This window comes from Myotis yumanensis, unplaced genomic scaffold (genome assembly GCF_028538775.1).
Source record: "Myotis yumanensis isolate MYYU_CA2020_CCGP unplaced genomic scaffold, mMyoYum1.0.hap1 SCAF_3, whole genome shotgun sequence".
NCBI lineage: Eukaryota > Metazoa > Chordata > Mammalia > Chiroptera > Vespertilionidae > Myotis > Myotis yumanensis.
Window position 1 is genome coordinate 149,591,408 of NW_027223754.1, and position 144,179 is coordinate 149,735,586.

The 144,179-nt window shown below is 43.3% G+C and overlaps 1 protein-coding gene and 1 pseudogene across 1 annotated transcript; one reads left to right on the top strand and one right to left on the bottom strand.

Annotated features, from left to right (window-relative positions):
- Nucleotides 1-8,579: 8,579 nt before the first annotated feature.
- Nucleotides 8,580-111,009, bottom strand: LOC139006370 (large ribosomal subunit protein eL24-like). Its single transcript, XM_070408774.1, has 3 exons — nucleotides 110,875-111,009; nucleotides 11,763-11,790; nucleotides 8,580-9,093 (listed from the first exon to the last, which is right to left on the bottom strand). Exons 1-3 carry the CDS (start codon nucleotides 111,007-111,009, stop codon nucleotides 8,606-8,608), a joined length of 651 nt encoding a protein of 216 aa, XP_070264875.1. The 3' UTR covers nucleotides 8,580-8,605.
- A 100-nt stretch (nucleotides 111,010-111,109) lies between these two features.
- LOC139006371 (phosphatidylinositol 3-kinase regulatory subunit beta pseudogene) lies at nucleotides 111,110-112,967 on the top strand (annotated as a pseudogene).
- Nucleotides 112,968-144,179: the final 31,212 nt, after the last annotated feature.

The window sequence follows — 144,179 nt, forward strand, 5'->3', positions numbered from 1 at the left end:
AGAACTGTGGAGACACCCAGACTGGTCTGAAATCTCAGCTCTGTTATTTTTCCTATCTGTGTGCCTGGACAAGTAATTCCACCTTCCAAGCCTCCGTGTGCATGTCTATAAAACAGGACTAAACCACCTGATGGGCTTGTTCCAAGACTTAATTTGGCGAATACATGTAATTTACTCTGTAAAGGCAGAATAAACGCTCAACAAATCATCAAGTAGAACAGAAGAAAACTGTAGGCTAAGAAATAGAGAAGGAAACACTGGTTGAGAGAAAAAAAAGTAGAGGGAAAGAGTGCCTTGAAGGCAACTAAGTTTGTCATCCTTGCAGGGCCCATATTCAGGCAGTGTGTCCAGGCAGGTTGACCAGCTGCCTCAGTGTAGATCAATAAATACCAATGCCCCAACTAGTTGAAATATGTTGCATATCATCCCTTCCTTAGCTTGTGCTTTGTTCAAACACAAAAAGATTCATCAAATGTAAACCTTTACAATTCTTTAAGGAATCAATATGGCAACACATATCAAAGACCATGAAACTGTTAATACTTTATCCCACTTCTGGGAATTTATTCAAATACAAAGAAAGAATAAGCTATAGAACCACTGATGTTTATGAATGTATTATCCATGAAGATAAAACACTGCAAGTAACGTCAAGTCTAACACAAAGGAATAAATTTGTTGTCATTCTTTTCTTCAGTGGAAATTACGTACTATTAAAAATATAATTACATAATTTTTATATAAACAGAAACCCATGGAAATATGGTATAATGTTCAGCCAAAAAATAAAAATTAGCATAGAGAATTGTGAATCCATTCTGATATAATCTATAAATTACGTATGGATAAGAACAACAGAATATGCAAGAATAACTGTGGCATTATTAGTTTTCTTGTTGTTGTTGTTTTCAGTCATTTTGTATGTCTGTTATAGGACTTTAATAGCTAAAAGGTGCTGGGTGTTGAGAACTGACATGGCCCTCTCTTTCCAAAATCCTATACTTGGAGACAAGGAATCATATATATAAAGCATGAGCCAGAGTTCTCTTTCTTCCAGGAACACCATTAGCTCACGGGGGACTTTTGTGCAATTTAGGAAATTGAAGTACACCCTTCCTAGAATGCAGCCATTTTCTTTTGTATTGAGCTCTGTTCAGAACCTGAACATCCTCCCCTAGAGCCTGGTGAAATAAGATTCTTCCAGGAATATGTTGGCAGGATTGCAAAGGGAGAAGCTACTGTAAGACCCAAAGATTAATTATGGTAGGCAGTATTCAGATGAGAATTAGAACAATGGCCGCTGAATAAACAAATATGAGTGGGATAAAAACTGAATTATAGGGTATAATAGAAATTAGGTTTTTTCCCCCTCGCCATCAGCAATTTGTGAACTTTCTAAGCATTTCTCCCTGCCTACTGAAGATTATTTTTAGACCAAACCAAGAGAGATACTGCACCCAAGATCACACAAAAAGCTTGAGATGTGAGTCCCAGATGTAGAGAAAGCGAATTTGCCAAACCACGCTGTCGGCACCTTCTCCGGGGCCAGCGCTACTCCAGGTCTCTGATGCAGGGTGCAGACAAGCCTTCCGGGTGCTGGGGGAGGCACCAGAAGCTGGAGTCCTGGGTCCATCGCGGATAACGTCCCTGCGAGCTCCCTTCACTTCCACACGAACCAAAGGAACGCAGCATGGACCCAGGCACCTCGCAGATGGGTTATGTCATCCCAAGGAGACTGAAAATACATAAAAATGTTTAGGAGCGCATAAAACATTTTCTCTAAAAGGACTTTTTATATATAGCTCCCTGTGATCAAGGACTGAGTTTTTGGATCCATGCTCCAAAAACATTTGAATAGTGTGACCCTGCCAATGTACAAAGAGAAACGAGAAAAGGTAGTTTATGCTCTGCGTGAAGGAAAACTGAAAGTTCTCCCTCCCTGCGATGGTTTCTCCACATCCTGGGCCCATGGAACTTTGCTGGGAAGTGTAGCTTGACACATACAGGGACCCACTTTCACTAGAGTTTGAATGAAGTTGGTTTGTGACTGAAGCAAACAGCTGTGCAATGTCCCTGGGCTCAGCAGATTCCTATGTCTCACATGTTCTTTTCACATCTTCTGCTGGAGTTACAGAGGCAATGACCCCTTCTGAACCTGAACCTGTGATTTTTCTTGGGTGACCTGGAGTTCATGCCTGCCAAAGCCCCAAGAGCCTTAGGATAGGATGGGACAGCCCTGGGGAGTGGCTGCCTTCGCTGGGGAGCAGGTTTCTGGAACCAGCAATTCAGGATCTCACAGACCTCCCTTTGGCCTGCTCGCCTTCAGGTGGTGGCTCCTGATGACACAATACTTGCTCACAGAAAGAGCCTCCCTTGCCAAACCTGCCCAGTGCCTCAGCCATCAGGCAAATAGGTGATGGCACCGAGGGCTCTGTGATGGGCCCTTTTCATATCTCCCTGTGAACCTGCTGAGCTCTTCACCCTTGGCACACATATACTTTACATTTTCTGGAATAACTCCACCTTCCTGTTATGGTTTGGTAAGCAGAAGGCAGTCGTTGGAAAGGCATTAATACAAACGTCACCGTACACGGCACTCTCCCCCAAAGCAACAGCAGCCTGTCCAAATGCCAGAGGGCTTTGGTGAGGAGGAAATTGGTGAGGAGGTGCTGGAGACAGAAGCCTAGCTTTTCTTTTTCCTGGTCGTGCTGCAGACAGCTTACCGCCTTGGCAGCCCTCCAGCTCTGCTTCCTCTTCTGAAAAGTCTAGGTGCCCGACTCTGAGCTGTGCTGCTGCTCATTCAGAGCACGCTTGCATGCAGCTTTGAAGGGGACAGCCATAGACAGCGCACAGGGTGGAGAATCCTGGGCGGGCTGCAGTGCAATCATGGGCCTTTCAATGAAGAAACCTTGTGTGTGAGAGGTGCTTATGGCTGGAGGTTTAACTTTAAATCTGTCCCAGCTCACTGGCCAAAAGGTTTTATTCTCCCTAACCTCCATCTACGGTAGATCTACAAAAGTCTGTTTCAAAATGAAAATGTCTGCCCTAGCTGGTTTGGCTCAGTGGATAGAGAGTCAGCCTGCGGATCAAAGGGTCCCAGGTTCGATTCTGGTCAAGGGCACATGCCTGGGATTGCAGGCTGGATCCCCAGTAGGGGGCGTGCAGGAGGCAGCCAATCAATGATTCTCTCTCATCGTTGATGTTTCTATCTCTCTCTCCCTCTCCCTTCCTCTCTGAAATCAATAAAAATATATATTTTTTTAAAAAGGAACTGTCTCCCTAATCCACCTATACACCATTTGGGGAAGGTACGCCAAACGGTGTACTGTTCTATTATGCTGTACTGTTCTATTCCTCTTGCCTTCTACTTTCTCTGCCCAGGGGAAACCACCATTGTCCTGGCCAAGTCCAACTCTCCTTCTAAGATTCAGAACATATCCCTTTATTCAGCAAATACGGCTTTAGCACCCACATTGTGTGCCGTCATTGAATTATCAGTCCACCAGGGAAGATGACAATTTAAAAAGTAATATGTGCACAGTCCGGGCATGTATCTACTATGGGAGTCACTTCATTTGGGGGATTGGGGATCACAGAGAATGTCACCTCCTCCCCAAATCCTTCCTGACTTTCCCCAGGCACCATTAATGCTCCATTCCCATGTCTTCTCAGAGGTACATATCCTGCCAGCTCACTGCATGGTCTTTCTAAATCAGCCGTGGGCAAACTACGGCCCGAGGGCCGGATCCGGCCCATTTGAAATGAATAAAACTAAAAAAAAAAAAAAGACCGTACCCTTTTATGTAATGATGTTTACTTTGAATTTATGTTAGTTCACACAAACACTCCATCCATGCTTTTGTTTCGGCCCTCCGGTCCAGTTTAAGAACCCATTGTGGCCCTTGAGTCAGAAAGTTTGCCCACCCCTGTCTAAATGATGCTCCCCCTCCCCTACCATCCCCGCCATTCATCAAGAGGGCTTCAAGGTCATGGACTGTCCTATTAATAAAATACCTGGTAAATGTTCAATGATTGAAATAAATCAATCTCTACCAAAGCAACTGTTGTCTATCTGACCCCATAAATCTCTGTTTGGGCAATCTCAGAGTGACAGAATATTTTACTATTTGGAACATGAACATACAGATAAGCATGACTCAGTAGGTGAGCAAAAGCTGACTTAGGTAGCTCAGGCAGGGATGAGTGAATGGAGTCAATGAGGTGAGTGGAAGAGGGCAGTGAGGGCCTTGAGCAGCTGCTGAATCCGAGGGTAAACCAGCCAGCAGCAACCCTGGGACAGAGGCCAGTCCAAAGGCAAATTTCACCCAGGTATTTCTGAATCATTGACATCTAAGCCACTAAAAATATGCAGAAGTTATTTTTATACCAGAAAGATATTTGACGTGTTATTATTCTTTGTGCAGAATGCCAAATGCTACATCTTGACAGTAATTAGCCAACCCAGAGCAGTAATGCAATGATCAGCTGAGAGTGCCCTAACACAGTGCTTCTCAGGTGTTAATGTGTATACCAGGTATGTAAGTATCATGATAAAATTCAGCTTCTGATATAGTAGTGGGGTGAAGCAGAGATTCTGTGTCTGAAAGAAGTTTCCAGGATAGTTCTATAAGTCCACAGACCTCAGTTTGAGTAGCCAGTTCTAAAAGAAACTATGAAGAACAGATGTGAATTTGACAAAATACACTATTACACATTTTACAATTTATTAAAAATTTTCTAATTCTGAAATTAATACATGGTCATTATGGTGAGTTTGGAAACTGTAAAGTATACAAGGAAAAATATTAAACCACCTTTAATCTCATCATCCAGAGATACCTCTATAAACATTTGATGTGTTTTCTTCTAATCTTTTTGTTTCTTTGTTTTCACATCATACTCTCCATACATTTTTTTATCTTGATTATTTTATTTTTAAATTGTGAGTGTTTCATATGCTGTTCTATTATTTGAAAACATATTTTAGCTCTGGCCAAACATCTCAGTTGATTAGAGCATTATCCCAATACTCCAAGGTTGTGGGTTCAATTCCCAGACAACAAGACACATTCAAGGAGCAACCAATGAATGCATAAATAAATGGAAAAACAAATCTCTCTAATCTCACTCTCTCTCTTTCCAAGATCAATATAAAAAACTAGAAGCATGCCATGCACTCTTCTAGTCACTAAGTGCACAGCAGTTAAAGAGTCCCTGCCCTTGTTTTTTTAGTGAGAGAAAACAATAAACATACTCTGATAATAAATAAGATTGAATGGATAAAATTCTCATTTTAAATGACTGAATTACGTTCTATTTTATGGAAGATTATAATCTGGTAAACCAATCTTTTCTTCAGATATTCAGATTGTTTCCTTTCATATTTAGAATACACACACACACACACACACACACACACACATTCAGTGCAGGAATTCATGCACCTTCAAAGGAACTGTGGGCCGTGAGGCTGCAGTGGGCACAGGGGCAGGTCTTGGTCCATCCCCCATGCCTCTGCCCAGCCCCTCCCACCACAGCCCCTAGTCCCCTGTCTACCGGTAGCCCTGCTCCCACTGCCGCTACTCCCACACACTGACTGCGCTGCCCCGCTCACACCCACTGACGCCACAGAGCAATTGGGGCCAGCACCGTCAGCAGGTGCGAGCGGTGGCTGCTGCCCTGATTGCCCCTCAGGAGTAGGAGGAGGTGGAGAAGCCCTCAGGGGCAATCAGGGCTGGCAGCCGCTGCTCGCACCAGCTGACAGCCCTGAGCAATCGGGGCCGGCGCCAGGAGCCGGCAGCGGGTGCGAGTGCTGGGTGGGACTGCAGCACGTGGGAGCAAAGTATTTTCAGTAACCACCAGAGGCTCACCCTGATGACAGTGACCAGAGCCCCACCTTGATCTGGCACCCCCACTCACCTGCTCCACCATCCTGCTGTGGCCAATCCCTGCCATGTTCCATGCTCTGCCACCTGCTGCCGACACCCGCCATATTCTGCATGCGCCCACTGGTGGTCAGTGCACACCATAGCGACAGGTTGTTCTGCCATTCGGTCTATTTGCATATTAGGATTTTATATATATATAGATACATATAAAATGAACTATGTGGAAAATTTTTGCAGCCCAATTTTTGTAATCCTGATTTCCTTCAGATAAATTCCTATAAATGGAATTTCTGGGTTATTGAGTGTATACAATTTTTAAGCTTTAATACATATTACCAGTGAAATGGAAATGTTGTACCATACACACACTTACCAGCAAACAAGAGGGTGCACACATATTTTCTAGAATTAGTTATTTATTTTTATATTGGTCAAGTTATTCTAGTCTAACTTCCCTTTATACCAATGAGCTTAAGCATTTTCACATGTAGATATCTTATTTTGTAAAGTGTCTATTTCCTTTGCCCATTTTGCCTCTTGAGTATTTGTCTTTTCCTCCTGTTAATTTGTAACTGTATTTTATATATTGAATATATTAACCCCTTGCTATACATTTTGCAAATGTATTTTTCTAGTTTATTGTTTGTCTTTTAATTTTGTTTTATTTTTTCAGCCTGTGTTATTTAGAAGTATGTGTTGAATACCCACATACTTGGGGATTTTATAGTTATCTTTCTGTTATTGATTTCTAGTTTAATTCCATTGTGATTTGAGACCAGGCATTGCATATTTACACTTTTTGAAATTTGTTAAGGTGCATTTAAAGGACCAGAATGTCATCTATCTTGGTGAATGTTCTGTGTGAGCTTGAGAAAAATGTGTATTGTGCTGTTGTTCAATGAAGTAGTCAATAGATGTCTATTAAATCCAGTTGATTGATGGTACTGTTGAGTCCAACTAAGTCTTACTGGTTTTCTGCCTGCTGGATCTGTCCACTTCTGGTAGTGGGGTGCTGGAGTCTCCAACTATGGATATGGATTCGTCTATCTCTCCTTGCAGGTTTGGCTTCACATAGTTTAACACATTTTGTTAGGCACATACACATTAAGGATTGTTGTCTTCTTAGAGAATTGACCCTTCATCATTATGTAATACCCTTCTTTATCACTGATAAATTTCCTTGCTTTGAAATATACTCTCTGAAATTAATATAGCTAGCTTGGCCAGCATGACTCATTAGTTGAGCATCAACCTATGAACCAGGAGGTCACAACTTGATTCCTGGTCAGGACACATGCCTGGGTTGTGGACTTGGTCCCCAGTAGCGGGTGTGCAGGAGGCAACCAATCAATGATTCTCTCTCATCATGGGTGTTTCTCTCTCTCCCTCTCCCTTTCTTTCTCTGAAATCAATAAAAATATATTTTAAAAAGTTAATTTAAAAAAGAAGTTAATATAGCTATTCTTGCTTTCTTTTGATTAGTGTTATCCTGGTATATATTTTTCTTCACCCACTTACTTTTAATATATATGTGTCTATATTTAGAGTGGGAAACATATAGTGGACTTGATTTCTGATCTACTCTGACAATCTCTGTCTTTTAATTGTTGCATTTAGACCATTGATATTCAAAGTGATTATCAATATAGTGGGCTCTACCATATTTGTTACTATTTTCTACTTGTTCCTTTGTTCTTTGTTTCTATTTTTGTCTTCTCTTTTTCTGCCTTCTGTGGTTTTAATTTAACTTTATATATGATTCCATTTTCTCTCCTTAGGATATCAGTTATATTCATATTTTTACCTTTTTTAGTGGTTGCTTTAGAATTTGCAATATGACTTACAACTAATCCAAGTCCATTTTCAAATAATGCTATACCATTTCACAGGTAATATAGAGTACTTGTAAGAAAATAATCCAAATTCCTCCCTCCCATCCCTTATATCTTTGCTGTCGTTCATTTCACTTATATATAAGCATGCATAAGTGTAGATATATAAAATATCTATACTAAAAAAAAGGGTAATATGCTAATTAGACCGGACATCTTCCAGACATCCTTCTGGACAAAGCCATGGGGGGGTGGGGGGGCCGAGGAAGAGGCGATTAGGGGTGATCAGGCTGGCAGAAGAGAGCAGTTAGAGGCAACCAGGCAGGCAGTCAGGTGAGCAGTTAGGGTCAATCAGGCTGGCAGGCAGAGTGGTTAGGGGCGATCAGGCAGGCAGGCAGGTGAGCAGTTAGGAGTCAGCAGTCCTGGATTGCGAGAGGAATGTCTCTGCAGGATCAGGCCTAAACAGACAGTCGGATATCCCCCAAGGTGTCCCAGATTGGAGAGGGTACAGGCTGAGCTGAAGGACCCCTGCCCATGCACAAATTTCAAGCACTAGGCCTCTAGTATATACATAATTGAATACATTATTGTTATTGTTTTGAACAGACTTTTATCTGTTAGAGCAATTAAAAATAAGAAAAATGAATTTTTTTTATTTTACCTTTACTTATTCCTTCTTTGACGTTCTTCCTTTCCTTATGCAGTTCCAAGTTTCTGACCTATAGTATTTTCCTTCTCTCTAAAGAATTTCTTTTCACATTTATTTCTACTAGTAATAAATTCCCTCAAGTTTTATCTGTCTGAGAAAGTATTTAATTCTCTGTCACTGTTTTTTTAATTTTTCAGTTATATTCAGGTCTTTATTTAAGAATCTCATCTGCCAACTTAGCGTTTTCCAGCAACACAGGGAGCAGAAACCTCCACAGGCTCCACCATCTTCTGCTTAGGTGCTGCCTTTGTGGGAGCCTTAGCAGCAGCCATTGCTGCCTTTTCAGATGTTTGCTTCACCTTTTTTTTTTTTTTTTTTGCTTCCTTGACAGCCCTGAAAGCTTGTTCTTGTTGAGCTTTCCTAACTTCAGGTTTCTGGTTCCTCTTGGCTGTTATATCAGTAGGAGATGCACCAGTGATGGCCCTCTGGAATTTGACTGCACGGCGGGTTCTTTTCTTTTGAAGTTCTTCCGACTGTCCCTTTTTGTGCTTCCTTCTGTAAAGGACAGTCCAGTCTAACTGCCCAGGATTCCTCTTGGAAAGGAATGCTGACTTGCATTTTGCATTAAGAAACTGGAAACCCTTCCCGTCGTTCCTGATGTAGCACCTCCCGTGTCCGGGGTAGATCTTGTACCCACTGAAACTGCACAGCTCGGCCTTCACAGCTGTGGCCGCCAGAGAGCAGAAAAGATGGTGAAGAGGAGACTCTGTCACTTTTGACGGATAATGTCACAGGGTACAGAATTCTAGGTTGGTGTGAAGGTTTTTCTCAACATTTTATTTCACTCCACACTCTTCCTGTTTGCACAGTTTCTGAGGAGAAGTTGGATATAATTCTTATCTTTGCTATAGGTAAAGCGTTGTTTTCCTCTGGCTATTTTTAAGATTGTTTTTCTTTATCTTTCATCTTTTGTAATTTGAAAATGATATGCATAGGTGCCAGCTTTTGGGTATTTTGCTTTGTTTTTTTTGCATCTGTATTATTTGGTGTTCTTTGAGCTTCTTGAATCTGTGTTTTGTGTCTGACTTTATTTGGGGGCAATTGTTAGTGACTTGTTTCAAATACTTCTTCTGCTCCTTTCCCTCTTTTCTTTCTGATATTCCCATTATGCATTTGTAACATCTTTTGTAGTTGTCCCATAGTCCTGGAATATTATGGGTGTGTGTTTTTTCCAGTCTTTGTTCTCTTGGCTTTTAAGTTTGGGAGGTTTCTATTCACCTCAAATTGTCTCAAGTTTAAAGATTCTTTCCTCAGCTGAGTCCAGTCTACTAATAAGCCCATCGAAGTCATTCTTCATTTCTGTTACCCTGTGTTTTGGTTCTTTTTGGTTCTTTCTTAGCATTTCCCTCTCTGCTTACATTGCCCATTTCTTCTTGCATGCTGTCTACTCTATCCATTAGAGCTCCTCACATATTAATCACAGTTGTTTTAAATCCCCTCTCTGGTAATTTGAACATCCCTGCCTTGTCTGGTTCTGATGTTTGCTCTGTCTCTTCAAGTTGTACTTTTTGCCTTGTGGTATATCTTGTGAATTTTTCTTGCTAGTGAGCATGATGGACCAGGTCGATTGAACTGCTGTAAGCAGGCCTGTAGCAAGACAGCTGTACGGGGGAGGGAGTGCTCTGCAGCCTGGGGTGAGATCTCAGCCTCAGTGAGCCTGTGCCTCTGGACTGTGAGCTTCACAATTGCTTCTTAGTTTCTCTCCCCCTCAGGTAGAACAGGATGGTTAGATGGAGCTAATGTTCAGTGTTTCCTTTCCCCCAGGCCAGTTAGGCTCTGGAAATACCCAGCAGGTGAGGCCCTGGGCAGGTCTTACTAAGAACTGAGTGCGTGGGACTTTCAAAATGGCTGTCTCCTCACCCTGCTGGAAGCAGGAGCTTCTTCTCCCATATTTACTGTGACGGCCTGGTGGAGCTCCTGGAGGTAAATCTCACAAAACTGTGGGGGCTCCCGTGACAGAGTCCCAGGATTTTACCTCTCAGAGGTGTCCACACTGAGGAGCCTCCAGCGTGTCTTTGGTTCCAGTTTAGATGTTCCCGCCCTGGCACTGGCTCCCACGCGTTCCTGTAAGCTCTGCCTCCCTGTGTTAGCCTGGCTGTTTGCAGTCTTGGCGGCCGCGGTTTTCCCAGTGTCTGTGTCCTCCCCTCTCCTAGGGATACAAGACAAGTTGTTGATTTTTCAGTTTGTTCAAGTTTTTACTTGTTTGGACAGAGTGGCGACCTCTTAGATGTGGAACCAGAAACTGAAAGTCTCTGTTTCTGTTTTTTTAAAAAAACCTATATAGGTTTTGAACTTTAAGGAAGTCATCGCTATTAATCTTGTTCCCTATGAATTTGGTGTTTGTTTTTATATTTGGAATAGCCTTGCCAAACAACAAGATGAGAAAAATATGAATCCAAGTTTTTCTCTGGTTTCATAAGAGCCTCTTATGTTACGTGTCTATGGGATGGTTAGAAGGCAGTGTTGATGTTGCAAAGAAATTCCCCCTATCCTTTGGGACAGCTGTCCTAAAACTGAGTTGTGCAATGGGCTTCTCTCCAGAGAACTAGGAACAGGAAAACACGGAAGGTTGGCATCTTTCATGATAATAAGGAGTTGAGACGCCAGTTTCTCTTTGTTCTATTAGGAGGGACACTTCTGCAGACCAAGGATATGATGGGATCTCTCACCTACCTTTGTAAGTAAGATAGACAGCATAACACCCCCCTCCCCAAAGATACTCACATTCTAATCCACAGAATTTGGGAATATGTTACTCTCAGGGCAAAAGGGAATTTGCAAATGTGATTAAATTAAAGATCTTGAGATAGGAAGATTATTACAGTGGGCCCAAAGTAATCCCAAAGGTCCTTATAAAAAAGGTACAAAAGGCTCAAAATAAGAGAGAGAAGGCAATGAACCATGTAAGCAGAGGTCAGAAAGAGAGAAATGTGGAGATGCTGTGCTGCTAACTGTGAAGATGGAGCAAAGGGCCAGGAACTAAAAAATGCAGGTGGCCTCTGGGAGCTGGGAAGTCAAGGAGATGGATTCTCCCCTAGAGTTTCTGAAGGGAATGCTGCCCTGCTGACACCTTGATTTTAGACTTCTGGCCTCCAGAACTTGGAGATAACGCATTTATGTTGTCTGAGCCACTGAGTCTATGATGATGTGTTACAGCAGCCACAGCAAACTAATACGGGATTGTTGAGAGTACAAGTCAAGTGCAAGCCAAATCCCTGCAATGGCTCCTGACTACTGTTGCTTCCCAGCCTGTGTTCAATTTCATTGGCTACTGCCAGGACAGTAAGATTGATTCTACCATCAATGCATGGTCTCAGCGCACTGATATCTTACCCAGAAAGAGTTGGTTGGAGTCATTTGCCTAAAAGTAAAAGAGCAGGAAACGTAGGCTTTTACATTTCCTTTAATTAGCACAGGACCTCACTATGAGTTCTTAGAGAATTTCATTCTGATTAGTTTCTAATAGGAAGAAAAATCACACTGCCTTTTAAAACTATTGTGAGGATGAAATGACAAAATACATACATGTGTAGCCCTTAAAACATTGCCTGGCACATAGGAACCCTTCAGTAGGTGTTTGCCATTGTTATTTGCATTAGGGTTCTTCAGAGAAACAGAACCAATAGAATGTGTGTATATATTATATACAGAGACTTATTTTAAGGAATTGGCTCACACAATTGTGGGGTCTGGCAAATCTGAAATCTGCAGGGCCAGCTACCAGGCTGAAACCCAGGGAAGAATTGTTGTAGTTTCAAGTTCAAAGACAGTCTAGAGACAGAATTCTTTCTCCCTCTAGGACCATAGTCTTCTCTTAAAGCCTTCTACTGATTAGGTGAGTATGAGGAGTAATCTGCTTACTTTTAACATATATTACTGGTGTAAATGTTAATCACATCTAAAATATCTTTCACAGCAATATCAAAACTGGTGCTTGACCAAATATCTCAGCACCAGCCTAGCCAGGTTGACACACAAAATTAACTATCACACTGTTGTTTCCTATCTTATTTCAATGGCTAAAACTTTCAGGAAAATATAAAGTAATACCAGACATCCTTATCCTTTTTCTAATTCTAATGGAAAAGCTCTTCTGTGTCTTCATTAAATATCTCTACTAAGTACTACTAAGGAACTATTCTCTATTCCCATGTTAGTATATTTTAAATCATTAATGGGTACCATCTGCTATGATGATTATGTAATTTTTCTCTCCTGACTTTTTGAAATGTTTTATTTATAGATTTCCTATTAATACACCATTCCTTGCATTCCTATGGTAAACCTTACTTGGTCATATTGTAGTTTTCTCTTCAGAGGCTGCTGGGTTTAATTTCTTAGTATTACACTTCATTTTAAATGTGTATCCCTAAGTCAATGTTGGCTGTGTCTGAAGCGTTTTGGTTTTCATTGTTTTTGGGGAAGGGTCTGTCTTTGTGATCTGTGTTAAAACTTGGTATTGTACTTTTAGCCTTGCTCAGTTCATAAGTGAATTGTGAGAATTCCGTGTTTCTCTGTGCCATATGATGATGCATAAAGCATGAGACTAATTGTGTTCCTAGTGGCAAAATATACAGACTATCTTATCACAAACGTAATTTGGTGTCTCCTTCCTTTGTAAATTCCTTTTCACTGACTCAATATTAACATTATATCAACTCAATATTATGCTAAACATCAATTCAATAGTATGTTTATATATATATATATATATATATATATATATATATATATATATATACACACACATACATACTTTGTTTTCCTTATTTAAAAAAGGATATTTCCTTTTATTCTGTCTTTCGGATCTCCTACCTACTTTCTGTAACTCTCTGTAAACTTCCAACTGGAAAATAAAAAGTCCCTAGCATGAATAGCCAGCTGTTGTTCACAAGAGGTGGCCATTAGAGCCCTGGTGTCTTGCTTTAGGAATCAATCGTATATTCTTTGATGAGTTACAATTTTTCATTTCAAAAGCATCACTCTGTGGGGCTTCTCCTAAACTGAGACCAGCATAGGCCAACATGGTTTATACTTCATGTGGTTTCCTACAAAACAAACTCAAATAAACAAAAGTATGAAACATGTGCGGCCATTCCTGGCTGAAAAGGAAAGCCAGGGTTTGGCCTGGGTGCTCTTAGCAAGGACAGCACAGAGCTCCGGGCTTTCCTTCTGGGGCTGAGCTGCCACTGAGGGCTCTGGGTAGCTGCCGTTTCAAAGTGAGGCCAGCAGTTGGAACAGTAAATTCTGAGTCAGAATTTAAAAGCCTGCCCTGCCGCACTGCGTGCTGCCCTTCACAGCAGATGGCCCAGACGCTGATCCACACTGCTCCAGACTACAGCGGCCGAGAGCCAACTGCAACCCTGGGCCAGTATTCACCGAGGCCAGGTTTTACACTTAATCTTCTTTATATTTAACTCTTGTCTTGCTTTCTGGTGAAAGATTTTTAACTAGTCACCCAACTGAAAGTTATTTCATGATCCAGCATGGTCCAAATAGTGTTCTGGGAACACTAGTGACCCACAAATGTAATAGGTATTCCAAGAGTTTTAAAAAAAGATTGTCTTCAAATAAATTTGAGAAAAGCTAGGTTAAACAAAATCCAACTGATTTTTTTGCTGCACGACCCCACAGAGCCTTCAGTATATTGATGTTCTCTGTCACTCCAAAACTTATTTTTCATAGTATACCTATTAATATTTTCAAGTACACTATTATTGGGTAGACTATATTTTGGGGAACATCTTACGTCATCACTATTATCATCGCCTACACTTACTGAGTGTTTAGTAGGCATTGAGTACTGTGCTGGGGAATTTTCATGCTATATCTCACTTAATCCTTGCAATATTTCTAGGAGGTGGATGTTGTCTTCATTGCATACTGGTGTAGAGGGGTTAAGGAACTGGCCCACAAGGACAGCACCAATGAATTGCAAACACCAATTTGCATGCCGGTCTGCCTGATTCCAAAGTCTATGTACTCAACCAGTGAGCTACATTTGTTATAGCAGTGCTGCACTTTGAAATAATTACCTCATAAAATACAGTCATGTGTAGCATAATGACATTTGGGTCAACAATGAACTGCATATACAATGGTTATCCCATAAAATTATAATGAAGCTGGAAAATTCTTATCATCTGGTGTCTTTATGGCAGTGCCCTACCATTGTAGAGCAACGCATTGCTCACATGTTTGTGGTGATGCTGGTGTAAACACACCTACTGCGCTGCCTGTCATATAAAAGTAGCCCTTACAGTCATGTACAGCACATAACACTCGATAATGATAATAAATGACTGTTGGGAGAAAGCCCCAAAAGTCTAAATTCAGGATTGATTTAGAATAACTGACACTAAGCCTTATTCAAATCCATAAGAGCTCTAATGGGAGAAACGTACATACATGGGCAAAACAGCTGCTTGTTCCCAGTGCTGGCTGGGAAGAAATCCACACCCTCCCAGGGGGTTAATAGTAAAACCACATGGTGGGTAGACACAGAGACCACAAAAAGAACAATGCATTTCTAAGTTAACAGATAATACTGGGCAGTTTTCCACACTCTATACTTTCATTAACCTCCTTTCTGGGGGCATGGCATTTATCTTTGGGGGGCATTTGGTTTTCTGGGTAGTCTGCCAAGCCTGAGGCCAAAGAGAATTACAGTCACAGAGGGTTAAACAGAGATTCCAACATTTCCCAGATGCCTATGCTGCTGGAAACATACTGCATCTCTGAGCTAGTTCCCTACAAAGACTATGTTACTGGTTTACGTATTTACTATACTACTAGAAGCCCAATGCACGAAATTCGTACAAGAATAGGCCGTCCTTTCCCTGGCTGCCAGCACCAGCTTCCCTCTGGCACCCAGGACCTGGGCTTCCCTCCAGCCACTGGCAAGTACCCGGGACCCAGGCTTCCCTTGCAGCCCTGGCTTCGTCCAGAAGGTCGTTCAGAAAGACACCCAGAAGGACATCCAGTCTAATTAGAATATTACACTTTTCTTATTATAGACTAGAGGCCCACCACGCAAAATCGTGTGAGACCCAGACCCGGCACGCCGCGGGACCCAGCGTCAAGTCCCTGCCCACCCGCATGCGCCTCGCTGCCACGCAGCCCCGCCCACCTTGAAGACAGTTGTGGACGGAGATAAGAATAGTTTCCTTCCCTAACCTTTCCTTCTCAGGAGCACTTATATTGACCTTCGTTGGAAGATGAGAATTGAACAAAGCAACACTTACTTGTTCCCATGAAGAAATCATATGACGTTCAGCAGGTGCCTTTTGGCGTTTGGTCGTTAGGGTGTGATGGTGTCACAGCCACGGGGTTTTTATAATAGAGATACTTTTCATCATCATGTAGCGTGTACTCTTTCCACTTATAAAAAGAAAGTTTGGCCCTCGCTGATTTGGCTCAGTGGATAGAGCATCGGCCTGTGGACCAATGGGTCCCAGGTTCAATTCTGGTCAAGGGCACATGCCCAGGGTTGCGGGCTCGATCCCCAGTATGGGGTTGCAGGAGGCAGCCAATCAATGATTCTCTCTCTCCCTCTCTCTTCTTATCTGAAATCAATAAAAGTATATTTTTAAAAATAAAATAAAATAAAAGTTTGCTGTAAAACAGCATGCCTTGTTACACCAGCAGTGGCCTCATGCCTCTCCTGTTTTGCGCATCTCTTGATTGCATCCTTTCTCCTGTGGTTGATTGAATCTTGTGTTGTTATACAGCAATAACATGTTGTGTAACCTTGTAGCTTCAGAGCAATAGGCTATACCATATAGTCTAGGCGTGTAGTAGGCTATACCACCCAGGTTTGTGTAAGTGCATTCTGTGATCGCATAACAATGAAATCACCTAATGACACGTTTCTCAGAACAATGTGTCTCCATCATTAAGCAGTGCATTACATTTTTCCACGCTCTGAGAACTACCATATCCTTTCATGCCCTGAGAGCCAGCCTGGTAGATCCTTCTGTCAGTGAGGACACCATGCTGCAGCCACTCTGGACCAATGAGAGCTGAATCGAGCGTGTGGTAATGTGTGTTGTTTTCTTCCTGGGTCCCCTCTGTCTGACATCTACGTGTGTCAAGAGACATCCAAGTGATGGCACCAGACCTTCTACAAAGAAACAATGAAGGATACTAAGCTAGGTGTTAAAATGCATTTTTTATAACATATTCAATGGCATAGGGGAAGAAACAGAGGGTAAAGATTAGCAGGCAATTAGGGGTTGATGGAAATCTTTTGGCAAATGAATGACATCACTGTAGCCTGGAAAGAGTGAGCAGCCATTATGTGACTCTCTGGCCAGAGGCTGGCCATGACCTCTCAGAAGAGAAGGGAAGAGTTATTGCCAAAGAAAATTGCTGGAAATTCATCTTAACAGGGACCAGTCCATGTACTGTTGTGATTGCTCCCATTTAAAGATCCTTTGTTAATGGAACAGCCTTGTGCTGCCACCTTTAATAGCTTCCACATTTCTCAGTCCAGTAACCAGCCCTCTTCCAGCATTGTCCTACCATAGCCTTCCATACATAGAGATGGAAAGTTTACAATCATACATTTTTTTATATCAAAGGATGATGATCTATTAGCAGAGCTAACTCAGAAGAACCATCTTACTCAGAGAGAGCCATAGCAGCATGTTTTATGGGAAGCATGCCCAATTTAGAAATTATCCATCTCAAGAAATCCAGCAATGAAAATTGACAGACCTGGAAGATATAGTTTGGGAATCCCCTACTCCCACAAGTTCCTCTCTTCAGGTGTCCCCTCATCTATCTATAATAATAAAACTATAATATGCTAATTAGACTGGACAGCCAAATGACCTTTGGGACGTCATTCTGGACGTCCTTCCAGACGACCTTCTGGATGAAGCCGCGGAGGCGGGGGCTGAGGCAGAGGCGGTTAGGGCGATCAGGCAGGCATGCAGAGTGGTTAGGAGTGATCAGGCAGGCAGGCAGCAGGCGAGCAGTTAGGAGCCAGCAGTTCCAGATTGCAAGAGGGTACAGGCCTGGCTGAGGGACCCGCCCCCCCCACACCTGTGCATGAATTTTGTGCACCAGGCCTCTAGTATATATAAAAGCCTAAGCAACCATTACGAACAGTCGACCAAACGACTGGTTGACTGGTCGCTATGACGTGCACTGACCACCAGGGGACAAACGCTCAATGCAGGAGCTGCCCCCTGGTGATCAGTGTGCTCCCACAGCCAACCTCCCACAGCCGGCCAACCTACCACAGTCCCTCCCCCCAGCCAGCCGTCCCTGATCGGACCCGATCAGGACTGGGCCAGACAGCCCCAATAAAGATGGCCCCAAATGAGACCACTCCAATCAGCCCCGATCACTGGCCAGGCCAAGGGACCCCGCCCATACATGAATTATTGCACCGGACCTCTAGTCTTCTATATTAAAAAAGGTTAGGAATTTTCCACACATATGAGTGAGCTATCCTAATATATAAAACCCAGGGTCCGTAACATCCAAAACAACTAAAGGCTAGACCAAGCAGAAGTCAGTCCTGCAGTCAGTGCTGGGTTGCTGCTGCTACAGGCACCACAACCCAGCACTGACTGCTGAGGGGGCTGCAGATCAGGCCCGAAGAGAGGCCTGCTAAGAGAAGCAGGGTCTGATCTGTAGCCTCCATGGCAGCTGTTGATAAGCCCTTGCCTCTCTCTCTCAGGGCCTGGCCAGCAGCCGCGCCTCTGTTTCTCTCTGGGCCTCTGCTGAGGCTGCTGATCAGCCCTGCCTCTCTGATCAGGCCCGTTGATAGTCCCGGAGATGCTGACTGGCATAGAAACCAACCAATCAGAACCAAATCTGGGTGAACTGCCAAGGCAGAACCTAAGGTGGGGGCTGAGGAGGGGTTTTAAGGGCAACAGCTGTTTGGTGTAAGGTGTAAGAAAGTGGTTCAAGTTTTTAATGACCACTTTGGCAGTATAGTGCATATGGCTGGCTATCAGTCCAGATATAGGGATTATGTATTTTTGTCTGCCAAGAGCATCTCCTCCTGCTGAAAAAGGCTTTTCTCCCCCATTTAAGCAATCCTATCCTATATAATCTACCTATACTAATAAAAGGTTAATATGCCAATTAGACCGGGTTGATCAGCTATCTTCCGGATGTCCGACTTCCTTCCGTACAAAGCCATGGTGATGGGGTCCGAGGCAGAGGCAGTTAGGGGCGATCAGGCCAGCAGGGGAGGGCCATTTGGGGCAAGATCAGGCTGGCAGGGGAGGGCAGTTGGGGGCGAGATCAGGCTAGCAGAAGAGGGCTGTTGGGGGCGAGATCAAGCCAGCAGGGGAGGGCAGTTAGGGGCGGTCAGGCAGGCAGGCAGAGGCAGTTAGGGGCGATCAGGCAGGCAGGCAGGCAGGCACAGACAGTTAGGGGTGACCAGGCAGGCAGGCAGGTGAGAGGTTAGAAGCCAGTGGTCCCAGATTGCAAGAGGAATGTCCACAGGGATCGGGCCTAAACCGGCGGTCGGACATCCTCCAAGGGGTCCCCGATCGGGGACCCTTGGCAGTATAGTGCATATATTGGATGCAATCCAATCATCCATCAAAGCATGTATTGGATGATAACTTCTCTATTCCCATTTGACTGTAAGTTCTATGAGAACAAGCCTAGGCAATGTGTATATTTTGTTTTCTGTCATCTTCAGCATGTAACACAGTGCCTAAGGTGCTAAAAATTTTTTAAATAAAAATGAAAAACATTTACACTTACAAATAAATGAGAACTTCAATGCAGGGTCCATGTCTGCTCTGCCATCTGACTAACCCACATAGTTAGCCAAGTATGTACCCCATTCGGAAATCCTCCCAGGAGAATCCCATTTTCAGTGGTCAGTAAAATCTCACCCATTTGAAATAAATAAAAGGAAGCCTATTGTAAGTTAGTGAGAAATGACAGAATTTTGAAAACGTTTTGATGCTTTCAAGTAACCCATAAAAATTATCTGTCACAGCTGAGCTACTGCTTTGTAATCTGTCCACTAATTGTTTGCCTTCAAACAAAAATGTTAAAATAGTTTAAAATGTGATGAAAGTCCTTTTTTTGTAAGTGTTGCAATCATCCTGAGAATGAGTTTATAGTATCTTGTTGTTAAGCAAATTCTACTTACTGCACACAGACAGGGCAATGGTAAACTTGAATTCAGCCTCCAGAAAACACTAGTCCACTGGGATTCTGAAGGCCCTACACTTTAGAAAGAATGAAAAGGGGGTTGAGAAGGGGCTCAGAATTGCATTATTTTAAAACTCAGCATCGTTGCTACATAATTTCAAAATAGCAAGTTTGACTTGTTGGTATTAAAATACTATATTTAAAAATAGGAAGTCAGCAACAGCATATATATTCTTTGCCTTCCTCCTTGAAGATTACACACACAGATTTTTTTAAAGATACAAAATGATTTATAAATACAGAGAGAGAGGAACTAGCTTTTTTTAGGCATTTCATTTCTAGGTTTTCCTAAACTCTAAAATGTGTTAGGAAGAAAAAAACTCTCTTAACAAGTTTCCAACTGTTCCAAGTTGTTAACCCTTCAAGGGCGCCTTTCTTCTTCTTTTTAAACAGAGTGTATTTAGGTAAAAGCTGACTTGGGATGTAATTGCCTAGTTCCAGGTAGAGCCTCTCCATAAAGAAGAGCAGCGCTCGGCTCCCCGAGGGTTCCAGCTTTTCTGTAGCTGGATTAAGTGGCCATTATTCCAGTGGTTGCCCAGTGAGGCATGATGACATGTGACAAACAAGCTGACTCGCAGCCGTGCTGACACAGACAGTACTAACAATTACACAAGAACAGAAACACCCTGGCCTGTTCCTCTTCCAACCCTGGGTGGGCAGTGTCCAATAGAAAAATAATTTGAAGAGGCAGCACAGACAATAGCTCTGGCTTCAAGAATCATTGCAAGAGGCCAATTTCCTAAACAATGGTATAGTACAGTGGTCGGCAAACTGCGGCTCGCATGGGCCATGAAGTTTCAATCGCACTGTACATGCGCGCCTGCATGTGGTATTTTGTGGAAGAGCCACACTCAAGGGGCCAAAGAGCCGCATGTGGCTCGAGAGCCGCAGTTTGCCAACCACTGGTATAGTATAACAGGGAAGGGACAGATGCTGGGAAAGAAGTAGCAAACGTAAATAATTATTTCATTTGAGCACAGTCAGAAGCAATATTACTTACCCCTTTCAGCTCTGGACATAAATGCAGATTTGTGGATATTTCCTATTACATCAGTGAGTTCTTGTGATATTATAGAGAGGAACTGAACTATATGGTCCAGAGATTTGAAGAAATCTCCTAGAATCAGTAATACCCAAAAGGAATCAATAATACCCCAAGGTAATAATACTCAATACACATTCATGCCATGGGCTAGGGTGGGTGTGGCCTCTTTCTTCAGCTTTATTGATAACTAGAGGCCCAGTGCACAAAAATTTGTGCACTCGGAGGGGGAAGGGGGGGTCCCCCAGCCCGGCCTGTGCCCTCTCGCAGTCTGGGACCCCTCGGGAGATAACGACCTGCTGGCTTAGGCCTGCTCCCGGGTGGCAGAGGGCAGGCCCAATCCCTAGGTGCAGCCCCTGGTCGGGCTCAGAGCAGGGCTGATTGGGGAGTTGGGGCACCGCCCCCTGTCATGCACAGAGCAGGGCGGATTGGGAGGTTGTGATGCCACCCTCAGTCACGCTCAGGGTAGGGCTGATTCGGGGGTTGGGGCACCGCCCCCTATCACACTCAAGGCAGGGTCAATGGGGATGTTGCGGCACCACCCCCTGTGATGCACAGAGCAGGGCCAACCAGGGGGTTGGGGCACTGCCTCCCCCCCCCCCCCCCCCCGTCACGCACAGAGCAGGGCCCATCAAGGGGTTGGGGAGCTCCCCCCTCTCATGCACAGAGCAGGGCCCATCAGGGGATTGGGGAGCTCCCCCGTCACGCACAGAGTAGGGCCGATAGGGAAGTTAGGGCACCGCCCCCTGTCACACACAGAGCAGGGCGGATCAGGGGGTTGGAGCGCCACCACTGTCACACTCAGGGCAGGGCCGATGGGGAGGTTATGGCTCTACCCTGTCACACACAGAGCAGGGCCCGTGGAGGGGGGGGGGGGTTGGGGCACCACCCCCTGTCACACACAGAGCCGCCGGGCGATCAGGGGGTTTGGGCGCTGCCCCCTGTCACGCTGATCTGGTGCCAGGAGACCTCGCGGCTCCGCTGATCCCGGTGCTGGGAGGCATATTACCCGTTTACTATATAGGATAGAGGCCTGGGGGCCGGCTGGTTTGCCCTGAAGGGTGTCCTGGATCAGGGTGGGGGTCCCCACTGGGGTGCCTGGCCAGCCTGGATGAGGGGATGATGGCTGTTTGCAGCTGGTCACACACCCTTCAGGGTGGGGGTCCCCACTGGGGTGCCTGGACAGTCTGGGTGAGGGGCTGAGGGCTGCTTTCAGACTGGCAGTTTTGACTGAAGCTCCCAACCACTCCTTTTTTTTCTTTTTTTTTTTTTCTTCTGGGCCAGCTTTAGCTCTGGCTCTAGCTCTGAGGCTTCCACTGCTGGTTTGTTTGCCGTTCTATAATCGAAACAATGTATAACTTCAGCTCTGAGATCCCAGCCGGCTATATTTGTTAGAATGTTTCAAACTGCCAGCTCAGAGTCCGGCAAGTCAGGCGGGGAACGTTGGAATCTGCAGTCACGGGAGCAAGCAAACCTCATGTTCGCTTCCAGCTGCCTGGCTGCCAGCCGCCATCTTGGCTGACAGTTAATTTGCATAAGGATATGCTGATTAGCCAATGGGAAGGGTAGCGGTTGTACGCTAATTACCATTTTTCTCTTTTATTAGTGTAGACTAGAGGCCTGGTGCACAAAATTCGTGCATAGGTAGGGTCCCTAGGCCTGGCCAGTGATTGGGACCAATCTGCGGGGTGACCAGCAGGGCGATCAGGGGGCCCCCGCTGGCACCCGCCTTGTCTGGCCTGGTGCCACCCACTCACCAGCCCTGCCCCCATTGCCGCCACCAGTCACCTCCCTCTGGGGGGCGACCAGCAGGGCAATCAAGGGGCCCCCGCAGGCACCTGCCTTGGCTGGCCTGGGGCCTGCAGGCTGGGGGCAGCTCCTGCATTGAGTGTCTGCCTTCTGGTGGTCAGTGCATGTCATAGCAACCGGTCATTCCTCATTTTGGTTGATTTGCATATTAGGCTTTTATTGTATAGGATGGTCCCCAGAGAAAAACCCCTGGCAAAAGCCGTTTTAAAACAGATATTTCTCTCTTTGGCCACCAGGCAGTTCTCTAAGGTAGCTGTAGCCCTCAGGTCCTGAATTATAAAAAGAGACATCAATTTTGTCACAATGCAGTTTGAATGTGGGCAGGCAACATGTTTGAGTTGAAAGAGTGTGAAGGCTTTGGGGATACAATTGGAAGGATTTGGTGGGCAGTGTGTGTAAGGTAGGTAATGTGAAGGCTGTATCTTAAATGCCTGGCAGTTCTTGGGAAGGTCCAAGCTGGCCCCTTAAAAGGAGGATCCCTTTGGGCCTCTCTGTAGGGTACAGTCTAAGACAACACACTCCAGGGCAGGCTATAACCCACTGAGATAATTGCCTTTCCATGCCCTGGTGGGATAAGGAAAACCTCAGCACTCCTCAGGCACCCTCAGCTGCCAGGGAAGTAATATCAGGTGCACAGGTGAACACACACACACACACACACACACACACACACACACACACACACCAGCCTCCATTGTGCACTGATCCAGGTTGTAAAAACAGCAATCCTTGCCCTTGCTGTCCTCCTTCAGTCCAAATGTTAAGGAAATTATTTATTTTTATATTGTTCATATCTGATCAATCAGAATTCTCTGGAGAGGAGCCTGCTCATTTAACTTACTCTTCTGAAATCATATATTGGTCTTTAGCTAGAGTACATTCACAAATGTCCCTAGGATTGACTTGGTGTCCTATTTTCACTAATTTGGCCCTCAATTTATTCATCTGTGGAGTGGCATTATAATGACCTACTCACAGAACTGTTCTGAGGTGTGAATGAGAGGAAACAATGTATGTGATGGTGCTTTATAAACTGGGAGGGGGCAAGTGAGTCATTAATAAGATCTATTGATCAAGAGACAAATTGATTCATGTCCATCCAACAAGGGGATTCTGGGAGCATGCATAATTAGCCATTTTCTAGCTTCATGGACTTTAGCAAGTTAAATAACATTTTAGAGGCTTAATTTTCTTACCTATAAAGTTAGGAAAAATATTTCTACGAAGCTGTTGCAGGAAATAAAAATACACACTCTTACACTGACCATGATGCCTGACATATACCATTTGCTTTTAAATGGTAGTTATAGCTGTTGTGTTAACCTGAGAGACCTTTGCACAAATGGAAAACTTGTTTCTTCCCTATGTTGCTAGAGTGCTCTTTCCTGCTCAACAATGGAGTCCTGACCTCAGTTATTGTTAGGAGTGTGCAAGGGGGTGGCTAATGAGACTGATACTGAGGCATGTAAATAAGTCATGGACTGCACTTTGAACACATTGCTTGAATTTATATAAGGATCAGTATTTCAATTTGCTAGACTGAAAAAGCAAAGATACAAGAAACTTAAAAAAACAAACAAACCCAACCAAAAACAACTAATTAATTCTTCCTAGTACAGTGGGGCCTTGACTTACGAGTGTCCCGACTAACGAGTTTTTTGAGATATGAGCCATCTCTCGGCCGATTTTTTGCTTTGAGTTGCGAGCTAAAATTCGGGTTACGAGCCAGCTTCAGATACCCCACCGCTAGTTGGCGCAGCGAACGTCACAGTGAACGCCACAACATCAGCCCAGCATCATGTGTCTCACTCGTTCACTTTTTGATTTGACATATGAGTAATCTGAGTTACGAGCTCCGTCACAGAACGAATTAAACTCGTAAGTCAAGGCCCCACTGTATGTAGTTTAGTAAATTTGCTCTCAATTTAGCTAGAGGTTGGGGGGTTTTATTGACTCACTAGAAGCCTTGTGCACGAAAATTTGTGCACTCGGGGGGGGGGGGGGGTGTCTCTCAGCCCAGCCTAAATGCTCTCACAATCCGGGACCCCTCGGGTAGGGTCCAGTCCCACTGCAGCATGGCTCTGGTTCTCCAGGCCTGCAGGCCGGAGAGAGGGGGGGACCAAGAGGCCAGTCCAATTGCAGCATGGCTCCGGTTCCCCAGAGCCTGCGGGTGGAAGGAGGGACCAAGATTCCCAGATCACAGCATGGCTCTGGTTCCCCAGAGCCTGCGTGCGGGGGGAGGGACCCAGAGGCCAGTCCAATAGCAACGTGGCTCCATTCCCACAGCTCACTCCCACCACCACGCCACGGGCAGCTGGGACCCAGGACTGACTTCCGCTGCACCGGCCGGGACCCTAGCCTGGTGTTCAGTCGTCCAACTGGACATTTAGGTCGTGACGGACCCTGGCTCTTTATATATTAGGATAGGAGAATGGAAAATATGATATATTAGGCCTACCAAATAATAAGCTGTAATTTTCAACTTTTACATTTATAAAGGAAAAAAATATCTCAGTGCATTTTGATAAATAACAGCTTTCTGAGCCATATTATGGTCTGTTGAGAGAACAAAAAGAAAAAGGGAAATATCAGGGAGAAGTGGACGAAATAAAAGGGGATAGTGTTCCATAGATAAAAATCCCATCTTGAGACATGGTGGGACACAGCCCTGCTGTGTGTCTGCAGCCACAAGCTTACTGGAGGGTATCTTCTATTGCCACTCTGCTCACAGAAGTAACTTAAGACAGAATTTTCAAAAGAGCACAGGTACATAGACAAAAGAGTTCTGTACATTTCCACTGTCACTGAGCACCCAAAAGAAGCTTGCCCACAAGCTTCCAAAGTCAGCCATGGCTGGGCTGGCACTGCATTCAATTACATCCTCCAAAGAAGAGGAGCTAGTTTTGAGGAGAAATAGCAGGAACCAAGGAGGCAGAAATTAGAGTCGTAATGGACTGAAAAATCTTCTTTGTATGTCATCCATTCCCTATAGTCAGAGCCTCTCCCTTCCCTCTCCCCTTCTCCCCCTTTCTATATTCTCCCTCCCTCTCTCTTTACCCTCTCTCCCCTCTGCCCCTCTCCCTAACTCTTTCCTCTCCCCACCTCTACCCCTTTCCCTATCTCTTTCTCTCACACACTGAGTTTATACTAAAAGGTGATACCCACTCACTCCAGCCAGGATAGTCCTAATTGGATGACATTTCTGTAGACCTAGGTAACAGACAACCCAGGGACGAAACTTATTGGTCAGTTGGTCATCAGCTGTAACTTTATCCAGGGGTGGGGTACTGCCAGGCTTTGTCCAGGAGCCTAGGGACCTGACACCCAGTTCAGGAGTTTCTATTTTAACAACCCTGAACAGAGCTTTCTTATTTGTCACTCTAAAAAAAACCACACACATCAAGAAGACCAGAATTGCGGCAGAGACTGCAAACAGATCTCCCCTCCCACGCCCGCCTGATCACTCTGAAAGGCTCCGAGACCATTTGCAGCGAGGACGCAGTGTGATCTTTTAGGGGTGCCCCCAGAGGGCTCCGAAAGTGGGAGCAGTGAGACAGATAATGTGCTTGCCGTCTTGGAGCTACAGTTGTGCTAAACAGACATGCACAAAACAATCACAAATGTTTCACACCAGAGTTGCTGCCACCTAAGAATGCTCATGTGGAATCACATACAGTGTGCTGGCCTTTGGGTCTCAGCCGCCCCTTGGGACTCACACTCGTCCTGCCTCCGGAATGACATTGCTGTAGGCTTTTCTCACACTGGTCCTGCAATCGTTTCCGTTTCTGTGCTACCTGATTTCGCTGTTGCTGTTGCTGCTATAGTTTCCCATCTCTCTCTGAGCCTTCCTATTTGCCTAACCCTGCCTGCGTTTTACGGCTAGGTTGGAGAAACATCTCTGGCTAGTTAGGAAAACCAATAACTTTTTAAACCATCTCAAACACTTGGTGCTTGATATCTGTCATTTAGCTTCACCTGGCTCAGTATATCCCTTGCAACCCTAAGCCGATGGGTATGCTAATCTGTGCTCCTTACTAACTCTGCTCCTTTTTGCATCCATTTCTCAAGGTAGTAATTGTGGTTTGACAGCCGCCCCCTTAAAATGAGCCTAAGGTCTTCAGGTCCTTTAAGACCACAAACTTGCCCAATTAACTGTCAAGTCAATAACCTCCCTGACTGCTGAGCAATGTCCCCAGGCTCCGATAACTCCAGCCGCCATCCTGGCCCTCCTTTTCTCTCTGTCTTATTGTTTCAGTTCTGCTTCCCAAGAGGGGCTGCCCCATGATGTGGAGCAGGAAAGACCAGTTTCCAGGCAAGCTGCCAATAGCAGTCCTTAAGAAACTGACCCATTTCAAAAACTTCCCCTTCTTAATTAAAATTACTGCTACCTCTGCAGAAAAACCCCCTCTGAGCCTTCAAGTGCTTTTTACACTCTTGCCTCCCTGTGGGTAGAAAACAGACAACAGCGTCAATCCCAAGTGCAAGGAGGCAAAGAGGAGACAGAAGAAAGAGTTGACAGATGCTGAAAATACCTCCCCTTGTGCCAAAATTGTGCTTGCTTTCCATCAGCTGTGCCACTGTTTGGTCTCAGGTGCCAACCCCACACAGGCCCATGCACACAGAAGACCCAGAAACCCTTCGTCATAACAGGGAGAAAGCAGATGGAATTTGTTAGCTTGAAGCAAAGAATTGAAAATACAGTTGTTTTATGACATTTACCTATATAGGTGTAGCTACTTGTGTACACTCCATCAGACTCTTCTGGATGGCCTAATATACTTATAAAATATGACAGTAATTGTCTGATAGTCTCATCATTGCTACCACACACACAAGAAAAGATAAAAAAATTTCATGGGAATTCATGAACACAAAATAGATTATCAAGTAAAAATTAAGAGCACAATGAATACCCTTTTAGCCATCTGGCAGATATCATGGAGGGTGGCTCCCGGGCTCCAAAATAAAATTTAAATTGATAAACCACTGTCAGAACAGAGGAGAGAAATGGGCGATTAATCTGATTCAGGAAGAAAATAAGGTATGTTTCCTACATTAAATAGATTTACCTTCAGTTTTCCATGTAGGAAAAATAATACTTTGCTTTTCTCTCATTTTTCAGCCACTTATGACAAGTACTTAGTTTCAAGTCCCCATGATTGGATTAAACCACTAAAATTAGACTCATTCACTTTTTTAAACTCTGGCACTCAGATTCAGGAATTTCCTCTTTCCTTCCTGATATTAAAATATTAATTTTTAAAAAAAAACCTTGCTATGATTTTTTTGGTCTGTGAGTTTGAGTTTCTCTTTTACATGATTTCTATGCCAAGTGATAGAAAGTCTACAGGTAGAGAAAGGATACAGAGTTGTGTGTTGTTTGTTAAGCCCTGGGATAAATGCCTACATGTGACCCCAGGAGCCAATCAATAATTCCAAACACCAATGGGCAGCAAACATACATTTGATAATCTGAGAAAATTCTATTCTAACAACTGGCCTGTTTAAATCCATTTGCAGTGTGCTTAGTTGAGCTTGTATCATACACCTTATTCCAGATGCTCACTGGATCTTCAAGAGATGGGTCTATTTAGCTCTTGTCCTCTCGGAGGAGGTAGATGTGGGCTTGCTGGAAGGATAACCTGCCTTACATTATGCAGATGGGATGGCTGCTTGGACACACGGTTCCTATGGGAAGGAATTAAATAAAAATGCCAGCTCATTGTAACCTGATTTTAATGGACCTCAATCTGATTTTAAGGGCAAAAAGGGATCCATAAGACAACACTATTAGACCAGAATCAATACCTTGAAACTTGAATTTTAATAGAAGGGGTTTATGCCATCTCTCTAAATTGGCAGTGAACATTATTTTTCTTATTAGAGACTAACTTTTTACTGCTTGCATTTGGTAATCTTTAAGTTTGGGGGAATATTCAGTTATTTTTAATTATAGTCAACATACATTATATTAGTTTCAGGTGTGCAACATAGTGATTACACATTTATATACCTTACAAAGTGATCACCACAATAAGTCTAGTAACCATCTGTCACCACACAGTTATTACAATACTATTTATTCCCTATTCTGTACATTATTTTATAACTAAAAGTTTGTATTTCTTAATCCCCTTCCCTTTTTCATCAATCCCCTCTATCCCCCTCCCCTCTGGTAGCCATCAGTTTGTTCTCTGTATCCATGAGTTTGTTTCTGTTTTGTTTTTGGTTGTTCATTTGTTTTGCTTTTTAGACTCCACATACAAGTGAAATCATATGGTTTTCGTCTTTCTCTGACTTATTTCACTTAATATACTATACTCTAGGTCCACCCGTTTTGTCACAAATCACAAGATTTCATTTATTTTATGGCTGATTAAAATTCCATGGTAGGTATACACCACATCTTCTTTATCCATTATCAATGGACACCTACGTAGCTTCCACATTTTGACTATGTAAACAGTTCAGCAATGAACAAACGGTGCATATATCTTTTTTAGTTATTGTTTTTGTTTTCTTTTAGGAAGGGGAGAGATATATCCAGAAGCAGAATTGCTGGGTCATATTATAATTCTATTTTAAAATTTTTTAAGGGAACTCCTTATTGTGTTCCATACTGGCTGCACTAATTTACAATCTCAGCAGTGCACAAGGGTTTCCTTTCCTCACATCCTCGCCAATACCTGTTATTAGTTGTCTTTTTCATAATAGCCATTCTGACAGGTGAGAGGTGATATCTCATTGTAGTTTTGATTTGCATTTCTCTGATGATTAGTGTTGTTGAGCATCTTTTCATGTCTGTTGGCCATCTGTATATCTTCTTTGGAGAATTGTCTATTCAGGTCTTCAGCCCAATTTTTAATTGGATTGTTGTTTTTTTATGTTGAGTTGTATGTATTTATTTTGGATATTAACCCCTTATCAGATATATCATTTGCAAATATCTTCTCCCATTCAGTAGGTTGCCTCTTCTTCCTGCTGATGGTTTCCTTCTTTGTGCAACAGTTTTTTAGTTTGATATGGTCTCATTTGTTTATTTTTCCTTTCGTTGACCAAGGAGACACAACCAAAATATGTACTAGTATATACTAGAGGCCCGATGCACGAAAATTCGTGCAAGAGTAGGCCTTCCTCCTTCCCCCGGCTGCCTGCACCAGCTTCCCTCTGGCACCCGGGACCTGGGCTTCCCTCTTCCACCGCCGGCAGGCACCCAGACCCAGGCTGGCTTCCCCTGGGCCATTTATTATTACAGATTGCTAAAACCAATGTCAGAGAGTTTACTGCCTATGTTTTTTTTCTAGGAGTTTTATCCTTTCAGGTTTTACATTTAAGTCTTTAATCCATTTGAATTTATTTTTATATATGGCATAAGGAAATGGCCTAGTTTTTATTTTTAATGTATCTTCCCAGTTTTCCCAGCACCATTTTTTGAAGAGACTATCTTTTTCCCACTGTATATTCTTGCTTCCTTTGTTGTAAAGTAATTGACCATACAAGTATGAGTTTATTCCTGGGGTCTCTATTCTGTTCCACTGATCTATGTGTCTGTTTTTGTGGTAGTACCATACTGTTTTGATTACTATAGTCTATAATCTCATGGTGCAGTCTTTGTTAAAATCTATTTTGTGACCTGATTGGTTTGGCTCAGTGGATAGAGCGTCGGCCTGGGGACTGAGGGTCCCGGGTTTGATTCCAGTCAAGGGCATGTGCCTTGGTTGCGGGCACATCCCAGTAGGGGATGTGCAGAAGGCAGCTGATCGATGTGTCTCTCTCATTGATGTTTCTAACTCTCTATCGCTCTCCCTTCCTCTCTGTAAAAAATCAATAAAATATATTTAAAAAATAAAATAAAATGAAAAAATAAAATCTATTTTGTGTTATATAAATATTACTAAGACAACTTTCTTTTCATTTCCATTTGCAAGATACATCTTTTTTCATCCCTTCCTTTTTAGTCTGTGTGTGTCTTTCAGTCTGAAGGGGGTCTCTTGTAGGCAGCATATGCATGGGTCTTGTCTTTTATTCATTCAGCCACCTTATGTCTTTTGGTATATTTAGTCCATTTAAAGTAATTACGGATAGTGTGTACTTATTGCCACTTTATTATTTTCTGGTTGTTTTTGTAGTTCTTCTCTGTTTCTTTCTTTTCTTGCTGTCTTCTCATGTACATTGACGACTTTCTTTGGTTATTTGTTTGGGTTCCATTTTCTGTATTTTTTGTGTATTGATTATAGGTTTTTGGTTTGTGGTTACAAGATTCATATATAACAAGCTATGTTTATAGCAGTCTCTCAAGATGAGGGTTAAGTTCAAAGTCATTCTAACCACTTGGTAATCATAGTCTAAGAAACTCTGCAGTTGACACTCACATGTGTAGAGATAGAAGTGCACCCCATTGTTCCAATACCCCATGCCTCAGTGACAGCATTTAATTCTTATGATTGTTTGATACTAGTTTATTTATTTAGCTTAGCTAAATATAGTTGTGAATAGTGGCATGCTAGATTGAAAATGTCCTGCAAGCAAAATGTAATTTATGTTGTACAATCTAGAGGTATTTATTGTTTTTGATGATGATAATGGTGATGACTGGTATATAGCCGACCAATTACTCCCATCAAAAACTTTGAAAGAGTTGTCATCGTGTTGTATCAAATTTCCTAAATACTTAGCTTTCTTTTATTTTGACAAATATTAGTAGGAAAATCATCAAAGCCATGCAGGGAGACAAGCCTGGATTTCAGCAATAAAGACAGAGAACTATTCCATGGGGATAATATAAAGTGATTCCCATAGGCCCATTCTAACAAAAGGCCAATGATTGGTGGATTGGTGTGAAGAGAACATGGTGAAGTTTTGCTATGAAGGTCAACTTCAGGTTAAACTCTAGTATGAAATATAAAAAATTCTTTTTTGTGTATCCGAAATGAAGGTAAGTCTGGGGTGAAAATGGGCATTGAGTTGTTGTTATTCTTTAGGGTACTCCAGGATAAAGAAAGAAATCTTTGTATACATATGTGGAAGAAAGAAAACTAACAGCAGACTCTCTGGTATCCAAAAGCCTCAGAGATATTAACGGGAACAATAGGTCCCCCTCAACATCAACACCATACGACCTGTGAGCATATGTTGCTTCCAAGGTGTACTGATGTGTCTGCTGCTGTGTGTGACTAGGTGCTTTCTGCATACATTCCGCCCTCTGACTGGTATGTTTTGATTAGGCCCACCCAAGGCACACTGGAAGAATAGCAGACAGAGGAGGCCCGTAAACCTCTGCAAACTGAGACCTACGGTTTTATCTCCAATCTGGCCTTTGACTCTGAGTGACCTGAAGAAACTGGGTAGTAGATTCTCTTGGCAAGTTTTGCTGAATGGGAAGAACAGCCAAGCAAAATAAATAATGGCCTCCCTTTCAGGAATGTTTTTGTTTTTTAAGTATTTACTTCAAAGATACCAAAGCATCCTGTACCCTCCCACTTCTACTCCTACCACAGTGATTGCACGTCTACAGAAATAGCCCTGTAGGAGTGGCTGGGAAATGAAAATGATGCCTTGTCATCTCAGTCTCAGGCTCACTCACTCCCCATAGTTTAAAAAGTCTTGGTACTCAAAGGTACTCATAAATCTCATACCTGCCACCCCCCACCCCTCCTCCCCCACAAACACACATACCATGTTCTCTTTTAATACCTTCTACTCTGTTCCTAAGTAATGAAGACATTAAATCCAGTCATCCATTACTGGGTTCTGATCTTCAAGTCTCTCTTAGTATTTTGTCCCTGTGGCAGCATTTTGGGGATTACCTCTCTCAGATTTTCTTGTAAATGTCAGACACTCAAAAAGCTATTCAAGTAGGTCTAACCTTTAGAGATACACTCACCATTATCTAGGAAATGAACAAGAAATACCATAACAGTTAAAATTTAGTCAGCTGGAAAAACTATGCCTATAACACCCAACATCAAGTTTTTAACCACTTGAGAATATTTCTTAAAAGAATGGTGTAAATGCTAGAAAGTATGTAAAAAATCATACAGTCCTTCATTTATTAGATGGGAAACTGAGAGGTCAAGTGACATAGAAAACAGTATGGAAGTTCCTCAAAAAATTAAAAGTAAAACTGCTTTATGATCCAACAATTCCACTTCTGGGTATATAGCCAAAGAAACTCAAAACAATAATTTGAAAAAACATATGCACCCCTATGTTCATCACAGCATTCTTTACAATAGTCAAGATGAAAAAGCAACATAACTGCCTATTAATAGATGAGTGGATAAAAAAATTTTTGGTACATATATGCAGTGGAATATTACTTGGCTATAAAAAAGAATGAGAACTTACCATTTACAATAGCATAGATTAACCTCGAGGATATTACGCTAAGTGCAACATGTCAGAGAGAAAAAGACAAATACCATGTGGTTTCACTTATATGTGGAATCTAAAGAACAAAATAAAGGACCAAACAAAGTAGAAACAGACCTGTAAGTACAGAGAATAGACTGATGGTTGACAGAGGGGAGAGGGGTGGGGGACTGTGTGAAAAAGGTGAAGGGATTAAGAAGTACAAATTGGCCCTGGCCAGTTTTTCTCAGTGGTCAGCCCATGGACTGAAGGGTCATGGGTTCGACTCCTGGTCAAGGGCACGTATCTCTGTTGTGGGTTCGATCCCTAGCCCCAGTTGGGGCATATGCAGGAGCCATCCAATCTCTGTGTCTCTCTCATGTCGATGTTTCTCTCTCTCTCCAACCCTTCCTCCCTCCTTTCCATTCTCTCTTAAAATCAATGTAGTAAAATATCCTCGGGTAAGGATTTACAAAAATAAATAAATAAATGAGTATGCACAAATTAGAAGCTACAAAATAGTCACAGGGATGTAAAGTACAGCATAGAGAATATAGTCAGTAACATTTTAATAATTATGTGTGGTGCCAGGTGGCTACTGGAAATATCAAGGGGAACACTTTGTAGAGTGTATGATTGTCTAAAAGCTATGTATACACCTGAAACTAATATAAAATAATATTGTAAGAAAACTGTAATTGAAAAACAAAATTTAAATTAAAAAAGAGGTTAATTGACTTGCTCAGAAAAAATCATACTCCAAAATTCCTTTGATAGTAATAATATTATTATTTAATAAAAATGGAGAACTCAAGTCCCTCTGTACACTTCATCAAAAAAGCCTGTGACTTTCGTCAGTGTGAAAACCACACTGCCATCGGGGGTCCTTTTGCTGGGAATGCTATTGCTCTCTTTAATTTCGGTCTGACGGTTAGTGGGCTGCCCCCAAATGCTCAGAAAGTGGGATTTTCCTGCTGCATAAAGAGACCTTGTAGACTCAAGAGAAGGATTCCTCCCAGGTCAAGCCTTCCTGGAAAATTCCACTTTAATCCATGAATCAGAGAGGAAATATGGAGACAGGCCCAGTCTTAAAGTATAGCAGTTCTTAACCACTCCTCAGCTTGCTCACCCTGCCTCTAGGAGAGAGTTGTGGAGTTAGCTAACAAACCATAGTCTTGCTTAAAACAGATCCTGTCTTGGCCTTTGAGATTTCCTGGTTCTTCAGGACTTGGGGGAGGAGAAGAAGGGAAGCAAAAGAGCAGAGCATGAAATAATGCCCGGGGACACTGAGCACATGGAGAGAGCAAGAGTGCTCGGTGATCACTTCTCTCCCTCCACCCACCTCAGGCCTCACAGGAGCTCTTTGGCTTTCTAATGTAATATCCTCCATCCAGAGAAATTCCTAGGAAGGCACAACACGCCCCCCACCACCACCACCAACCGCCCCCCCCGCCCCCCGCCAACGCCCCCCCACCACCACCTCCCCTCCCCAATTATCTCTATTTTCCTTGCATTTCCAACACTACATAGAATTAAGAAAAGGCTTTCGTTGCAAGTGTGGAAGATAAGATCTTGAAATATTAATCATTGTGTTTCCTTGCTTTCCAGCACTTCCTGACCTTTCCCCTAGTGGGCAGATGGATCTACTTTGCCTGCAGAAAAATCAGAGTTGTTATGACTGGAAGGCTGAGAGACAGGAAAGGTTATTTCCAAATTTTTTTATTTCCACTCAAGGCAGATCAGAGAGTTTATGCTCAGACAAGGATTTGCAGGTGACCAGTACCAGGAGGCCTGTTGGGGGCCTGGTTGGCTCAAGCCAAGATCACATTTGCCTTTTCCTCTCACTTGTTTTTCTCTGTTTGAGTTGGGCAGGGGCCTCCCATGTCACGTTCCCACATACCTCCCCAGATGATCCCCCATGATGTGAGAAATTGCTGAGCCCATCTGAACTGCCCCCTGTGGGCGGCCCCTTTGTCAATAGTCCAACAACACTTATAAAGCTTGACCCTCAGAAGGTGGGAGTGGTGAAGGGGAAAACCCAGCCCCAGCGTAGTACCTGAATGGACCAGGGGTTGGCGTAGGGGAATTTACCTCATAACACAGCAAACAGTGGTGTTTCTAGAAAGACAGAATATTTTGAAGTTTTTAAGTTTCTGATGCCAACCTTTCTAAATACCTAAGGATTCTTTGGAGATGCTTGCTAAGTGGATTATGCCCCGAGTGTTGGTGGTACTTATTGCTGGCCTCCGTTAACAGTTCTGTGCCAAGCTAGCCTTGTACTTCCAAACATTATTTCATTTCAACTCTACAGCAACCCAGTGGAGCAGATATTACCTTATGGATGAAGAAACAGAGACTCCCGTGCTTCTGACTTTAATCAGCCACTAGAATACACTACCTCTTAAGACTGGATGACAGAGAATGAGAATAATACATGTCTCCAAATGTTCTACTTCTTAAAATATATCTTTTTTTAGAATGGATTCTATTTTTAAAAATATATAGAGAAAACTACAGTTTCCATTGGAATTTGAAAGTTTCTCCACTAAGTAAAATAAAAATCAACCTACTAAGATCCAGCTCCTAAGTTGGCTAATATATTAATTTAATACAAATTTATAGAAGGAAGTGTCCATTCTCAACTGAGAGCTTAAGAGTAAAAAAAAAAGAATATTCCACCCAACCGGTGTGGCTCAGTGGTTGAGTGTCGACCTATGAACCAGGAGATCACGGTTCAGTTCCTGGTCAGGGCACATGCCTGGGTTGTGGGCTCGATCCCCAATAGGGAGTATGCAAGAGGCAGCCGATCAGTGATTCTCTCTCATCATTGATGTTTCTATATCTCTCTCATCTCCTCTCCCTTCCTCTGAAATCAATTAAAAACATATATTTTAAAAATAAATCATGCTAAAAATAGAAAAAGAATATTTTAAGGAACTAGTCAAAGACCAGCAGCCTTGGGTCTTAACCTTCTCTTAGGAGGATGGTGGTCCTTTCAGCTTGTCCCCATAGTGAGCTGGTCCCTGCTCCCTTCCCCAGACATCCCCTTCAGGAGCCCAGAGGGCTTTTAGAGAGCTTTGCCAATGGTGAGAGAGTCAAAAAGGAGAGAGGTTCTTCATTAGTATTCCAGTCCTATCCTTACCATGAGAATGGTCTGGGGGATTCCCATTACATATCATAATTGAAGAGGGCAGTTCTCCCGGTGACCCCTCCCCATCTCAACAGTTTAGTGCAGCAGAATGAATGGGTAAGGAGACTGACCAGGTCTTAAGGCTAATTTTAGAAGGTTGAGGATATATGCAAATTAGGTCCTTCAATTCATTGTTCCCTGCGTATGTAAAGCAACATATTTTGCTCCATTTAAGAGAAAAGAAAATTAGTCAGTGTGAGCTTCCAACAGCTGGCTGACAACCTTGAGCACTGGGTGTGTTGGAACTGGTCCAGATTTCACATAAGGAGTTCATTTGGGGCTAGTCAGAAAGGGAAGGAGTTGGCCCAGATCCTGTTCCACAAATTCAGGAACAAGGAGCTGAAAGTCCCTTCAGAAACTGCTAACGGGTGGCGCTCCAGGTCCATTTGCCAAGCACTGTTTGGCATTCCCTTGATTTTCTACCTGATTCAAGAAGAACCATCAGCTGTCCAGGTTTTTCCCTGACAAGCCAATGATTCAACCCAGCAGTTAAACCAAGTGAAGTTTAATTCCCCCTTTTCTCTACATCCCTTTCATAAAGATCTATTATTTCTGCAGACTCCGGGTTTTTTAAGCTTCTTTTCCTTCTGCCTCATGAGTCCTACTTACCCTCTCTTTGAGTTTAGCTTATCAGACTGAGGCTAAGTTTACTAGCATAATAAAGAACTTAATATTTGTTGAAGAGTGAAATCCTCTTATTTTTCAAATCTGTGACTCACTATTCCAAAGTAATAAAAATGTCATGTTTCAAAATGGTAGTAACCATTTTTATTTCCATAGTAACAAGTAATATAAAAGGGGAATAAAGGGTGAAAAAAAGTATCCCAAATCCCACTAGAGAAAACTAACCACCATTAACACTTTAATGTATATAATTTTAGTCTTTTTTACTTTCTTTTCACAAAAAAATAATTACAAATTATTTAGTAATCTGATTTTTTTCTGCATGTATTTTAGATATTGTTCCACGGGAGAAAAATAGATCAAAATCACTGTTTTTCAGTTGTGCAGTTCTGCAGTGTGTAAATGTGCTTTAACTTACATTGATGGACAATTTTGCTAATAGAAATGATGCTGCAATAAACCCTGTACTTGCCTACTTGTCCAATTATTTCCTTGTAATAAATTCCTATGAATATACTTTTCTAGATCAAGTCATCTATTTTTAAGGCCTTTGATACTTATTGTCAAACTAGAGGCCCAGGGCACGAAATTCGAGCACAAGGGGAGGGGGACCCCTCATCCCAGCCTGCACCTTCTCCAATCCGGGACCCCTCGGGGGATGTCCAACTGCCTCTCACAATCCGGGACCACTGGCTCCTAACCGCTCGCCTGCCTGCCTGATCACCCGTAACACCTCTGCCTGCCTGATCACCCCTAACCACCTCTGCCTGCCTGATCGCTCCTAACTGCTTCCTTGCTGGCCTGATTGCCCCTAACGGCCTCTGCCTTGCCCTGCACCTGGGACCCAGGATTCCCTCTCTCTGGCTGGCTGCAGGCACCCAGGACCTGGGCCAGCTTCACCCAGGCCAGCCATAGCCGCATGGGGCTGTGGGCGGGTGGCATTGCCCAGGCTGCAGCTGCAGGTGCCTGGGACCATGAGATGGGTAGCTTGTCCCTCCCTCAGGCTGCAGGCACAGGTGCTGGTGCTTGGGACTGCAGGGCGGGCGGCTTGTCCCTCTCCTGGGCCACAGCCTGGCTGGTCCCCATTCCTCTCTCATGAGCTCATTTGTGCCTGACTGGTCCTCATTCCTCTCTCATGAGCTCATTTGTGCCTGGCTGGTCCCCATTCCTCTCTCCCCAGTGTTGAGTGTCTGAGCCGTTATGGCATGATGGTATGAGGGTGTGACAACCATTTGCATATTAGCTCTTTATTATATAGGACTGCCCCTCAATCCAGAAAGCTTGTGCTCATTGACAACCTCACAATCTGACAACTTCTAAGAGTGCATTTTCCCCCCAAACTCTCACAAATATTAAGCATAAGCCTTTTTAATATTTTGTCCACTTGAAAGAGGAAAATTGATACCTCCATATTGTTTTCTCTTTCTTTGACTAATAACAAGCTTGAATACTCTTTCAAACTAATAAATGTACTTTTTTATTTTTGAATTGTCTGTTCTCTCTTGTGCCCATTTTTCTATTGGGGTATTTATATTTTCCTTCCTGATCTGTAGAAACTCATTACATGAAAAGATAACATTTTTTAGACTATATTTCAGAGAACTGTATTGCTTTTTGAGATATTAATAGGTGTGCTGAGGGGAAGAAAAAGACTTTCATGGTCAGATCATTTCCTAAACTTAATTGACCATCAAAACTTTTTTGTTTTTCCAGAATACCCATTAGTGTTCAGGACACTGGTGTTCTCGGCAATAACATTTGAGAAGTTGTTCTGTAAAGGCTATTAATGTTTTATCTGTTTCTTATGTGACGTGATTTTTTTCCAGTATCATTTGTCTTTTACATGATTTTTAATATAGTTGTTAATTCATGTATTTAAATATCTCAGTATTTTCCTTTGCAGTTTAATAATTTAGAATTATGGACTCTGAAATTATACTTGTTTGGTTTGAATCTTGGCACCACCACTTGTTGGGAAAATTACTTAACTTCTTTGTGCCTCAATTTTATCATCTGGAAAACGGAAAAATTTAATATTAAAACCTATATGTTGATGTGAGTATTAAATAACTTAATATAGGTAAAGTACTAATATTGTGTTTACACAAGTGTCCAATGATGATGACGGTAGGTTACTTCCTGGATGATGTAGAAAGTCTCCATATATATATTGTAAAAAAAAAAATCACTTATATTTTCTTCTAGTATTTTATGGTAATTAATTTTGGTTTTGGCTATAGGGTAAAAGTCTACTTTTGTCCTCAGTGGTTAGCCAGATTTTTCCAACACCATTTATCTATGAACACTTCCTGCTTCATGTACTATTACTTTCCTTTCCTGATTTTTCTCTTTTGCTTAGTGTATTCTGATATCAAGACCCCTTCTTCCCTAATCCCTTTCAGAAAAGTTACAGATATGTTTACCTGAATCAACAGCACATATTGGATCCCCTCTTAGAGTTGCCCCAAGAGACACTTGGTCTGGGTTAGGGACCTTGAAGGCAGGGCTTGGTTTTCTATGATGCAGATGGGAAATACAGATTTCACAACTTTTGATTTTTGTTTGATTCTGGGTGTTTCAGTGTCTGTTGGTAATCATATGCTGCCCAGGCCCTGTGGGGTTTATCACCTGGGGATTCTCTCAGGAATATTTGAACCCTAGCATTATTCACTGTATCATAGAAAAATTAATATCCTCAAACTCCATCCAGGCCCTCTACTTTCTGTAGTATCACCAAAATGACCTCTAAAGAACTAGACAAGAAAGACATGAGGAAGAAGGACACTAACCTGATCCATCCAAGGGTCAGGGAGGAGATCCAAGTGGTCACAGATGAAAGGAGGATGTGATACCGAGAGGCTTCAGAGAGGTGGGATCATAGCAGCTGTGAGGACATTTCTCTCAGAGCTGAGGAAAAGTCAGGGTACTCAGAATTGCATACAAGCCCGACACAACCTGCTCCTTCTTTGCACGCCATTATATCTTGTTCTCCCTGTTCCCAACAGCCTCTTTGCTGCTCCTCAAATGTGCTCCCACCTCAGGGAATTTGCACATACTGATCTCCCAGGAATGTTCATCCCCCAGCACCCACATTGCTTGTTCTCGAGTCACTGTTGGTAAGGCCATCCCTGAACATTCTATTTAAATCTGTGCCAGCACTCCTTACACTTTCTTGCTTTGTTGTTCTCCATAACACTAACCACTGTCTGACAAGCTATTTTACTTACTTTTTCTTTATTGTTTGTCTCCCCACCCTAGAATATGAACTGCCTGAGGATCTATATTCTGTTTCTTCTCTAATATGTTCTCAACATCTGGAACAGTGCCCAGCATAGATAGGTCTCCACAACTGCTTGTCGGTGAACAAACAAATGAGCGTACCTGTAGACAATGTCACTTGCGTGATCCTTTGGGATGTGACTAGGCCTGTTAATGATAACGTTCCCTTAGCATGTAGCTGCCTGAAAGATTTTGGATTTTCAAGCTAGGCTCTGTAAACAAGTTGTTTCTAAAGTGGGGTAAAAGGCTGCATCTTTTTAAAGTGAAAGCAAGCATATGTCTACAGCGACTTCTTTCATTAGATGCCCCAACTTCATACCTGAGGCTGCCACAGAATGAAATGTCATTTAAAACCACAGTAATATACCAGGATGGCTAAAATTAATGTATAGAAAACACCGAGTATGATGAGGTTGGGGAGGCAGGAACATAGAGCAAATGCATCCCTATGACCCAGCATGTCCACACCTACATAGATCCAACAGAAATGCCTCCATGTAACCACTCAGAAGACAGGTAACACAGCACTTACAGCACTACTATTTGTAATGGCCAAAATCTGGAGCTCCCCCAAAAAATGGTAAAATGGATTTTTGAAAATATGTAATGTTCACATAGTAAAAAACTACACAGTATGTGAAATGCATAATCTACAACTCCACGTGATATAGATGAATTGCACTAATATAATGTTGAGCAAAAAGTCAGACATGAAAGAGTTATAGCGTATGCTTCCCTTTATATCTATATATATAAAAGCCTAAGCAACCGTTACAACCGAATGACCAGAACAACCAGTCAACCAGTCACTACGATGCGCACTGACCACCAGGGGGCAGATGCTCAACACAGGAGCTGCCCTCTGGTGGTCAGTGCACCCCCATAACCAACCTCCCGCAACTGGCCAACCTCCCGTGGTCCCTCCCCGCAGCCGGCTGCTGCCCCATGGCCCTGAATGGGGTGGGGGAAGCTGGCCAACCTCCCACAGCACCTCCCCCCTGCCAGCCAACCCCCCCATAGGCCTCGACCACCAGCCAGGCCAAGGGACCCCACCCATGCACGAATTCATGCATCAGGCTACTCGTAAGATTATAAACAGGTAAAACTAATCCATGCTGCTGGAAGTCTAGAGTGACCAGAAAGAAACATGAATAGTGCTTCTGAGAATATTATACTTTTTGATTTGGGTGCTGGTAACACAGGAATATTGAGCTTTTGAAAATTCCTATGTCAACGTTTCTGTATGTAAAATTTTTGAGAACGAGATTCATGCATTAGACCCACCAATTGGAGATACAGGTTACTCATTTGCTAGAGCTACTTGTTACTGCCAGCCAAAGCTATTCCAGGAAACTCCAGAACTGGTGGAGGGAAGAAGGGGCTGGGGGAGAGTCAGAAGTATACCCCTTCGATCATCACTAGAACACACCTCTGAGATGGTGCAAGAATAAAAAATGGAAGGGGCCAGATGTGCAGGGGAGAGGCTGGTAGAAAGCCTCGGGCACCTGGTGTCTGAAGTCAATTTTGACCTGAAGGCAAACACTGTCTTCTGACAGGAGGTCATAGTGAAGACTCTCCAGCCAGCCTTCAGGAGTTCCAGCAGCCACAGGACTGTGCAATCAAATTTCTACCCAGATATGGGCTCACCAATGCCAAGTAAGATGTGTCAAGGCAGTGGTAGGTGGTGACATTGGTTGATTCTATTTGCAGGACTGATGTTCTGTCTTGCAGCTTCACCCGCAGGATGTGGAATCTCTTGAAGGAGGCAGAGTCATAGGATCCCAGAGTTATAGGGTACAGCATCCTTTATGCCAGAGAGCTTGGGGCTTTCCAAGATGGAGCCAACTGTGGTTCTCAGCTCTGTGGCTTAGTAAATGTAACTGCTCCAACAGGAAGAAACCAAAGGAAAGCTCAGAATAGGGGGTGGTCAAGGAAAGAAACCCAGGACCTCCTGCTGGAATAGACACAGGTTTTCTTTATGTGGATTTGAATTGGGCATCAAGACTGGCACAAATTAGAACTACTTAATGGTGTGGTATTAAAATGGTTACTGGAATGTTCTCCTCAATGACACTTACCCCCAAGAGTACTCTAGTATGATCTGAGAGCCTTGAAGAGCTTTGGGTGGAATATATAAATGTCAAAGAGCTTTACACCTTCTGGGAATCTGTAACTAGGGGGCAGACCTCTGGTGGAGTGTTCTGCTTACAGGTCTCACCCTAACAATTTTGGTGATGCTTAAAATAATAAATTTTGAAAATAGATTTAGTTATCTAAAAAAAATCTTAAAACTTATGTTACCATCCATACCCATGAGCACTAACTATCTCTGGAACTCTTCTTGCTTTCTACCAGAAGTCACTGAGAGGCCTCCATTGTTCTTCAGGTAGATACTATAACAGTTAATTCCCTGAAATCTAGTTTCCCAGTTCCCACCCCCCCACCACCACCCCAGTACTATCTTCCATTTCCCTCTAATTTCACTGATCAGTGAGTTTCTTGCCAAACATGTTTTAAGACCTCCTAACGACCAACCCATTTATCTTCCTTAAAACCCATTGTTCCATCATGATTCTTCATTTCTCATATCCTCCTTTTGATTCCAAGGCTAATAATACTAATCACAGTGCACATAACCCATGCTTCCTAAAGCTTCTCCAACCTGGGGTTTCAAAGGATCATACCAAACTCTTAATTACTCCTCTTTGCTTTTTCTCCCTTCCATGTCCCTAACCCTGAGAGATCCTGGAAAAGAACAACTTGAAATCAAGGAGCCACTCCCAAGCTGGCATGAGGCTCTCCAAATCTACTAGATCAGTAATTTTCAACCTTTTCATCTCATGGCACACATAAACTGACTACTGAAATTCTGCAGCACACCAAAATATATATATTTTTTGCCAATCTGACCCCAAAAAAAGTATAATTTTGCTTTATTCACACTAGACAGCTATAGTTGTGTTGGCTATTGTGAATTTTTATTTGACAATCTAAGGGAAAAGAGGTCAGCGCCCCTGACTAAATAGTCAAGTATTGCCTGTTTTAAAAATTCTTGCAGCACACCAGTTTAAAAAATCGCTCAATTAGTCACAATCCTGGCTTTTAAAAAGAATCACCTAGAACTTTAAAGAAATACTGATGCCTGGGTTCTATCCCACACCAATTAAACCAAACTCCTGGGGTGAAGCTATATTTCAAAGTTCTGCAGATGATTCTATAGGCACCCATAGTTGCAAAGAACCCTGGTGAGCCATGCATGGTAAGCCATGAGCCTTTGCTGAGCATCTGTCTGCAGACAGGTGTCAAGCCACAAAGTCACACCGCTGAGGAGCAGCACAAGGACTTTCCAACCAAGTCGTTCAAATTCTCCCACTAGCTGCTGCTTGCCTCCTTTGACTCCCCAACTCTTTAAGGCAGGGCTCCTGGGACTAAAGCAATTTGTGAGAACACAGGAGCGCTCTTCACTTCTTTCATGAACTCCTCTGCAAATTTCTTAGGCACTAGCACTGCAATCATTATTATTCATTCAGAAAGTGTAAATCACCTCGTTGCTTTGAGTTAATCATTTCCCATTTTCCCAAGGTGATTCAGAAATTCAGAGCTCACTGACAATGAGTAGGCAGGTGTGTGGGCCTGTGGACACACCTTGCTGTTCCATTAATGGCAGAACACACCTTGGGAAGCAACTGACAATAGCAACACCACTGATAAAAATCAACATTTGTCTAATCATGAAAAAATAAAGAGGCCTGTTTCTGAAAACACATTTTGATTTTTCTAGATTTCAAGCAGTGTTAAAATGCACTATCAGTGCTAACCTTGTTTGCATCAATCTTCTTTTGAGAAATTGCACATTTGTTTTCAAAGCATTGGGTTAGATCATTTAGCTGCTACATGGAAACTGTATCAACAACATACTCAGGACATAAAATGCACCTGCACATTAAGCCCATGCAGCTTTTTTACATAATTATTACAATATTATTGGCTATATTCCCTATGCTGTACTTTACATCCCCATGACTATTTTGTAATTACCAATTTGTACTTCTTAATTCCCCAACCCCCACCCCTCTGGCAACCATCAGTCCATTCTCTGCAGTTATGAGTCTGTTTCTGTATGTTTATTTGCTTATTTTGTTCTTCAGATTCCACATATAAGTGAAATCATATGATATTTGTCTTTCTCTGTCTGACTTACTTTACTTAGCATAACACCATCTAGGTCCATCCATGCTGTTGCAATGGTAAGATTCAGCCCATGATTTTCATGTCTGGTAACCCATTGATACACACACAAGGAGTGAGCAAAAAAGTAAAATAGAGAGCCAATGAGCCAACAAATACTCATTTTCTAAGAATCCTCACCTTCTGTGGTTATTAATTGCTACCCTCCCAGCCATCTCAGCTGAGGTTAATTCATTCATTCACTCATTCATTCACTCATTCATTCACTCATTCATTCATTCATTCATTCACTCATTCATAAATATTTCCTTGGATGTCTACTGTGTGCCAGGTACATGAGTTGGGGCTAGACTAATGAATAAAACATAATCTCAGCCCCCAAATCCATGGTCTATAGCTAATCATAAACAGATGTCTATATGATTTGCAAATCTTTTCCTCTCTTGGCATGCTCTTCTCCCATCTCTTTAGCTAAATTCTACTCATCCATTTTGATCTTTACTAGGATGTTTCTTCATCTAGAAAACCCTCCTTGATACTTCAAGCCAAGGTTAAGTGCCCTTTCTGTGTACTTCCATAGCACCTAATGCTTACTTAGGACTTCGCTCTTTGCATTATAGTTACTTGTTTCTATATTTGTATCCCCTCATAGACCATGAACTGCTTAAGGACAAGAAAGAGGCATGTCACATTCATCTTTGTACCTCCAGTGACTAGCACATAGCAGGAACTAAATCCTATATTATAAAAGGCTAATGTGCAAATCGACCAAACAGCAGAACGACCAGTTGCTATGATGCGCACTGACCCCCAGGGGGCAGACGCTCAATGCAGAAGCTTCCCCTTGGTGGTTAGTGTGTTCCCACAGGGGAAGCACTGCTCAGCCAGAAGCCAGGCTCACAGCTGACAAGCACAGCAGCACTGGTGGGAGCATCTCCCGTGTCCATGGCAGCGCTAAGGATGTCTGACGACATGGGGAGCAGGCCTCGGGGGAGTTGGACATCCCCCGAGGGCTCCCAGACTGGTAGAACATGCAGGCCAGGCTGAGGGATGCCCCCGCCCCCGGCCCAAGTGCATGAATTTCATGCACTGGGCCTCTAGTAGGTAATATTGAATGAATAAATAACTGAGTGATAGAGGTATCCATAGAGTATTATGAAAACACTGAGGAAAGACACTTAAAGTGACTTCCTGTAAGAGGTGGCTGTTAAGTGAAGTCATAAGAAAATTCAAGTTATCCAGACTTGGGATGGTTGGAATCTAGAAGCAGGAGGGCAGCATGCTCTATGCTAGAAAACACACGGCATGATGGTATTGATAGAGGCAAATTGTGAGGTAGGGCATGAGGGAGGACAAGCTGGGGCAGCTAGAATAAGGTCATGGGGGATGGTGGTTGTGGCCAAACCAGACTTAAGCCCCCTTTCCCCTTGGTTCCCATCTAAATTTGGGGAGTCCTGGGAGCTAAACTCCAGGAGCTACACATTTGTTCCCAGCATGTGTGATGGTCCCTAAAACACAAACCACATGGAAAACCCTTCTCTGTTATAAGCACCATTTCCTACCCTGCCCTGTGAGATTCAGTGCAGGGAGGAAAGGGGGAGCTCTGGAGGGACGCTGTCAGGCCTCCTGCTTAATAGTTGTGGAAGGGTTCTGGCCCTTACTACAAATTAGGGGTAAAACACCTTGTTAAATGTGATGGGCCCATCTTCCCTCTGCCCAGCCTCTCCCTAAACCCCAACTCTTCCTGTTCAACCTGGGCAGGACTGAGAAGAGGACGTTGTCTAATTTCTTCTTACTCCATTGTGTTTTTTAATAGTAATTTCAGTGACTGGATCATTTGCATTCAGTGAGACCAATAGCCCATTTAAGGTCATCCCAGGCCTTCAGAAAAACCCGCTTCTGTCTTAAGATTGGCTGATAGGATTCAATCATTAATTAATTAATTCTACAACCATTTAAGGAGTAATTACTCTGTGTCAGGCACTATGCTGGAGTCTGGAGATTCAAAGGTGAGTGAGACATTGTCCCTGCCCTTCAGCTGCTCACAGTCTAGTGGAAGAAGCTCTGGGACATGGAAATTGCTTCTGTGGGGACAGTGCTGAGGCTACTGTTGACCTGCCTAAGCCATTGCTTCTCAAAATGTGGTTACCTGTGAACTGCTTGGAAATGCACAATCCTGGGCCCTCTTCCAGATCCACTCAGGAGGTGGAGCCCAGCAGTCTGGGTTTTACCAGGCCCTGTGAGAGATACGGACGTTCATTTTCATTAGGGAATCTCTAGTCTAAGCTCTGCACTGAGATCCCCCAGGCCTGTAAGGAGGACCCATTAGTAATTCCCAGCCTTCCTCTCCACAATGCCCCTTCTTTTCTTAGGGAATTACTAAGAATGATAGGAAATGCCAATCTGGAGCCACACTGTCCAAAATGAAGTAAAATACTATTTTATCACACAATGGTAATGCCAGACACTTTCTGGAGTCAGAGATGGGTGGCTTCATGAAGGTCAGTGTGGTATGGAGTAGGCTGATCAGAACCATCTCAGTGTCAGCATATAAGGAATCAGAGCGGGTCATGTCACCCTGGCCTTGTCTCCCTTCTGCTCCCTGCCACTTGGGGCACGGGGGAGGGGGAGAAGACATGGTTGGGGGGAAAAGAATCCTATCAGCTGGACTGTTCAAAAAAAGAAGCAGGAGCTGCAGAGTTATTTCAGTGCGTGGGAATGGAAACTGGATAAACTGAAACAATAAACAACGTGAATGGTTAAAAAAATAAAGGCCAGCAGAGGAGAGATCAGAATCTGAGCATGTGAGTTGCAAGCCTGAGGTTGTTCTAAACAAATTCAAGCAGATCGCTTGCTTTCTGGAGTTCTAGTGAAATGGGTCTTGCCACCAGCAGACGGTTCAGAGCTCCTGGCTGCAGTTTTTTGGCTTATCGCCACGTGTCATTAGTGACCTATTTTCACTGTGGTGAGATCAACCATGTCTGCAGGCCCCTGAATCAGCAGTTCCTCCTCACTCGCCAGCTCTGGGCTGGCAAAGCTGACACCAGTGTCACAGAAGGTGCCACCCTGCACTCTCCCCGGAGGTGGGGAGAACACCAACCATTTTGTTGTAAAGATGTCGGCACTGGCCTGGGGCTGTCCTGAGAGCCCAGCTGTCGTGTCTCCTCCAAATAAGCTGCTGAACTTGGTATTATCTTGGCCTAATAATTAATCAGAACTAAAAATAGCCCCAAACTACCTGGGCTTTGCTTAAATCCTACCCAGGTGGGAAAGGCAGTTTAAAAAAATCTAATTGCAAAACCACATTTCGTAAGGTTTTATACCAAAATATGAAAATACCATAATTACCCAACATGCCAGTTTGGAGACAATTCACAATCAATCTGGCTCTCTAAAAAAATAATAATAATAATGCAACCTTTTGAACTGCACATTGATTTGAGTTTATAAATTCTTGATGCATTTTAAAAACATCCAGGAATTGTACTCGGAATTGTCTTCTAAGAATACCCACAAACACAAATTCACCAGGGGAAATAATTAGCCATTGGTTTAAAGATCTACAAAAGCCGGTTGCCAGGCAGATTAGACAATAAGCAGAGTTCCACAAGAGGGCGCCCGCCCCACTATTCCTGTTTCCCAGACAGTTGGCTGCCCTTTGCTTTGCCCTCTACAGTGTCGGAAAAATGCTGCTTCTTTGATAGTTTTCTGGTTGAGGTCATCAAGCAAATGTTCTCTCTCCAACATCAGAGAAGCAACTTCAAATGAAGGAAAACTGGGCAAAACATTAAAAACAATAGGGAAATAAATACATCTAGATTAACTTCACTCCAGAGTGATCTATCTTTGTGTGTTCATTTTCTTAATACTTTAATAAGAAGAATACAGTAAGATGAAACGAGCACAAGAAGATGAAATGAGCCCTCGCCAGTGTGGCTCAGTTGCCTCCCACACCAAAAGGTGGCAGGTTTGATTCCCAGTCAGGGCACATACCCGGGATGCCGGTTCCATCCCCATTCTGGACATGTGCGAGAGACAATCAATGTCTCTCCCCCAAACCCACCCTCCCCCTTCCTCCCTCCTCTCTCTAAAATCAATTTTTTTAAAAGATGAAATTAAATTAAATTTATCACAATGATCTGTGTCTAGCCTAAAGTCAGAAATAGGCCTGCCACTAACCAAACAATGACAACTGGCACTACCAGGTGTATTTCCGGAGGCCCTTCACCCTCATTCCCATTTCTCTCCTTCCTCTAGACCAGTGGTTCTCAACCTTCTGGCCCTTTAAATACAGTTCCTCATGTTGTGACCCAACCATAAAATTATTTCCATTGCTACTTCATAACTGTAATGTTGCTACTGTTATGAATCGTAATGTAAATATCTGATATGCAGGATGGTCTTAGGCGACCCCTGTGAAAGGGTCGTTTCACCGCCAAAGGGGTTGCGACCCACAGGTTGAGAACCACTGCTCTAGACACAACTTCACTGCACACATAAGCAGCCCCACTGGGCTACACCGCAGGCCATTTCTTCATGCTCTGGATCTCATGGCCTTAGCCATACTCCTTCTGTCCCAGTTCAAAACTTATTTATCTTACTTCCTGAAAGACAGTCAGGAAGGACTCACTGGTGAACAAAGGAAGAGATTTGCTCTGTCTATGCACAACCAAAGAATTGGAACTGTGTAAGATAAGTGGCTGGGATTCAATATCATCTCATCTAGGAAAGAAAAAATAAATAAAACAAACCAGTATCAGTTCTACTCCATAGGTTATTCTTGGTCTAAAATAAAATAATGTATGTGAAACCATTTGTGGGTTATAAGGAGCTATATAAACATAGTGAGTACCCATCCCTGGAGCTGTTCAAACATGAATAGACTGACAGGGGTAGTCAAGAGAGGAAGGAAACATTGAATTAGGTTGTATTATTATTCATTTATATTTCAGCAAACAGGGCGTCACTGTTTCCTCTCAAAGAGAAATCTATGATTCTATGAACCCGTCTGCTGTTGTAGGTTGCCCAACGTTACGGACTGAATGTTTGTGTCCTCCCAAAATTCATGTCAAAACTGCCCATAATGTGATGATATTCAGGGGCCTTTGGGAGGTATTAGGATTAAAGGCGATCATGAATAGGATACGTGCCCTTATAAGAGTCACGAGAGAGGCTATTGCTCTCTGCTCTCTATGATGCAAAGTTCAATGAGAAGTTGACAGTCTGTGACTCAGAAAAGGGTTCTCACCAGACCCAACCATGCTGGCACCCCCATATAAAATTTTTGGCCTCCGGAACTGTGAGAAATAAGTGTCTGTTGTTTATAAGCCACCCAAACTATGCTGTTTGTTATAGCAGCCTGAATGGACTAAGGCATCCAAATTGGCCTTGACCCAAAAACATGTTCCCAAAGATAAACATTTAGAGAGTCTTTGCAAAGACTTTTCTGTGAGAAATGTTTATCATAGACTTATGAAAATTGGAAATTCTAAATATCCCACATTGAGATATATTAAATCTCTGTATATAATGAATTACATCCATTAAAATAATATAGAACGTGTAATAATATAAGAGTCCATAATGAGGAATTAACAGAGAAAATAATAAATCATCAAGCAACATGTATAGTAGTCAGACATTCACACCTTAGCACACACGCCCACACTCACCACAATGCATGTACCATGCGTACTGAAGAGTCCAGAGAATGCATATCAACAAGCATGTTTGCAATCTAAGAATGTTGGAATTATGGACTTTTTATTTTGTTTTTTGTTAATCCTCATCTGAGGATATTTTTTCTTTTGATTTTTTAAGAGAGGGGGAACTGGTACAAAGTGCACCCTGGGGTGGGACATTGCAAGAAGATTTTTTAAGGGGGACGGAAGGGGAGAGAGAGAGACAGAGAAACATCCATGTGAGAAAGACATATCAATTGGTTGCCTCCCATACACACCCCGACCAGGGCCAGGGATTGAATCTGCAATCCAGGTATGTGCCCTTGACCAGGAGTCAAACCTATGACCCTTAGCAACACCAGCCAGGGAAGAATTATGGATTATTTTAATTTTATGTTTTGGTTTTTATTTATTATCTACTGTCCTATATAAGGAACATGTTATTTGGTAAATATGAAAAAATAACAATTATCTATAAAATAAGAACAATTCTGAGCTCTAGAGAGACAAGTGGGAGAATTGTGAGGCCAGAGATTCTTTGAGGACACTCTCAGCACTGCTATGGAGGAAGAGGCACCTGGGCCAGGCGCTGGGCCCCCTGGGGCCCTTACCTAAGATGACGTAGGCCCTGGTCTGAGATTTTCGTTCAGCCAATTCTATTGCGTTTGCTTATCAGATGAGGCCTGAGTCAAAGAGGGACAGGGAATTTGCCTCTGAGATCTGTGTGGAAGAAGAAATAACACCAAAACCTGATAAATTTTCAGTCTCAAGCCAATGGTTGACCACTGGGTGACTTAGCAACATAATGATTCTGTGAAAGGAAGAGGATCCCCTAAAATACAACACAGGTGTAACTCTTAGTTCATTGCTTTTGACACAGGCTGGGTAAGAATCACAAAGAATAAGAGAAGAGCTGTGGTGGTTGGCACAGAAACAAACACTGTGCATCTTGAAAAATCTCATCCCCTCCCCAGAACTATCAAAAATATTTTATTAATGCTTTTTTCCTGCTCGGTGTAGTCAGTCAACTTGTAATGAGTGCTGAAGATTACAGCTTACATCATTAAAATCCTAGCAGGTATACCAGGTCGTGGGCTTGGAAGTGCATGCCAATCTCCGCATTTGAGTCGTTGGTTACCATTGTTCTACCCTGTACGGTCTAGTTAGAGCTCAGGTCTAATGGAGCCTGGGAGCCGGTTTTATTCCTGTATAGGCTCGTTAGTGCTCAGAGAGAGTTTTCCCCACAGCCACAAAACTCTCCTCCTAAGCCCTTAACCTAGATATGCCACAAGGAGCAAGAGGCATCATAACTCCTGGGAAAATGACCTTAAATCCTCGTGCCACTGAGACAGTAGCCCTGTGTTCCTATAAACGGGAAACTGCTGGTGGGATGCTATGGGGGTGGGCAGAGGAGGCTGGGAGTGAGGCTTCCTTTGGCAAAACGATGCAAAGCAGAGACATGCCAGATAGGAAAGGTAAGAAGATGATGGCTTCTGACTGGCTCTGTGGCTGATAGCAGGCCAGATGGGTACTGACGATTTGTGACCTGTGGCTCTCCAGACACAGGAAAGGGTAGAAAAGGCCAAGGAAACGCCTAGAAAATGAGACTAGCAGAGGCAGAGAGATTTTTCTACTCCTCTTCAAAGTAGTAGCTTTCCTCCTTTCTCTCCTCTATGCTCCCATACCTCCTGGGTTACTTTTATCAAAGTACTTGTCACCCCATATCACTCTTGCCTATTTGTTTACATCATGCTTGACATGGGCCAGAGCCATGCTTAGCTTGTCCATGATGCCAAATTGACTGGTATCCCCCAAGCTTAGCCCACTGTTGTAATGCTTAATAAACATGTCATAAATGTGAGTGAATGCATGATCTAAGATCAGCCATGAAGAAAAAATGAGCAGCAAAGTGTAATAGGGATGGGCCTGGCACAGAACTTACAGAGGAGCAGGGTCAGCCCAGTGGGTGGACTTCAGGGACAGGTTTTAGACCAGGAGACAGCAAGAACCATGGCAGTACTCGTCCGTGGGCTCAACAAGCCTCTGGAGTTCAGGAGGCCGAGAAATCTCGTGTATTTGCAACGCCCACTTTGTTTAATATGACTTGCATATTTTATTCTGTTCCTTACACCTTTTAATTTAATTATGTGGGGAAAGTGAGTGCTGTGTATGTCAAATGCTCCCAGGGTAGACGGGCATGTTAATGGGAAAAGGATAGAGAGGAGCCATGTCACTGGGCAATTTCCTTTAGGCATCTGGGGGACTGGTACAAAGTGCACCCTGAGGTGGTACCTTGCAAGAAGGATTGCTACATAGCTGCAGCCTGCTCCCATGGCACTGATTTGTAGAGAGTTTCCCCCACTCCCCTTTGATTAAATCCACCGTTGCAAACCAGGAGGCTGGTCTGTTCACACAGACGCAGGTGGCCTGCTTAAATGGACATTTCATCAGTCTCATAAATTCCCAGGAGGAGGTCTGTCTGTAGAGTAAAGGTCACGATTTCTATTATTAGTAGCAGCCAAGAGGAATGATTGTATGCGGAGGTTGGCTTCAGTGAGCATTGTAGACACAGATCTCAGCAAAGGTTTCACAGGCTTAGCTAGAAATAGGGGTGAGGAGGAAAGGCAGTGACTTGAAACCAGCTATGCAATCTGTTATTTTTTATTTATTTATTTATTTATTTATTTATTATTTATTTTGCTGGAGAGAACCCTGCAAAAGAGGGGAGCTCAGCAGAGAAGCAGATAGCTCATGTTCTTAAACCTGTGGGCACCCATCAGTGACAATTTAGAGAACAGAAAACCCGGCCTGGGAATCTAGACCCCCAGCTGTTCTCCACATCAGCAAAGCACACACTGGCTTCTCAGCGAGTGAGATGAGCCTTTTTCACCCTCACACTGGGTGTTCCCTTAACATAGAACGCTCAGTCCCAGATCCACACACACACACACACACACACACACACACACACACCCGCCGGCAGATCCCCGTCCTCTGGTGTCAGTCAGCTCAAATGCGCTTCCTCAGCTGGTCATTCTCTATCCAGTCTCTCTATGTATTCACTATCTGAAGCTGCCTCGTACCCTAGCTGTTTGTTTTATTGACTGTGTACTCTCACTCCATGTATAAGCTCCATAAAAGCAGGAAGCCTATCTCTTTTGTTCACTGCTTTATTACAAGCACTTAGAACAGTGTCTGGTACACAGTAAGTCCTCAGTTACTATGTGAGGAATGAATGAATGAGTAGCCTGAATATGAGGTTTAAAATGGCAGTGGGAAAGGTGCTGCCCATTACTAGTGGGGTAGGTCTCTTCCCTGGGAGAAGACATGTGCATTTCCTAAAGATAGGGGAGCAGCGAACAAAGTGGATATTTATGTCGTAGGAAAAGCTTTTTATTCCCATGTTGAAGCACTAACATTTCCTTCCCAATAACATGCTTCTGCATGTGGGTGGGCACACCAGAAAGCAGCTGTGAAGCTGAAGGTGGGGAGGGGAGGCAGTACGTACATAACGAATAAGCTAACCAAGTTGTCACTGTGATTTAAAGCAGGGTGTTTACATACAGCTCCCAGAAGGCAGAGGATGGCTTTGTCTCACCATTTGGGAGCAGTGAGAAAATATAATTAACCAAAAATCTCTAGAAACTTGTTCAATTCTTTTGAACAACTGCTGTCCAGGGAAAGTGCTCAGGGAGAGAACACCAGCCAGCTTAGGCAGCTCGTATTTGGTTGTTCCATTTATCCTTGCAGTTCAGAATCCCAAACAAAAATGGAGCTTTCAGCCCTGACCGGTGTGGCTAAGTAGGTTGGGTGTTGTCCTGTGTGTGGAAAGATTGCTGGTTCGATTTCTGGCCGAGACACATGTAGGGGGCATGCGGAAAGCAGCCAGTTGATGTTTCACTCTCACATTAATGTTTCTCTCTCTCTCCCTCTCCCTTTTTCTCTAAAAATCAATAAAAATATTTTTTTAAATGGGCTTCCTCGTTGTGACCCCCTCCATCCACAGCGCATGCCCTTCGCACCTGTCCTCCCAGCAGCGGCGGTAGCCTGCCTCTGTCCTGAGACATCCTCGCTCTTGCCTGGCTCTCTCTGCGTACCTTTGTGCAGTAGGGTAATTGAGGGTGTCCACCATGGCCTCTGGCCAGTGTGAAACTAATACCTTATTTACACAATGACTTTCATTATAGAGGATGCAATGTTTTGATGAGAGGGGTGGGGGAAAGCCATGCTAAGAACGCTAACCCTCCCATACATTTGTTTATATCTTATAAGCTGACAACGTTATTTTACATACATCACTGCACTTCATGTCAAAAAAGAACAGATGTTACTCCATCATCATTTTATAAAGGAAGAATCTAAGGTCAAAAGAGGTGAATGACTTGCACTAAACACAGAGCTGGGAGGACCCAAGTTTCCTTGTCGCCAAATGCAGTGTCAAAAGGCAAATTTCTAGGAGAAGAACCAAGGCTGACACCCTCTTTGGTCACAGCTAACTTATCTCTATGTAAAACTTTATGCAGATAAAAGAACCTATTTCATAATTTTGCTGTGTCTGATCAGATTGGATAGCTAGACAGACTTAGCAGAGTGCCTGACATGTGAAGCAATTACTGAATGGAAGGAAGGAAGGAAGGAAGGAAGGAAGGAAGGAAGGAAGGAAGGAAGGAAGGAAGGAAGGAAGGGGAAAAGAAAAGGAGAAAGTTCCGCTTTCGCAGATGAGACTAGCTGCACAGCACACCCTAATCCTCCTTATGAGAACGGTGTTATAGCCAGACCTGCTACAGTTGATTGTCATGCAGTAAATATGAACACAGAATTTTGAAACTGACAGTGACCTTGGAGATCACAGCTTTGTTTGCTAAGTTAATTGCCCCACTGCAGCCAGTCGTCAGATCTTGATCATCAGCTGATCTGAACTCACATTCCCATGCACAAATATTTGAAGCAAATACTTCCTGGACTAAACATAAAATACACATAAAAGTCAGTTTAAATGAATTATTCTTCTTTTTGAAGCTAAAAAGAGGGGAGCAGTTGAAATGCACTCAATCCTGTATGTCAGTATATCCTGACATGGGACTACTCGTCTCTTTTTGATCTTCTGAGAAATCCCAAGTTGAAAAGACCATGGGGACATGACAATGTCCCATGGGGTAAAGGCTGAAACTGCCCTTCCCCTGTGGGTGTTACTTCTGAATCTCTCTCTCTCCCTCTTCCTTTTGCTCCCTCTCTCCCTCCTTTCCTCCCTGTAATGACTTATTCAGTAAGATTGTTGCTGAGGAGATAGAAGAATCTGGAAGGTATCCCAACCTGGAATCAAACAAGGAAACTTACTATTTACAGTAATGTTAGGGGTTGGCCATTAGGTGTGTGGAACAGCCTCCTTCCTTTTTTTCTTGCCTTCCATCACTTGTTCATTCCTTCATTGGCTTGTTCTACAAACATTCCTTCATTGTTAGGCATGTAGGTACAAATATGAATAAGAAATTGTCCCTACTGCCAAAGAGCTCTAGTCAAGTAAGAAGGAGCAGGCATAGGAGGGAGGGGCAATAATGAGGCTAAAGGGTGACAGAGACCAGACTCAAAGGGTCTCAGGTGCTGCACTAAGGAGCTTGCACTCAATCCTATATCCCAGTATTTCCTGAACCTGGGTATGGAAAAGTGTATGGATCAATATTAAAAGAAAAAAATTACTGAATATTCTTAGTATTGACAAGGTATTTTTAGTACAGCATTATTTACACTAGATCTTAGTCAAAAGACAAGAAGTAATCACATTATTTAAATATATACAAACATAAACCAGGTATAACTTCCCAGTGTTTATAACCCTTATATAGGGTGTCCCAAAATTCACACAAGATTTGCAATTCGATTCAATTGCAAATCTTGCGTGAATTTTGGAACACCCTATTCAATAATAAAATAAAAAAATTCACAAAGTAAAACCCAATACAATGCAAATCAACAAAATTCGTTTAATCCAATGGATATTGTTTAACTGAAACAAAATGGCTAATGGCATGTGAATATGGCACTCACTAAAATCATGTGCATTATTTTAAATTCAGCATGCTTAGGTGACCATGTGCTAAATAACACCTCAACTCTCCCATCCCTCTTTCTCGTCAAACTAGCATGACTGCCATTGAAAGACACTGTGATGATGTCACATGGCTGGTACTCTCCCTCATCTATGTGTCAAGTTTATCTCTATTCTTGTCTCAATAAAACTAGGGCTACTTGGCTCCAGGTTGCAAATGGTCATTAAATGACCTAAAAGATGTATCTATTTAAATTTTTTAAAATGTCCAACAGATTCCCATCAAACCCAATAGTACATTACTGAAGACCATAGCCTGAGGTTTGAGGAAATATTACATAAGTGCTTGGGGCCTACTACTGACAGATTTTGAGCAAGGAAGTAACATGATCAGATTTCCATCTTGGAGCAATTACACCAGGGGCAGCAAGGATGGTACTTTAGAGAAGAGAGAAACTAGGAGTGAGAAGGTCCTTGGGAGACAACTATGATAATTTAGGTGAATGATGATGAATGAGCTAGGAAAGACAGGAAGGATGAGTGAGGAGGTATAAGAGAAGAGACCAGAAATGTCTGTAAACGGCAGAACCTATAGAACTCAGGGACCTATTAAATGTGACAGGTGAAGGAGAAGGGGTGTTTCTAGATTACTTGACACTGTTAAGCCTGAGGCGAATAAAGAAAGGTGAGTTTAGTTTCAGACATGGCCGCTTTGGGGAGGCTGTGAATTATTGGGATGAAGACAGTCAAATACAATAGGTTAGAGCATCTAAAGGGGAAAAGCTCCTAGGTGAGGCTGGCATGCTAGGATGGCTACGTGCTCACCAGCTTACAACCTGTAACTTTTACATCCAAGAAAGTCTAGTGCCTGCTCTCCCCACTCCCAAATAAAATGTGTTTCCTGCCTCCTAATCGCTACCCAAAGTCCCCCCCAAAAATGATCATAACTTCAGTAACCGAACTTAATACTCTGCTACTATTAATACTCAGATACTATTTAAAGAACAAAATATGAGGAGACTGACATTTACCCTGTGATTGATGGCCTGGACCCTGGGATGCTGTAGTGGACAGAACATGGAACTTGCAATCACTCAGACAATGGCTCCAATCGCTGCTCCATCACTTACTACTTATGAAATCTTGGCAAGTCACTTAGATTCTCTCTCTTCCTTTCTGTAAATTGGGGTTTAAGACCTTATATCAAAAGCTAGTTAGGAGTGTTAAATAAAATGTGTTACACTAATTAGTACAGTGCCTACAGCATCTTGGTCAATGAATCATTCCCACTCTCCTTGTATAATGTCTAAGCACATGGACAAGACCACACTTCCTGGGCTCAAACCATGCTCTACTACATTCTGATGGTATGACCTTGGGCACATAAACTGATCTCCCTGTGACATAGAGAAATAATGAGATTCTCTAGTACATAGAGTTATCGTGGTAACTCATGTGTCAAAGAAGATAAAACTCTTGGTATCATAGATCTTGCACATAGTATGCACATTTAAGTATAAGCTGTTATCATCACCATCATTACTCCTTCCTCTCTTCCAATGACTAAGCTTGAGATTCTTAGTCATCATTTTGATGAAAGAAGAGAAAGAAACAGTGAAGGCACTGTTGGGTGTGAAGCCCCAAGGGAAGAGGAACAAAAGGAAGGTCGACAGCCCCAAAGGCATTCTTTGCTTATTTCTCAATTTGTCCAAGACAAGCCAGGGTCTGCCATGCCCCAGGGAGGGAGATATAGAGTGACTCAAGTCCAAAGCCCTATGATGAAATGGATAGATTGTCATCAAGCAGACAGCCATCCAGATGTAGGTACTATAAGTTCTTATGAGCTGTGACAATAGTCATGGTTTTCGATGAACTTTATTTTTCATTTATCAGTGGTCAAATGCCACAATTATGTTTAGCTCAAACTGGGAAGAGAGGGAATACTAAGCAGCCCAAGTGCCTATCAATAGATGAGTGGATAAAAAGGCTGTGGTACATTTACACAATTGAATACTACTAGGCCATGAAAAGGAAGGAAATCTTACCTTTGCGACAGCACGGATGGACCTGGAGAGTATCATGCTAAGTAAACTAAGCCAGTCAGAGAAAAACAAGTACCATGTGATTTCACTTATATGTGGAACCTAATGATCAAATAAACTAACAAAGTAGAGACAGACTCATGGATATAGAGAACAGACTAACAGATGTCAGAGGGGAGATGGTTGCGGGGCTGGGTGAGGGTGAAGGGAATAAGCAAAGAAAAAAAAGAAAGACTAAGACTCGGGGACATAGACAACAGTATGATCATTGCCGGGGGAAGCGGGGTGGTAGAATAAGGTAAAGGGTGGATAAATGGTGATGGAAGGAGACTTGACTTGGGGTGGTGAACACACAATACAATATACAGATGATGTATTATAGAATTGTATACTTGAAACCTGTGTAATGTGTTAACCAATGTCACCCCAATAAATTCAATTTAAAAATAATAGTAAAATAAAAGAAACCAAAAAAATATTATTATATAGCAAAAAAAAAACAACAACACAAACATACACACACAAAGAGCTTCAAACCAACTTGCATTTCTCCAGGGCTAAATCCAGAGAGGTTAGAGCTAGAAAAACGAAGTCAGAAGCATGAACCAATGAGCAAACATGGATTCTTTGGGTGTATTCAGCATTATCATGTCGAGTTCCTGACCCTAATCAATGAAGGTCATGGACAAACTAGTCCTTTTAAAAATGTTATGAACGAAACTGCTGTGCATTTTTCTCTCTGAACTCTCTCACTTGGAATACAAATGCAGCCTGGCTCTTCCAAGCTTTTCCTCACAGCAACTTTTGGCCTGAACAACTAGCCCAGTTCTTGGTGATTTGCTGCCTCCATCAGGATCAGGAAAGAATATTTTTTAATACATTTCAATTTGTTTAATCCTGAGAGGTTGCAATGACTTCTGGTCAAAATGGAGCAGAGGAGTCTATTGGAGATGGACACATTATTTACTGGGGTACAAATTTTAATTAAACCTTCCCAAAATAAAAAAAAGAGAGAGATCTAGGAGTAACAAAGGAAAAGCTCTATCTTTGGTATGAGGCAGATATTAGATCTGGTTCCAGGTTTTCCACCTGCACTGTGTGATTCGGAGCAAATCGCTAACCCCGAGCTCATTGCCTCAGCTGTAAAATGATGACAGCACTACCGCATGGGGTGGTTATAAAACCTATCATCATCTGTCTATAACTCTTGCCTTAGTTCCAGCCACTTCCTTGGCACAGTCCTCTCTAGTCATATCAGGCCACTCAAATCTCCCTTTTGCCTCTGGCTCTTACTCAAGTCAAGATTCATCTGCCTGGAGCAATTCCCTCACCCATCCCCATTTTCCAGGCTGACACTGACTCATCCTAAGGGGCCTCCCTACAGATGCCACTTTCCTTAGGGAGAATTCCCACAGTTAAAGTCTAGGTTGTGGGCCCTCCTACCAGCCCAGAGCTCCTGTGCATATCCCATTAATGCTCTCACCACATCACCATGTGGATTTACCAAATCAGCCCTGGCCTGTGGCATGGTATCTCCAGGGCCTAGTGCAAGGTCAGACACATATGAAGCATCGAATACATACAGGGTGGGGCAAAAATAGGCTCACAGTTGTTCATTTAGAAAATAGTATAATAATTAATAGAAAATAAAACAAGAATAAACTCTGCTTGTGTACTCACAACTGTAAACCCACTTTTGCCTGCCCTGTATTTTTAACGTAAATGAAGACTGGTAAATGTTGAGCTGTTGTTATTTGCCTGCTCCTCGGATGAAAGTTACTGCATGAGAAGTGAGACATACCAGAGCATTCTCCATGATATTTTCCCAAGTTGCTGTGCCAACACTTGCAGTTGTCCTCATGGCCACACCACCCCCCTTTAGCCGACACCTTTTCCTTGAAGTTGAGGCCACTGGCTTTCCTACTGAGCACCATCTGCCACTCACCTATATCACTCCAGACAGGATCCCAAACAAAGCTTGACACCTGACCTCCTCCTGCCCTCACTGATCCAGCAGCCCCTCAATCCTGTTCCTGCCAAATCTCATTCAGTGGGTTACTCAAGATTCACTCTGCCTTGCTGTCTTCGAAATCATGTAACCAAGTCATACTGGTCTTTACTGAAGAAAGCTCTAATCCAAGTATCCTTTCCTCTTGCTCCCTAAGAACATGGAAGAGGAAATTCATTTCACATCACTTCTCTACTTAGAACTAGCTCCTGAGCATCTTGTTCTCCCTCTCACTCTGCCATGGGCTCCTTCCCCTCACCTTTGGTCACCATCGGGAACTCCCTGACAGTCCTCTTCAATGGGCACTTCACCTGTCCTGTGTGCTCAGACAAGAGGTTGATGGGGGACTGACCACACTTCAATCAAGTGTCCAAACCTTTCATTCCACATTATGTCACCAAAAAAGAGTGGAGTGGGCTTGTCTGAACAACTGGGGTAATTCAAGGAACCTACAACACACTTTCCCCTTATAAAACTTAAATCTGGACACTGCTTATGATCCTTCCCATGGCCTAAGGAAGAAATATCAAAAAGGTAGATTTTTCTCATGGAGTTCCCATCATGGGCACAAGACTATTCCCAAAGAGGCTCTCTCTTCTCCAAATTCCTTCTTATTACCATTCAGTAGAGTCGTGACATCAAACTTTGAAAATCAAACTCACTACCCAAAAGACATGGTCTTGACCTGGAGCCAACACCTTCCCAGTATAAATTTCCCTAAGTCTGGGCAAACTTAGGAACGTCAGAAGAGCTTTATGAGGAAGTCACCAACGGGAGACACCCTGAGTCCTCGGGGAAGCCAGGTCCTGGAGCAGAAGAGTGGTGTGGTGACAAACAGGAACTCTGAAGCCAGGGTTTAAACATGGCTCTGATTTTCCCAGCTGTGTGACCTTGGATGTGTTCTGTGGAGAGCGGCTACAGTGTTTGGACAGGTTCAAGCCTCGGACTAATGAGAGGGCACAGTCCTCCCATTGCCATGTGCAAGTCCCAGCTTCAAGGGCAGAGCCTTCCCAGCACAGTTATAGCCAAGAGCTATAGTTGTAAATTTGAACCTATGGTCCAAACACGTGGCCTCACGTGTCTGAGTGATGTGGGCTTGATAGAGTTCAGGTGCATGTAGTTGAGTAGGATCGAAACCCACGAGAATGTTGTAAACATCTTGACCACACCCTTACTTTGCCTCGTGGACTCTGGCTGTAAAATAAAGACACGGCTTGTAGTCCATGGCGCTGTCTCTCCATCCGGGAGCAGCGTCCCACCCAGACCCAGCTTTTATTCTCTTGTCTGTCTTTTCTCCATCCTTCACCGCCCCCTCTCAGGGTCACTGAACGTGGCTGAGCTGGCGTGGCACATAAGGCGCCCTGGGGCTGAGTATGCCTTGGCCGTGCCGGCTCGCCACAGTGTTCCTTAACCTCCCTGAACTTCAGCCCCCTTATCTGTAATATGGTGATAAGAACAGTGAGGTTTTACAAATAGCAAAATTGTAAGAGTTAAAACACATATATAACGGAGCATAGCAAAAAAGTGCAAAATAAATTTTAGCTGCAGCTATAGATTGTTTCCCACCAATATAGACCTATTACTTTTTATGTTTATCTGGCAAGTAATTGTTGAAGCAGACATACAGACATTCTGAGAAACAAATACAAATTCTCAGAGATAGTACAGTCTGGAAATATTTTTCTGAATGACTCATGAGGGAGCCTCAAAGTAAAACCAGCACAGAAAGGTCACTCCTCATGAACTTTGGATTTACAGATTGCCATTGGGTGCAAATGGAACGTTTCCTGTTGTCTGCAATAAAAACAATAAATGGCAAGCACCTCCCTCCTCAATCCTACGGGGACCTGCTCAAAACTCACTAAAAGGTGGCCAAACTGACCTTTTGCCTCCAGGCTATGTAAGAGGAGATTGTTGCATGCTGCTAGAAGTCTATAGAGACTAGGAAGGAGCATGAGGGGTGCTTTGGGGGTTCTGATAATATTCTTCTTCTTAATCTGGGTTCGTGAGGCTTGAAATTACCAAAGGGAGCTGTTGAAGGGAATTCATAAGAATCGAGATCACTTGGCTATTCTCCTGTTGCCACAGGAGCGCCTGACATGTGTCCTTGAAGGCTTGAGGACTTCGTTCAACAGAGACCACAGTGTGCCTCAGGCACAGGCAATTGGTGAAGGCAGAAGCCGGCCTGAAGCTGCCCGAGAAGGCAGGTGAAGACAGGCAGCAAGAGGAGCAGCCTGGTTCTCAGTGTGGTGGAGCATGAGTGTATGAGTCCTCTTGAGCCTGTGGACACCATGGAATGCAGGTTGAAACATCTTTAAAAGACCCCACCTTCAAGGTGGCCAGCCAGATCTCAGCAGTAAAAGGCTTCAGATACAACCGCTGGGATGGGAGTTAGAGTGAAAGGAGAAAGTAAGTGGGCCACTGAAGAGTGTATTACCCATATCAGGAACTGATATTATTAGTCTTATATTGTTATTTATTAATTATTGTATTATTTTCCATTGGTACAGAGCAAAAGTCCCAATGCAAAGGACCCACAAATAAACGCACATCATGAAAAAGTGTAACAAAAGGCCCAACCCTTTGGCAGTCGCAGCCAAGAGAGAATCACAAAGAGCGCCAACTACATGAAAAGACTATTTGCTCCTCTTTCCAGGTGGCCTCACTGCCCAACCCTGGAGAAACTAAAGTTATCAGAGCAAACTGAGGAGGGGGAGTGAGTTGGAAAGAACAGTGAACAAGACCCTCCTTCCCCATTTAGGAACCCCCAGCCAAGGGTTAGACCTAGGCTGTGAAATGGGGAAAAACCTTTTAATTAGATCTGAGGTCAGTTTCTTTATAGACTTTATTGGGTCTTTTAATACTTAAAGAGCCAAAATTATCAAGTAAGACTTTTTTTTTTTAACTTGATAATGGCCAGACTACAGAAGGGGACAGGACAGGGTAAGGAGATGGAGAGCATATGATTTTAAGGTGGTTGCATTAGGGAAAATTCAGCTGTTTCCTGGGTATAGCTGTTGGACTCAATGCATTCACAATATGTTCGTTACCAAAAAAAAACGTGCCAAAGCAATACTTCATCAGCCCTGCCCTCTACAAACAGAGGGCTTGGGCTGTTGCTTGTGTGGGCCTGGAACAAACCAATCTGATCCTTCACAGAAAGGTCTTTGTCCTTAAGATTATCTTGAGGACTCTGATCTTTCCTTTCTTTTATCCCTTTTGCCTCCAGTCTGCTGGGCAGAGGAGAGCGTGCCCATCAACCACTCCTTAGTCCATAAAGACCCTAATGATTGAGATCATGGCTCCTAATGACATCATTACATTCCAAGTCAAAGTCCTGTGGCAATTCCTCTCTAGGGAGAGAAAAGTACATTTCTATTTTTCTAGCCACAGAGACATTGGGTATTTACTGTTGGGTGGGGAAGAAATGATACATTTGGGGAGGAAAGTAATTTAAGGACCTTTCCCAAGAAATAAAACCTTTCTCTGAAAGGAGCAAATTTAAAGATTTCAAATGACTCCAAGGAGGACTCAAAATGGAATTCCTTTCTCAAAATGTTCCTTTCTCAAAACGATGAAAACAAACAATGTAAAAAACCATACCATGCCAGTAAATGTCAAGAACTCAGCAAGGTAGTTAGACATCCCCTTTCCCTCCCTTTTTCCTCTTTCCTACTCTCTTCTCTTGCCCCCAGAACAAACTCAACTCATTTATCCCACCTTGTTATTTGAAAGCAAGTCCCTGGGTCCACACGTCTTTCTTTCACAAGGACTCAGGGAAGCAAGCACACATTCCCCGTGGAAACCAGACCAGCCAGGGGGAAATGCTGGCCGTTTTCTTTTGATTTTCCCCTCTCCTGAAAGCTTATAGCCTGGTAGAAATTCTGAATTTTCTCAAAGTAACTGAAAGAAGCACAGCTGGAATTGCAATATCTAAATAAAACTGCTGCTGACCTGCTAATATTAACTAGTCTAAAAATACCAGGAAGCATGTGGTTTTCATTAAGCAACAAAGCAACTATAGTATGACAAGCAGCCTGCCTTCCAAGATAACCCTCATTTACATGATATTATGTTACTCGTGGACTTGGACTCTTGGGTTTAGAGAAAAACAAGAGTTTCCCAGCAAGAGGTGAAATGAAGATTTAGGCACTCAGCCAAAGGTTTGAGACTACCCAGAAGTGATTTCTGCTCACAGTCACATGGCCTCACTCAGCTCAGTAATCTAGTCACTCGTCATTTATTCCACTCATTTGGACCTTCTCACACGTGGCTCTTATCACAGGTAATTGCATAGAAGATCAGGGTGGAGACTTTTTCTTGATCAAAACCACATCCCACAGAGCACCTTCTATGTGGCCTTCAGCTTTGCTGGGGCTCGCGGTCAGCAGTACCAGAGAGCTGGATGAGGGATAGCTGGAAAGAGCACAGACCCTAGCATCGCAGTGCGGAGTTTCACAAACATAGCTTCTGCTTCTAATACTGTTTAAACTTAGGCAAGTTATTCAGTCCTCCAAGCCTCAGTTTGCTAATCTAGAAAAGGGCATTAGTATGAAAAAGGGTTCCTGCTATTGTGTTCAGAGCTAACCTGCTCACAACATGCCAAGGACTCCACTTCATGCTATTACATGTACTATTTTATGTAATATCTACAATAAGCTGATGAGGAAAGTACTAATCTTATCCTCACTTACAGATGAGGATATTGAGGGTTGAAAAAGTTAAATAACTTGTCAAAGTTACACAGTGAGTAAGCGGCTAAGCTGGGACTCGAACCCAGGTCTGACTCATGTCAGGGCGTGTGTTCTCACCTGTAGAGTTTAAAGTTAACACTAACATGACTATAACATGCAAAGAACAAATTGATAAAAGGCAAGGACTCTGGGTTCCACCAGTTCCTTCCTGGCCCTTCTCTGAACCTTCGTTTTCTCATCTTAAAATGGGAATCCTAACAGGACATATTGGATAGTATGGCTGTAAGGATAAATGATCTAATATGTGTCTAGCCCAGGGGTGGGCAAACTTTTTGACTCGAGGGCCACAATGGGTTCTTAAACTGGACCGGAGGGCCGGAACAAAAGCATGGATGGAATGTTTGTGTGAACTAATATAAATTCAAAGTAAACATCATTACATAAAAGAGTACAGTCTTTTTTTTTTTTTTTTAGTTTTATTCATTTCAAACGGGCCGGATCCGGCCCGAGGGCTGTAGTTTGCCCACGGCTGGTCTAGCCTATGTAATAATTCCCAGCACACAGAGGTAATTCTGCTACGTTTACTCTCTTCATTGTGGTAAAACAGCTGACAAACAGGTGATGAATAAAGTGGGAGCTGGAATAGAGAGAGAAAGAGCATGGGAGGCACCGAATGACTTCTCTGTGGCACTTATAGAACCCTCATGAGAAACTTGCACAGAGGACTAGGAATAATTTCAAGGATGCTGAGTTCCTATTTATGCAGATGGAAGGATCTCAGAGACATTAAAATTTATATCCATAGCTGATAAAACCTGGAGACAGCTGGATAAGAAATATAATGCTGAACAGATGTATACCTTAAGTATGGCCCCATGGTGGTGGGCTGTAGAGTCAGGCTAGAGCAATCCACTGGTGACCTGATCCAAACTCGTGCACCCTGGAGGGACCCCTTCCATCTGAGGACATCATTACATGAAGCCGCATGGTGATCATGAGACTTCCAGATCAGTTGGTGCCTCATGATAGAGCTGACATTCCCTGCATACACCTCCATAAAATCATTCTGGGATCAAGCCCATTTTGGAAGACCAAACATGTACCTAATTGGAGCTTCCATGGTGATAGGCCTCTATACCAAATAGGTCTGGGAACTTCTTAGCAAACTGTACAGACAAGAAAAAGACATGCTCTCATAAATGTGATCTGAGGCAGGATGAAATGATCAGGTAGAAAATGCAAACTGCTTTTCAATGATTTATGGAATTTCTGTTAACATTACAGCTGTGGAGACTGGCCAGCTTACTCCCTGCGTCAGGTCCAAAGGAAGAGCTTTGTGGTTTCGAGATATAACAGGGGCACCAAGAACAAACCAGTAGGCTGCACAGCCAGAGACAACTTCGTCTTGCACTCTGTTCCTAGATTTGGTTTCCAGGTGTGAATTTCTGGCTATAACAAAAATGATAAGCAAGCATTTCACCTCGTTCCAAACTCCTCACTTTATTGCACATATCAGATGTAGCCTCAGGTTCATTATTTTAATTTTAGTATACATCAGCAGCTAAATCACAGTGTCCTGGAAATAAAGGCTTATCTTACAAAAAAAGAAAAATCTAAAGAAGAGAATGATAAGGTTGCTTATGAGAAAAGATCGCTTCCTCAGGAGGCAATATGCAAAAATTACCAGCTAGGATGGAAAAAAACATGAATTTAAAATCTGTCCATATTGAGTCTAATGTCTCCTTATTCAGTGATTTTCAAAATCTAGCCTTATTTTGACAATATTATGAAAGTAATGGTGATAAGCAAGTTCCTGAACTCTGGATATGACATAATATAGCAAGGAAATAACATTTTATTTTAAAATCTGTTGATGAAATTTGTCTTAAGAAGGAAGTGTCTTTTGCTTAGCAAAATGCCTTGAATAGCCATTTGGTTGTGAAAAAGTAGGCTTTGAGATATTATTCAGAAGGAAGAGCAGTAAGCCAGAGGAAAGTACATTTTCTGCATAATAGTACAAGGAAAACAGTAAGTTCCCAAGGGCAGACTGAGGCGGTAGGAACAGGATAAGTTGGTAGAAGAAATAGGTAGGTAAAGACAGAAGGCTGGAAGGAGATGGTCCAGAGAAACATAATCTGGAGGCCCGGAGAAGAGAACGAAGAGAAATTCTCACATTGGTGGGAGGAGCTGAGCTGCAGGATATCTCAATTTCAGAATCAATGGAGACATCATATTTAGTTTTGAAGAATTTGCTGTGCTTTGCAGCAATGCAGTCCCTCTGTTTTCTCAAACCATTTGTTAAAATGGACTATATGCAAATGCTTTCTGTAAGTGGCATCAAAGGAAAAAGTGACTGTGTTCAAGTCCGAGAAAAGAAAAACTACAGGAGGCCAGATAGAAGTGAGATTGAGGATTTAATAGAAGAGTTACCCCATCCCACCCCTGCCCCTGAGAATTTCCAAAATGAATGGATAGAAAGATGTGTTGGGTTTCCCTGTCTGTGTGTGAGAGAGGGTCTCAAGCCGTTTTTATTGGATTACTAATGGTTGGGGTGATGATCAACAAGGCTGGCAGAATTGGGGAACACCCAGGGAGAAGGCATCTGGATTACATTAAATAAGTGTCATCTCCCCTTTTGCGAAAATCTCTCTCATTAAAGAAAGATTAGGAAGCATCACTACCTTTTCTGCAGCAGGTGCCATTACCAAAATATTCTAATAATCATTAGAAAAGCAGCTGGTGAAATTCACATGTAGCCTGAACAACTGGAAAAACAGTTCTATCTCAAAAGCGATTACTCAGGATACAGCTGCCAGGGCATGATTTCTTTCTTTATGTACAGAGGACATTTTCCCATGAGCTTTAGGGGTGGCAGTGAATCTGCAGGCCTGGAAGTCTGCGTGATTTTGACGAGGATGTGATTTTTAGTGAGGGAGCCACGTTCACCTCGTGTTCACCTTTTACTCTGAAAGTGATGCCCTTTGAAGTCTGGATTTTAAAGATTCTGGGAGCGCTGCTTGAGATACCCGGCTGCAGACCCTAAATTGGTGAGAGAGGATGTTTGCTCTCTTAGGACTTCCACACGTGCAATGGCAGGATGACCATAGAAAGTCCCACAGTAACGGCGTGTAAACTGTTCGACCACAGTCTCTGGCAGACAGTTGTAAAGAATTGCTTTTTAACATCCACCTCACTGCCTTCCGCCTCCGGTCCTGCAAGGAGTCTTTCCTTGTAATCTGCCTGTGCTTCCTCCTGTCTCCTGAGCTGCTCCTGCAAAGCCCAATGGTGACCAGCTAAGTGAGCCCGGGTCACCTCTCTCCGAGCCCCATCCCACCTGGCCTCCATGTGTGGCCTCTGGGAGTTCACAGGTGAACAGATGAGGGAACACTCTGACACCGGGCTGAGCCAACCCAGAGGTGAGACAATGGGGTCCTGGGGACTGTGAGGGCTCTGAGGGTCTCTCATAATCACTTTTAGTTATTACCATGGACAAGGACACTCCCCTTTGACCAAACATGAGTCAGACTACTCTGAGTCCCCTCTCTGACTGGGCCTTTTTCTTCTTAGCAAGAATCCTGCTGCATCAGTTTAGCAAAAATCTCCCACCCTCTGTATCTACCTGGTCAAATTCCTCATACCTCACCCTCCGTATCTGATCACCCTGGCCTGCCTTCAGCAAGAATACTATCATGGGTTTAGCCCGCCTCCCCCTAGCCTTGCTATTTCTCAGTAATTTCCCATTCACCGACCTCCACCCTGCTCCTCCGCTATAAACATCCACTTTTCCCTGTGTGTGGCATGGAGCTCCATCTCCCCTCCTCAAAGCCCCCACTGCAGTAGTGTGTCTTGAATGAAGCCTTCCTTTCAGTCTATGATGAGCGTCTGAATCATTTTCTTTTAACACCACCCAGTAAGACTGACTCCACAGCACACTTCTGGAAAAGCTGCCTCCGGTCTCCTGCTCAGACCTCCCAGGACTCAGAACTCTACATCCACCCTCTCAGAACTCTACATCCACCCCCTCTAAATCTCTGTTCCAGGCATTGCTGCCTCTTCTCGGACTCTGTGACCACTGTTATCTCTGGTCTTCTAACCATTACACGCACACACCCTTCCTCCACACAATGCCTCAGTAACCTTCTCAACACAGCTCTGACCTTATTCCCTTGATGCAAATCCTTCAGCATCTCTCAATATACTTTAAAATATAACCTTATTTCTAATTCTGCAAACATTTGTTATCTCCTTGCCCAAAAAAAAACCATTGCTGTTTCACACTCCTGGTCTGATGCTTCCCCTGCCAGGACAATCCGTTGTTCTCCCTCGCCCTTCTAAAGGGAACTGTGAGGGCTCCATGGTGTGACCAGCATTTCTCCAGGCAGCCTTCCCTAACCCTCCCCAGTGTGAAATGGGGGTTCCTCTTTGTGCTTCGCATTCATCCCATAGAAATTACAACTGAGTGAGGCCCATCTGGAAATAGGAGAACAGGGAGGGTTTGGTGGATGTGGCTTCTTAGTATCCCCATAACTCACAGGAGACTCAGCCAGATTGGTGGCATTGGTATTTACTTATCCAGAGTAAGATCCCACAAAATTAGGGGGAGTCTCCAGGGGGGCCCTACCAAACTTCGTATACCCCAACCACCACATCATTCCCCAAATCCAGCATAATTAACTCGTGTGACTTGAAAAACAGTCTGTAACAAACCATGCCTCCTGCTGCGACAACCTGGTTCTCACGGCACACCAGCACCATCTTGCTGCTGCGTAGAGGTGGTCACTGTGTAGGTGGGAGTGTCTGTTTACCTCCACTCTCACAGGAGCTGGGGGCCTGCAAACCACAGGCTGGCCAGGGCTGTGGCAGTGCGCCTGGGCTCCTCACTGATCTGCTGTGCGAGATACGGTTATCTATGACAGCATTTAGTCCTAGTGGCCTGAGAGTTGCATTTCTTGCATTTCCCGTCAGTCAAGCTGTAAATTCCTTGAGAGCAGAGGTCATGTCTCCTTTAACTTTGTCACTCAAGGAATTTCGCCAGATAAGCAGTCAATAAAATTTTGGTGAAGAAATGAGTGAAACTGAACTATGACTTCCATGAGGATAGGGTCCATGCTTTTGCATCTTCCTAGCACTGAACGTGACGCCAAAATTTAATGGGCCAGATGTTCCCAATTAGAGATCTAAAAGATAAGGGCATATGTGTTTTTAATGTGTGATATTTAGGATATACTTACATATCTACAACATTGCAAAAATCCTAACAGAAACTCTAACGTTATACGCAAGACTGCCATTCATAGCAGGAATTGAATCAGTTCAGTAGAAATGACAAACTGTTCTGATTGATTGCTTTTCATGTATTGAATTATTCTATACAGTAAAAACAAATCTCAATTATTTTAGTAAGCAAAATCTTTCACACAGAAAAGAAATAAAAGGTGTTCTTGGTGCTAAATGGTTTGAGAGCCAGTGCAGTGCCACTCAATTTTGAAGATTTAAATCTCACTAATATAAAAATTGTGTTCAGAATAGCTGTGTCCTTAGTTATATAGGCTTGGCCTGCCCCAGGTGGATGGAAAAGAATCAGAGGCTGAATAAGTAACTTTCAGTTGCTTCATATGGATTTGGTGTTGGCAGAAAATCAGGAACAAAGAGAAGTTTTCATTCATTCACAGTTGATACCAGGAGACCATTTACTGGCCTCGTGAGATCCTCCCTGGAATAGTACCAATGTGGAGGGTAAATGAATCCTATTTCTTCACTTCCTGATTGCTGGACCAGAAATTTCTACATGTGTTTGTTGTATTAGTCAGGATCCTTTCAGTTTCAAGTGATAAATATACAACTCAGGTTAATTTGAGCCAAATGACAATTAATTGTTTCTCACAATTCAGAAGTCCAGATGGAGTCGATTTTGAGTTCAGGTATGGCTGGATCAAGGACATCAGATTATGTCATTAAAATGCAACTGCTCCACCTCCATTTTCAGGTATGGCTTCCTCTTCCTTAGGCAAGTTTTCTCCACGTGGCAGCACAGGTTATCTCTGCAGCTTCCGACCTAAGAGGCTCTTTGCTCTCACAGTCTGCAGGAGGGGAGACCCGCTTTCTGCCAGCCCCACATCAGTGCCCCTGAAATGACTCTGAATGGCTTGGCTTGAATTAGATGTCACAGGACACCTCGCTACATTGGGGAGAATGGCGTGTGATTGTGCAGTCTGGCTGAAATGCCCAGTGCTCAGGGAAATCACCATGTTAGTGACAGACCACCAGCGTGGAGAGGAATTTCCCAAGAGAAAGATGCTGGGCAGACAGAAGAGTTGCTAACACACTAAGGGCAACATCTGTGTGCAGTGCCTCCTCAACTACCCGGACTGCAACCTCCCTACAAATAATATTTCACATACTTTCCCTGAAAAGCCTGATAAATTTCCTCCTGAGCCTAGTTTAAATATAGAACAAAACAAAATGTAAAAGCCTCAAAGACAAAAGTGTTCATGGTTAGATAAGCCATGAGGTTCCAGGCACTGTAATAAGATAAAAGGTTTTGAATGCTCAACTTGTAACAAATGACTTGATCAACCTTGATGCCTTGGTTTCAGCAAATGGCACCTGTTCTTTAAAACAGATTGACCTCTTCAGCTGAGGTGGAGAGTCTAAGACAGGATAATTTAAGAGCTGGAAAAAGGCAAATAACAGCTTTCATCAGGAGACTCAAACAGCATCAGTTTTCTGGATTGGACACCGCCCAAGAAAAGCCGTTACCCAGCAGTGACATGTGAAAGATCTGCTTTGATTTCATGTGGGAGACTATTTAACAGTGTTGAGACAAAACATGCCAATTCCCATGGGTTGTCTAAAAAATGCCATTATAAGCACAGCCCTGAAAAAAAACAAATCCACTCCCTCTGCAAATGTCACCAAGCTTCTGATGGAAAAATGAATACATTTGCCAGCTTAGAAGAATAAAGAGAGGGCTAGAAGGAGAGAAAGAAGGGAAAGAGCAGAGGAGGAAGGGAAGGAGGAGAAAAGCATGGACGAAGGAAGGAAAAGAGAGGCTGAGAGAAATGCGACCTTATAGACTATGTCATATTTATGCTGAAAAGTGTAATGGTTAAGAATAGAGGTTTTGATCAGACACAGAAAGACAAATACTGCTATGATCTCACATGCGTAATATAAAATAGTCGTACTCATAGACTCGGAGAACACAATGGTGGTTGCTAGGGGCTGGGGGAAAGGTGGGAGGAATGGGGAGGTGCTGGCCAAAGGGTAAGAAGTTTTAGTTTTGCATGATAAATAAATTCTGGATATCTACTCCAGAGCAGAGTGCCTATAGCCCACAATACTGTATTGTATACTTAAAAGTTGCTAAGAGGGTAAATCCTATGTTAAGTGTTCTTACTACAATAATAATAATGGTGGTAGTAATAATAAAGGGCAGGAGGGAAGTTTGGGAGGTGATGGATATGTTCACGGCCTTGAAAGTGAGGATGGTTTTATGTGTCTATACTTATCCCCAGATTCGTCAAGTTGTACATATCACATATGTATAATTTTTTATATATCAATCAAACCTCAATAAAGTGGTTTAAAAAAACTGATTGCTTAGGGGGTGAAAGCTAAGGGGAAAGGAGTTTTAGAGGGGCGTGATGATAATGTTCTAAATGTGATTTTGTTGATGGTTGTATAACTGTAAATATAACAAGAGTCATTGAATTGTACACTTTAAATGGGTGAATTATATAGTATGTGAATTATATATCAATAAAGCTGTTTTAAAAAATAGATTTAGTTAAAAGAATAAAGAACAGAGGCTTTGGAATCAGAGAGCTGTGAGGTCAAAGTCAGGCTCTGTTATTTAATAGTTACCTAAACTTGGTTACCTACCTCCCTAAGTCTCAGATTCTTCATCTGAAAAACAAGGAGAAAAATAGCAATGTTGATGATTTTTAAAGGCAGTCCTCTTGTGGTGTAAGCCAGTGCCACTGAGGGCGGGAGGTGTCGTAGGTGCTCAGTGAATGAGACCTGGTGCCTGTATAGCCTGTGGCACAGCGTGTCAGAGCTCCATTGAAAACGTTTCCCGTGCAGAGAGGTTATTTAAATTCATCAACCCAAAAATCCCTAGACAGAAATCCTGAATAGGCTATGCCTCTCGGTTTCATAGCTGGAATGGCAAACTGTGACTAAAAGCACACTCTTGTTGGACACCTGGAAAGCAGGAAACGGCATCTAAAGGATCTTCAGCATTAATAAGTTTGAGTTTTCGTAGAACACTAGAGGTCCCTCTTGGCACTGAAACTTCCAGCCCTCCTGATGCAGAATCCAGACTGACGATTTTCTGCCTCGGCCCCACTAGATGCCTCTTCAGTGAAGTGTCAAGACAAACAGGGCCCTGGCATTGATTCGGTGTCCGGCAATCATTACACGGAAAGCACAGCGTTCCAGATAACCAAACAAGCGGCCCGAACATGCACGTATCCTAGAAGCCACCCTCTGCTGTTACATGTACAGTCCTCTCGGAAGAAGTCTGTTATTTCCCAGACCCATTGCCTGGTATAAAAAGATACTGGGGAGGCAAAGGTGACAATTATGTCATTTTGATTAATTAGGAACCACAGAGGATACTTGGAAGCCACAGGAGAGGTGGTCGCTAAGAAACTAAAAATAAGGTTGCTGCCCCGGCCAGTGTGGTTCAATTGGTTGAGCATCGTCCCATGAACTGAAAGGTCACTGGTTCAATTTCCAGTCAGGGCACATACCCAGAATGCGGGTTCCATCCCAGTAGGAGTACGTACGGGAAGCAGCCAAACGATGCTTTCCTTTCACATTGATGTTTTTCTTTCTCTCTGCTTCTCCCTTCCTTTCTCTCTAAAATCAATTTTTTAAAGATAAATAAATAAGGTTGCTCTCTCAGTGTTAAACAGCCAAATCAATGGAAATGTTGGGAAATATACAGTTACCTTAATGAGATAAAGCCACTCACAGGTCAGAGCAAGACATGGATGAGCGTTGTTGAAGGAATTGATGCATCAAAAGAAAACAATGTTACTTTTGGCAGCTGGGCAGCCCAGGAAAGCTGGAGAGTGAGAGAGGCGTTCCCTGGCTCCATGCAGATAACTCCCCTGTGCGGGACTGGACCATCTCACTAGTAAACTGGAAGTGCCTGCGCAGTCACATCAGCAGGCACCAACTCATCAACAAGGCTTCTGAATGTCATTCGAATTCCTGTGTCCATCTGCCAACAAGGAGAGAAAATACTGCTCAAGCCACATGGGAGAGAGTTCTATTCCCTGTAATAGGTCCACTTCTCATTCTGAGCTTCATGTCTCACATACTGGCACTTTCTTCAGTCTCCTCTGAATTTGGTAGCATTGAGTTAGCTTCCCCCAAACTCCTGAACTCTAGGGCATCCACTCTGTGAGGCTGAGAGTCATATCCTGGCTTGAGGTACAGTCACCAAACCAACCCTGTCTATAAGATATTTCCATGGGCTGTGATCTTGCTCCTGGATATACCTCCTGGAAATACATGGCTTCCATGCTTTGGTTTCCAACATACACAGAGTCCTGAATCTTGTCTTGTTGTCAAAGCTCATTGTTTTTTCAGTGTAAATAAAATCTGTGCATTGTTGAGAGCAGGCCCTCCATGACCATGTTGACTGAGGAATTTTCCTGGAGAAAAATACTCAAGGATAATCAAATGTCTGTATTCTTTGGACCTTCTTTCATATTAACAGAGGATAACTCTAATGAACTCTTAGCTAACACCAATAGTTTAATAGCAATGGTCAGGATAACCATTCATTCATGCATTCATTCACTCATTCAAAAATGTATTCATTCATTCAGCAAATATTGAGTGAGCATTTGCTACAGTCAGATGCTGTCCCAAACCCAGGGATGCAGCAATGAGTTAACCCAAAACTCTGCCCTCAAAGAGCTATTATTTATGGTTATATGCATAGTAGAGGCCCCGTGCACGAAATTCATGCACAGGATGGGGGGGTGTCCCTCAGCCCGGCCTGCACCCTCTCTAATGTGGGACACCTCTGGGGATGTCCGACTGTCCTGCGGGATCAGGTCTAAACCAGCAGTCGGACATCCCTCTCACAATCCAGGACCGCTGGCTCCTAAGCACTCGCCTGCCTGCCTGGTTGCCCCTAACCGCTTCTGCCTGCCAGCCTGATCGCCCCCTAACCGCTCCCCTGCTGACCTGATTGACACCTACCTGTTCCCCTGCTGGCCCAATCACCCCCAACTGCCCTCCCCTGCTGGCCTGGTGGCATCTTGTGACAGCCATCTTGTGAAGGTCATCTTGTGATGATGTGAGAGCGTGACACCACCTAGGCTTTTATTAGTATAGATAACTAATAAACAAACATATGAAGTACAGAATATATCCCAGCATGCGTGCAGTGAAGAAACCAGTGCAAAGAAGGAGCACCAGAATTGTAGGTGATGGGAGTGGTCAGGTCCAGCTGCACGGAAAAGGTGACGGTTGGATCAGAGCCACGTAGTTACCTGGGAAAAGACCATTCCAGCAAAGGGAACAGCACGTTCAAAAGCCCCGGGGTGAAAGCATGTCTGGAGAGTCCAGTGGGGCTGGAGTGGAGTGGGAGAGAGGGAAAGAGAAGGTAATACCACAGACATAAAGTTGAAAGTGGTAATTTGATCAAGGCACGCATTTGGAAATGTATAACTCTAAATAAAGAGCATGCAAATGATTTCCTTCACTGCACAATCAAGCCTGGGTTTGACACACACAACACACACACACACACACACACACACACACACACACAGAAAGTGTTTTGTTACTACTTTTTAGTGCAACAATTTAGACTATGAACAACCCACTGAGGGAATGTCTATGTGCAGGTGTATATCATGGCCCTGTGGTGACAGTCTCTTCTCTATGGCTCCTCCCCTCTCAGTTCCTGGCTTCATATCCCTGGTGTGGCTCTTCCGACATTATCATATAATCACTTGTCCACTGTCTGTCTTTTCCACAAGAATAAATGCTTTAGAGCAAGGACTTCACTCATTTTTGTAACTCTAGCACAAGCTAAAAGCTCATTAATGAAATGCATTTATATTAGGAACTCAATAATTACCTTCTCACTTAAATTGAACTCAATAGTTATTATATATTTGGGCAATAGCTGTTCACTTCATTAGGAGCCCTCAATAAATCACATTTTAAAAAGAAATTTTAATCCACAACTAGTTTTGAGAATAAAAGTATAAATAACACAATCAATCACTTCCACAAGTTCAACACACATTATTTGAATGTGGTAATAAAATGTAATGGGGATAGCTCACTTTGGATCAATGAATTGACCAAAATGTTAAAAACTGAAGAATGCAGAAATAATCTAATTATATTCAGGATAGCTTATTACATTAGCTAGTTCCCTAATTAACTACACATATAAGCGCAACCAATAAAAGCATTGCCCACAACCTTAGCATCATGACTAAGGACCCAAAACTCATTGGAGTAAGACAGACCTGGATTCTACTTCCAGCTCTATTATTTATTAACTTGATCACTTTGGGCAACTTAAACTCTCGGTCCTCATTTCCTCATCTAGAAAAAGAGGTCATATTGATACCATCCTCATAGGGGTAAGTATAATAAATGATATAATCAATGAAAAGCACCTAGCACAAATTCTGGACAAAGCATTCCACCTGATGTTATCTATTGTAACAGACAGAATAAGCCAGTATTACATGTTTTATCATACTCTCCAACTTTCATTTGCCTTACTTAATTTTCATAATTGCAGCTCTTTCTTTAAATACTCTGTTATGGAGCACTACTGACTAAAATATACAGTAACAGATATTTGAGCAGGTTCATATTGCCTTATCTGCTATTTCAAAACAGAAAACTTTATAAATTTGAAAGTTTGTTTTCACAACTTTTTTGACAGTACAACCTGAGCTGACCTAAATCACTGGCTACAAATCCTCACTGGAACTCCTGAGATAATCTGTTTAGTCTTTATCCCTTTTGCTTATGAATATTCATGGATTTGCTGCAGAAATATTAATGCATTTCCTTATGAGGTGCAGCCCCAGATTCTGCCGGGTGTTGCATAACACACGGTGTATGGTTTGTATTGCTTTGCTAAAATCCAAAAGGTCTGAATTCTGAAACACATCTGGCCACCAGGGTTTCAGATAAGAATTGTGAACCTGCAGACTAGCAGCTCTGAGAAGCAGGTGCTATGCATTGCTTATGTGTTTATTTATACTGATTGTGGCTTCAATGGCCTGAATTCCAGTTTACTTAAAAAGTCAGACATTTGACCTCCTAGCAGCCAACTTCCTCAAGATGCAAGGAGAGAAAATGCCTTTCTGGAGAAAGACAGTTTCTTTTAGTATCATCGAATCACAACTATATGGAGTTGACATTCACTGTCGATTTCCTAGGGAACACTGAATTCCAGGAAGGCACCAAATTCTCAACTGCGACAGAAACCACCCTTATTTTCTGGGCATGATCCCTGACACAGGAAGGCTTCCATGATTTGACATTCCAGGTCAGAGCTACTCAAAGTGTAATCCACCAAACAGTGCCAGTCCACAAGCTGCTCTCAATGAGATAAGTACACAAATCTATACTAATAAAAGGGTAATATGCTAATTAGACCAGACATCTTTCGGACAAAACCACAGTGGCAGGACTGAGGCAGAGGCGGTTAGGGGCAATCAGGCCAACAGGGGAGGGCAGTGAGGGGTGATCTGGCCAGCAGGTGAGCAGTTAGGGGCATCAGGCCAGCAGGCAGAGGCAGTTAGGGGCAATCAGGCAGGCAGGCAGGCGGGTAGTTAGGAGCCAGCAGTCCCAGATTGCAAGAGGGATCCCTGCAGGATCAGGCCTAAATCAGCAGTCAGACATCCCCTGAGAGGTTCCAGATTGGAGAGGGTGCAGGCCAGGCTGAGGGACCGCCCCTCCCCACCCCAATGCACAATTTCATGTACCGGGCCTCTAGTTGAGAAATAAGCATTTAGAAACCTTTATAGTATTTAATATTACCATGACATCTAAGCACAAGATCAATAGACTAATCTTGTTGAACAGTGTAAAGTTCAGCCAGGTGTTGTCTCAATCACATGGTTAGTTGCCTGTGCACCAGTTGTAGACAGCACTAGTATCAGGCCGTGACAGGTTGGAGGGGAACCTGGTCCTTCAGCACAGAGTTAGAGAAGCACTGGTCTAGGTCACATTGCCATGCTACCCATTCTCACAGCACCAGGCACCTTCCTTTCAAAGCATTTATCACCACTGGTGATTTTACATACATTTTTGTGATTTTGTTTTTCTTATCAGATGCCTAACTTCATGGGAGCCACCAGGCTTGTTGCTGCTCATTGTTTTGTCCTCCTGGCCTAGCACCGTCCCTGGCACATAGTTGGTGCTCAATAAATGTGTCTAATGAATAAGGGGAAAGGGTGAGCCTTGTTGATTTTAGCTGTCATCTCAGTATCATTCTTAGTACTTACTGGGTCACCCGTGGCTTATCTATGAGGGTGGGAGAATGGCAGGGGAGGTGAGAGGGAGGAAAGGGGAAAATGATTCTATTTCATGAACTCCACCAGACCCTTTCAGACTGCATTTCAATGGCATAATGGATGTAAAATGAGAAGTGGACAGTGTTGTTTGAAAGAGTATGAAGGAAGGTTTTGTCTTTGGTAACTGGGATCTATAACCTTCTACTGTCACACCTCCCCAGTGTGCTGTGTGGCATTTATATTTTACTCTAATTAGGCAACATCAGAAAATATTATTGCCCTTAAAGGAACAGAGCTGGGCACATGCCAGTTTTCTGCAGTGCTGTGAGTCCTCACATAGCTCTCCCTCTGCGCCTCTGTTCCCAGCTGTTTTGCTGATAAAATGGAAAGAAACAGAGCTGGTGGCTGGTCTGACTCTGACAGCTTGACTCTAGCAGCTTCTGGACCTCAGTCAGAGCACAATTTCCTCCCCGGTGGGTTATCAGCATCAAACACCCCTGACTAATCAGCATTTCAAAGGATGCAGATATCCAGCTTAATTTAAGAGGATTATTTCAAAACAATTTTGAGTAGGGCATTTGGACTTGGGGGCCCTAACTGTTAGCTCACACAGGCCTCAGAGGCAGCTGGAATCTTGAACTTTTTCCAGGAAAGAGAAGAAATTTTCAATATAGTGAAAAGAACGATGGATGGCATCCGAGTCTTAGCCCAGCAGTGAGAAAGTACTCATCTTTCTGGGCTCTTCGTTCCTCATTTGTTAAAAAAGAGAATTAACTAGATCACCTCTTCCATGTCTTCTATCTCTGAAAATCTCTGATTGGAATTTCTAAAGCTTCTCTTAGCTCTAAAATTTGGGGACTCATAATGATTCAAATTCTTCTAGGCCAGTGGTTCTCAACCTTCCTAATGCCGCGACCCTTTAATACAGTTCCTCATGTTGTGGTGACCCCCAATTTCATTGTTACAAATTGAACATAATTAAAGCATAGTGATTAATCACAAAAACAATATGTAATTATAAATGTGTTTTCCGATGGTCTTAGGCGACCCCTGTGAAAGGGTCGTTTGAAAACCAAAGGGGTCGTGACTCACAGGTTGAGAACTGCTGTTCTAGGCCACAAGCCTCAAGAATATGAAGGAACCCTGTTCCCTACTCTTTCTTTGATATTGACAGAGACTGCAAAAGTTAGACTTAGATAAAGGACTTCCCTTTTGCTACTCATTGAGTTTTAACTTTCTTCTGAAAAGTCTACAATACAAGGTTCTACCCCAGGCTTAGTACTGTGAAAATGAATTTGTTTACAAAATCCCATGACTCAGAGATCCAACTCTACTTCCATAAATGGGAAGTGTATATAATACTAATATTATTCCCCAAAACAATATGCCTGGAAAAAAGGACCAAGGGTCAAATCAGTTTCTGAAATCCTGTACCAATGCCCTCTCAATATGCCTGGAAAAAAGGACCAAGGGTCAAATCAGTTTCTGAAATCCTGTACCGATGCCCTCTCATTGATCTGTCACCTTGCAGAGGGCACCTCAGAGCCTGACACGCCTGCACTTTAGGAAAACCTACTGCCTTTCCTGGCTCTAGCATGTCTCAACATTTAACCACTGACGTCTTTTTTTTCCCCCTCTAAAGCAATTATTAACATTTACCAAACAAGGGCTCCACCAAACATATTCGGGAAATGCTGCTCTAAGCATCATTCACCTGGTACACGCAGGTTGTTCCTTGAAAAGGCAAATTCTCCATCCCCACCCCAGACTTAGTGAATCAGAATCTTTGGAGGTAGAGCCCAGAAATAGTTTTCACAGCTACTCGTGTACTGGAGCTGGTAAGTACCACCTTCTAGGAATTTTAGCAATTTGTGATCCCAGGGACTTCCCTTTGGTAGACTGAAATTTGCCATGGTGGAAGTATTTACACCATGAAAATTGGCAAATGCTACATACAGTTCATGGTTTTCTTCCTCCCCCAGATTACTAGTTATTGGACAGTTATATGTACACCCCTGCTTCTGGTGGTCCTTATGTACGGTACAGTTTGAGAACCACTGATAATGTGAGTATGCAATATTACAGAAGGTATTATGTGCTAGAACTATGTTAAAATTTTAATTACTAGTTCTACCATGTTTTTAGATATCCCAAGAAAATTGAATTAAATTTAGGTAGGAATTATCTAGGAATAGAAATAACCAAGTAAGCAGAATCGCATCATGATGAGGAAATTTTTGCATTTACAAACTTTTTAAATTGAGATATGTGAAGACCTGACTGACAGATGTTCCTTTATATTGTTTTGGGGAATAAATAATATTAGTACTGTATACACTTCCCATTTATGATGTTCTATCGTTTTAGTAATCTGAAAAATTCTGGAGGTATAAAAATATTCAGAGACAATTGTCACTTTTTTCTTAATTTTAAAAACTCCCCTTCACCACCACATTTCAGACTGAAAGGAAACATCCCCCACACCTGTTGAGCCTCTAGCTGGGCTTCTTTGTCCTCAGGGTGCCTTCGGTGGGGGTTGAAACCGATCCCTCTGGCAGATCAATTACAGGTATGATTTCATGTTTGATAGCAAGCACAGAGCTCAGGGTGATCTCCCTTCATTTCTCTGGCTCAAACAAAGAGCAAAATCCAGCAACAGAACCAGAAAGTGGATTGTGAGGCCTGGATGTTTGTGTTTCCACTTAACATGTGTCCTTCTGGTCCCTCTGAAGGTGGACGGCCTCAAGGTGTCTGTCCGACTGAATGTGGATTTGTTTGAACAGCTTACCTGGCATAAACACACTCCACTGGGTCATATCCCAGGTCGCTAGAATCCAGATCCCCCGCCAAGAAGCACTTCATCATTGTGACTCCAGCAGTTCACTTTGACAGCCAGACACAAGGGCAATACCTGCCTCTCCTGTAAGGTGCCAAGTGGTCTATGCTTAAGGACAGAAACCTCTCCTTTTTCTGTGCGAGCCTAAGGCTTCCTGACAGCCCTGAAATAGGGGCAAACGGTGAGCAGAGGAGAGAGGATGGGATCCTGGGTTTATTGAACACTTAGCACTTACCAAGCGTTGCCCAGGCATTTTGTATATTATCTAGGGCAATCTTTACAGCAAGCCTAAGAGATTCTTTGCCCTGTCCATTCTTTTCCTGTTGGGTTTTTTTTAACTAAGGGTCACAAATTAAATGCCTTTGGGGCCAGCCAGGTAAGATAAATACGTGAAGTGAGTCAGGTGAAACAGCAGAACACAACTAAAAGCAGTGGGGAGACAGAAGGGAATCGCAGGGACAATGACGAAATCTGATTTTCATGGCAAACTTTATATTTTCAAATAAAGATGAATGAGTCAGTTATAAAAACAAACAAACAAGTAACTCTGTGGCCAACATACATGGGCTTGATCTGGCCCCTGGTCTGCTACTGTGCGTCACCTGCTTTAGGAACAGCCCAACGATTCCCTCCTGCTTCCCAGAGGCCTAGAATAACAGCTGCAGGACGGGCTGGCTCTAGGCAGTGGTGCCCAACCCCTCACATGTACAGTCTATGCTGTAGCTTTGCATATGTATAAGTGTTAGGATCAGTGTGCTGGCCTCTGGAACCCTCCATTTAGCTGAGTTTCCCTTTTTCTTCATCAGTGTTTTCTCAGTGCTCAGCCCAGCTCACTCCCTGGCACTGCCGTCACTCCACAGTCAAGTGGAAACTTCCTGGTTCACCCCTGGCCTTACTAACACCAGCCCTGAAACCTAAAATTGGATCGGAAGGAGCAGGGGGCATTTCCTGGAGAAAAATGAGGCAATGCCCATTTACAGATGAGGAACCTGAGGTCTAGTTGGGTCAGGCAATGTGACTAGGAAGTAAAATGGATGCATTTTGGACCCAGATGCATTCCTCCTCCCGAACCTCTTCCTCAGAGAGTCTCCCTTTCCCACTAAAGTGCTCCTGTAGGAGAACTGGGATGTCACATTTCTACCTTGAAATGTTGCTTTCTATTCTACAATATATGTGTATTTCTTAATAATTTTTTTTCCTTCAGGAGGTAAAAAAGGTGTTTCAGAAAAATTTGCTATATTCTTGTAACTCTTCCCATCCTCCAGCCTCTGGACCACACCCTATATTGCATCGTGACATCAGTACCCCCCTCCCCTCAACCAGCACCTCCCAGCCTCCCGACCCAGACTGCTACTGACCCCCTGTCCCCTTTGTCAGAAGGGGAACCCCCAACCTGGGGCTCATAAAATTTTTCCCAAGTTCATAAAGTTGAAGGCAGAATGGTCTTTATATAAATTTCCATTATAAAAAAAAATCAATCACTAGAATAAGTCATTGATTTTTTTTACCTTAAAACCAAAAAGACAATCAAAAGGCTCCAAATGTGTCGAGTAAGTTCATGTTTACTTGTTAAGATCATATAAGTGAGCTCAAGGCTCCACCACTGAAGGTGCTCTGTCAGCAGACAGGTGAATCCTCTAGTCACCAAGGTGGATTTGGCCTCCTCACAGTTCTCGGTGTATTTATTCTTTGTCACATATTGTTTCTCTTTTACCCATAGTGGGCCACTGGTTAATGACAAAGAGCATTGAAATTAAAATCAATATGGAGCTGTAATTTTGTGTTATTCTATATTAATTCAGCAAATTCATCATAAGATTATTTTTATCAAATTTATAGATTATATTCATCTGATCAAAATATTATATATTACATCAAGATGACTCTAGTGCATTTTTAAAAAAAATCAATGCTAAAATATACAGCAACTTTTACAACAAATTTGACTTTTAATTTAATGGCAAGGAAGACCTTACATATATGCAATGTGTTATTTATAAATAACAGCCTAAGACTTTCTGTCTTATCAGATAATTAAAGTGGGAGAAAAACTCATTTTAAAATTAACCAGTTAATATTTATAGCTCAAATGTTGATTCTGAGCATCAGATTTTAGGGAAAAAAAGTCTATTTCAATGTTGTAATTTAATGATTAATTCTCAAGCAAACATAATTCACTTTAAAATATATTTTAAACATATTTTATATAATTAAAAGGAAGTGAAATAGCTGTCACTTATCAAAGATTGAATATATTAGAATTAAAAATAAAATTTACCTTTATATAATTGAAAATTATGACATTTAAAATTAACTTCAAAATATTTAAAATGCATTTTTTTAGAAAATTACTTTTTATCATATGCTACACTGAAATTTTTTAAGGGATGTTAAGATTATGAATTAATTTGAAAATGGTTTGGAACTTGGAAACATTTTGCTAATTTTGCTTTCATGTAAATTTATGATGTGGAGCCTATGCTTTTTAAAAGCTTGCTACATTGGAATAAAACCCCAAAGAAATTATTCCCAAATGGTAGACTGTCTAACCCAGTGGTGGGCAAACTCATTAGTCAACAGAGCCAAATATCAACAGTACAATGATTGAAATTTCTTTTGAGAGCCAAATTTTTTAAACTTAAACTATAAAGGTAGGTACATTGTTATTAATTTAATGAGGGTACTCCTAAGGCTTAGGAAGAGCCACACTCAAGGGGCCAAAGAGCCTCATGTGGCTCGAGAGCCGCAGTTTGCCGACCACGGGTCTAATCCATAACAGAAAAATATTTGAAGGCTGTAAAACCATTTTATCAAATTGTCTTAAGCTAACTAAACAGGTAAATATCTACTTGCCAAGTGACATAGATTATTATATTTTTTAGCATCTTAACCAAAGTTTCATCTGAGGTTCCCATTTTATAGATATAGTATCCCATATTATAGTTTTGGGTGTTGTCAGTGTAAGTGTACAGAATTTATAAAGGAAATATTTAAAACCAGTTCATGTTATTTATATTCTCATTCAGATTAAAGGAATGCAAGGATGAGGGCTTTATGAAGAGATTTTCCTGTAGAGAACTACTGCCATACTGAGTCTCCAGACCCTGTTCTGACTTCAAGGCCCCAACCTGAGTATGACAGAAGCCCAGGAACAAGTCATGTGTCCTTCTGCAGTGGAAGACAAGGGATGCATGAACATTTCCCTTAGACAGACACGGGCAACAGGAGGAAGCCTATGTAGGGTCAGGACTTCCCAGAGAGCTGCAAGGAGCCGAGCAATAAGAAGTTGAAGGGAACCTGGCCGAGTGACTCAGTTGGTTGAGCATCATCCTGTGTACTGAAGGGTTTCCAGTTTGATTCCCAGTCAGGACACATGTCAGACAGCAAGTGATCAATGTTTCTCTCACACATTGATGTTTCTCTCTCTCTCCCTTCCTCTTTCTAAGCATCTTCTCAGGTAAGGAATAAATACATAAATAATTTTTTTTAAAGAAATTTAAGGGAAAAGTTGGATGTCTACTGGTTCTTAAGGGAGTTCAAAATGACTATATAAATTCTAGACAAGGCAGTCAGCAAACTTTTTCTAAAAAGAACCAGAGAGTAAATATTTTAGACTTTGAGGGCTGCAGGCTCTGTATCACAACTACTCAACTCACTGGCTATGGCTCAAAAGCAGCCATAAACAGGCCGTAAACAAACGGGTACGGCCGTGTTCTGCTAAAACTTTATTAACAGGAACAGGTGCCAGCACTGGATGTGGGCCACAGCCACACTTCACCAACGAGCTCTAGACACAGCAGCCCGGAGCAAAGGAGGCGGGCGGAGCAGAGCCCAGCTATGGAGAAGTCTGTGAAGGGCGCATCTGCTTGAACATCTCCCCCGGCCTGCAGAATACAGCGCCAGCTTATAGAGAACCTTCCTCACTGCTCAAGTCTCCTTCTGCCCCCTACTCCTGCCCTGGAAAAGCTAGAAACTGGCCAGCAAGCCGGGGTGGGAGAGAGAAAAGCCAGAGGAGGAGAAATAACGAAGCAGAAGCAACCACTCTTTCCTCCCAGCAGGCTTCCAGCCTAAGAAGACAAAACTGGGGGAGGAGAGAATATTTGACATGAAGTCCGGTTCAGAAATCTTGAGCTGAACACACTCTGTTTCTGCACTGAGACTGTATTTCCAGCTTAAAATGACACTGGGTAGACCTGTTTATTACCTAAGAGTCAGTAGAAAAGTCATGGGGCCGAGGAAGAAAAAATAAAATCATATGTTAATTAAATCACACTTGCTTTTTCAAAAGACTACTGGTGATATACACAATTACAGTCAAGCATTTTCCTTCCTTATCTGAAGGCCCAGCTAGACTGGAAAAACAAAGAGTGATGTCATCCATCTCAATCATGTTTTGCAAAGTCTTCACACAAGAAGCTCACCAAGAGGGCAACGCCGCAGTGTTATTGTCATGTCCAGTTTCTTCAACTGCCCGTAGCAGGTATTTGATTATAGAATATAACTAGTGGTTCTTTTGTCCTTCAGTCAATAGCATGTCTAATTTATGTCTTCCTTCGAGTAATGTGCACATATCCACTGAGATGCATTTAATTCTCCAACAGGGATACATTTCTAAGGGTCCTCCTACCTTCCCAAGGGTTCCGTCACACAGGAGAAAAGTGAGGCACGACGTCATTGGAAAGCCTACTCGTGGACTGTGACTCAAGCAAATGCCAACGACTATCACACAGACACACTTTTGCTTGATAGCAGTGTACAGTAGTCCCCTCTGACCCACGGTTTAAATTTCCACAGTTTTAGTTACTGGAAGTCAACTATAGTCTGAAAATATTGAATGGAAAATTCTATCAATAATTCATAAGTTTGAAATTGCATGCTGTCCTCTGTAGTGTGATTAAACGTCATGCCTTCCTGCTCCACCCTGCCCAGGACATGAGCGGGATCCCTTTGTCCAGCGCATCCATGCTGTATATGCTTCCTGCTTATTAGTCCATAGCTGTCTGGGTTACCAGATCAACTGTTGAGATATCACAGTGCTTGTGTTCAAATAAACCTTATTTTACTTAATAAAGACCCCAAAGTGCAAGAATAGCGAAGCTGGCAACTTGGACATGCCAAAGAAAAGCAGGAACATACTTCCTTTAAGTGAAAAGATATATATGTGTAGGGAAAAAACAGCATATATTTGGGTTCAGTACTATATCCATGGTTTCAGGCATCCATTGGGGTCTTGGAACATATCCCCTGCAGATAAGGGATACTATTGTAATTCTATTTAATTATGGCATTTGTCAGGTGTTTATTTATTTTTTTTAGTCATAAACTGCTTTATGCTTCATCACAACAGAGTTTTTTCTTAGCCTATTAGCTGCTACTAGGGAGGCAGGATATGTGCCCATCACTAATATATATAGTCCTTAGTATAGTGCAATACATATCATATTTACTTGGATAAGTTTTCTTCTTTTAAAATTCTATCACCTCTATCCTAAAATGGTGATGAGAAGAAAAAGAGAGAAGAGGTTGATGATTATATGAATGTTGGTTGGCTGCCAACTACAATAATTATTTCATTTATGAGAGTGTTATATTTATACAATACCAATTACTCATCCAAAGTTAGTAGAGAACTTAATTAGAATCTATACCTCCTCCATTTCTTTTTTTTTTTTCAGCAACTCATTGTCATTAAGAATAAAAGACCCATAATCAAGGTTAGATCTTGTTTTCGAGAGGATGAATTATGTGGAAGATTGTCAGAGTGCTACTTTCAGGTTTGGGTCATTAATACCATTTTTAATGAAAGAAAAATATTCAGATTCTCACACTACTCATTCAACATTTTTTTCTCATTTTCATTTAACAAATACTTAGGGAGAGCCCACCATGTTTGAGAAAATGTTCTAGACACTGGAATATAAAAGTAAAAATAGACAAGGTCAAAAACATCATCAAAGGGTGATAAAAAGTCAAGCAAAGTGATGATGTCAGAGAGTGACTCAGTAGTAAATTTAGACTGGGTGGTCTAGGAAAGACCTCTGAGAAGATGAATTAAAGTTGATCTGGATGATAAGAAACACACATGCAAAGATCAAGGAAGAACAAACACATTCCAGACAGAGAAAAATGTGATGCAAAGGACCTACAGTAGAAACAAATTACAGGAAGCAGAAAGAGGCTTAGTGTAGCTAAAGCCTTGTGGGTGATGTGAAAATGCTAAGAGATGAACACAGAGAAAGAAGTACGGGTCATGTGATGAGGGCTTCTCAAGAAGGCATAAGAACTTCTGATTTTATTCTAAGTGTTACAGGAAGTCAGACAAGGGAGGTGTTTAAAGTCAGGAGAATAACAACTATAATCTGACCTACATTCCTAATATTGTGTTCTGATTGCGATTGGAAGAATGGATTATAAGGAGACAAGAACGAAAAACCAATATAGAAACAGTTATAGTCCTAGAGGAAAGAAATGGTGTCTTGGGTTAGGGTGGTAGTGAAGTTGGAGGGAAGTGGAAGAACTCAGGATAGATTTTGAAGCCAAGTTGGTGGGCTTTGCTGCGAGATTGATGTAAATGTAAGGAAAATAGAAAAAACAAAAATAATACATAGATTTTTGTCTTGAGCACCAGGTGCTGTGGTAGTGCCATTTACAGAAATTGGGTTTATGGCGTAGGAGCAGAGAAAGGAGGTCAGCAAACAATAAAAGTTGTTTAGTCATGTTATATTTGAGATATCATTTGGACACCCAAATGGAGATGTCAGGTGAGCAGACAGACTTGAAGAAGTCCATGGGTTATCAATATAAAACGGTATTTGATGCCATGAGGATAGAGGAGGTCAAAAAGGGAGAGAAGGGCAGAAGAAAAGTAAAAAAGAGGTTCAAGATCAAAGACCCTGGGGTGGTCCATTGTTTAGAATAAGAAAAGGGGAGATCCATCAAAAAAGCCTGCAAAGAAGCAGCTGGCAACGTAGGAGAAAACCCAGGCAAGTGTGGGACAACAAAAGCCAGAAGAAGACAGCGTGAGTAACCAGCTGTACCTAAAGCTGTGGAGATGCCAGGTAAGGTCAGGGAAGACATGTGACCAGCACAGAGGGCACTGGTGAGGAATTAAAGAGCAGTCTCAGTGCAGAGGTGGGATCAGAAACTCAATGAAATGGAGATGAAGCCCATCACTGTAAGAAAGCCACTTAGGACATTTCACTAAGACAAAAAGCAGAGTAATAAAGAAATAGCTGGAGAGTAATTTTTCCCCCAACAAATGTTTATTTGCCAAGTGATAAATGCAAGGCACTATGCCAGATACCAATGAGGAATAGAAAGATAAATACTCTATGGTGTGTGCTTTTCAAAAGCTCACAATGTATGGTAGAGCATTAGGAGAGTAACAATGTCACCTGAATTTATCTGTTACCATAACAATACTGCATAACAAACCACTTCCAAACTCAAACACAATCAGCATTTATTATTGTTCATAGCAGCTGGGAGGTTCTGCTGATTGAGGTCTAGCTCAGCTTAGTGTGGGCTGGACTTGCTCACTATCTATGCTCAGAGACCTTTGTGAGTACAGAGGTTTCATATCCGTGAGACTGGCCCTGTCCACCAGTTTAGAAGAAGACCGTCTGCCAAAGAAGAGAAGGAGGCCAGCATGCAAAGAGGAATAGAGATCATTATTAGTCAACAACACCATTGAGCCTGAATCCAAACATGACAGAAGTCTTTCCTCCTAGACTTCCTAACAATGTAAACCTCCAACTTCCCTTTGAGTTGAATATAGTCTGAACTGGGATCTGTCATTTGCAACCCAAAGAGTTCTCACTACTACATCCAAGTTAGAATTTTGGGACCTTTAAAATAAATACCCATTGATGATTTAATCAAAGAAATATTTTAAAGAGGGATTTCAGGAAGATTTGTTCTCACAGACTGGTTGAAAGAGATAAGAACCTATTGAAAGTAAGTCCAGCTGGCAGGAATTGCTTAATTTAGCTCCTGGGGATAAAAAGAATTCCATTTCCTGTCTCCAGCTGACACTCAATCGGCACACACCAGTGCAGCGTGCCCGTTGTTTAGTGCCAGTGCCCATTTTGACAAGTGACATCCACATCTTCTGATGGTTAAGCATCTTCATCATCACCCCTGCCCATACCTATGCTGCAATATACGGGTGCCACCAAAAAATGTATACACACTTTAAAGCTAATAGCTCAATTTTGAAAATGAAATGTATTTTAACAAACACTGCCTTTATAGTTAGTCAAAGTGAGTATATACATTTTTGGGACACCCTATATTTTCAATAAAGTAAAATTGCAAAAAAAAAATTTTTAAGTGAAATTGCTTAGAAATATTTCCGAATTCTGTTTTGTCTGCCTGTGATGCATGACCTCAATTATTTTCAAGATGGATCTCAAGATGCAACAGAAATAACTTTGCCTGAGGTCTGGATGAACTGGCTTTCCATGAGGGACTGACTTCACGCACTCCTCTGACTGAGTCACGCTGAAATCATCAGGCAAAGCCCAGTGGAATGCAAGTGGCAATAACATCCAGACTATCAAAGACACCAACAGGAAGCTGACCTCTGGCCACAAGATGCCAGATACGGACAGGCAGGGAAGGAGCCTGGGAGATGTCATAAAGGAAATGGAGACATGATAAACTGTAAGAATTATGTTTGCAATGCACAACGTACCACGGAGTCAACTTGTATTAGCAATAAAATCCGGGCCTGTGGAATACACAAGCCAAAGAGATGGCAGTTCCCGCCCCATACACCTCCCATACCCACTGGCTGCTGCTCAAAATTCTACCCTACAAAGTCAATTCTTTTGTCTAAGAAAATAATCAAGCAAATGGACAGTGACTGAAGCTTTATTTATAATAGCAATAATTTGAAAACAGCCTCTAAGTCCAAACCCAGCCGTCTTCCTCTGACTGACTGGATAAATTAGGATGAATATACAATGGGATGCTGTCATTTCATTTGGTCGAAACTATGTAACATGCCACCCAACCCAAAAGGTATTCTGGGTATGCTAATAGTTTTAGTTGAACACATTTTTGTCTTCAAAAAAAACAGAGTTATTTCCATCAGAAGAACATGGCAATAGATACTCATAAGCAACTTGCGGCATCTGCCATGCAATTTAAATGTCCTGTAATATGGGATTATTTAAGTCATCAATGGCACAGCCCTGGGATGGAATACGTTGCAGCTGTCTATAGCTATCAGGAAGAAGGAAGTAGGAAATTGTGAGGTAAATGTCCCAGACATTTTAAATAAGAAAAGCAAGCTGCAGAAATGTAAATAATATGATTGTGTGCCCTGTATGTATGTGTGTGTGTGTGTGTGTGTGTGTGTGTGTCTCCTTATTCGTGCATACAAAATTTATGAAAGGATATGTAAGAAAACAGTAGTTACTTTTGGAAGATGAGACTAAGGAGTGTGACATTTACTTTTCACTTAAATCTGTAGTATTCTTTTGTAATTGGAATCAGAATTTGATATGAAAGTCCTCATCTTTGCTTCCAGATAGGTCTACTTATAACAATGTTCTGGACAAATCTGCCTTGATCCTGTCCTCTGAGATCCTCAGGAAGAGGTCTGTTAGCCATAATTCCACTTCAGCGAAGAAGGCTCATCCAAAAACGGAGCACACACCCACCAGGACTCTACCTCAGACAGAAGCCCATCCGAAGGTTTTGTAGGGCAACGTATCAGTTCCTCTTCGTGTAAAGTTTTTCTTTAAGGGAAGGGGTACACACTCACTGTTTCTAAATTTATTTTGATGATCTGACTTATTGACAATCACCCCAATGAAAGTCATCTTTGTATTTAAGTTAAAATCCTCTATGCAGACTATAGTTCCAGTTCTCTCAGGCCGATATAAAGTTGGTCACCATCCTCCTTATTGTCGTTGGAAATGGGAATGCCTTCTGATGGCTGAAGAAATTAAGCACATCTGTCCAGAGCTCAGAAAAGTAAACCATAGCATCTCAGACAAAAGCATAAAAATGCTTTTAATCTATGTTTTCTATTAACATTTTGTGAGAAGTTTGCACTCCATAATATTGCTAGAGCTGACTCACATGAAAATAATCTCCCCCCATACTTGATTAAATTGATGCTTCAAGATGTGTCATGTATTTGCAAAGACCACCCTCAACACTATATTCCAGCAGATTATGCTTCCATATGACCTCACCCCTTAGGCTGCTCAACTTGTAAGTCAACCATTTCCAATTTCTTAACCCATTAGATATAGGCCCTGTCTCTTCAATATTTTTAATTCCTCCATTATTTTCCTACAAAACCTACTCCAATATACCACTATCCATAAGGCATGGTGCTCCAAAATTCAATGCAACCCTAGCCAGGTGGCTAGATTGGTTAGAGTGTCATCGTGTTCACCAAAAGTTTGCGGATTTGATCCCCGGTCAGAGCACATACCTACGTTACAGGTTTGATCCCCACTTAGGGATCATATGGGAGGCAACTGATCATGTTTCTCTCTCACATCTATCTCTCTCTCATTCTCCCTCTTAAAAAAATAAAAATAAAGACATATCCTTGAGTGAGGATTAAAAATAAATTCAATGCAGTACTCCAAAGAGATACTGTTAAAAAAAGGTTTTTATTTATAGCCCCATTTTCTCTCCCCTCTTATTTATACACCCAGTATTTATTTGTGCCTCTGTACTTCCTGGAAAAGAAAGAAAACATTTTATAATCAAGTCATTTAATATTACTGAGCCTCTCCACTATTGCATGACACACACCATGATTGATTAACATGCTACACTGAAGATACTGAAAGAATAAACTAGAAAGGTCTAAGGCAGTGGTTCTCAACCTTCCTAATGCCGCGACCCTTTAATACAGTTCCTCATGTTGTGGTGACCCCCAACCATAAAATTATTTTCGTTGCTACTTCATAACTGTAATTTTGCTACTGTTATGAATCATAATGTAAATATCTGGTATGCAGGATGTATTTAGGCAACCCCTGTGAAAGGGTCATTTGACCCCCAAAGGGTCGCGACCCACAGATTGAGAACCGCTGGTCTAAGGGAAGATATAATAGAGTGTGTTACAGAATAGAAAATTGGTTCTGAAATCAGTAAAGATACAGGAAATCAATCAAGTTTGAGCATAAAATAAGCAATCAAATAGTGAGTTTTTAACAACCAGCATCTGTCCCAATGCCATGTCCTTACCTGTATGCAGGCCAACCTGCCCACCACTTCACACAGACTCAGTGAGAGGGCACCCCAATAAATCTATTTAGTCCCTGCCCAGTGCTGGACCATCCTGCCTGGCCATACCCCAGCCTATTTTGATGATGCTAGCTCTCATCCTCTCTTCTCAGCTGCTGCCTCTAACCTACCTGCTCTATCCAATACCTGATACTATCGGTTCTCTCATTCTGCACTTGGCTTCCTGAAATTGCATTCACCCCTCAAACTACATTTTCTTTTAGTTGCTCCAGAGAATGTCCTAGCATAGTCTAGCACATCCTCCAGACAAAACCCAAGCTGGAATTAGCCAGCAAGATTGGCGTTACTGCTGGGATGGTCACAGTCCCTGAAGAGGAAAATTGGACAGTAGTCTGGCAGAATTTCCAGCACATTTTTAAAGAAATGTCCAGGTATATAGAGTTGAAGTTGAATAATGCTTCTATGATGGAACTCCAGTGATTGTAGTTCCAGAATTATAAATGTAAAAGGTCTAGAAAGATTTGGATAGAAACTAGGAAAGAATAAGCATAGAATACATACAAGATAAAACATGCCTTGTATGCTTCCATTGTAGGCAGAACATTTTATTTGCTTATAAAGAAAAAGTTTCTGACTCTCAGAAACATTCTTCCAGTCTCAAAAAATAAGAAGAAAAAATTCAGATTATGAATGTCTTTCCCCAAAAAACCTTTAAATAAGATTTCTTTGCTATCCAGAGGCCAAAATATACAATAGATCAGTGGTCCTCAAATCTGCTGGATTATCAGAAGTAAGAGGAAAAAAATTAATGTTTTTTTAATTGGTTTCAGAGAGAGAAAGGGAGAGGGAGAGATAGAAACATCAATAATAAAAGAATCATTGATTGGCTGCCTCCTGCACACCCCCTACTGGGGATCAAGCCAGCAACCCAGGCATGTTTCCTGACTGGGAATCAAACCATGACCTCCTGGTTCAGAGAGACGCTAAACCACTGAGCAACACTGGCCAGGCAAAAGGAAAAAGATCTATGCAGATTCTATACTTAACTGAATCAGAATCTCCTGAGAGAGAGCCAGGAAATCTATTTTTAAAGCCATGTTTCTGGTGATTGGCCAGTTTTAGAAGCCATGGTGGTACCTTTAGAGCTAAGATTAAACTTTTGTTCTCTGAAGCTGATCAGTAAAGGTTTCTTACTATATTGAACTTTATTATTTAATAATCTGTTTTTGATCAAGCCTAATATCATATACTTTTATATATATCAGCCTCGCTTATAACAATTTCTCCTCCAAGAATTTCACAATCTAATATGGAGGACGCCCAACAGACATTTTTGTATGATATAACCCAATGCCCTGGTCTCAGTGTAGTGAAATTGGAATGTTCCAAATTGAGCAAGTCAGAGCCTTAGATATCTGGTATTAGGAGCAAAAAAAAGAGTTAGTCCTTCGATATAGCTAGACCTTGTGAGCTCAGAAGCTGCTAGCTGGCATCTTCCACTGGATTTAGCACAGAAAAAGCTGTTCCCCCAGAAAGAATGCTGCAGATGCACAGAAAGAAGCAGAGCAGACCAGAGGGAGACTCTGGATCCCCAACAGGTTCTACACACCTGATGCAACCTTTCCAAGGCCCTGCTGCATTCTCCTGTCTTCCTTGTAATTAGTTTTGTTAATTTTAAGCCAGCTCAAGATGTAACTTGCACCAAGAGATCTGCCTAATAAGCTTATTTACACTTGATAATGGCATATTGAGACAAGACATGTTCCGTGCCCCCCCCTCCCCCCCGGGATTATTGAAGTCATTCATTTTCCAACTGAATGACAGCTTCCTTTATACTTAAAGATCAATATGCACTATGTGACTGTGAGTACTGATACGACTAGAAAAGTCAACTATTTTCTTTATTAATGAGGAAAAAATGCCCCAAACATGATCTGGGACAATATCATTTCATTAGATCATGTACAACCTTTTAGGGAAAATTTTACTATTCCTGAATAAAAATGCTGAAGCAATTTTCAGACAAACTTTAATTAGCTTGCAAGCTGTTCTGGGAACTTTCTACCCACCCTGTCAGCTGCCTGTCTGTCAGGGGTCAACTGGTACTTAACCAGACCTTGCTGTTTACTATATCCGATCAAACGGAGGTTGTCTAGCCAGTCTCTTTTCCTATAAGACATTCTTACCAAAAGTACATCTTTGAATTGATCCGTGAGATTGATTTGCTTGCAGCAAGTGTGAAATAAAATGTTGACACCAGCTCATAACAAAACGGTGTGAACATTTCTATTCATTTTTTAGTGTCTTTTTTAGACCATTTCTTTGGCTGCTGCTAAAGTTTATGTTTGCCAATTGGTCTTGACTTTGCTTTAGACAAGTTTTTGTTACTTCGCTCAAAAATATCCAACTGGGTTTTGATAATGGATTAGAGCTGTTCCTTTTAGAGCTGTTCAAAGTCTTGTCGCTCTGTTGTTTGAAATGCTTCAGTGTTGTGCTTAAAATGTTGGCCTGTCTACAGCTCTTGCCCATCTAGATTGTGAGTTGAACCCTGGTCAGTTGTTCAGTGGTTAGAGCGTCGGCCCACAGACTGAAGGGTCATGGGTTCAATTCCAGATCAAGGACATGGACCTCGGTTGCAGGTTCCCCTGCCCCCTTGGGGCATGTCTGAGAGGCAACCAATCAATGTGTCCCTCCCAAGTCGATGTTTCTCTCCCCCCTCCTCCTTCCTTCCCTTCTACTCTCTCTGGAAATTAATGAAAAATATATCCTCGGGTGAGGACTTAAAAAAAAAATAGGTTGTTGTTTGGCATCTGATATAACTTATTGCTCCTCCCAGGAAAAACTCTTCATTTTTTTATGGGTTTTTTTTTTTTTTGGGGGGGGGGGGGGCGTTGTTTGTTTGTTTCTGGCATGATATAGATCATGATTGCTGGGTATATTTTTCTAAAAAAACATTACTATCCTTTTTTTAAAATTAATGTATGCATGTGTTCATTCATTAGTTCAAATCATTGCTATTATTACCCACTACATGCAAATATATGGAAATGCTTTACATTTCCTATCCTCCAGAAGCTAATGGAAACACAAACAAAGTCAGGAATGCAATAAATCCAAACCCCTTCATGTTTCAGAATTAGGTTGTTCTTCCACACCAGATGACATCAAAGAAAATTTTTATTATTGAAAATAATTGTATAAATGTGCTAAAGTATTTCAGAAAAGAACATACCAGACATTAACGCACTGACAAAGGGATCCTGTCCTCGTAGTCCCACTCTTCATAGCATCTGCTTCTTTCAAATCTCTTTCCTCCGATCCCAATTCTAGCAAGGGGTTGAGTTTTTCTTTCTCTCTCTCAATACCCTTACCTTAGTCTAACATCCCCAAGCAAACCAGGCCCTTTCTAGCCAGTCAAGGTGTTTTTTGTGTGTGCGTGTGTATGTGTATGTGTGTGGGGGGCGGGGGGGAGGATTGTTTGTTTGTTTGAGCCTCTGCAGCTCTATTATCCAGATTCAGAAGCTTTTCCACCAAAAAAAATTTTCCCTCTTCACTAAGGGGCCACAGGGAGGCAACGAGACTTTATACTAGCATAGCAATATACTGGAGATGGACAATATACTGTCTCCAGAGTAGCTGTAATATGATACACTGTGGGATGAGGGTCATCTACCCTTAAAGGTCCCAAGGGCATCTAGAAGAGTTAGAGCCCATTCTATTTGTGAAGATTAATCAAGTTTCATGGGCCAATGGATGACCCATGTGTCATCTAGGGCCACATGAAGCCTGACTATCACGCAGATGTAAGCCCTGACCTCCTTTCCTGATATCCTGCAGCCTAGCCAATGCCATTCTGTCTGCACTTCTCTCCAGGTATCCCAGTCAGTGTACTGAAGGACTGGGACAGGGTTGTCATGGGCCAGCCACAAGGGTACTGCAGAAAGCACAAAAAAGCTTCCCCAGGTGCCTTTGCCCTGGAGCAAGCCTAGCTGTGCCAGAAAGAGAAGCATAGCAGGCCTGAGACTGCCTCCTCTTAGAGGGGCCTGCTTGCAAGGCTGCCCTTTGACAGACACTCGGGAACTCGGACTTCAGGACAGTTCCCACCATTCCCAGAACTGATCACTGTGTTAGTCATTCATTGTTTGTGCAAACCACGTGGTTTATGCTGAACACCTATTTACACCTATTTACTTTTCATTTGTTTAATCCTCACCCGAGGACATTTTTCCATTGCTTTTAGATAGAGTGGAAGAGAGGGAGGGGTGGGGAGGGAGAGAAGAGAGAGATACATTGATGTGAGAGAGACACATTGATTGGTTGCCTCCTGCACACCCCCAACCAGGGCTTGGGATCAAATCTGCAACCCAGGTATGTGACCTTGACCAGGAATTGAATCCACAACCTCTTGGTCCATGGGTCCACACTCTAATCATTGAGTCAAACCAACCATGGCTGAACACCTATTTTCTTTCTGAAAGCCTGAAATTTTAGTGTATGCTATGGAACATGTGCCTATATGACCAGTCCCCAATAAAAACCCTGGGCACTAAATCCCTAATGAGCTTCCCTGGTCACAACTCATTACTGGAGAAATCGCGCACATCTTTTTTTTTTAATGTTTTTATTTATTTTATTTTAGAGGGAAAGGAAGGAAGAGAGATAGAGAGATACAAACAACAATGAGAGAGAAACATCGATTGGCTGCCTTCTGCATGCCCCCTACCAGGGATCAAGCCCACAACCCAGGTATGTGCCCTTACCAGGAATGGAACTGGTGACCTCTTGGTTCATGGGTCGATGTTCAACCACAGAGCCACACCTGCCGGGCAAATCAGGCACATCTTGTGTGACTTCACTGGGAGAGGACTCTCAGAAGTGTGTGCCTGGTTTCCCCCAGACTTCATCCTATGTGCCATTTCTCTTTGCCAATTTTGCTTTGAACTCCTTTGTTGTAATAAACCATAGCCATGATGACTTCTGTATGCTGAGTCCTGAGAGTCTTACCAGCAAACTAAACATGGCTTTGGATGCCTGACACATCACCCCTCCTACTCTACAGTCTCTTCTCATTACATTCCTGCCCTTGCTCTCTCTGCTTCTTTCTGTTCCTCAAACAACCCGAGTTCTTTCCTGCCTCAGGGCCTTTGCATGTACTACCCTATCTGCCTGGAATGCTCCTCCCTGTCTTTTCTTCTTACCTTCAGGTATCCACTTATACATAACTTCCTCAGAGACCTTCCCTGAGCACCACCAACTGAGTTATCCCTTCTCACAACACACTTATTTACTATCTACCAATCTTTAACCTATGACTCTTGTGTTTATATAGTTAAACTAGAAGCCCGTTGCACGAATATTCGCACAATAGGCCTTCCTTCCCCTGGCTGCCAGCACCAGTTTTCCTCCGGCACCCGGGACCCAGGCCTTTGGTCTGGTCGCAGTGGATAAGCCAAGCCTCCAGGCTAGGCTTCTCCACTGTGGCCGCAGCGAGGCTTGGCTTCTCCGCTGCAGCTGCAGCGGAGAAGCCAAGCCTCTTCAGTCTTCAGTCTTCAGTCTTCACTCTGGCTGGAGCCTTCAGTCTTCGCTCCGCGCCTGCGTATGCAAATTAACCACCATCTTTGTTGGGTTAATTTGCATAGTTGCTCTGATTGTCTGGTGGGCATAGTGGAGTGACACCAATTTGCATGTTTCTCTTTTATTAGTGTACATACAATTAGACTACAATTCCATAGGGTGTGGGGCCAATCTTGTTCATACTATATTCCTAACATTTATGACACAGAAAGAATTCAATCTGTATCTGTTGATAGATTAAATGAATGCATTCCTGCATTCAGATGAAAATATCCAAGTGGGGAGGAAGTGATTCTTAGAAGTCCATGCCAGCCTCTTCAATCCATTTTATGTATAACAGAACCTCTTTTTAAAAATAAAAGAGACAGCTGTTGTCCTTTATGTGTGTGTGTCCTTTCAGTGCTAATTCTGGCAGTTCTCCTGAGACACTGCAAACACTTTAGTTCAGACAGCTGACTATAATTTATCTGAACTCGGGTTTCAGTGTGAAACCGGGGAATTAGGAATGAGCCTGCTTCTAGTGGTGAGATCTCAGGTTCTGGCATGGCAGTGCTCTGTCAGCATATCTCAGAGCACCCACTCCCTAGTGACCTTCTCCTCTTTGCATTTATTTATTAGAGTTAGAAAACAAATGCCTAATGCTGAGCAATAATATTTTTTTTCAGTTTAGATTCTGAAAATCAATTGCTCTCCCAAAACACAAAATAATGTTGCCAGAATATGAAACAAAGGGAAGTTTGAATAGCCTCTCTAATAACTTCCTTTCTTCCAGTAGCTCTTGGATCATCCAAAGGGCCTGGCCCTATATTCTGAAAACTGTCATTCTTAACTTCTGTCAAATGACAAAGGCAGAGAAGGTTAAAGACAAGGGCTTCCTCTAAAATGCACAGCCATTTGAGGAATCCTTCATGATTAGGGTTCAAAGCCAGAAGACTTGAATGAAATACTACAGCTCATGGGGCTATCTGGGACAAGACTTTATTTTGCAAAGATAGGGGCGTGTCATGGGCATAGAAAGAGGCCTGATCTTCCTTACACTTGTCTTCAGAGACAAGAAGAAATCTGCTGGATGAACTGAACTTTGTCTTTGGTATGCATGTTTTTGGCCTTGACCTGAACCGTGCCAACCTTTCAAGTAGCATCTCCTATCCTTTCCCTACATCCACCTTAGGCTCTCACCATATTGAAATCTTCACAGTTACTCATTAATATCATGCTCTTTCACATATCTGGGTCTTTGTACACAGCCTTTTCTCTAACTGCATGTACTTCCCCTTCCTTTTCTACCCAAAGGACAACTACTCATTTTCCAAGAATGTGATCAGGTAACACTTCCTTGGGAAAGCCTTCCCAAAATTCCCACTAAGTGGCTCCCTCCTCTGAGTTCCCAGTGCGCTTTGGGGAAACCTTGGCTGTCCCTCTTAGAGTACTATATGTTAATAATTTGTTTGTGGGTCTTTTCCCCCACAGCCAGGCTGTGAGTTCTTCATTCATCTTTATATCTTTATAACATGGCAGCTTCATAAATGTTGATCAACTGACTGAAGAATTAAAATTGAGACTTTACCTCAGCCAGTGTGGCTCAGGGGTTGAGCATAGACCTATGAACCAGGACGTCACAGTTCAATTACCAGTCAGGGCACATGCCTGGGTTCCAGGCTGGAACCTCAGTGTGAGGCATGCAGGAGGCAGCCAATCAATGACTCTCTCTTATCATTGATATTTCTATCTTTCCCTCTCCCTTCCTCTCTGAAATCAATAAAAAATATATTTTTAAAAATTGAGACTTGTGGTGTTTGGCTCCAAGTACTAATCTCTGGACTATTAAGATAAAGAAAACTAAATGTTATGTGTTGCAATGTGTTGGAGATTTTTTTATTTACAGTATTCTAATGATTTGTTGTCAAAGTTTCCTTGGAATTTTATATACCAAAGAAAGAATCAACTATGTCCTATCTTCCTTTAATACAGACAGGCTGTAAATCAAAATTTCTCCCCTTCAAGAGTATTAGAGCCTATAGTTTATACCTTTTGTTTATGGCATATAGAGTATAGAACCCTCTGGAGCCCAACCCCATCCTGCTTCATCCAGGCTGTATGTCTGGGAGATCTTTACACATCAAGGGAATGTTAATAAGCAAGCTTTGTGCAAGATCAGCTATAGAAAAATCAACTAAGGAAGCCCAGGACCATAGGAAGAGAATGATGGTATGTGTGGCTATTTATCTCCGTGAAGATTTGCTATCTCACCTGAAGAGACATGCTGCTGTGACAAGAATTTATGTACAGCTCAAGCTTGACCTTTTCCCATGTTGAGGGAGATTGCATTACTGGGTGGCTTGGGGATTTATTGTCCCCTGTTTAACAGCAATGACATTTTCTGACTATTGGCTGCAGAGGCCCATCCAAGCTCAAGCACAGAAATTCCTGACCCTGAGATTTCTTCTCCATCTAGGGGCAGATTTCTTGAGGGCAGAGTAGTAATAGGTTAAAGGGACACGGTTTATTGGAGGAGAGTGAGAGCACAGGGGATGGCGTGATGACAAAAATACACAGGCTGCCTTGCCACCTCCCATAGAAATCCAGGCAGCTAAGTTCAAGCAGACTTGGGACCTCAGAAGTCCTGCAGTGTGAAAAGGCAGGGGCAGATGCAGGGATGTGAAAGCACAGGGAAATGCAGCAGGACTCCCCTGTCCCTCTCCCCTGCCCGCTTTGGCGTCCCTCTGCTCCATATCTAGGTCACAGCTCTACAGATTTCTAAACCGGAGACGTGATGATGCTCCAACTCGCTCCTGCAAACCTGCTCGGTGCCCCGTGATCTTTATACTCACACTGAAAAAACCGCCAGGCAACTCTGTGGACACAGGTATATTTTAAATTTCCTTTTGCTACATCTTCACCTCCACCCTCACCACTTCCATAAACTTTGTTTTTTAAAACAATGCCTTAAAATATCTCTAAGAAAATTTTAAAAATTTTAAATTTCTCAGGCTAAGGAAGTACGATGTATTAGTAATTGTACCAAAACCAAGTGTCCCCAATTAAATTAGATAGTGAAATAGATTCAAGGTAGTGACATTTTTAACGGAGAGAACTGTTTATATGCCCCAAATTCAATGTGAATCGCATCAAGTATAGCCTGTTTGCCTTCATTAGATTCACAGAGATAAATATCTCATGCAGCAATTAGCCATGAGAATGTCGATTTCACTATCAAACTGCAAGCCCCCATCTGCAGTATGCACCATTAATCACGGTCATATATAAAACTCCAAGATACAGACAAAAAAGTACATTTATCCTTTAAATTATATGCATTTATTGTTTGTGTTGTTATTTCTATTGTTTTAAAGTATAGAATTAAAAGACTGGAAGGAACCCTAGTTATCATCTTAGAGTTTTCTCAACCCTTTTCTTGTTGTTGTTAATCCTCACCTGAGGATATTTTTCTATTGATTTTTAAAGAAGGTGGAAGGGAGGGGGAGAGACAGAGAGAGAGAAACATCTATGTGAGAGAGACACATCAATTGGTTGCCTCCCACACACATCCCACCCAGGGCCTCAGATCAAGCTTGCAACCAAGGTACGTCCCCTTGACCGGAATCTAACAGGCGACCCTTCAATCCACAGGCTGATGTTCTATCCACTGAGCCAAACTGGCTAACACTCATCCCTTTTTTTTTTTTAATATATTTATTTCAGAGAGGAAGGGAGGAAGAGAGAGATAGAAACATCAATGATGAGAGAGAATCACTGATCGGCTGCCTCCTGCACACCTCACACTGGGGAGTGAGTCCACAGCCCAGGCATGTGCCCTGACCAAGAATCAAATGGTGACCTCCTGGTTCATAGGTCAATGCTCAACCACTGAGCATGCTGGCCAGGCTCAACCCCTTTTTTTTTAAGCAGAGAAATTTCTTTCCTCCAAAGAGGCCCAACAAATAAATAGGAGTAGAGTTTGTCTCGGCAAGGTCTTGGAGACCATGACCCATTGCTCTGAGGCCTGCTCCTCTCCTGGCTCTTTCACTGGCCCCCAAGAGCTCCTGGGGATCAATGTCAGACATGGAAGTGCTGACTCTTCACTCAGGACAGTCTGCAGGCCACTAATCTGGACAGAACCTCTCATTGTATACCTGAGAAAATGGATCCAGGAGTGGTTAAATTTCTAGTTGCTAACCTGGAACTAAAACACAGATGTCTACAACATCAAGCTGTCTCTTTTGAAGCAGGAAATGCTGGAAAGCAAGTGTTTACATCTGGGTCAAAAAAAAACACATGTAATCTGCTGCAGCCTTTGCAGCCCAAGATAGAAGTAATTTTTATTACATAATTTGATATACCAGTTAATGAATATATAATTCCTATCAAATGTCACAGTCATGGGGTTTCTCCTATTAAAAACAGAAATACCACATTATTCACAATAGGCAAGATATGGAAGAAACCTGTGTCCATCAACAGATGAATAAATAAAGAAGATGTGGCATATCCTATATAATAAAAGGGTAATATGCAAATCAACTGAACAGCGGAACAACTGGTCGCTCTGACACGCACTGACCACCAGTGAGCAGACGCTCAACACAGGAGCTGCCCCCTGGTGGTCAGTGCACTCCCACAGGGGGAGCGCCACTCAGCTAGAAGCCGGGCTAACAGCTGCCTCCGAGGCAACACTAAGGATGTCTGACTACAGGCCTAAGCCCTCAGTCAGACATCCCCAGAGGGCTCCCAGACTGGGAAAGGGCACAGACCAGGCTGAGGGCTCCCTGCTGCCCCCCCCCTCAGTGCACAAATGTCGTGCACCAGGCCTCTAGTGTGTGTGTGTGTGTGTGCGTGTGTGTGTGTGCGTGTGTGTGTATCCTATATAATAAAAGGCTAATATGCAAATAGACCAAACGGCGGAACAACCAAACAACCGAACAATTGGTTGCTATGACATGTGATGACCACCAGGGGGTGTGCGCGGAACATGGCAGGCATCAGCCACAGTGAGATGGTAGAGCAGGTGAGCAGGGGCACCAGACCAAGGCAGAGCACCAGTCACTGTCATCAGGGCGAGCGGTGGTTATAGAAAATTCTTTGCTCCCGCACTCTGTGGTCCCGCCTGGAACTCGCACCTGCTGCTGGTGCCAACCCTGCTTGCACTCACTGCTGGCACCGGAGCCGCCACTCACACCCACTGCTAGTGCCCGGGACCAGCCCAAATCACTCGGTGCTGTCAGCGGGTGTGAGCAGCGCCTGCCAGCCCTGATTGCCCCTGAAGGCTTCTCCACCTCCCCCTACTCCTGAAGGGCAATCGGGGCAGCAGCTGCCACTCACACCAGCTGATGGCACCGGCCCCACTCACACCCGCTGCTGGTGCCCGCCCCAACCACTCCACACCTTCAGCGGGTGCAAGCAGGGCCGGTGCCATCAGCGCGTGGGAACAGCAGCAGCAGGAGTGGGCTGCTGTCAGACAGGGGACCAGGGGCCGCAGCAGGAGGGGCCAGGCAAGGGTGCGGAGGATGGGCTGAGACCCACCCCTGTGCCTACTGCAGCCTCACTCAGCCCACAGTTCCTTTCAAGGTGCACAAATTCGTGCACTAGGCCCCTAGTGCAGTGGTCGGCAAACTCATTAGTCGACAGAGCCAAATATCAACAGTACAACAATTGAAATTTCTTTTGAGAGCCAAATTTTTTAAACTTAAACTATATAGGTAGGTACATTGTTATTAACTTAATTAGGGTATTCCTAAGCTGGCCTTTGCTAAAACGTCCTCAATCTGATTGAGGTACATTCGCTGAGGTCGACCCCTTCCAACTCTCCCATCCTCAACTCATGCATAAATCGCGCGCGCCTCCCCCGCGCTGCGTATCCCGCGGCCCGCCTGCACCGTGTTTCCCATCACCCTACCGACTGACACTCCCCACTTCTTCTAACGCCACTTCTTCAAAATAGACTCGCCCAGGCCAAAAACCGACTTCTGCACATGGGCACGAAGTTTCAATCACACTGTACGTGCGCACCTGCATGTGGTATTTTGTGGAAGAGCCACACTCAAGGGGCCAAAGAGCCGCATGTGGCTCGCGAGCCGTGGTTTGCTGACCACTGTCCTAGTGTGTGTGTGTGTGTGTGTGTGTGTATACAGTAGGTCCTCGGGTTACGTCGGAGCTCCATTCCTACAGCGCAACACATCACTGTAAGTCGGAACTCACCTACATAAGCACCTCCATCACTCACATGGAGCACATACACAGCAGTAATGAAGTGAAACAGTGAAAAACATTTAAAAGAAAGATAACAATTCCTGACCTTTACTTGTGGTAAATCTATAAAATAAAAGCCTAAGCGACCATTATGGCAGAACAACCAGAACGACCAGTCGCTATGATGTGTACTGACCACCAATGGGCAGACGCTCAACTCAAGAGCTGCCCCCTGGTGGTGAGTGTGCTCCCACAGGGGGAGCACCGCTCAGCCAGAAGCTGTAAAGAGTAGTAAGGAGCAGCGAGCCGAGTGATAAGGAGCCTGTCGCTAAGGAGCAGCGAGCCGAGCGGTAAGGAGCAAGGGATCTCGGATTGCGATAGGGCCTAAGCCAGTAGGCAGACATCCCCCGAGGGGTCCAAGATTGGAGAGGGTGCAGGCCGAGCTGAGGGACACCCCCATGCACGAATTTCATGCACAGGGACTCTAATAAATAATAAAAAACATAAAGCACATATGTACATAGGTCAAAATGACGGAACTTTTTTTTTTTAATAAATAATGGGAGATGGTGACGTAACCACAAAACTATGTACGTTGAGTTCAATGTAACCCGAGGACTGCCTGTGTGTGTGTGTACACACACACACACACACACACACAGGGTGGGGCAAAAGTAGGTTTACAGTTGTGAGTACATGAAACAGAGTTTATTCTTGTATTATTATTTATTATTGTATTATTTTGCACACAAACACACACACACACACACACAGGATGGAATTATTCAACCATGAGAAAGAAGGAAATGCTGCCATTTGTGACAACATGGACGGAACTTGAGGATATTACACTAAGTGAAATTAAGTCAGACAAAGGCAAATACTCCATGGTATCACTTATGTGTGGAATCCTTAAAGAGAGAGAGAGAGAGAGAGAGAGATCAGCCAGCATGGCTCAGTGGTTGAGCATCGACCTATGAAGCAGGAGGTCACGGTATGATTCCCGGTCAGGGCACATGCCCAGGTTGCAGGTTCAATCCCCAGTGGGGGGTGTGCAGGAAGCAGCCAATCAATGATTCTCTCTCATCATTAATGTTTCTATCTCTCTCTACCTCTCCTGCCCTCTCTGAAATCATTAAAAAAAAAAAAAAAAAACTGTTCTACAAAAGAGAGTCAAACTTACTGAGAGAGTAGAAAGTGGTTGCCAGTTGCCCCACACACAGAGGGCGACCCGCGGCAGGGGCAGGGCCTGCGAATGAGCAGTAACAGCCAACCTCTCAGTCCCTTCCCCCGGCCGTCAGGCACTGGTCACCCAATGGCAAAAGGGGAACCGGGGGTAGGTGGCGGCAGGGGGTGAGGGCAGGGCCGGCTGTGGGCAGCCTGGGAAGATGGTCCTGATTGCAGGCCAGGCCTAGGGACCGTACCCGCGCACAAATTTCACACACTGGACCTTTAGTAAATAAATATGTGAGGTAATGGATGTGTTAATTAACTGAATGGGGGGAAGGGGATCCTTTCACAATGTAAACATATATCAAATCACCAAATGTACACTTCAAATATCTTACAACTTTATGTGTCAACTAGAGGCCTGGTGCACAGATTCATGCACTGGTGGGGTCCCTCAGCCTGGCCTGCACCCTCTCGCAATCCGGGACCCCTCAGAGGATGTCGGAAACTGGCAGTCCTACATCCCCCGAGGGATGTAGTAGTGTGTGAAGAGGCAGGTGGCCAGGGAGAAGCCTGAGCCTGGGCCAGGCACTGCACTGCTCCCACTCATCCTGGCCCTGCTGTGCCTGTCACCGCGCTCCCTCAGCCCCCCCACTCAGTAGCACTGCCACGGAGGCAGGAGAGGTTCGTGCCACCATAGCTGCTCTCACCAGCCGTGAGCCCGGCATCTGGCGCCTGATGGTCAGCTGAATGGTGCTCCCGCTGTGGGAGCTCACTAACCACCAGGGTGCAGCTCCTGCATTGAGCTTCTTCCCCCTGGTGGTCAGTGCACGACATAGCAACCAGTCAAATGGTCAACCAGTCGCTTAGGCTTTTATATATATAGATTATAGCTCAATAAAGCTGAAATTTTACATTTAAAAATACTGCTATTCCACATAATCTATAGCCATGTATCTTCACTTCATACAACATGTTGGTTGTCAAATTTGTAACATGAAAAACTAATAATGATTCCAAAGTATTTCAAAAATATGAAATGCTGCATAACTTAGATTTAAGAATGTGAACTTGCCGAAACCGGTTTGGCTCAGTGGATAGAGCGTCGGCTTGCGGACTGAAAGGTCCCAGGTTCGATTCCGGTCGGGGGCATGTACCTGGGTTGCGGGCACATCCCCACTAGGAGATGTGCAGGAGGCAGCTGATCGATGTTCCTCTCTCATCGATGTTTCTAACTCTCTATCTCTCTCCCTTCCTCTCTGTAGAAAATCAATAAAATATATTTAAAAAAAAAAAAAAAAGAATGTGAACTTATTTCCTATATATAGAAACATGAACCCATGAATCTTGCTGCCTAAACCCCATACACCTCTCCCTGCAACAGCTGTGTAACTCAGGACGTATTGATACAATGGCACAGAGACAATAGAGCAGCCATTTCTTTCACAAGGAAGAAAACATGGCCCAAAGTCGAAATGGCCTGTTTCAAAAGTGGCTGCTGGCTGTCGATGCTCTTTGTGTTCTATAATAAGCTTGTTTTTCTTTCCATTTACATCAACCCTGATTTTAAGTTAACCATTTCCTGTTACTGTTCATTTTACTTTGTCCTGGGAAAAAGAGAAGGAAATAAGGTATTTCCAGTCTGGTATAAAGTGGTCCAAGCTAATTAAATGCAGTGAGAGCCAATTGACAGATTAGCCTTTCATCCCATTAGCCTGCCTGCATAAACCAAAGTCATAAACATTTAGTGAGCTCTTGGTCATTTATTTTAATGCTTTTTAAACGTGCTAAGGAGAAAGAAAAAGTTATGGGTGTTTCTACATCATTCTGGTTATGAAGGTTCTATTCATCAATAACTAATTCATTTCTATAATTGAATACCAGTTTACAAAGAACGCTTCACAAAATTAGGAATTAATGTTCAAGCCTCTAATTATCGAATAATATAGGCAAAAATATAAGTAGTTACTGAAAATATTATATATACTGAATCTGCAAAAAGTAATAGAAAGAGGAAAAAGACTTTAGAGGTATATTAGGGGGGGAAACAACTTAAAAATCACACAGGTTCAAAATTTTACCATAAAGAAAAGAGCTCCAAAGATCAGCTTACCACCCACTTATTTAAAACCTAAATTCTAGTCCAAAGAATTCAGCAGCACCCCAGCAAGATTACTGTAATGAGATTTAAAGGAATATTAAAATGTGACTATTAGGTGAAAATAACTGAGTATAAGCACACTTGCTTGAAGGTTTTCCTTAGTAAATCTATTTTAAGTCAAACATAGTCACTAAAGTCTAACAGTGATACTTCCCATAAATTTGAATTTTCAATATCAGCATCAATTTGCCATAATTGGTAAATTAGCCTGGCATTCAAAAACTAAATGTACTTTAATATAAATAAAAATTATAAATAATTCACCTGTTTTCCATGGTTACATGGCTCAGCTTTGTCCCAACTGAGCTTCCCTGGATCTTGTCATATGACCCAGTTTCTATTTATAAAGTGGCTGAAATTCATGAACATTTTTCTTCTCAATCATAAATGGTAATCTTATAACTGACCACACTATTTCTTTGCTGTAACCACCTAACTTGGTTTTTTAAAATTGATTTTAGTAGAGTTGGCATACAACATTATATTAGTTTCAGGTGTACAATAGAGTGATTCGATATTTATATACCTTATGCTGTGATCTCCACATAAGTCTGGTAACCATCTGTCACTGTGCAAACTGATCACATTATCGACTACATTCCCCTTCACCTTTTCACCCATCCTCCCCAGCCCCCTCCCCTCTGGCAACCATCAGTTTGATTTCTGTTCCTATGAGTCTGTTTTTTGTTTTGGTTTGTTTGTTGTTGCTGTTCATTTGTTTTGTTTTTTAGTTTTTACATATAAATGAAATTATATGACATTCATCTTGTTTGTATGATTTAATTAACTTAGAATAATACCCTCTAGGTCCATGCATGTTGTCACAAATAGCAAGGTTTCATTCTTTTTTATTCCTGAGTAATATTCTATTGCATATATATACCACATCTTCTTCATCCATTCATCAATTGATGGACACCTACATTGCTTCCATATCTTAACTTCAGTAAATAAAGCTGCAATGAATATAGGGGTACATATGTCTTTTTCAATTGGTGTATTCATTTTCTCTGGATAAATATGAGGAAGTTTAATTGCTGGGTCATATGATAACTCTATTTTTAGTTTTTTGAGGATTCTCCAGATCAGATTGTTTTCCATAATGGCTGCACCATTTTACAATCCCACCAACAGTTCACGAGGACTCCGTTTTCTTCACATCCTCAGAAACACTTGATATTTCTTGACTTTTTCATAATAGCCTTTCTGACATGTGTGAGGTTATATCTCATTGTGGTTTTAATTTTTATTTCCCTGATGATTAGTGATGTTGAGCATCTTTTCTTACGTGTCTGCCATCTGTTTTTGGAGAACTGTCTATTTATGTCCTCTGCCCATATTTTAATTGGATTGCGGTGTGTTTTTGCTATTAAGGTTTATGAATTCCTTATATTTTTGGATGTTAGCCCTTTATTGGATATATCATTTGTGAATATCTTTTTCCCATCCAGTAGGCTATCTTTTCATTCTGTTGATGGTTTCTTTTGCTGTGCAAAAACTTTTTAATTTGATGTAGTCCCATTTGTTTATTTTTTCTTTTGTTTCCCTTGCCCAAGGAGACATAGCCAAACAGATATTGCTAAGACCACTTTCAACGAGTTTTTTGCCTACTTTTTCTTCTAGAAGTTTTATGAGAAGTAATATTGGAAAGATGGAAAAACTAGGAGAGGGTATTCCAGGCTAGGAATGTAATAGCAAATCTATAAAAATAGTGGTGACCAGATCTCATTCAGAATACAACAGGTAATTTTCCTGAAGAGAGGGCACCTGCCAGGGTGTTGATGTGGGAAGAGGGGGCAAGCAGACAATAAAGGGTCTTCATTGCCACAATTGGGAGTCTGCATTTCACTTAGTAGGGCAGCCATTAAAATAAAAATATTAAATTATGTCAAATATTATTCCATCCGTGGTTAAAAAATAGACACAGATGCATATTTGTCTACATATAAAAATGCCCACAAAACAATCTAGAATGTTACACACAAAAAATGACTCTCAGTGGTTGTCTCTGGGGTAGGGGAAAGGTAGAGTTGGAATGGATTAAAAAGGAACTTCGACTTTTTTATTGTATGCATTTCTGCTTCATGGTTTGGTTTTGTTGTTTTTACAACAGGTTGTATTAATATATCACTTATGTACATTTAAAACAATTTCTTAAGAGAAAATTCTGTGGTAGTTTGTTCATTTTTTAAAACCAAAATGTAATTAAAACCCCAAACTTAACTAATTTTTGTGTAAAAGAAAAAAGTAAAATCTAATGTCAACTTGCCCAGCATGGTCTTTGCTGATTAGAACCTCATCATGAAACTCTTATGTTCTGAAAGGTCAGGGGTAAGTATACGTTAAAACAAAAAGACCCTTAAGTTTGGAGGGCGGAATGGCAGCCTCCAAGAGGGAAGGTGGTGGAATTTCAAATACAATCTCCTTTTGCACTCTCAGCACAGACTCTTGCTTCACATTTGGAGTCTGGTGAACTGGTCAAGAACATGGGCTTTTGCATATTGGTTATATGCAACTTACTGAATAAACTAGGTAGCTACTACTTTTTACTCCTTTTTTTACAGATGAGGAAATGGATGCACGGAAAGGTCATTTAACTTGCCCGAAGTTACACAAGCAAAAGTGGTAAAAAGTGGTAAACCCAAGTCATTTGCTCCCTGAGCCTGGGTTGTTTTTATTGTGTGTGTTTTTATTTTATTTTGTTTTAATCCTCACCCAAGGATATTTTTTCCATTGATTTTTAGAGAGAGTGGAAGGGAGGGGGAGAGAGAGAGGAGAGAGAAACATCGATGTGAAAGAGACACATTGATTGGTTGCCTCCTATAGGCACCCCACCAGGACTGGGGATCGAACCTACAACCCAGGTACTCACCCTTGACCAGAATCAAACCCTCAACCTTTCAACCTTTCAGTGCACAAAACAATGCTCCAACTAACTGAGCCACCCGGCCAGGGCTGAGCCTGGGTTCTTAGATCTTACACGGTGGGGCCCAGCTTTGGATCCCAGCCCCCACCAACCTCACAAGCCCGGACACATCCTGTAACCTCTCTAGGCTTCTGGTTTCTCCTCTATCACATGAGAATGAAATGACATAATATATTAAAGGACCGAGTACACTGCCTGGCACATGCATAACGCTCAATAATAAATTGTAGCCACTAGTATTATTATCTAATGATATCTATACAGTGAGGCCTTGACTTACGAGTGTCCTGACTAACGAGTTTTTTTGAGATACCAGCTGTCTCTCCGCCGATTTTTTGCATTGAGTTGACAGAGTAATTTGAGTTAACGAGCTCCTTAACAAGCTCCTTAATGAGCTCGGTCTCAGAACAAATTAAACTCGTAAGTCAAGGCCCCACTGTACTAGTATATATAAAAAGCCAGCTACCTTAGGGACCAGAGACCAGAACACCAGGGCCCCTCGCCCAGGCTGGCCCCACCCCCCCAGGGAGCAGTTAGGGGCGCCCCGAGGCAATGCAATAGGGTGTGAGTTCGATGGGGGGAAAGTCGAAGAAATAGAGGGGAAGGTGTTAAGGATCTGCAGGGTTGGGGTGGTCGCCGGAGTAGGTTTGGAGTGTGCTGGGGAAGGAAGAGGAAGCCCCGATTGGGAAATGGCTCAGCACAGTACCTTTCTCATTGCGAACCAGGACGGCACAGCCGTGGACTGAATGGGCGGTTGTTTCATGAGTGTCTTGGGACCAACATGTTCATGGCAGCGGCTGTACTCCCAAAACTTCACTGATTCCAAATAGTAAACAGCCATCAACTCCAAAACAGAAAAATCCTCTCCAACTAGAGGCCTTGGACGTTGCCACTCGACTAAAGGAAACACCACCTAAGGAGGAGCTAGAAAAGCCGGAAGTATGCGACCAGAGGATTGTGGGATTGTGAAGGAGCCTGGGTGCCTACCGCTAGAGCAGCGGTTCTCAACCTGTGGGTCGCGACCCCTTTGGCGGTCGAACGACCCTTTCACAGGGGTCACCTAAGACCATCCTGCATATCAGATATTTACATTACGATTCATAACAGTAGCAACATTATAGTTATGAAGTAGCAATGAAAATAATTTTTTTTATATATTTTATTGATTTTTTACAGAGAGGAAGGGAGAGAGATAGAGAATTAGAAACATCGATGAGAGAGAAACATCGATCAGCTGCCTCCTGCACATCTCCCACTGGGGATGTGCCCGCAACCCAGGTACATGCCCTTGACCGGAATCGAACCTGGAACCTTTCAGTCAGCAGGCCGATGCTCTATCCACTGAGCCAAACCGGTTTCGGCAATGAAAATAATTTTATGGTTGGGTCACAACCTGAGGAACTGTATTTAAAGGGCCAGAAGGTTGAGAACCACTGCGCTAGAACGTGAGCCTGTCATTGTGCATGTACATAGTCAGCCCTGTAGTCCTCAGTCTCGCAATGTGACTTCTGGCAGGAAATTATCTCTGTTGAGGTTTGCTGTTCCCTTGCAGCGAGGAAGATCAGAATTAAAGGTTTCATTTGTTACCTTGGTTTGAAGCGGAGGACAAGGAGCCGCGAGTACGACCAGCTCTGCGAGGAGTACACACGCACCTCACGGGAACTGCAGATGAAGCGCACGGCAATCGAAGCCTTCAATGAAACTATCAAGATCTTCGAAGAGCAGGGCCAGACTCAAGAGAAGTGCAGCAAGGAGTATCTGGAGCACTTCCAGCATGAGGGCAATGAAAAACAGATGCAGAGGATCCTGCTCAACTCAGAACGGCTCAAGTCTCCCATCACCGAGATCCACAAGAGCCGCATGAAGCCGAAACAGGAGCTGTAGACACAGACCTTGGACAACCGGGAGATCCATAAGCACATGAACAGCCTGAAGCCAGACCTCATGCAGCTGCACAAGATCCGAGACCAGTACCTGGTATGGCTCACCCAGAAAGGCGCCCGGCAGAAGAAAATCAACGAGTGGTTGGGAATCAAAAATGAGACTGAAGACCAGTATGCACCGATGGAGGATGAGGATGACCTCCCCCAACAAGAGGAACGAACCTGGTATGTGGGCAAGATCAGCCGCATGCAGGCTGAGGAAATGCCGAACAGAAAGAGGGATGGTACCTTCCTCATCCATGAAAGGAGCCAGCAGGGCTGCGATGCCTGCTCTGTGGTGGTGGATGGCGATACCAAGCACTGTGTCATCTACTGCACAGCCACTGGCTTGGGTTCTGTGGAGCCCTACAACCTGTACAGGTCTCTGAAGGAGCTGGTGCTGCATTACCAGCACATCTCCCTCGTGCAACACAATGATGCACTTACTGTCACACTGGTACATCCCGTGGGAGCCCCAGGCCCTGGGCCTGCCCCCCCTCCCCCCCCCCCCCCCCACACACACACACAGCCCGCTGACTCATACAGAGCAGGACCCCATCTTTCTGTCTGTCTGTCTCTCTTCTTTGTGAATCTTTCTCTTTCTCACTCTCTCTCTTGCTTTCTCTGAGTCTTTCTCTTCCTGTCACTCTTTCTATCCCCATCTCTGTCCTCTCTGTCTCTCTTAGTCTCTGTACCTCTAATTCTCTGTTAAAGGAGCATACCTCCTCCACCCCATGCCCCCTATCCCCATGGGCACTGCCCTCCCCCAGCTCTGGCTGCCCCCACCAGTTCCTTCAGTTCCCCCAAGCTCCCCCTGCCTGTACCTGCCATGTTTACAAAGGCCCCTGAGATGCTCAGCCCCAGCCTGTTGCCCTGATTTTAAGCCATAGACCTGGGGTCAGAGCAGGAAGATGGCAGGAAGGAACTTCTCTGGGCCACTTCCAAGACCCTCAGCTGTGACATTTGGGGGCAGGCAGGTCCCACCCCACAGACCCATCTTCCCTTCCAAACCCTGAAGTGAAATCCGCACCAATTACCCTCACATGGAACTGCTGCCCAGAAGCCCTGCTCCCCAAAAGCAAAATTATTAAAAACTAGAGACCTGGTGCATGAAAACTCATGCACTGGACAGGGGTCCCTCAGCCCGGCCTTCCCCCTCTCCCAGTCTGGGAGCCCTCAAGGGCGGGAGGCGACCTGGCGATCAGGGGAAGGCGACACCCCATCACACTTCTGCTGCTGCCACTGCCAGCAGCACAAGCCTCAGCCGGCTCTGGTTACCTGAGCCTCGGGCGGCCCTGGGCAACTGGGGGGCTGAGGGCGGGTCTGGCCACACCATGCTCCTGCCACTCCCCCTCCCCCCCCCCCCCCCCGCCATGGGGCTGAAAGGACTGGGGGACTCCGGCGGGGCTGAGGGGACTGGGCGCTGCCATCTTGTGGCTGTGGGAACCGCCATCTTTGTGATGGTGTGACAATCAATTTGCATATTCCCTCTTTATTACATTAGATAACCTCAAGAGCTGGATCCTATCTAACCTGAGGCTGCTGCAGGTACTGCTGGGCCAGACGAGATGTACCACTGCCCCCATGCAATTTCAAGGCTTCTCCTTGATCATGTTAGGTTCTGATTTTATTTTCTTGACTGTAAACCCATTTTCTCCTCTTTTGGGACAAGAACCCTGGTTTTGTCCCAAAAGCCAGCTAGGCTGGCAGGTGGATTTTATATGGTACATTGATACTGATGTGGATATAAAACATTGAACTAAAAAAAAAAAAAAAAAAAAAAAGGAAAATGGAATAGTGATGAATAAGAAACTTTGGAGACAGTGAAGGGCTGTTTCTCCAGACTGTTGAGAGCTAAGAATTAGAGTTTAATTGGGATAGAAATCCTGCTAATAGTACCTGATGCCTGAAATCTGAGCACTCTACTTTTAGGTTTTCCAGTTCAAGTTGTTGGAGACTGCCTATTAAAACATTTCTGGTTGTAAAGTGTTTGTATAGAAGCCCATAAGCATTAAGTACTTGCTGTGTTTACCATGCTTAGCTCTCTGTAAGGAATATGGAATAATGTTAAATGCCTCATGTTCTCAAGAAGCTTGACTTTTAAAATAAAAAATAAAGAAGAAATATAAATATTAAAAATTAAAAAAAAAGAAGAGGAGAACCAAGATGGTGGCGTAGGGAGCGGACCTGTGTGTGCTGCTCTCTCACAGCATCATTGAAACTATCAACTATGAAGTAAACAACCGCCACTCAGAACCATGGGGAAGTTGGCCCAGTGGGAGATCTACAACTGGAGGAAAAGAAAGAAGCGCAGTGAGACTGAGTGGGAGCTACGGAGGCACCAAAACCAGAGGTACGCAGTCACACGCCACGCGGGCTGCAAATGGATTCTCGGTTTTTTACGAACCCTCGAATCCTCTGGGCTTGCTCGGGGCGGGTCTCTGAGGCCCCAGATCCCACAGGGAGAGGCGGCCACGGCCTTGCAGTGGTCGGAGAGCGAGGGAAGCTCTGATACGCGGCTGCTCGCCGGCACCGAGGGACAAGAAATCCTGGTGTCCCGGGGAGGCGAGGGGCGCGGAGACGCCGCCATCGCTATTTCATCCGCGCTGGTGACTCCCTGTGACCCCGCCCTACCCTCAGGGCTGTGCCAGAGGCACAAGAGGGAATGACTGTGCTTTTACAAACTCTCAAATCCACTGAGCTGGTTCGGGCGGGTCTCTGAGGCCCCAGGCCCCAAGGCGAGAGACGGCACGGCCTTCCAGCGGTCAGAAAGCGAGGGAGGCTCTGGCGCTCGGCTGCTCGCCGGCACTGGGGGACGCAAAGTCCTGGAGTCCTGGATAGGCAAGGGGCCGCTGAGTCTCCGCCCCAGCGACTCCCTGTGACCCCGCCCTACGCAATTTACATTCCCATCTGGGCTGTGCCAGACTCACAAGTAGAAACGCCTTTGCTTCTGCAAACTTTCAAATCCACTGAGCTGGTTCAGGCGGGATCATGAGGCACCAGACCCTACGGGGAGAGGCAGCACGGCCTTGCAGCCATCAGAAAGCGAGGGAGACTCTGTTGCACAGCTGCTCGCCGGCACTGGGGGACACAAAGCCCTGGCAGAGATTCAAGGGGCCGCGGAGACTCAGCCAGTGCTATTTGCTCCGCCATGGCGACTCCCTGAATCTCAGCCCTAATCAATTTACATCCCCATCCAAGCTGTGCCAGGTGCACAAAAAGACCCACCTGCGCTTTTGCAGCCTATCCCAACAAATTGCAGACTTCAACTGCTCGCAGCCATGGGAGACACACTCAAGAAGCAGACCCAGGAGAACCAGGATGGCGGCATAAGGAAGAGACCTGTGCGTGCTACCTCACACAACAACATCGAAACTACCAAATATCAGACAAACACCTATCATACAGAACCATGGGAAAGTTGGCCCAGTGGAAGCTCTACAACTGGAAGGAGAGAAAGAACATTGAGACTGAGTAGGATGTGACACCAAGTACAGAGCCCAACCCAACAAACTGCAGATTTCAACTCCTCGCATAGAAAGAAGCGCATTGAGACTGAGTAGGATGTGCAGAGGCACCAAGTACAGAGCCCATCCCAGCAGGCTGCAGATTTCAGCTCCTTGCATCTGGGAGGGACGCAATCGGGGGGCAGAGTCGGGTCCGGGGCCGGCCAGGGCTGGGCCTGACTCGGCCGGCACTGTGGAACTGCTGTACCAGCAAGCGCACAAACATGCCCACTGGTCCCAGTCTCTTGTGGGGCGCTGGGGGACAGCAGACAGGCAGTCTGTGCACTTGGTGGAGGGCAGGAGTGCTGGATGTTCAACCACCAGGAACGCCTGGAGATTTTGTCTGGTGGGGAGCCACCGGCAGGGGACAGAGGGCCAAACTTCCTGTTTCCCCGGTAAGGCTGGGATGGCCCCGGTGAGGTCGGGATGGCCCCGGTGAGGTTGAAACGGTCCCGGTGTGGTAGGGACGACCCCGGTCAAGTCGAAACGGCCCCAGTGTGGTAGGGACGACCCCGGTGAGGTTGAAACAGCCCCCGTGAGGTAGGGACGACCCTGGTCAGGTCGAAACAGCCCCGGTGTGATAGGGACGACCCCGGTGAGGTTGAAACAGCCCCCGTGAGGTAGGGACGACCTCGGTCAGGTCGAAACGGCCCCGGTGTGGTAGGGACGACCCCGGTGAGGTTGAAACAGCCCCCGTGAGGTAGGGACGACCCCAGTCAGGTCGAAACGGCCCCGGTGTGGTAGGGACAACCCCAGTCAGGTCGAAACAGCCCCGGTGTGGTAGGGACAACCCCGGTCAGGTTAAAACGGCCCCGGTGTGGTAGGGACGACCCCGGTGAGGTTGAAACAGCCCCCGTGAGGTAGTGGCGACCCCAGTCAGGTCGAAACGGCCCCGGTGTGGTAGGGACGACCCCCGTGAGGTTGAAACGGCCCCCGTGAGGTAGGGACGACCCTGGTCAGGTCGAAACGGCCCCGGTGTGGTAGGGACGACCCCAGTCAGGTTGAAACGGCCCCGGTGTGGTAGGGACGACCCCGGTGAGGTTGAAACGGCCCCCGTGAGGTAGGGACGACCCTGGTCAGGTCGAAACGGCCCCGGTGTGGTAGGGACAACCCCGGTCAGGTTGAAACGGCCCTGGTGTGGTAGGGACAACCCCGGTGAGGTTGAAACGGCCCCCATGAGGTAGGGACGACCCCGGTGAGGTTGAAACGGCCCTGGTGAAGTCGGGACGGCCCCGGTGAGGTTGAAACAGCCCCCGTGAGGTAGGGACGACCCCGGTCTGGTAGGGACAACCCCGGTCAGGTCGAAACGGCCCCGGTGTGGTAGGGACAACCCCGGTGAGGTTGAAACGGCCCTGGTGAGGCTCAGACGGCCCTGGTGAGGTTGAGACTACTCCAGTGAGATTGGGACAAATAAAGGGGACCAGTATGGACTGATGAACAGGGGTAGATACAGAAGCAGAGCAACATTGAACAGAATGTTAAACTACAGTGGGAAGCCTGGGGAGGGTTGGGGGGGGGATTAAGAGACCAACTGAAGGACTTATATGCATGCATATAAGATTAACCAATGGACACAAGACACGGGGCGGAGGGGGGCGGGGGGTAGGGGCCGGGGGAATGTCAAAGGGGGGAAAAAGGAGACATATGTAATACTCTTTGTAATACTTTAAGAAATAAAAATTATTAAAATTAAAAAAAAATTAAAAAAAAGAAGCTTGAGTTTTAGGGGCAAAATCCGGCAGCTGGGCGAGTGGTTAGGGGCGATCAGGCAGGCAGGCGAGCAGTTAGGATCCAGCGGGATTGGACTTGAACCGGCAGTAGGACATCCCCCAAAAGGTCCTGGATTGCGAGAGGGTGCAGACTGGGCTGAGGGACCCCCTCCCATGCATGAATTTTGTGCACCAGGCCTCTAGTATAATAATGAGAATCCAAAGACTTCCTTTTTCTGATTTCACCACAAATTTCTAGTTGAAAAGACTGCCTTGAGATTGCTTCACACTTGCTGGGGCTTTTGTGTCACACAAGCAAGCATGAAGCATGTCATTCTGGAGAAATTGTAGAGGTAAAACAGAGGTGCAAGAAGGGCAAACACTAAAACATGCAGGAGGCCCCTCTACCTGTCCCAATTCCAACAATGGGGGTTCTGCCACCTTACAACCAAAGAGAAGAGCTACAAATCGCCAATCTCCAGAACACCTACTTCATACAGATCTTCAGTGTTCTCCTGATATTACTCAGATCTTGAAAGGGACCTACATGTCAAAGGCTGGTCGCTAATCAACTCCCCCTTCTAATAAATCATTACTTTTGGAGATTTTTTAAAGTCCACTTAACCCTTTATCATTAATATATTTTCTGTAGTGAAAATTTAAATTTAGCATTAACCCTGGCCAGGTTGCTCAGTTGGTTGAACTGTCGTCCTGCACACCAAAAGGTTACAGGTTCAATTCCCAGTCAGGGCACATATCTAGGTTGTGGGTTCCATGCCTGGTCAGAGCATGTACGGGAGGCAACTGATCAATGTTTCTGTCACATTGGTGTCTCTCTCTCCTCTTTCTCTCTCTCTCTCTTTCTCTATCAATAAAAACATATCCTCCAGTGAGAATTTTTTTTTAAAAATTTAGCATTAATATAGTCTGTTCATGAGGGTTTTTAAAATTTTTTTAAATGCTGTTGATGTGTCGATTGAACTACCAAGAGAGAATGAGTGGGAGGCTAGCAGAACAGTGTTGGTTAGCAGCTTTTACACTTTGTCCTTGTCAACCTCACTCTCATTTTTCATGATAATTTCATCTGTCAGTTGACAAGCTTTAAAATGGATTTTTTAAAAGATATATCTGTGGCAACAAGTTGCAAACTTGTTTTTTTTTTCTTCCTAGGTGTTTCTTTCTCATGCCTTTCTGAGAAAATGTCATTAATATTTCATCAAATGTGAGAGATGAATTCCATAAATATGAGCATATTTTTATTGTGAACTATTGTTGAATTCTTTTTATGGAGCACCTATCCTCAGGTCCTCTGTGACTCTGGTTTCCATAAGCCCTCTCTCCCCCCATCTCCCTATAGGAGGGACTTTTAGTTTCCCAAAGTCACCATGGCTGAATTCACAAGGCTCAGAGGCCCAGGCATGACTCTCATTTGCCAGCAACTGCTAGTTTCCTTGTAGCTCTTTGATGATCACCTGATTCCCATTGTCTTATATTAACATTTGCAGGATACTTGGTATTTCTCATTCCTACAACTTATCTGTGCCTTGGACAAATTACTTAACCTCTCTGAGTAGGTGTTATTTTTTGCTCACCTGCAATAAGGGAACAATAACACCTACTTTGTAGGTCATTGTAGGGATTAAATATGTGTAAAGTTCTGATCATAATGCCTACCACACAGCCAACATTTGATGTCTGTTATGATAATTTTTTGTCTTGAACTTATCTGACTAATGTTCTTATTTAATGAGGGAGGTGCTATTATAATGAATGGTTAGAGACCTGAATAACCCTGCTCTATGGGCTTCCAGGTGAACTTGTCCTTTGGGTCAGAATGGCCAGGGTACCCCTGTGGGAAGTCTCTTCCCAGCTTCCTCGGTGCTTTCAGAAATGACTTCTGGACACAGCTGGTGGGTCCAGGCCTCGGTCAGAGGTAGCATACCTTGAAGACCCAGTGCTCACAGTGTAGACTGAGACTAGGATTTAAATGCCAGCTCCGCCATTTATTAGCATGTGACTATGACACTAAAAATTATTCAACCTTAGTTTTCCCATGTATAAACTGGAGATGGATTGTATCTCGGTAAGAAGCACTTCCCAACTTAACCGGTTTGGCTCAGCGGATAGAGTGTTGACCTGTGGACTAAAGGGTCCCAGGGTCAATTTTGGTCAAGGGCATGTACCTTGTTGGCGGGCACATCCCCAGTAGGGGGTGTGCAGGAGGCAGCTGGTCAATGTTTCTAACTCTCTATCCCTCTCCCTTCCTCTCTGTAAAAAAATCAATAAAATATATTTTTTTTTAAAGAAGAAGAATGCAGCCCTACTGACACCTCAGTTTTAGCCTGTGCAACCCTAACATGAGTGTACCAGATTCCAACCTACAAAACTGGGAGAAAATTAATGAATGTCAATTTAAGACACTATAACAGTGGTAATTTCCTACAGCGGCAATAGGAAGACAAAAGTACTCATTTCCAATGAGAAACTCATGTTTCTCAAATTCTCTGCCCTGTTTGGTATCTTTGATTCTATCCCTCACATTTTCAGTTGTATTCACTCAGATGTACTAGTAGAGATGAATCCGTAAATTCTATATTTACTCTAAAATTGAAACCCATATTCATTATAGGATGAGAGTCAGATTGCACATCTCCTTGTGTGAAGTTTCTCTGTCATTTACACACAATTAGAGTTCAGGAACACTATTAGAGTTCAGGGAAGTCACTGTGCCGCAGAAATGAGTGTGCTTTGAACATAAAGCCAGTCAGCCTGGAGAGGCAAAAGAGATGTTTTAAAATTCTGTCAAATGCCTTTGAATCTAGATTAAGCCTAGCTTTTATAGGAAAGAACCCCAATTTCAGAAGTGACCTTTAGGTACCTAAGGGGAATGTTGCAAAGTTTCAAATGCCTTATAAAAGTCCTAGGAATGGATACAATATCACTTTTTATAAAACCTTGCAGTGCAAATTGAGCGAATTCTGGCAGAAATGCCAACAAATAGTTATGGTAGACCTTAAGGAAGCCATGGTTTATTTTCTTCAACCATTTTGTTTAGAGCCTGGGAACCATTTATAACAAGTGTCATGACAAAAAAAAAAAATTGTTTAAATGTCTCTCAACCACAGTTTCTAAGTGCAATTTGAAAGAGCTGCCTGATGGGAGCACCATTTAACAGGATTTGGTTTATTGAAACTCATGCTAACATCGGGTGCCTTTGCAAGCAATAGGCCTGCACACCCAGAGCAGCCAGGAGAGAGGGAAGGAAAGGTTGCTAGGAAGACAAATGGGCGTGCTCTGGAACTGAACAGAGCCTGAGACTTCTCTGAGACTTCTCTCTGTGATAAAATCAGTCACCTTTGGTAGACTTCTTGGCTCTGAGCTCCCCTCTCTCTGTTGACATGGTGTTGACATCTGGCAAAATGGTTCTGACGTGGGCGTGGCCCCAGGTTCCCACGTTCTGCATTTCTGGTCACCAGAGTGGACTATCAAGTAACCAAATGCACAGTTTACATTTTGTGTACAGTTTAAAATAATAATTTCTAATGGTATATGTTTTCCTTCATATCTTACTCTGAAACAGGGAAAAGCAAAATGGATTTCAAAGAAGAAAATCAGCCAATCAGCTTTCACTGGACCAAGACTCTAAAATCTGGAGTCCATTTCTGGTTCTGCTAATGCCCCGGGACATGAAAATGAACAACTCACAGGCATGGGATGCCCTTGGCTTACACTCTCCTTCTACCATGAAAGGGTCGGCCAATAATGTGGTGCCTGAGGGCATGGGTTTCCAAGTTGGAGAGACCTACCTTTCAGTCCCAGCTCTGCCATTTTGTGGCTTTGCATTACTTAACCTCTCCAACTTTCAGGGTCTTTACCTTTAAATGAGTATAATAATATCTATCTTATAAAGATGGCATCATAAGAAAATCATACAATACATGTACCACAGTGCCTTACATGTGGTGAGCACCCACAAATGTTCACGGTTATTATTATTACAACTACAGTTGGCCCTTGAACAACACAGAAGCAGGAGTTAGGGGCACTGACCCCTATGCCATCAAAAATTCACATATAAACAAAATGAACTAACAAGCAAAATAGAGACAGACTCATAGATAGAGATCAGACTGACGGCTGGGGGTGGGGGTGGCGGGGAGGTCCTTGGGGAGGAGGTGATGGGATTGAGCAAAAAAGAAACAAAAAAAGAGAAAGAATTCATGGACATAAACAACAGTGTGGTGATTGTGGGAGGGAAGGGAGAGCGGAAGAAGGTGGAGAAGAGTATGGGGGATGAATGGTGATGGAAGGAGATTTCTCTTGGGGAGGTGAGCACACAATACTGTATACAGATGATGTGCTGTAGAATTGTGCACCTGAAACCTGTATAATTTTGTTAACCAGTGTCACCCCAATAAATTTAATTTAAAAATAGATTAATTGGTTAATTTTCTTTAATCCATGTATAACTTTTGACTTCCCAAAAACTTAAGATACCAATAGCTGACTGATGGCCTTACCAGTAACATAAACAGTGGGTTAACACATATTTGTACGTTATATATATTAGTTACCCTATTCTCACAATAAAGTAAACTGGAGAAAGAAAACGTTATTAAGAAAAATCATAAGAAAGAGAATATACATTTACAGTATTTATTGGAAAAAATTCGTGATAAATGGACCCCCGCACAGTTCAACCCTATGTCGTTTAAGGGTCAATTGTATTAAATAGGACTGGCACGTGCCTTCATGGAACATATGCAACATATCTTTGTCAGAACCTTCTAATTACATATTTATCCACAGGTTTATATCATCAAAATGAAATGGTTACCAAATAAGTTGCTTTACATAATCTGTTTCAAAAAAGTAAATCTCATTGGCCAGATACATTCCACCTCTACCACTTTGTATTCCTGACATGCCTTTACCTGTAAAACCACCTCTCACTGTATGAATTCAAATAACACTGCTTGAAAAATAAAAGAGAGACAGTGGCACTGTGAGAGGGGAGCTGTTAGTACAGGGCAAAGCCAGCACACAGAGGCCAAACAAAGCACATTTGTCTCTGTCATCGCCACCCGGTCCCGTTTCCAGAGCTTAACAACCGTTTTCGTATGTTCAGTTTATTAATCGGGTTTCTGTCACCTACAAAGTCCACCACTGTCCATCTAGAGCCAGGGTTGAGCCCTGTAGTCTGGGTGCTTACCCTGGAAGGCAGCCTCCTAAAAACCAACAGTAGCCGCAATGAGGCAGGCTGCCAGGGATCACTGCCAGGTGACCACCCCCACCACTGCCCACTGAGTGGAGAAAGGGCACCTAGTCTCAGAGGACCAAGGCATTCTGTTGGAATCAGCCAGGAAGCATTTCACGTAACTAAACTAGTCAAACAAATGGAAATATCAAACAAGGAAGGTTACCGCATCTCAGTAGGTAGATATAATCTGCCACGTATGTTGGCAAAAATGCAATGTAGTAAAAAAGAAGCAAGATTTGCTTCTTTGCCCCCATTCTGTGACAAGAAGAAGGTAAACATAAGTATGGGCTATAGTTACATGAACCTCTGAGTCAGAAAATATGGGTTTTGACTCTGGTTGTTGGTGACCTTGATCTAGTCAACTACTAAACTGAGTCTTGATTTCTTATCTCCAAATTAATGATGAGATTAGATAGATAGATAGATAGATATAAGGAATTAAATATCACATGGGAAAGCCCCTAGTTTTATATTTTTTTTTTCATTTTTTATTGTATTGGAATAACATCTATATAATAAAAGCCTAAGCAACCATTACAGCAGAACGACCAGAACAACCGGTCGCTATGATGCACACTGACCACCAGGGGGCAGGCGCTCAATGCAGGAGCTGCCCCCTGGTGGTCATTGCGCTCCCACAGGGGAAGCGCCGCTGAGCCAGAAGCTGGGCTTATAGCTGGCAAGTGCAGCAGCAGTGGCAGTAGCCTCTCCCACCTCCACGGCAGCACTAAGGAGCAGCAAGCCAAATGGTAAGGAGCAGCGAGCTGGTGGGTGGTAAGGAGTGAAGGTTCCCAGACTGTGAGAGGGATGTCTGCCAAGGGATCCTGGACTGTGAGAGGGCGCAGGCCGGGCTGAGGGAGCCCCCGACTCCAGTGCATGAATTTCATGCACCAGGCCTCTAGTTGGTTAATAAAATTATATAGGTTTCAGATGTACAATTCTGTGATACATTATCTATATATTGTATTGTGTGTTCACCACCCAAAGTCAAGTCTCATTTCATCACCATTTATAGATCCCCCTTTATTAGTATGTTCTCAAATCGTTGTCCTGCTTCATGTCCTACCCTGACCTCTACCAACTCTTGGTTATCCATCAGTTGATTATATTTGTCAAAAATTACACACACCTTCCCCAGCCAATGTGGCTCAGCATTTAAGCATTGACTCAGGAAATAAGAGATCTAGTCAAGGCACATGCCTGATTGTGGGCTCAATCCTCAGTAGGGGGTGTGCAGGAGGCAGCGGATTGATGTTTCCCTCTCATCAATGTTTCTATTTCTCTACCCCTCTTCCTTCCCCTCTCTCTAAAATCAATAAAAACATTTTTTTAAGGCTCTGTTCAAATAAACATAAGAAATTCTGCATGCTAAATCGTCTTCTTAAAAAAAAAAAAGAATTACACAGGTCTTTATTCTTTCTTTCTTCTCTTTCTTTTCAGCATTTCTATACTTGCTAGGCTCTTTATTTATGATTACTCCTGGCCCGAAGGGGAAATCAAAGAGGAGACATATCAAGCATTCCTAAAGAATGTTATCAGAGAAAGTTACTAGTACTGTGCTTAAATAAAACTTACAAATTTTGTTTCTCTAGATTTTCCTTGAATCCTATTAAAAGCCCACCCAAGTCTGTATTAGCAGTATAGATATGAGACCCAATATTATTCCATTAGGACTCACATGACTTAAAAACAGCTTGAAGTGGGGGTAGTGTTTCAGTAGCAAGATCATTTTGCATTAACACTATTTCAGAAGGATCATTATTTTTAAGAAACATTTTTATAAAAACCGAATGTCTTCTTTTACCTTTCTTGAATTATTGTAATAACAAAATTTTTCTTTTAATGTCATGGCCTTGATAGCTACTCAAATAATACTTAAGCTCACAGGAGAGAATTGAATGGCTCCTGTCCAAGTGAGATATTATTCTAGTTAATTATTAGCATTAAAATTCCAATTTAGTGTTCAACACACTAATAGACAGATGCTGTCGCTGCTATGGGTCAATGCTTTTGTAAAAGACAATCTCATGCTAGTCAGGTATGAAATTATGTTGAAAGGTTGAACGAGCTAATGCCACTGTGAGCTGCTAGTGTATACCCAGAACTCAGCACAAAATAATACCCACATAGGTTGCCTGGGGTAAGTCTAGGACTTTGGAAAATGAAATTCATTAACATTCTGCAAATGGTTTCTATTAATAGCACTTATTAAACAAAATACAGTAAAGGGCACTCTGGGGGGTTTCCAAAGAAATGGAGTGCCTCTGGCTCCAAGAAGGTCAGTCAGGGCAGGGCTAGAAACATGGATCAGAGAACAGCTTCACAGAGCAAACATATCAACGTGCCCAAGTTAAAACAGTTTTGTGTACACTCATACACATTTATAGGGCTCCTGGCAAAAACAAGGGAACAGAGATCAGAGGACTCAGTCAGGAACGTCTTTGAGGGTTAAGTAAAAGTGAAAGGGGGTACTTCAGAAGCAGTATGGTGGTCAGTATAAATGCTTGAGTTAAAAACCAGTAATGCCCCACCGGCATAGCTCAGTGGTTGAGCATCGACCTATGAACCAGGAGGTCACAGTTCAACTCCCGGTCAGAGCACATGCCCAGATTGTGGGTTTGGTCCCCAGTGTGGGGTGTGCAGGAGGCAGCTGACTGATGATTCTCTCCTCATGGATGTTTCTATCTCTCTCTCTCTCTCTCTCTTCCTCTCTGAAATCAATAAAAATATTTTTTTTAAAAAAAAAGGAGAACCAGCAACTTGTGTGAGAGAGGAAGGAAATTAAGTCATAGTTGCTGGAGAAGGTCTGTAAAAGAGTAAAAACAAAAGGTGGGAACATTTGAGGAATTGTTCCATATTTTCACTGTAAGAATGGTATACATTTGTCAAATATGAGCATAAAATGGTACAATTTTGTAAATGTAAGTTATACCTCAATAAATTTTTAAAAGATGGATTTAAAAAGTTTTAATTAAAGAAATTAAATCATCAGATTAATTTTTCAGGTTGATCTTTTTCTTTCCTTCTTTCTTTTTCTAATTGAATTTAAAATCTAATACCGAGTTACTAGAGAGAAACGTCTCAAACTTGTTTTTTTAAATAAAAACACTCATAAAAATCATACCTTTGGAATTGGATACAGCTTCATATAACTGTATATACATTTTTATGGCCAAATTGTACTGTCTTTTTTTCCTTTATTTTTGTTTCTTTTTCACTCATCCTTCCACCCTGTTTTCAGAATCTAGGGGTCTGTTTATGTTATGTTTTGTTCATCTGCTTTGTTTTTTTAGACCCCACAAATTAAGTGAAATCATAGGTATTTTTCTTTGTCTCATTTATTTCACTTAGTCTAATAACCTCTAGATCCATCCCTGTTGTCACACAGAGTAAGATTTCATTCTTTTTTATGGCTGAGTAATAGTCTATTGTGTGTATATATAAAGTTTGGCCAAAAGTAGGTTTACAGTTGTTCATAAGGTTAAATAATGCAATAATCTATCTCTATATATAAAAGCCCAGCAACCATTACAGCAGAATGACTGGAATGACCAGAATGACTGGTCGCTATGATGTGAACTGAACACCAGGGGACAGACGCTCAACGCAGGAGCTTCCCCTTGGTGGTCAGTGCATTCTCACAGCAGGAGTGCCACTCAGCCAGAAGCCAGGCTCACAGCTGGTGAGCGCAGCAATGGTGGCGGGAGTGTCTCCTGCTTCCTCAGCAGCGCTAAGGAGCTATGAGCCAAGCTGTAAGGGGCGAGCAGGCAGACGGTTAGGAGTGAGCAGGTGAGCAATTAATAACAAGGGGTCCCAGATTGCGAGAGTGATCCCAGATTGTGAGAGGGAACAGGCCAGGCTGAGGGACACCCCCCTGCAAGCACAAATTTTGTGCATCAGGCCTCTAGTCCTATATAATAAAAGGGTAATATGCAAATTGACCCTAACAGCAGAACGACTGGGAATGACTGGTCACTACGACAAACACTGACCACCAGGGGGCAGATGCTCAATGCAGGAGCTTCCCCCTGGTCGTCAGTGCACTCCCACAGGGGGAGCTCTGCTTAGCCACAAGCCAGGCTGACGGCTACCAGACTGCCAGCTTAGGCCCAATCCCCCGGGGAGCGGGCCTAAGCCAGCAGGTGGTCATCCCCCGAGGGGTCCCAGACTGTGAGAGGGCACAGGCTGGGCTGAGGGACCCCCTGAGTACACAAATTTTTGTGCACCGTGACTCTAGTATATGTATAAAAGGCTAATATGCTGTGTTCAACTGACCAGCTGCTATGACACGCACTGACCACCAGGGGGCAGACGCTCAATGCAGGAGCTGCCATGATGCGCACTGGCCATTTACAGAGAAATGGCACCACGGACCTGGCGCCCACAAAGCAACACTCAGCTTCCCCCAAGTGGGACACAGGTCCCGTCCACCAAATTAAAGCCAACGCTGCCGAGACCCCATGGTGCAAAATGCAGCCCACAGCCCAGCCCAGCCCAGAAATGGTGGTTGTGGGTGCCAGGTAATGACATCACGTAGCAATGCCCAGCTTCCTCTCCCTAGCCACTAGCCTCCTTGGAGTTTCTTCAGCCCAGGAACACTACTTGCTTTATAGCCAGGTGCAAACATTTCACACTTCAACCAAATGTCTGAAACGTTTTCCTGTGCCTCATCTCATTTGATCCCCACAGAAGTCCTGGAGTAGGTAGATAGGAGACTCGGTGGAATCCTGTTTTCTTTTCTTTAGCCGGAAAACAGAGATTTAGAAAGCTTAGAAACTTGACCCGACTGAAAAGAAGTAAGAAATGGTGGACCTTGAAAATGACTTCAGGTTTTCTCACTGCACAGAATATGGTCAAATACTGCTGCAGTTAAATTTTTTACCCTCTGTTCTCCCTGCGTGATCTACAATAATAGTCTGCTTTGTGTTGATATTTACTGCTGTGTTGCTGACAATTACCTGAAAGAGAAGTTGGGGTGCTTCACTGGGCTGGAAAAAGTTTAGCTAAAGTAGAAAGCAGATCTAATTAAACAAGTTTGTCTATATATATAAAGCTCTCGTTGGTGCCAATCATGCATGTGTTTTGATCTGTCATTGTCGATCATGAGTTTGGTTGACACTTCTATTATAGAGAAAGGGTGAATAGCAATATTCAAATATTTCTTCTAATTAATTTCCTTTCAATGTGCACAAATTCATGCATCGGGCCTCTAGTTAATAAATAATAATAATACAAGAATAAACTCTGTTTTATGTATTCATACTGTAATCCTACTTTTGGCCAACCCTGTATATATGAAATACTACTTTATCCATTCATCTATCAATGGACACCTAGGTTGCCTCCATATCTTGGCTATTGTAAAGAATGCTGCAATAAACATAGGAGTATATATGTTTTTTAATTAGTATTTTTGTATTCTTTGAATAAATACTCAGAATTAGAATTGCTGGGTCATATTACAACTCTATTTTTAATTTTTTGAGAAATCTCCATATTGTTTTCCATAGTGGCTGTACCAATTTACAGTGCACAAGATTCCCTCTTCTCCATATTCTCACCAACACTTGTCATTTGCTGTCTTTTTCATAATAGCCATTCTGACAGATGTGAGGTAATACATCATTGTGGTTTTGATTTGCATTTCTCTGATGATCAGTGATGTTGAGCATCTTCTCACATATCTATTGGTTATCTGGATGTCCTCTTTGGAGAAATTTCTATTCAGGTCCTCTGCCCATATTTTAATTGGATTGTTTGTAGGGTTTTTTGGTGTTATGCTTTATGAGTTTCTTACATATTTATTTTTGGTATCTATGTTCATCCAGGATATTGTCTTATAGTTATCTTTTTTATAGTGTCTTTTTATGATTTTGGTATCAGGGTAATGATACCAAATGAGTTTGGAAGCATTCCTTCCTCTTCTTGTATATTACCTAGTAACATATTTAAATCCCAAATCTCAGTGGAAGATTAAGAACAAAATGTATATATTGTAAGCAAGTGTATTGCTCTTTATCTGATACAAACTATGGTGAGATTGAAATTGTGTGCCTTTAGCCAACAGCTTTAGCACTATGAAATGTAAGGTAGGATGTAGCAGGTTACAAATTTCCCATCGTAATAACAAAAAAATTATGTTATGATATTAGAGTTTATAAATGTTGTAATTAGTAGATAAATACTTCAGAATAACAAAGTTTAAAATGTTAAATAAAATATGGGAAAGTATAGGCAAAATATATGAAAACATGGGGAAATTTAACAGAGAAAAAAAATTCTATACAAAAATGAAGTGGACATTTTAGAATAAAAATACATAATATCTAAACTTTAAAACTAATTGGATGTAATTAACAGAGGCCTGGAAACAGCAGAGTACAAAATTGGTGAACTGAAAGACAAGTCAATATATTATATCCAAACAAAAGCACAGAGAGAAAAGAAAGAATGACAAGAACAGAACAGAGTATAAAAAAACACACATAAAACAGTCTAAGGTTTATGTGTGTATTTGGAGTTCCAGGGGGAGGAGAGATAAATTAGGGAAGAAGAAATGCCTGATGAGATAATAGTTCTGTACTTTCTAAAACTGATCAAAGGCATTAAACTACAGATTCAGGTAAAGGTAAACACCAGGCAAGGTAAAAACAAAGGCCATCATTGTGTGTGTGTGTGTGTGTGTGTGTGTGTGTATGTGCGTGTAATTTGTTTTTATTGATTTTTTAGAGAGAGGAAGGGAGAGGGATAGAAAGATAGAAACATTGATTAACTGCCTCCTGCACCCTGCATACCTCTTTCTAGGGATTGAACTCGCAACCCAGGCATGTGCCCCGACTGGGAATCAAACTGGCAACCTCTTGTTCCCTGAGTCAATGCTCAACTGCTGAGCCACACGGGCCGGGCCAAAGAAGACCATCTTGATTAAAGTTTAGAAATCCAAATAAAATCAAGGGGGAAAAAAATCTTAAAAAGCAGCCAAGGAAGCAGGCAACAATTATATTAACAGCTGAATTTTCAAAGGAAATTGGAAACCAAAAGACAATGAAATAACATCATTAATGTGTTGTGGTTGGGAAAGGAGGCGTAGATAAAATAAAAACTGCCCACCCACAATACTATACTCAGTAAACATATCCTTCAAAAATTTAGAGTGAAATAAAGATGTTTCCAGGTAAGTAAAAGCTCAGAGAATTTGTCACCAGCAGCCTGACACTATTAGATCTTCTAAAGGAAGTTCTACAAGGTATAGGGAAACAACCCCAAATGGAAGCTAGTGCTACAGAAAGTAATGAGGAGCAGTAAGAAGTAAAGATAAAATCATATTCACCACCCAGCCAGTGTAGAGCAGTGGTTGAACATTGACCCATGAACCAGGAGGTCACAGTTTGATTCCCAGTCAGGCCACATGCCTGGGCTGCAGGCTCGATCCCCAGTAGGGGGCATGCAGGAGGCAGCCGATCAATATTTCTCTTTCATCAATGTTTCTATCTCTCTATCTCCCTCCCTTCCTCTCCCTAAAAATCAATAAAAAACATATTTTAAAAAATCATATTCATTGCTTTAAAATAGCAATAATAATGTCTTACAAAGGGCAGGAGGTAGTAAGTGAAATTAACTATAGTAAGCTGTTTGGGTAAAATCTAAGGAAGGTGTTTTATAATTAGTCAGAAATGCATATTGAAATCTCTAGCATAGCCACTAACAATGAATACAAGGATCTATACCAGGGGTGGGCAAACTTTTTGACTCGAGAGCCACAATGGGTTCTTAAACTGGACCGGAGGGCCAGAACAAAAGCATGGATGGAGTGTTTGTGTGAACTAATATAAATTCAAAGTAAACATCATTACATAAAAGGGTACGGTCTTTTTTTTTTTTTTAGTTTTATTCATTTCAAACGGGCCAGATGCAGCCCGCAGGCCGTAGTTTGCCCACGGCTGATCTACACTAATAAAAGAGAAACATGGTAATTAGCGTACGACCGCTACCCTTTTCATTGGCTAATCAGTGAGTATATACAAAGTAACTGTCAGCCAAGATGGCGGCCGGCAGCCAGGCAGCTGGAAGCGAACAGGAGGCTCGCTTGCTTCAGTGACTATGGACTCCAACGTTCCCCCGCCTCACTTTCCGGCCTCTCAGTTGCAACTCTAAGCAACTATCTACTATGTTGCAAATAAGAAAATAAACAAAAGCCCAGAAACCGGCTTTCAGTCAGCTGGGCTTTAGCAACATTGTATCGATGTTTTCAGCAGCGAGGCCTCAGAGCTAAAGCTGGCCCAGAATTAAAAAAAAAAAAAGAAAACAAGGAGCTGTTGGAAGCTTCAGTCACTCGCTTCTGGAAAACAGCCCTCAGCCCCTCACCCAGACTGGCCAGGCACCCCAGTGGGGACCCCCACCCTGATCCAGGACACCCTTCAGGGCAAACCAGCCGGCCCCCACCCATGCACCAGGCCTCTATCCTATATAGTAAAAGGGTAATATGCCTCCCGGCACCGGGATCAGCGTGACAGGGGGCAGCGCCCAAAACCCCTGATCGCCCTGTGGCTCTGTGTATGACAGGGGGCGGGGCCACAATCTCCCTATCTGCCCTGCTCTGTGCCTGATAGGGGGGAGCTCCCCAATCCCCTGATTGCCCTGCAGCTCTGTGTGTGACAGGGTGCAGCGCACCAACCACCCCCCCCCCCACGGGCCCTGCTCTGTGTGTGACAGGGTAGAGCCATAACCTCTCCATCGGCCCTGCCCCGAGTGTGACAGTGGCGGCGCCCCAACCCCCTGATCGGCCCTGCTCTGTGGGTGATAGAGGGTGGCGCCCCAACCCCCCTCCACGGGCCTTGCTCTGTGTGTGACAGGGTAGAGCCATAACCTCCCCATTGGCCCTGCCCTGAGTGTGACAGGGTGCAGCGCCCCAACCCCCTGATCCGCCCTGCTCTGTGTGTGACAGGGGGCGGTGCCCCAACTCCCCTATCGGCCCTACTCTGTGAGTGACAGCGGGGAGCTCCTCAACCCCCTGATCAGCCCTGCTCTGTGCGTGACAGGGTACAGAGCCCCAACCCCCCTGATGGGCCCTGCTCTGTGCATGACAGGGGACAGCACTCCAACCCCCTGATGGGCCCTGCTCTGTGCGTGACAGGGGGTGGCGCCGCAACCTCCCCATCGACCCTGCCTTGAGTGTGACAGGGGGCGGTGCCCCATCACCCCAATTGGCCCTACCCTGAGCGTGACTGAGGGTGGCATTGCAACCTCCCGATCCGCCCTGCTCTGTGCATGATGGGGCGGTGCCCCAACTCCCCAAGCAGCCCTGCTCTGAGCCTGACCAGGGGCTGCACTTAGGAATTGGGCCTGCCCTCTGCCACCCAGGAGCAGGCCTAAGCCAGCAGGTTGTTATCTCCCGAGGGGTCCCAGACTTCGAGAGGGCACAGGCCGGGCTGGGGGACCCCCCCCCCCCCCGCCCCGAGTGCACAAATTTTTGTGCACCGGGCCTCTAGTCTATACTAATAAAAGGGTAATATGCTAATTAGAGTGGGAGACCTTCTGGACAAAGCCAGGGGCTTGGCCGGCCTGCAAACTGTCCCCAAATGGCCCTCAGCCCCTCACCCAGGGCGGCCATGCCCCCCAGCAGGGACCCCCACCCTGAAGGGGGTGTAGCCAGTCTGAAAACGGCCCTCAGCCCCTCACCCAGGCTGGCCACGACCCCAGCGGGGACCCCCACCCCGATGGGGGTGTGGCCAGCCTGCAAACCACCCCAAGCCCCTCGCCCAGGCCAGCCCCATCCCCCAAGGGGACCTCCACCCTGATCTGGGACCCCCTTCAGGGCAGACCAGCCAGCCCCCACCCGTGCACCAAGCCTCTATCTATACTAATTAAGGGTAATATACTAATTAAACTGGGAGACCTTCTGGATGTCCTCCAGACAAAGCCATGGTGGCGGGGTTGAGGCAGAGGCAGTTAGGGGTGATCAGGCCAGGAGGGGAGGGCAGTTGGGGGTGATCAGGCCAGCGGGGGGGCAGTTGGGGGCAAGCAGGCCAGCAGGCAGAGTGGTTAGGGGCGATCAAGCAGACAGGCAGGTGAGTGGTTAGGAGCCAGCCGTGCTGGATTGCGAGAGGGATGTCCGACTGCTGGTTAGACATCCCCAGAGGGGTCCCAGATTGGAGAGGGTGCAGGCCGGGCTGAAGGACAAACCCCCACCCCCCATGCACGAATTTCGTGCATGAGGCCACAAGTATGTAATGAAAAGGCTAATCAAGCAGAAACGCTTAATAACTATACCTGATTAATAGCCCCATTCCAGACCTAATGGTGGTCCCTAGAGTCTGAAACTTTATCATGTTCCCTCAGTGGTCCTATGCCCCCAAGCATGACAGCCATTGCTGTAGACCTTAGATGATCACTCAGCAAACCCTTTTACAAATTGCTTGCGATTGCAATTATGAAGTAGCATAGATGATAAAAACACAAATCTATTCAGAGGCCACTAAAGAAAAATAAACAACCATAAGCCTAAGTACTATCTAGGAATAAATACAAAGGAGATAATAAATGTTCAAGCATCCAGTACAGTGTTCCCAAGGGCACCTTCATAAACAAAGTGAGTCCAATGAATAGAGAAGAATTTTTTTCATTACCCCACACTTTCCCTGAACCGAACCATTAATCTTCTCAGTCAGACTCCTTTAAGAGGTGAACCACTGCTGTATCAAAAACAGGAATGTGATCATCAGATTTCCTTTCTCACCTTTGTATTCTGACAACATCCCTGGGCTCAGAGATGAAGAAGGATGATTTGTTGCCATTTGACAAGAGTCGTAGTAACTGTCATCCCTGTTGTACCTGCTCCTGATACTGACAGTTGTTTGGCACTTTAGTTTGTATTATGTGTCAAAACACATCATTTCGGTACAGGAGTCCTAGAGCAAAGATACAATAATGTTTCGTTGTTACTATCATACTAGTGCACGAATTCCTGCATGGGTGGGGTCCCTTGGCTTGACCAGTGATTGAAGCCTATCGGGGGGCCAGCTGGCTGAGGGGAGGGACCAGGGGAGGTTGGCTGTGGGAGCACACTGACCATCAGGGGGCAACTCCTGCTTTAAGCATCTGCCCCTGGTGGTCAGTGCGCATCATAGCGACTGGTTGACCAGTTGTTCCAGTTGGTCAGTCTTAATGGTCACTTAGGCTTTTATATATATACTAGAGGCCTGTTGCATGAAGATTCATGCAATAGGCCTTCCTTCCCCTGGCTGCCGGCACCGGTTTTCCTCGGGCACCAGGGACCCAGGCCTTTGGTCTGGCTGCAGCGAGGCTTGGCTTCTCTGCTCCGGCTGCAGCAGAAAAGCCAAGTCTTCAGTCTTCAGTCATCTTCAGTCTTGGCTCCGTGCCTGCATATGCAAATTAACCACCATCTTTGTTGAGTTAATTTGCATACTCATCCTGATTGGCTGGTGGGCATAGCAGAGTGAAACTGATTTGCATATTTCTCTTTTATTAGTGTAGATATACATGTTTAAAATGTAATAAGGAAACTGAGGCTCTAAAAAAAAAAAGGAGCCTGTGCATTTGGGGGTATTTTTATTATGGTGCCTAGCATTACCTAATACAGAAACCAAAATTAGTATTCTGCCACTGCTGTTATAAAATCATTCAGGCAAACAATTGGCATTCTATATCTTTATCTCCAACTGCTATGCCCCTTGTTCCGTATCACAGGCCTAAATCCAACTTGTGTCTTCCCAAGAAAAGAGGATAAATAATAAAAGACGAAAGGTAATTTTAGGGAAAGAAATCAATGGTGTTTGCATGCAATAAGTTCCTCAATCATTCAAAAAGCCAGAACTATCTAAAATGCATGTAGTTTTAGAATACAATAAGAATTAGCACTTCATTTTAGAGATATACTACGCCCCAAAAAATCAAGATTGAATGGTGGAACATATAGAAGTGGTTAGAAGGTAACATGCAGTAAAAGATCTTATGGCTGTTTATTTTTTTTTTTTTAAGGATTTTCTGATTTTATTTTATTTTATTTATTTATTTATTTATTTATTTATTTTTAAATTAAATCTTTATTGTTCAGATTATTACATTTGTTCCTCTTTTTTCCCCCCATAACTCCCCTCCTTCCAGCTCCCACCCCACCCTCCGCCCTCACTCCCCACCCCACTGTCCTCATCCATAGGTGCACGATTTTTGTCCAGTCTCTTCCCGCATCTCCCACACCCCTTCCACCCCCCCCCCAAGAATAGTCAGTCCATTCCCTTTCTATGTCCCTGATTCTATTATAATCAACAGTTCATTCTGTTCATCAGATTATTTATTCACTTGATTCTTAGATTCATTTGTTGATAGATGCATATTTGTTGTTCATAATTTGTATGTTTACCTTTTTCTTCTTCTTCCTCTTCTTAAAGGATACCTTTCAACATTTCATATAATACTGGTTTGGTGGTGATGAACTCCTTTAGCTTTTCCTTACCTGTGAAGCTCTTTATCTGACCTTCAATTCTAAATGATAGCTTTGCTAGATAAAGTAATCTTGGTTGTAGGTTCTTGGCATTCATCACTTTGAATATTTCTTGTATGGCTGTTTATTTTAATGTCTGTTCTCAATTCCCACCCTCATCCCCTTTAAAACATAATCTGCTCTTTTATCCCCAGCATATAGCACAGCATCTGGTACATATCAGGCTCTCTATTTTGTGCATGAATAACACTTGCCTAACCTTGCAGTGCTGCCTTGACTGTCTCACTACTGTTCTCCTTATATTGTCTTACCCGTTTCTTTGAGGACAGGGGCCAGGCTCGATGCTATCGCTGATTCTCCAACAGCAAATACAGCACAAGCAAGATGAATTTGATGGTGATTTGAAAGTCCCAAGACTTTGGACTTCGCATTGTTTTCAGCTCCTGTTATCATTGGTAATACACACACACAAAAAGAGTGAACACCGTCTTCAAACAAAATTTTCTTTTTCCAAAGAGCATTTTTAATAATAACAACCATGATGCCAGGCATTCTACTAGGTGCAGCACATGGTATATTATTTTTATTTTTCATCTTCAAAACATCTTTCCAAAAAGGAAGCCACAGACAGGGAGAAAATATTTGTAAAACATACACCTGACAAAGGACATGTATCTAGAATATACAAAACACTCTTCAAACCTAAATAATAAGAAAATAACCCAATTTTTAAAATGGGCAAAAGATTTAAACAAGCAATTCATCATAGAAGATATGCAGGTGATAAATTAACACATGAAAAAATATTCAACATCATTAATTGTCAGGGAAATGGACATTAAAACCACAATGAGCCCTGGATGGGTGGCTCAGTTGGCTGGAGCATCGTCCCATACACCAAAGGGTTGCAAGTTTGATTACCAGTCAGGGCACATACCTAGGTTGTGGGTTTGATCCCAGGTCAGAGCGCATTCGAGAAGCAACTGATCAATGTCTCTCTCTCTCTCTCTCTCTCTCTCTCTCTCTCTCTCTCTCTCCCCCCCCCCTTCCCTCCCTCTCTCTTTATTTCTCTGCCTTCCTCTCTTTCTAAAAAAAAAAAATCAGTAAGTATATCTTCGGGTAAGGATAAAGAAAAAATACAACACGATGAGATGCCAGTACACAACCACTAGAATGGTTAAATTTTTTAAATTGATCATACTAAATATTGACAAGGAAATGGATCAACGGAATGCACTGCCAGTGGGAATATGAAATGGTACAACCACTTTGGAAAATAGTTTAATAAAATTTAAATTAAACATATATACCATGATGACCCAGCCATTCCATTCCTAGGTACTAACCCAAGAGAAAGGAAAGCAAATGGCCATACCAAGACTTGTCCACAGGCCCTGGCCAGAGTTGCTCAGTGTTTAGTTGCTTCATCTGAACGTCACCCTCCTCATCCGCAATACGGACATAAATGGTCTGATCCATTGTAAGTCACTGAGCTTGTGTCATTTCCAAGTGAGATAAGGTGTATAAGGGAACTTTGAAACAAAAGCTTTACAGGTCTACACCACTGCAGTAATGATGCAGGTGGAGCCACCACCCCTACACAGTGCCTTTGTGCAGAACAGAAAGGGAGACTTCCTCTGGGTGGAAGAACTACATAAAGGACCCCTCTGAGCTGACCAGTCCCCACAGCATACACAGTAGGAGCCATGGCGCCTCTAGGCAGTGAAAAGGGCAGGAAGGGGCCAGGGGTTAGGAAGGACAGAGGGGGTGAAACCTACGGTGATAGAGGAAGATTTGACTTTGGGTGGTGGGCACACAATGCAAAATACAGATGATATATCATAGAATTGTACACTTGAAACCTATATAATTTTATTAACCAATGTCACCCCAATAAATTTAATTTAAAATATAGGAAAGGGCAGGGCATAGTGGGTGAAGCACAGCTGGATCTCTGCCCACTCACACTTCCCCTTCCCCAGGCTGGGTGTTTTGAGTAAGTCAACAAACTCCTTACCCTTCCTCTGTGGCTCTAGAGACGCAGTCCAGTCTTTCCTCTTCACCACAGGGAAGCCGTTTGGTGGAACGGCAGAGAGGAGGGAGGGTTTAGCAGTAGGTTCTGCCTGGGGCGCCCCAAGGGACAGTGATCCGCAAACTCACAGGTTGCTTGAGGACTTTGGCCACATAGGCAACTGGTGAGAGAGAACACCAAGGGTGGGATCGTAGCTCTGAAAGGGAACTCAGAAGGACTCCGCAGCATGGCCACTACCTCCCTCCATCGCCTCCCTCCCTGACTGTCTTGCCTTGGGCTGGGCCACGCTCTTCCGCTCTCTTCCGCTCTTCCCGCCTGCTGCAGAGCAGCCCTGTTCTTGGAGGGTGAATTACCACTGTGGGCTAGCAGAGCTGAGCCAGAAGCCAGCCGTGCTCAAGGTTCTGTTCCCCAGGCTAAATGATCTTATTCCAAAGTAGTGAACCAAAGGCCATTACCGCAACATCATCAGCTTTATTTCTAATTTACATGATCTATGCACCTTTCAGGATTACACATTCCAATTAGCAGGGAATGCGGCTATTCCTATTGTGTGTACTGGTACGCTAAAATTATCGTGGCAAAAGTAAAAAATTACTTCAATTACATCAATGTGTTAGTCTTCTATCAGGTTTGCTCTGAAATATTGGTTCTTCCTATTCCAATTAATGGAATTACAGCTTCATTAAATATATTTGCTTGTAAAAAATATTTTAACAAAATGTCCCTCCGTATTTTTAAATAGCAGCATGCACGTATATCGGCTGTGTTTCTGCAATTTCTCATCTCCCATGTTCATGTTATTTGCATCGAAAAACTCTTCCTGACCTTATTATAGAAGATAATTTTACTCTAGGAAGACACATGAGAACTGGCATCAGATCTCCTTGCATATTTCCCCTTCATGAAATGATTCAGTGTTGTTGTTGTTTTAAGTTATGCATTCTCTAGAAAGATGATCCCAGAAATAAAAGTATAGCTATGGCCCTAACCAGTTTGGCTCAATGGATAGAGCATCGGCCTCCAGACTGAAGGGTCCCGGGTTCGATTCTGGTCAAGGGCATGTACCTTGGATACAGGCACATCCTTAGTAGGGGGTGTGCAGGAGGCAGCTGATCAATGTTTCTCTCTCATCAATGTTTCTAACTCTCTATCCCCCTCCCTTCCTCTCTGTAAAAAATCAATAAAATATATATTTTTTTAAAAATATAGCTATGTATGGTGATGAATGTTAACTAGGCTTATTATAGTGATCATTTCATAATACATAAAAGTATTGAATCATTATGTTTTTCATGTGAAGCTAAGGTAATGTTATATGTCAATTCTATCTCCATAGAAATGAAAAGACTGACAGTACCATATACTTGCAAGGATGTGGAGCAATTGACATGCTCATACACTGCTGGTGGTAGTGGAAATTGGTTTAAGGTTTGTGAAAAGCTGTTGGATAGTATATTTAACAAAAAATAGACATACATGTGTTCCTGTGGCCAAACCCACTCCCAAAAAAAGAACCCAGTATGCCACGATGTTAGTTCTCTTCTAGACAGAGTCCAAATAAACATTTAGAATGCGGTATCTGAAAGTTCAAGGCTCATGGACAACGTGCAGAACTAGTTTTGAATTCCAGCTCTGCCACTATGTGGCTAACTTCTCTGGGCTTAGGTTCATCACCTGTAAAAGGGGTTAATGAGGAAAATACTCATAAACAGGTGCTCATTAAATGCCAACACTATCTTACTCAATCTTGAGCCCATGGTGGTGATTTAATAAATATTCGTTTAATTTCTATAAAATAAGAGTCCCAGTGAAGTTTTTACTGGTTCTGCAAATCAGGGATATATCCTTTTTAGAAGTAAAAGATAAATCGGTAACAGGCTAAGTTCTGGGCAAAATTTCCAATAAGCCAAGCGCCTTCCTTGCTATTCCTGCTGCTTTCACATATCTTAGGACTCTTTCCCGCATGCCACAGAGGATCCAGAAATATTGTCCTTCATTGATGTGTATTCTAATCTCCAAGAAGCCTTAGACTCTGGAAAGCAATCTGGTTAAATCAATTCTTATTTAGCAATGACTGTCTGACACACTCGGAGATACGTGCCTTTTAAAAGGAAGCCAGTATGTGATTCAAAAGAAGAAAAAGTTGGCAGATGTTCAGGCAGCAAATCAAACAGAAAAAAACTTTTGTGTGGGAGAGGCATCTTTGGTCGATGACAGACTTAGCACCCACACCCCTTAACTTGTTACAAGTAACAGGCTGCTCAGACAGCCCTTTTGGCACAACAGGTGAAAGGGTCACTCCGGTCACTCCGCAGTGTGGCTTCCTTCGTGGGAAGATTGTTACTCTCTAGGGGGCTTTTCTTCTGGAAGCCTCTTGGCTATACCTTTTATTCCCCCATCACCATCACTCTTGACTCTTAGAAATGTCAGTTAGAAGAACCAAAATCAGAGTTTTATCTCACAGAACATTTTAAATAACTTTAATAGCTTTTTTGTGATAAAATAATATTTTTTCTTCAGGAGAGAAATTATTAGATTACCAACTGCAACAGTAATATAACTCATAGAAACTGAGAATTGTTTGTATCATAGATACAAGAGATGCTTATGGATGATGGAGAATAGGCCCAGAATGGTGAAATCCACACATAATTCCTGGATTGTACCTTTTGCCATCTTTTCCAACCTATCTTACCTCAAGTATTTTATCAAAGATGCTAATAAGCAAGAAGGCCAACCAGTCTTACAGATACTAGAACATGACACGATACATGCCCCTCCTTCTCCCTCCCCCCCCCCCCCCCCCCGCCCCATACCACACACACCCTCAAGTTCATTATTATGGCTCCAACACTGGCAGAGATCTTAATGAGGAAAGGAAAAGTATAACCAGAGAAAGGATGAAATAAAAAGGCCTAGGTAATCTATTAACTGAATGATTTCTGAGTAATTACTTACAATTTTTCCCTAAAATAAAACTTTGACCTTGGCTTTTACAGTTTAGGAGGTGGTATTTTCACATCAATGCTGTAAGAATATCTATTATTGAGGGAGTATAATAAGAGCTAGGAAAATTTCTTGGCAAGTAGAATGGGGAAACTGAGACAGATAGTTAAATGGCCAAACAATTTACACCCAGATAATAAATGGCAAGATCTTATCTTCCCTAACCAAGAAGACTAAGAAGCAAATGATTTACACATTCCAGGCCATGCAGTGGCAAGCCTGCCTCAGTCCCAGTCCCTCTTGGGTAACATTCCTTGAAGGTGAAACTGACCGGAGAATGACCCTGACCCTCTATGCTCGTTTTGATGCATCAGCATATTAAGGGACATACCTGGAAAGCTGATGAATTTTCTATCGAGATCCCTCCCTGACACCGGCCCTAAAATTCCCACCTTTTAGAAAACAGATAAAAGCCCTTAAGACAAAGGAACCTGTGCATGCTCTCCCGTAAGCATGCCTGTGCCTTCTCTCCTCAGATGCCTGTCTTTGCTTTCTTTCTCCTAAGGTCTAAGGGTTTGCAGGAGACTTGCAACTAGGACCAGCGGCAACCTGTCCTTGGCTAACCCTCTGAACCTGTCTCCAGGGGCCCCCACTTTTGCTTCTGTAACTTGTTTGCTGAGTCCACGCAGCCCAGCTGGCTCACTTCTCTGCCTCTGTGACTTTCTTTCTAAGGGGCCAAGGCAGCTTCACCCGAGGCTCACTCCTGTTGCTATGATCTTGCCTCTTCTATCGCAAGCCCTTCCTTTGTTTCACTGTCCCCAGCTTTTGTGCACACACTCTCAAAATCACCTGGACTTGTATCATGAAATCTTTCTTGCACAAAGTCAAGAACCCACACATTCCAGGCTGTGCGAGGGCAGACTCGCTTCAGTGCCGGTCCCTTTCCAGTGACGTTGCCGTGTATAAAACTGTTCCTTCCTTTTACTTCTCTTGTCAATGATTTTCTCTTTTAATTCTTAGAGTGCGAAGCAGAAAATAAAATGATGGAAAATTTCTCCAAAAAGTACCAGAAGACCTTCGCTCAGACTCATTTTCCCTTCAGATGAGGTTAGGTGGGATAACGGGGGAAAGCAGAACCAGGTCTTCTTGAAATATCACTCCTAGAAAGTAAGCATTAACTCCTTTGAAGCTCAGTGAGAACTTTTCCTCAAAGCCTCGTCACACGCTGCCTCAATTAGGGCCTCATTGATAACCTCTGGGGAAAAGTGTTTTGGAGGAATGAGAATTGGCAGCATCGACAGCACCTCCAGAAATCCTGATGCCAGACCGCCTATATAGTTTGATGGCAAGAATGGCCTCCCAGGGAGCTTGATCTCCTAGACATGCGAATAAACACAGCTGGTTCTCCTTCACACTTGACACAGGGAGAGCTCTGAGCCAGAGTCCCCAGCTCCTGGGGTGAAGCAGCACCTCAGGTGGCCAGGGCCACCCCAGGACTAAGTAAGCTGAGGCAGCTCCAAGCCCACACCTGCTTGGCGGCTGTTCCCAAAGTGTTGCCACTGGCTGCTATTGCCACACCTGACTTAATTAGGCCAAACCTTACATTCACTCTCTCTTCTTTTTATCAAACTCGTTTACTCTCAAATATCTCCAATCTCTTTTCCTTGCCACGTGCCCACCAGTGCTTAGAGAAGTACTGAGTAGTTGGGTTGAATGCTTAGTGAAGCCTAGGAGAGGTGGTGGCTTCCTGCCTTGGTTAATTTCAGGGTTATCTCACCTTCCCCCCCTTTTTAATCCTTCCAACACTTCTCTAACCAGTGACAATAATAAATACCCTCTACCTGTCATGGTTCTTTTTCCTTGACTGGGCCTTGACCAATGCAAACACACTTAAACATTGGCTATTTGCATGTTCTCTCAGTTGTTGCTGATGCCTGGAGAATGGGTGGTCTTGTCTAGTCCTCCACAATGTCCTTTGAGGTCCCTTGTGTCCCTTCTGGCCTTAATGGGCATTGAGCTGACATCTGTAGTCTGTGATTCCAACCATTTGCTTCCAATTAACAGGTCCTCAAATTCTGCACTTATTTTTTCTGATCCCAAGCCTCTGTTGGGTCTCTGGCCTTTGAGCATTTCCAGGTCCCTTTACCAGGGTACACAGTGACCCTGGGATCTCCTTCAGGCTGTGGTTCTCCACAGCCTCAAAGCACCCGCTCGTTCTCTCTCTCTCTCTCTCTCTCTCTCTCTCTCCCCCCCCACCTCCCCTCACTACACCCACACCCATTCCAATTTATTGCCCCTTCTCCTTTTTGGATATTGTGCCAATTTAAATACAGGATGTCTGAAAGCTTGCAGCCTCCCCTATGCTATGCTCATGAGAGTGAATCACTAATTTCACGACGTTTCTTAACGCTTACACAGATGTCCCCATAGCTCCCTCCTCATCGCGGTCCAATCCTAAGAGAGTAGGATGAAGCAAGGACACTGACATCTTATTCTCCCCCTTCCTCTCTCCCTCCCTCCTGCCTATCTCTCTCTTTCTCGAATCAGAAGAATTTTCCTTTACTCCTTTGTCCTTTTTGGCAAGGACTTGCCCCACATTATTTGCTTCTCCCCAAAGTATTGTTTATTCTCTTCACTTTCCTGGGAGTCATACTGACAGAAAGGCTGCAGGAAAACATAATTTTAAGCTGGGGGGAAAGAGGAGTAAAAAACATAATCATTTAAGATTTTAACATATCATTCCCACTGCATGCTCCCTCAAGTGCATCTTTGTGCCCTCAAAAGACATTTATTCTTCTTTAGGTCTCCTTCTAAGAAAGTGAGAGCTAGACCTCTGTTCTCCACCCATCTTCCAGGCCTGTGCGGCTCAATATGGCAGCCAATACCACATGTGCCTACTGAGCACTTAAAATCTGACTTGTCTAAATTCAGATGTGCTATAAGTGATGAAATTACATACCAGATTTTGAGGTGCTCTCCCTCTCAGGAACACGCCCCCCGCCTTTCCCTTCACCTTCCCCATCCCCGCCCTCCCAGACAAGTCACCTTTACCTGCCTCACTTCTAAGCTCTAAGGGCCCTTTCTTTGCCTCTATGGCCTGTTTCCTAAGCCCATTTCTTCTATAACTAATAGGAAAAATACATACCAGATTTTGAAAACTGAGTATTTAAAAAGAATGTAACATACTGCATAAATAATTTATATATTGCTTATATGTTGAAATAACAGTTTAGATGCACTGGGGTAAATAAAATATATTATTAAAATTAATTTCATCACTTTCTTTTTCCTCTTTCATGTGCCTATTAGAAAATTTTAAATTACACGGGCGCGCATCACATTTCTTTTGGCCGGCTGCCAGCTTCATGAGGCCTCAAACAGTTGTTGACTATTGTGCTCCGGGCTGGTATCCAGTGCGTTTGTACCAGGGTGGCTGTCCCAGCTGTTTATAGATGTTGCCGGTTTGGGTCAGCACCCTGCCATCACAGGTGGTTAAATATTTCTCATATCACCTGTTGTATGGCCACTGGCTAGCCCAGTGCTGGCAGACAGCACTGGTCAAATAAGTGAATGACAACTAGGATGATAATTTCTTCAGTTTCTAAAATGACCATGCAGCTCTGACCTGACAGATGATTGCATAAGCCTGTCACACTAACCAGATTTCCATTCTCTGCCCTGTTATTGGGGAGACGCAGCTAACGCACGCGTCACATTATCGTCAAAGCCCAGACAATAAAAAAGCCTTCTGCCCCGTCTCTGGTGTGGGAGATTTAATCTCCGCTTTTAAATGTGGCATCAGATGAGCGGCCAGACGCCCAGGCACAACCCATGGGAGTTCCCTGTCTCTACTCCCAGCTCAAGCTGCAGGGAGTGACAGGGGCAGGCTCCACACGGGGCTGGGCAGCTGTTTACGTGGCATGATGGGAAAGTCCCAGGAGAAACGTCTGCCCCCAAAAGGTCTCCTTTTCCTCCCTTCCTCAGAGGGCTCTTCCCTGCCGACCCCTGTGGAGGGTTGAATTTTGTGTCTTTCCCCCCAGCTCTGCCAAATTCACATGTGGACGTTCTAACCTCCAGGACCTCAGAATGTGACCTTATCTGGAAATGGGATCGTTGCAAATATAATGAGTTGAGATAAAGGCATACTGGAGTAGGGTGGGTCCTTCAGCAAAAGGG

Bases quoted from the DNA above. Each gene is read 5' to 3' on its own strand.
- LOC139006370 (XM_070408774.1), bottom strand. From the start codon at position 111,009: ATGGCTGTTTACTATTTGGAATCAGTGAAGTTTTGGGAGTACAGCCGC. The intron at 11,791-110,874 runs GTACTGTGCTGA...TTTTACTTTTAG, and splicing joins CCTGGTTCGCAATGAGAAAG to GCAAATGACTCCAACCAACT. The intron at 9,094-11,762 runs GTAAGATATCAG...TGGCGGCCACAG, and splicing joins CTCCAACCAACTCTTTCTGG to CTGTGAAGGCCGAGCTGTGC.